A 140,658-nucleotide genomic window follows, 5' to 3' on the forward strand; every position below is an offset into this window, starting at 1 on the left:
TTTAAATGTTACTTACAACTTGCATTGTACATTTTTAAATTGCTGTATTTTTTACATTTTTTAAATTAAAATTTTCCTTATTTTTGAACACTAAGGATTAATTTTACTCTTTACTTTGAAAATATTATAATCGTCAATTCATATATACTATTGTAAAGGGCTTGAAAAAATCTTTTTATGTTATTATTGTTAAATAATAAAATTTTTTTAAATTAAGAAATTGGTGGAAAAAATTTGTCTTAAAAACTTTTTCAAACTATTTTATCATAATGTTAAAACTATTAAAAATCATAATATTTCGTATTCAGCATTTTTTAAATATCTCTTATTCGTTTCAAAGATATTAGCAAAAATACGAAAAATTGGATTTTTTAGGGTGTTTCTACTTTTAGAATCATTTTTTAAGCCAAAACAAAAAATAGCTTTATGATTAGGTTCATATTACTATATTTTTGCAAAGGTTTAGATTTTTTAGAATTTTTGGATTATCCAATCTTCTTTGTCAGCGTCGCCAGTGCTGCCTTATAAATTGATTGGTTATAAAAAAACTGTCAAATTTGCATGTGCGGCTAGTTGACACTTCTCAGTGTCGTCACAACTAACGTCTAAAAGTCGTAACGTATATACATACATCGTAGACGACGACGACGACTTAATTAGATTTTTTAACATCTCGACTTTAGACTGTTATATCTTTATTTATCGGGCATGTAAAGTAAAAACAAACGTATTTTTCTTATATAATTTGAGTATGCACAATCAGTCACTATCAAATCGGTCTAGACATTATTGAGATTCGATAATCTCGGTTCTTCTCAACTCGTGTGCTTGCGTACAGATACAGTCACTTTTTTTTACGTCGCGCATGAACTAAGTGCGAGACACGACTATGTCTCATGTAGTAACAGGATGTAGATGTCAATGATAAATATATACAGGGTGACAAGAATACATTATAGTCTATAAACAGATTTTTCGAAGTACAACAAATGAAAAAAGAGGTATGTACAAAAATTAAATTGTTTCGAGAGGGGCATAACATACTGCACACATTTATTTTAAGGGTGGAAAGGATTTCAAAATTAACTTTATTTTTTAAACGAAACCATCTATTTTTTTCAACATAAATCAGTCCTTCCTATTATTCTGCATATAAAAGTGTTAGAGTAAGGTATTTAAAAATGAATATTTTAAGAGATATTTAGATTTTTCGTAGTATACCTTTTAACGTTTGTTATGAAATTGAATTAATTAAAATTTAATATGAATACCTGAGAAATTACCGTAGACATAATAGAAACAAAAAAAATTAAACATATTAATTTTATGGTAAATGTTCAAATACACCTCGTTTGTGTATGTTTGCCTCGGACATTAATACATTTTTAAACACGAATCTTGAAGTTACTTTGAACGGCTATCAATATTTCTGAGATAATATGTTAAAATTATAATTATAATCTTGTTTCTCATATCTTCAGAACTTGTTGGTTTAACAAAAATAATTTTGCTTATCCGTAGATTATTGTAGAAAGAATGTTTTTTGGACATAAAAATGCTTATAATGTGATTATAGGGTCATGACACATCTGGAAAGGGGTTCAACTGCCTACATTCCCATTTGCCAACAGCTTCGTTTGCCCACAACATTTTGCCGACAGCTTCAATTGCCGACATTCCCAATTGCCTACAGAGCGATTGCCTACAAGCATTATTGCGCACATTTAAAAATTAAAAATACAAACGTACGTTTGCACACAAGACATTATTGCACACATACACATTGCACACATGACATTATTGCGCACATACCCATTGCACACATGACATTATTGCGCACATACACATTGCACACATAATATTATTGCGCACATATTGCATTTTTATTTGGTACAATATGTTACTTGCTTTTTCATAGTTATAACTTGAAAACACTTCTTAATTTGATAAGACGTATTTAGCTTTTTTATAGTTATAACTTGAAAACACTTCTTAATTTGATAAGACGTACTTATTATAAATTCAAATCAATAATAAATGTATTGTTAATCGACGCTGAATGATATATGTGTCTGTTTGAACCCAAATATAAAAAATTAGCGTGCTTCAGCACTTAATGACGTACGTTAGAGCAATAACGAGAAAAGCGTAACTATAGTGTAAAAAGAACTTTTTTGTATATTGTAAAGAGATGAAATAAATGTTATATTTTGATAGTTTTTAAATTTTGTTATTTACTTTTGAGGCCTTTTTTCCACGTTGCTCCGTTGATTCGCGTTGGGCATGTCATCGAGCGATTGTTATCGAGACGATTGCGTTTGATAATTTGTACAGCTGACACTGTTTAAGAGCTTGTAACCTTTGTTATGATACAAAAAGCAGAAGTGTTTTGAAGAAAATAAAAATGTAAATTATTATAACGATAAAAAATGACACGTGCGTAGCACGCGCTTGTGTTGCTTAATATACGTAAATAAAATTTCCATTATATGATAAAAACATTTTACATAACAGATACATCCTAAAGTGCACATATTATCTAAACGCATAAGTGCTTTTTTTCGTACTAATTGTAAGTTGTTGTTCATACCATCATTGCAGAAATATGATAACAACCCGGTAAAAAATTTCTCATATATAATCATGTAGCATTTAATAGAGTTATACAATATTTTACAAAATTGTGTAAAAATATGTATAATTATACATGACGAAATATAAAACGTTATATATATATATATATATATATAAATAGAGCGACTGCAGTATAGAATTACATGTAAGTACTTTTTATACATATTTATATATAATGTCTACAATATTTTATATATAATTATATATGAATCTCTGTTAGTCTAATATATGATTATGTATAAGTCTTGCATCATGTATAAACATACAGGGTGTCAATTAAGTCCCGGGAGGGCTGAATATTTTCTCATGTAAGGTATTTTTGAAAAAGTTCAAGGTCATTTCTGAAGTAATTTTCAACGAGGAATTCAACGGTGACCTTCAATTTGACTTTGAGCTTGACCTTCAAGGTCATTTCAAAGTTAGGTTAGGTTTTTTAAATAGAAACCCCTATTTTTGATTCCAAAATCTAATAGCTGGTGTCAAGAGTTTTTCAAAACATTATAATAAAGTTATTTTTTATTAAGTACTTTTCGAGTTATGAGGCTTGTAAATTACAGTATTTTGACATAAAATACAAAATATCTTGTAAAACATTCAATTTTTGGGAATCTTACCTTAATACTTTTATGCATAAAATAATAAGACGAATCAATTGGTATAAAGAAAACACATAGTTGCTTTCAAGAAAAAATATGTAGTTTGCAACATGCAACTGCATAAAATATTTAGCCGTCCCGGGACTTAATTGACACCCTGTATATAAGTAAGAAGCAAATTTCAGATATAGTCATACGCAATTGTATATGATTTTGTATAAACGACAAATTCTGGCTAATTGTGTCACTTTTTCCTTAATTTCACTTAATGCCTTGATTTAGAAATATTTTACTTTTCTAAAAGTTTCTATACCTTTTTCTTATCGCGCGCGTGCATGCAAGAGAGGAATATAAACAAAATAAAATAAAAAAACACTATTTTACATTTATAAGAGATATATGTTATTTATTGTATTTCTAAATAATATGAGAAAAATAAACAACATGAGATATAAATACATTTTATGAGTGATACAAATAGTTCGAAAATTAGTGCGTGGGGTATTTAAAGAAGACATTTTTAAGAAAGGACTTTATCAAGTCACTCTTACTGCCCATACAGCACAGAACATTGCAATTACATTGCAGCAATGTTACAATCTTGCAAGTTGCAATGTAATATTGTTGAGACATTATTGCAACCTGTAATTGTAATATTTCATGAGAATGTGACAGCAACATTCCAATAACATTGCAATAGCAATATTCAGTAATCGCTAGTTCGTTCGTTTACCGCTATGCAACGCGCGTTGCAAAATCTATCTCGTATTTAAGTTTTAGTCATAATGATTATATGAAACTTGCAAAGAGTGGCTAGTAAGATTAAAGACATAGTAATTATTTTTATTAGTTTAATATTTCTGATACGACCTCAACACAGGGAATTCAGATATTGAACTGATTGTTCAAAAATCGGACAGATAAATGTCCGAATAAATAAAAATATATGCAACATTATTCTAAGATTGCAATAACAATGCATTATTGCAAATTCATTACATTGCAATATTACTGTAATATTTCGTTACAATCTTCTTAAAAGCGAACATTTTAACGTTGCTGCAATCCCACAGCAATGATGCAACAACATTTTGCAGTAAATTTGCAACATTGCGATGAAAGATTGATGCAATGTGTATGCAATCTTTGTGTGCTGTATGGGTTAATACCAGTGATAGTGTTGAAATCGCTATATTGAGACTGTTAAAAAATATTTGAAGTTGTATGTTTCAACGATTATACACATCCATTCGTGATTAATTCTTTGTGCAATTCCCTTGTTAGAAATTTTTATAAATATGTAAATATATCTAATTTTAAATATATTTTTTATTTAATTTAGCAAATGTATCTTTTTACGCGTTAAGAAATTACTAAATTACTTATCTTTTTTAAATATTACGTAACTCGTATTGACATTCAAAACCAATTTAAGAACCCAAAAAAAAAAAATAAAAATAAAATTTTTAAGAATTGTAATTTATTCAACAAAAAATGGTTATCACTTTACTGCTATTATCACTTTACTGCTATTATGCATCTTTCTCATATTACTGTACTATTACCCCAGTGAACTCTATTACGTAACATTTTCGTAACCATTGCGAAACAATGTTTTGCTGATTACGTAACATTTACGTTATTTTCAGGCCACGATTGGGTCAAAATGTCAGCACCATTTGGTTCTCTTTGGCGCTACAAAGGCGTAACATTTACGTATAAATCTACATACCTTTTTCATGTAAAACTATGTAACATTTACGTACAAAGATACGTAACATTAACGTACAAAGTTACGTAACATCTACGCACAAAGTTGAGTAACATTTGCGTATGAAAGTGCGTAACATACAGGTCTTTTTTAGTGAATTGCGATTTTGGCCATAATTATGAAACCGTGTGAGCTTCGGCGGACGCGGATTAGCTCGCCGGAATCCAGGTTCGGTCGGTTGGGGGTATGTCAAATAAACCAAATACTCGTTTATCAGAAAAATAATGAAACAGTGTTTATTGAGAAAGATGTTGATACGATTTGCCTCGAATGATCTGCTACAATGCTCGTGCATACATGCGAAGCGTGCGTAAGATGAATTTGAAATAGTATATAAATTAGCCAAATATCGGTGAAGTAATTAACAAGTGATAGCGGAATAGTTCTTTAAAGCGGCGTGAAACGAATACAGAGTAGCGTGAAGATAAATGCGGAGTTTCGTTACTGGTAAAATAATTATTTGAGCAACGGTGGAATAATTATTTTAAAGCGGCGCAAAATATAAGTGAAAGCAACGTGAAAATAAATGCAAGATATCGGCAAAGGCGAAATAATTATTTAAGCAATGGTGAAATAATTATTTTAAAGCGGCGCAAAATCTAAAAGCGAAAGCACGTGGAAATACATGCAAGATATCGGCAAAATGAAATAATTATTCGAGCGGCGGCGAAATAATTATTTAAGGCGGCGTAAAATAAATGCGAAGTATACGTGAAAATCAATGCGAAGTATCGTAATAAAGAAATAATTATTTGAGGCGACGGTGGAATAATTATTTAGTATGACGTGAGGCGTCCTGGTGCGGTCGGCGAGAGCGCAAGCGCGGGCGATCGTGTCGCAACGGTTGGTACGAGACGGAGCGCTCGTCGGTGAGTGCGTTCGTAGTATCGCGAGTCTGTTCGATCGTAGATCGATGCGGACTATTCGGTGGCGCGGATTGGTCGACGCGGTGTTGCTTGCCGGACGGATTATCGTTATGAAATCCCGGCGAATAAACGCGGTGTGCGGACTTAGGCTGCCGATTACGTTCGGCGGGAGTACGAGGATGCTCGTACGAAGACGGAATTTAGAATAGCGACCTGGCTAGGTATGCGGAAATGTCCGCAATACAGAGTTCGGTGGCCTAGAGGAACCAAGTACGCTTGGCGGGTATACGAAGATATTCGTATGCGGGAGCAAAGATTACCGAGGACGCTCGGCGATACACGAGGATTCTCGTGTGCTGGTAAAGGCATAGAGTCCGAGTATGCTCGGTCGGGACTACGAGGACACTCGTAGCAGGTTTGTTCGCTGTCGATCAGCGAACGGAGTCTGGTGAGAAGACGTTCAGCCGGGCCTCTTTTATACCCGGCTGGCGGCCGAATGATTTCGAATCGGCAAGCATCGGCGGTTTCGGCGGCGAGTCCCCCACAATACGGAATTTCGGAACGGTCGGGTGTGGGGGATTTTCGGCGGTTGACCGCCGCTGTTTTTGATGCGAAATTTATCGGCGCGCGATGCGCCCTTGGTGGGCTACGGACGATGTACGGTCCGTAGCCGTAACGATGCAGCGGGCTGCATCGTTACATCACCCCCCTTCTTGGGGAGCCGGAAGCCTGCGGAGGCAGCTGACGGCTGGTGAGGAGTCGCCCCTCCCTGGAGAACAGGAGCTTGTATCTCCTGCCGTCGGTGGTCCGGAGCTTATACCGTCTCGACTTCATTACCGAGAAGTACGGTATTGCCGCGAACGTTCGTGGGGCGTACTCCACCATGATGGGTGGTGGAGACGCCGGATCCCATCTCGGCGGTGGCGGCGGTGGTGCAGCGGAGGCCGGTGGTGGCCATATGACGGCGGTTGCTGGCGTCGTTGTCGCGGCGGCTGGTGTTGGCCGGGATGCGGCGGCTGCGGGTGCGGCAAGGGCCGTTGGCGGCCGAGTTCCAACGACCGTCTGAACGGCCATTGGCGGCCGAGGTCCAATGACCGAAGTCGTCGGCATTGGGCCGCTCCAGGGTCGTATCCTTACGGCCCTGGTCGGCTTGGTCCGTGCGGTGATCGGTGCGGTGACCGCGGATCTTCGCTCCGGTAGCGGCGTGTGCGTGGCATTGCACACGTCGCCCGGAGACTTCTGCTTTTTTCCTCGCGGCACCGGTGGTGGTGGTGTCGCCAAAAATATCGCCTTTCGGCGATTTTCAGCGTCGGAACGCTGTATTAACGTCCCCACTCGGGGGACGGTGCGGAACGGCTGCGACGTCATCGCGGCCTGTCGAGGCTCCTCGGTCAAGAGGGCCTCGATTGCGCTCAAGATGTTCTTATTGCTCATCTTGAACAAGTGATCTGGCTTCCTGGAATCGGCCTTTATATAGTCCGATTCCCCGGAATTGCGGACTTTATCTTTAACTGGGGGGGTCTCATCCCCGTTTCCCGGTTTTAAGTCTTGCGCGTGGATGCGCCTTAGCCATCGCCCCCTCTTATCACGCAAATCATATATGACGGGGGTGATGATCCGGCCTACTTTGTAGGGGCCGGTGTACTTCGGCGCGAGTTTGGCGTTTACGCCGGCGGCCTTGTTCGACAGGGGGTGCTCGCGGCGCCAAACTGTCTCGCCGATCTTAGGCCGCCAATCGCGATGCCGCAGATTATAATACGGTTCCTGCCGTTGGAAGGCTCGTGCGAGGTTTCCTGTCATTAGCTCCCGGGCCTCGTCTAGATGGCGCCGCCAGGTGGTAGTCGGAATCGGCGCGTTCGGGTGCGTTCGGTCTTCCGGATTCGGCGGTGCTAACTCGCGCCCGTAATTTGCGAAGGCGGGCGTAAATCCGGTGGCGTCGTGCGCCGCGCTATTGTACGCATATTGTAGCGCGGGAATGTGGCGGTCCCACAGGCGATGATCGCGCTCGACAAACTGCGCGATCATGGTTTTGACCGTTCGATTGGTCCGCTCCACGGGATTGCACTGCGGCGTGTATATCGGCGTTGTGCGATGCGTTATGCCAAACGATTTTAACAGGCTGGTGAATTGGCGCGATATGAATTGTTTCCCGTTGTCGGATATGACCATTTCGGGGCAGCCGTGCCGATATATTATGCGTTCGGCAACGATCTTGCTAATGATTTCCCCGGTAGCTCGGCGCAAGGGCTGCAATTCGACCCACTTCGTGAATCGATCCTGCAGTACGAAGAGCCACGAATGCCCGTTTGTAGATCGCGGCAGAGGCCCCACTAGGTCGATCGTGACCTGTTGCCACGGGGCCGTGACATTGTGCGCATGAGCGCGGCCGGCGGGTTTGCCCTGATAGGGCTTGTACGCGAGACATTTTTCGCAGCCCCGAACATAGCGGGCGATGTCTCGGAACATGCCGGGCCAGTAATAACGGCGGGTGACGCGGTGGATTGTCTTCGCGACGCCTAAATGCCCGGCGGTCGGTTCGTCGTGGAATCGCTGGATCGTTCTCTCTCGCTCGGAGCGAGGGAGACAGCGCTTCCACTGTTCGTCTTCCGTGTGGTCGCGGAACTCTAGATCGTGACGTATATGCCGGTAGAGTTTACCCTCGCGTATGGCGTAGTCGGGGTAATTTTTCGGCTCTTTCTTAATCTTCTTTATCAACCCGCGGTACCAGGCGCAGGCGGCTGGCTGAACGGCGCAGACCTCGGGTTCGCGAGAGAGCGCGTCGGCAACTTTATTCAACGCTCCGCGACGGTACTGGATATCGAAATGATATTGCTGGAGCTCGAAGAGCCAGCGCCCCAATCGGCCGGTGGGGGTTTCGAGGTTTTTGAGCCAACGCAGTGACTGATGGTCCGTGATCACCGTGAAAGAGTACCCCTCTAGGTAGTCTCTCATACGGCGGATTCCCCAGACGACCGCGAGGCATTCTAGCTCGGTAGCACTATAGTTTTTCTCGGCGGCGTTTAGTGTGCGGCTTGCGTACGCGATTACGCGTTCGCCCTCGGCGAAGTTTTGTGTCAAAACGGCGCCGAGGCCGTAGTTGCTTGCGTCGGTTTGTAAGCTAAACGGTAACCGGAAGTCGGGACAGGCGAGTACGGGCGCTGTTATTAGTGCCCTCTTGAGGGCGTTGAAGGCGTTTTCCTCCTCCGATCCCCATTGCCAGCGCGCGTTTTTACGGGTTAGCCGCGTGAGCGGCGCGGAGAGGGTGGAAAAGTTTTCCACAAAACGGCGGTACCATGACGCCATGCCGAGAAATTGGCGGACCTTCCGGATGGTAGTAGGAGCGGGCCATTGAGCGACCGCGCTTATTTTAGCGGGGTCGGTGTGGATGCCGTCCCGCGTTATTATATGGCCGAGGTAGGCTAGCTCGCTTCGGCAGAAGTGGCACTTTTCTGGGTTGAGGCGTAATTTGGCCTCTCTGAGTCGCCGAAACACTTCGGCTAAGTGTCGTAAGTGTTCGGAGAAAGTGGCACTGACGATTATTACATCGTCTAGATATACGAACACATTTGGTTCTAACGCGGGGCCTAGCACGGTATCGAGGAGGCGCTGGAAGGTAGCGGGCGCGGAATGCAGTCCGAAGGGCATGACGCGGAATTGCATTAGCCCTCTCCCCGGAATGGTGAACGCGGTAATAGGTCGGCTCTCGACGGTTAGTGGCACTTGCCAATACCCGCTTTTTAAGTCGAGCGTGGATAGGTACTTTGCTCCCCGTAATTTATCCAATGTGGCTGTTATGTGCGGGAGGGGGTAGGCGTCGCGTTCGGTTACGGCGTTGACTTTTCTAAAGTCTATGCAAAACCGGGGTTTGCCGTCCTTTTTTTTTACTATCACCACAGGCGAGCTCCACGCGCTCTGTGATGGTTCGATTACCCCCTCTCGCTCCATTTCATCAACCGCCTCGTCGATGATACTCTGCATGGCCGGGTTACGGGGGCGGTACCTCTGTTTAATCGGTCGGGTGTCCGTTAATCGCAGGTGATGTTCGATTCGGTCGGTAGGCCCGGCGATGCCCTGAAATAGCGCGAGTTCCCGCTCTAGGAAGTCGCGTAATTGTTGCGTTTCTTCCCCGGTGCGCGGTGTCAGGCCGTCGGATATCGCGCCGATGTTACCGGAGAGCGCGAGTTTTGGCAACGGCGGTGGCGGTAGCGTTATCCCCAGATAGGCCCACAGATCTACCCCTATCAACATCTCGGTCCCCAACGCCGGAAGTACTTGGAAGTCGTGAGAGAAGCTCTCTCCTTCCATCTGGATCGTGAGTCGAAAACTCTCGGTGATCGGAGCGGATCCGCCGTCAGCTACCGTGACGTGTTCGCGTATGGCGCGAGGGCGATAGCCCTTTCCTAAAACGTATTCGGCGATTGTTCGGTTAATAAAAGACCGGTCGGAGCCCGAGTCGAGAAGGGCGGTAATTATCTTTCCGCAGCACGTGATTTCAACGTGTGGACGCGGCCGAAAGATAATTTCTAGTAGGGCCGGTCGGCGGCCGCCGTCGCCCCGGCCCGCGTGGCGTTTCCCGCCGGCGGATGACAATCGCGAGAGTATACGCCGTCCTTCCCGCACTGCGAGCAGAACTTGCGAGGCGGCTGCTTGCAATTGAGCCGAGTATGGCCCCGTTGCTTGCAACGCCAGCAACATTCCTCTCGCTTATACTCGGTGGTAGCCATGCTCCGGGCTTCGGCGGGCTTCCGGTCGCGCTGCCGGCGTTGCGCGATGAGCTCCTCGTACTCCGCGGCTCGATCGGATAACTCGTCGAAATTGATCGCGTCGTGTGGACGAATATATAAACGGTATTCTGGATCCATATTTTCAATTAAGAGATCGAGCGTCTCTGCTTCGGAATACCCCCCCGCGCGGCGCGCGAGGGTGAGTACGGCGGTCGAGAATTTCGCGAAATCTTCGTCGGGTAGCTGGCGGCGGTTCGTGGCTTCCTTACGAAGGCGGGCCTGGTAGCGTCGCGGAAGATAGTGGCCGCGAAATTCGGCCACAAAATCGGCCCATGTTGCCCACGCGTGGCGTCGGTTCCGGTACCACAATAGTGGTTCGCCTTTTAGGATCTCGGGTAGGCCGAGGAGGAGGTGGTCTCCGGAGTATCGGTAGATTCTTCGGAGCTCCTCAATTCGCTCGAGAAAGGCGATTGGTTCTTTGCCATTGAAATGGCACCCCCATTTCCGGATTTGATCCATTGCTTTTGCAGGATCGAACGGGCTGGCAATGGGGGTCGGGGGGTTCGGTGCCGAGTAATAGCTGGCCCGGTCGTCGTCGTCGCTCGGACTTGCGCGGCCCGAGTTACCCGGAAGTCGCAATAGCGGAACGTTCAGAGTCGCGCGGACCTCAGTTTCTGCTGGCTCATCGGTCGGAGGGATGATATCCCCCGGATGTGCGCGAACGTATTCACGTAACCGTCGGCGGAGATCGTCCAAGTTGCCGTCGCATTCGAGCTCGCGGCTCTGTAATAATCGCGCCACTTCGGAACGCGGTAATCGTTGTATCCACGAAGTCATTGTAAGCAGATCTCTTTGACGTACCCCTTTATCTGGTCCCTGTTCGGGCGCCATGAAACCGTGTGAGCTTCGGCGGACGCGGATTAGCTCGCCGGAATCCAGGTTCGGTCGGTTGGGGGTATGTCAAATAAACCAAATACTCGTTTATCAGAAAAATAATGAAACAGTGTTTATTGAGAAAGATGTTGATACGATTTGCCTCGAATGATCTGCTACAATGCTCGTGCATACATGCGAAGCGTGCGTAAGATGAATTTGAAATAGTATATAAATTAGCCAAATATCGGTGAAGTAATTAACAAGTGATAGCGGAATAGTTCTTTAAAGCGGCGTGAAACGAATACAGAGTAGCGTGAAGATAAATGCGGAGTTTCGTTACTGGTAAAATAATTATTTGAGCAACGGTGGAATAATTATTTTAAAGCGGCGCAAAATATAAGTGAAAGCAACGTGAAAATAAATGCAAGATATCGGCAAAGGCGAAATAATTATTTAAGCAATGGTGAAATAATTATTTTAAAGCGGCGCAAAATCTAAAAGCGAAAGCACGTGGAAATACATGCAAGATATCGGCAAAATGAAATAATTATTCGAGCGGCGGCGAAATAATTATTTAAGGCGGCGTAAAATAAATGCGAAGTATACGTGAAAATCAATGCGAAGTATCGTAATAAAGAAATAATTATTTGAGGCGACGGTGGAATAATTATTTAGTATGACGTGAGGCGTCCTGGTGCGGTCGGCGAGAGCGCAAGCGCGGGCGATCGTGTCGCAACGGTTGGTACGAGACGGAGCGCTCGTCGGTGAGTGCGTTCGTAGTATCGCGAGTCTGTTCGATCGTAGATCGATGCGGACTATTCGGTGGCGCGGATTGGTCGACGCGGTGTTGCTTGCCGGACGGATTATCGTTATGAAATCCCGGCGAATAAACGCGGTGTGCGGACTTAGGCTGCCGATTACGTTCGGCGGGAGTACGAGGATGCTCGTACGAAGACGGAATTTAGAATAGCGACCTGGCTAGGTATGCGGAAATGTCCGCAATACAGAGTTCGGTGGCCTAGAGGAACCAAGTACGCTTGGCGGGTATACGAAGATATTCGTATGCGGGAGCAAAGATTACCGAGGACGCTCGGCGATACACGAGGATTCTCGTGTGCTGGTAAAGGCATAGAGTCCGAGTATGCTCGGTCGGGACTACGAGGACACTCGTAGCAGGTTTGTTCGCTGTCGATCAGCGAACGGAGTCTGGTGAGAAGACGTTCAGCCGGGCCTCTTTTATACCCGGCTGGCGGCCGAATGATTTCGAATCGGCAAGCATCGGCGGTTTCGGCGGCGAGTCCCCCACAATACGGAATTTCGGAACGGTCGGGTGTGGGGGATTTTCGGCGGTTGACCGCCGCTGTTTTTGATGCGAAATTTATCGGCGCGCGATGCGCCCTTGGTGGGCTACGGACGATGTACGGTCCGTAGCCGTAACGATGCAGCGGGCTGCATCGTTACAATTAGAATGGCATTGCGGTGAAGGAAATTTTATTTCTTCGTCCACTTTATCTTAAAATGCTATCTTTAATGTTAAAAATGCATTTTCTTTTGTTTATGTACAATTTTTTTCATCAAGTAATGATGGGTTAAAAATACATGAGGCATCTAGTCCTAGGAGACGGCACATACATGCACTCTTATGGATCCTAAAATATGTATCTTTAAGCGTTCATAACTCGGTGAAAAAAAAAGAAATAGTACAGAAAGAAACAAAAAATGCATTCTAAAAGTTAAAAATCTAGAAGATTTCTAAAGAGGGTCCGGATTGAAACTGAAACGTAATAATAGTTAATTCATGTCACAAGCGGTTCCATAGCCGCTGTTTAATTCAATCATGCATGGTATTTCACAAGTCAAAGACGCAATCAACGTAGAACAGTGTTATAAATATGCATATTTATAAAATCCAATCAAAAGCTGATTTAAACTTTTATTTATTTTAATGAATAAAAAACAAATTATAATATAAAATATATTATCTTAAGATAATATGACGTAATATCACAATTATTTTCTTTTGACTTAAATTATTGCAAAACAGAAAATTGCACTTTCAGTCGAACAATTGGAAAACTTCAATTAGCACATGTAATAATAACGTAATCTCGTTTAGAATATCTTTCATAAGTTTTAGAACATCGTAAGATTTAAATTTTAGCACATCTTATGAATAATATTTCGATAAAATTTCAAGAATCACGTTTCTAACATCCTTTAGAAATTTTAGAAATCATCTTACAAAACTAAATAAAAATATTTGAATTTACAATTTCAATAATCTTGTTTGGAACATCTTAAAAATTAAATTGTAGTACATTTTAAAAATAATTTGATAAAATTTCGAGAATCTTGTTTAGAAAATTCTTTAGAAATTTTAGAACACTGTACGAATCTAAATTTTAGAACATCTTAAAAATATTTTTATAACATTTCAAGAAACGTATTAATTACGTATATTTATACATATACGATTACTTTTCTTTGGCTACCTTCTGATTATCTCTGACGAGCCTTTGCCCACCTTGGCGAAACCATTCTTTGGTTATATCCTCAAACTCCTTCATACTAAATTTGTAGTGAGCCAAAATTATCGCTGAAACATTCATTACAATGGCATAATTATAACCATGAATGAACGTTATAATTTTTAAGTATTAAAACATATTTTACCATGTATGACCGTTATTATTGTTTTTAAGTCACTGATTTTGAAATGATTACGTAGACCTTTCCAGGATGACTGTTTGGCAACGTCATTGCTGAATACAGTTCGGTATATTCGAATCAAATTTTCTTTACCGCAGCTTCCACCTATACGAGATATACACGCCATCTAAACAAATACAGGGTGTCCCAGACTTACCGTATCACCCGTTAATGGCAGATTCCTGAGGTCATTTGGAGACGAAAATCTTAATATCAAAATGTCGAGGCTACTATGGTATTTGAATGGGAAAGGCTTAAAGTTTACCAATCAGCTTGTCAGAATTTCACGCGCTCAGGGACATCGCATCTCGAAAGGACACAACACTTTATTCAATACGTTTTATTTACTTTACTCAGCTATTATTCACTTTATTCACTTTATTTACATTGTTCGCAATACTGACGAATTTACTAACGATGATAATTTCTAAATTGTATTAAAACACGATGCGCGTCAAACTGTCAAAGCAGTCGTGCCATTGACAAATGACGTTTCTCATGTCATGAGAGAAAATCAATACTATTGATACGAAGTATGATCTGCTACATAAAGTGTTGTGCAAGGGTCCTTTCGAGATGCGATGTCCCTGAGCGCGCGAAATTCTGACAAGCTAATTGGTAAATTTTAAGCCTTTCCCATTCAAATACTATAGTAGCCTCGACATTTTGGTATTAAGATTTTCGTCTCCAAATGACCTCAGGAATGTGCTATTAACGGGTGATACGGTAAGTCTGGGACACCCTGTATAACAAATAGACAATATTAATTGTAGCACATTCCATCAATTATCAGGGAACAATGTGACGCCTAATTTTTTATTGACCTTTAATTTTCTTCATCCTTTAGTACCGTCAAGAGAGGTTATGTCCTAAATTTTTTAAGACTTCTAGCTCTATTAGGGGCTGAGATAAACGATATCAAAATTTTTTTCACTTTATATAGTGAAATGTTTTCACTGATTTTTTACGTGTAACTTTCACTGAAACAAAATTTCTCCAAATTACAAAAACAAAATTTCTCCAAATACACTTTTTTTTTATTTTTAATTTTTCAAAAAAATATTTATTTAATTTCATAAAAAATATATATTATTTTGCTCTATCAACTTTTCTTACTACTAAAATGCATTTTCTTCTTTAAATTACATTCTTTTTTGCCTTTCCACCGTATCAAATCGCTATTTTTATTATTTTTTTTAGAAAAGTTTAGACTTTTTACATAAAAATATCTCACTTCAATTGTGAGCCAGATTTTAAAACAAGGCAAAATAAAATATTTTTCTTTAACTTTTCAAATTTATTTTAAAAAATTTCGCAATCTAGAATCTTTCATGAATTTTATAATCAACAAAACTATCGAAAAGAATGTTTAAAATTTATTAAAAATTCTAAATTGCGAATTTTTTATAAATTTAAAAAATCATAAAATATTTTTTTTTGCATTATTTTGAAATCAAGCTCACAATTAAAATGACATATTTTTATATAAAAAAATCTGAATTTTTCAATAAAAAAAAAAAAAAAAAAAAAATTACGATTGTATATAGCGGAAGGGCGAAAAAACGCAATTTAAATAAAAAATGGATTTTTTCGTAGTAAAGAAAGCTGATAGAGCAAAATAAAGATTTTGTTTGACTAAAACTTAAAATCATTGCGTAAAAAAACATTGAAATCATCTCACTAAATAAGATTAAAAAAATAAATAAGATTAAAAAAAATAAATAAGATTAAAAAAAATTTTGATATGTTTATATCTCAGTCCCTAATAGAGCTAAAGATTTTAAAATTTAGAGTCTTCCTCTTGACACTAATAAAGAATGAAGAAAATTGGAGGTCAATACAAATCGTTCCCTGATAATTGGTGGAATGTGTCATATAATTCAGTAAATAAAAGAGCCAAAATAGAGCTTACAAATTTGTTATATTTCTCCAGATTTTCTGATAAATTTCTTTCTAAAGCCTTGACATCGTCAATTGTTTTTAGTGGGAGAGAGCGCTGCGTATTTGATACATCCAAGATAGGAGGATCTCCGGAAGTAGTTCGATTAACTTTTTTTTCGACGGCTGCTGAATGACTGTTTAATTCTTTGACTTGTTGTGAAAGGTCGATTAACGTTTCATATATTACTTCGAAATGAGCTAAAAAATTAATAATTTTAAGCTAAAACTGCAAAAAAGCAGATAGTACCCTGATGGAAATATTTTGCTGAAAGTACTATAAAATCAATAAAAAGTAAAATAAAAGTTTTTGAAAAATTACTGAATATGTTTCAAAATAAATCATAATTTTCCGTATGAAAATTTAATGTAATACTATGAAATATAAGGAAAGTTAAAATATACTGCTAAAAAGTAATAAAAAAGTTTTGAAATAATTATCATTATGAAATTTACTGAATTAAATTGAAAATTGTTACTTTTTAATGAAAAATTGATGAAATATTTATAAAATTAATTAATGAGGTCAATTGAGAGAAATTTTCAAATACATTTCAGCAAAATTTCGTTATATTTTTTCAGAAAAATATTTCCATCAGGGTAAAGTTGTACAAAAAAAAAGATACCTTCCATGCGAGCTGATGTTTCTGTGATTAATGTATGTAAGTCCCTTATACCTACAAAATTTTAAAAGTGCTAGAATAATCCCGCATCATCGCTAATAAAAACTGTAAATGAGATCAAGGAACGACTATCAATACAGGTGTAAACTTCAATTAACAAAACACATCGGTATAAGTAAATATTTATGGAAGGTATTGCATAAAAACGACGTGAGGTTTACAGCTCAGTGTAATAAGTGCGTAATTTTTATATAGTGTGTCATGCTAAGATTTATAAAACAGTAAATGAAAATTTGCCGTTACTTTTATGTGATACGACAGATCCGTCAATAACCTGCAGATCTATGACTTCTTGAACAGGCTCATCGAGAGTTTTCGAGGATATCTTAACTGACTTCTTTTTATTAATTGTAAGAGCTGGTGGATTTGGTAGAACCGATGCCGGCTCAGAATCACATTCGGAATCAGAATTAGACACCCCAGTTTTTTTCTTTTGGGTTCTATTTGAAATACGCGACTTTTTCTTTATGTGAATTAATGCGCAATCATCGCATGAAGAATAGTTCATCGCCTTCTCTCTAGCCTGTTCTAAAGCATCTTCGTGGTAACAAAATCGTACTTTTCATGTTACATTGTTTTTCAACAATATTATAACATACAAGCTAAATATACAATAAAATACAGATTACCGTAATATCCATGAAATTCAACAGGATACAGACACCACTTAGGGTCATCAATATCAGGCAAAGCTTGTTTTGTAGCGATTAAAGTATTTATATTTTTTAGTGATAGCCACCAGCATTTTGATGATTGTAGTTGGAGCCATACACTTGGCACCTCTGATACAATTTCTTGCTCATCATTTCCATCTTGTGTAAACGTGACGACAGCGTAATCTTTTATCATTGTTGAAAATCTATCGAAGTAATATAATAATAATAATCATTGTTGAAAATCTGTCGAAGTAATATAATAATAATATTTGATAAATTATATTAATTTGTTTTATTTGCATGCATTAAACTAATATCTCAATACTCGCCATGAAAATATTTCTTGCTGATGGAGTAAAGGCAATACTACAGCTTCTTCTTCGCATAACGGCAGTTTTACGCATTTTGTTTTAATGTCAGACAAAAAAGTACTGATTAACTCGTATTGTAACCCGTTAATTTGTTTAATTCCAACATGTAGGGAGTCGCATGGAATTTCGAAAAATGATTTGACGTTTAAATACTTTTTACCATCAACAAAAAAGTTGTTATTTTTTAAATAAATTTTTGTAAGCGAAATTGTTGTACCGTCTAGCAAAGAGCAACAATTATCAGCAGCTTTTGTACTAAGATAGAAGTCTTTGCATTGAATCGATTTTATTAGCCTTTCACCGTTAGCATTTGTAATATTACTGAATTTAGGAATTGGATAATTCTTTTCTTTGCGCGTAATATTCAAATTATTTTCTTCCATGCAACGATTAACTAACTGCTGTAATGGCCGACTTGAAGATCTAATCTTTTTTTTAATTTTTTGCATGTGATTTTCGAACTTAAATGCGCTAAATTTGTCCAACGTTCCCCATAATTTCACGTAGTTGCACAGATGAACTAAATTATGCACATTATACGAGACATGCTGATAACCATATAATACACCGTAATTTTCAACGAAATACACCAATAAGCTTTGCGCATAATCAAGAAATTGTACGTAATATTCTTTAGAACACAAAATTCGTATCGCTACACTGAGGTTCTAAATTTCTTGGAGTAAAAACGCACTCGAAAAATTGAGTGACTGGTCGTGTCACTCGAGTTAGAGTGACTTTTCATTCATACGGAATTAATTCTCTCTCTTTTTGTTGTAGAGTGAATTTTTCACTCTGCAAAGTAAAGTGACTATGTGTACTTTATTTTGTAGAGTGAATATTTTCACTCTATGCAGTGGTATTTTCACTCTATGGAGTGAATATTTCATTCACATGAAGAGTGAATGATCACTGCGTCTCATTATCTCTTGTTTTCGTCTCATTGTTACACGTATTTGGTGCAAGACATCGTGGATATAAATAAGAATATCTATAAAAAATACACGTAGATAGACATAAAAATGTCAACGTTTCTTCCAGAGGTAAGTACTTATAAGAATTTATGTGTAGTTTATTTACTGATTTAATATATTATATTATGTAAAGAATGGTGTTCAGATTAAATGATTTTTCTAGGTTAGGTTACAGAAAGAGTAAATCGAGATCTCACCCCATACAACAATTCGACGTTCGATGGATGTCTATAGGACGTCCCACTCAACATGTACGGACGTCCAGATGACGTACCAGACATGTTCCGAGAACGTTCAGTAGATGTCATTTGTACGTACAATGTACCGCCCTTAGACGTCCTCTGTACGTCCTTAGTACATCCTTTGTACATCTTTAGAACGCCGTCGTATGTCGTTGGTACGTCGTTAGTACGTCATTATCGTGACGTTACTACGTCTTCTATACGTCCTTAGTACGTTATTGTTGTATTTTATTTAGTAAAATATATTTTCATGTCAGTAAAAATAGTGTAATTAAAAGTAAACAAATATTTTATAATAATGACAAAAACAAAATTAAAACGCGCATATTTGTTTACATTTTATACTATTTTTACTGACATAAATCATTTTTCAAAAAAAAACGTCCGTAAGAAATCCATTATGTTACGTTACAACAATGCACTAATGCCATACTACGAAAATATGTTGTTTAAGTATGGGTATATACTTGTACTTAAATGCATACAAGTATAAATAACGGACACCAATGAAATTAAACTATAAAATACTTTTTTTATTTTAATTGAAACACAATATTTAAATAGAATTTAAATTTTTTATTATGAAACGCATTACACATTCTTCTCCTGTTTTTTTAGGCGATCTGTCGCTCGCCGGAACCAATCAATTATTGTTATTTTGATCGCACGATCGTCGATCTTTTTGTATCGGTGTTTCACAGCCTCTGTAAAAGGAATAGTGACTATATTACAATTACGTACAATTATGTACCCGGGCATAATAATATTGCACGTTATACATATTATATATATATATATATTTTTTTTTATTTTATGAATATATTTAATAATTATATATACATATATTTTGTAATTGCATGTAAATTAAATTATGATTAGTCAAAAATTAATTCTGATTATAAAAAATAAAAAATTTTGAAAAATCTGAATTTTTATTTATTTTATTTAATTTAATTTTCATAAATTTCATTTACATCTATTTGTTAAAATGTATTAATTTTTGATTGTTTATTTAAAAAAAACAAATTGTTAATAAATTCAACATTTTTGTATAATGCATTTAATTTTTACGGAATGAATTGTAAAGTATTGTAAAATATTAATAAATTATTACTAAAAATGTTTTTATACAATAAATTTTCATGTATTTAAATAAAATATATGATATATTTATTACTTAATTAAAAATGTACAGTTTATTTTTAAATTATAATGTAATCAATGTAATTTGTTATTATTTTAATTTATTTAATTATTTACTATTTACAAAACTTTAATTTATTTGAATAAATTATATTATATTTTTATTACATGATTTAAAACGTACAATTTATTTTTTATTGACATATTTTTAATAAATCCAATTAAAAATCGATTTAATTTTTATAAAAATAATTTCTATTTCTTTAATTTTCTTAAATAAAATATATAATATTTAAATAGCTGATTTTTAAACCTCAATAAAACATAAATAAAAGTTCTTATATAATTAATTAAATTCAGTTTATTTTTATATAATTAATTTCAATTTATTTAAATAAAATTTATGACATTTATAATTGATTATTATTGTTATGTATTTAATTTTTATTAAAATAAATTTGCAATTTTTAAGTAATCCAATTTTTGTATTTTTAATTGATTATTTTAAAATGTTAAAAATATTATATTAAAAATTTTTTGTATTATTAAATTTTTTTATTTTTAACTTTTTATTAAGTATATATATATATTAAATATTTTTATTATATATGATTATATATATGTATAATACACTAATAATATAATATAGTATATATAATATAAATATGTGTAAGTTCGCACGAATTACATTATTCTCTGGGAACGGATGTCTTTTGAGACATTATTATGGACGTCTTTGGGTCATACCACAGATGTCTTCGGGCCGTACCACAGACATCCTGGGGACATTTTATGGATGTTCCCAGGACATCTTCAAAACATCTTATCTCTCATAAAGATGTAGACAATATTTTGGAACGTCCATAAAACGTTCTCTGGACGTCCTTTCGACGTCCAAAAACTGATGTCATAAAATGGACATCTGAGGACATATGTGGTACACGTCCCGAAGACGTCCATGTGTTGTGTGGGACAGCATGTGGTTCGCCGTGCTACGTAGCTTCGTTATAAATTCGGCTTGCATATCAATAAACAAGTAATACAATGAGAAGTAATTTATATAATGACTTGTAGTTTATTAACTCGGCAAGTGCGTACCATCCCTATTGAAAGGATCCCATAAAATCCCATAAAATCTAATTAAAAATATATGAGATTTTATAAGAAAATATAAGTCAGATAAGAACTTAAAAACGGCACATAAAAACTATTTATTAGATTATATGAGACAAAATACTTTTTAATGAGTTATAAGTTTGTATAGGACTTTTCTATGAAAAAGGTAATGTATATATGACAGTTTTAATAAGTAATTTTGAATATATTCATTTATATATTTTTTAAAAGGTAATTTCTATATTGCACTATATTCGATCGTACAAGTTATTTCTATAATTTTGTTTTTATTACTCTAATATGTTATTATGCACATTCAAGTTTATATTTTCATAGTAGATTATTCCTTTCCTGAGAATCATTTATTCATATAGGTAAATTCTGACAACAATTATGTGGTTTTATTATTTTGTATAAAGAATTTTAAATACAAATTTTACATTTTATATTAAATCTAATTCACCAATTCAATGACAGAAACCGTATGTATTCTTGTGAAATCGTAATAGGTACCCATAACGTGTTTTTATTTGCATATATCAGAATGTTCAACTATATTACAATGACGGTATATAAGACAATCTCTATATGGATGATATTATCTTTTAAAAATTATGGTAGTAAAAATACGAAAGATCTAATTATATATAATATATTTCATTTATATTTATAATAGATTTTCCGAATATGCATAATATTTCATATACTCATAAAATTCTGCTGAAAAATTGAATATGTGCAAAATGAACCATAAAGTTTGAAATCTCTCACAAAATTAAATGAGTAGAAATGAGAAAAATCTGATTAGATACCATTTATTAATACTCGACTTTTCAATAATGTATATATGAGTCCAATAGTATTGAGACAGTCAAATGTTCATTATAAATGTGTTCATGAATTTTATATATTTATGTAATATGTAATATTATTCATTTTATTACTAAATAACCTAAGGAGAACAGAAAAGTCAAAATAATGTCAATTTCACATCATATATATTGACCAAATTTACATTTTTTGTTTTGTTATTTTTTGGTCAATATGGTATATCAAATTGACATTATTATTTTGACTTCCTGTTCTCTTTGGAAATGTTCGTTTATTATAACGCGGTTAATTACATTACAAATAAGAAATTACAATATAATGTATAAGCGCGCGCGGATGTGTCAATACGTTTCCTTTTGTCATTAACTTGTAAAAATATTTATTATTATTTGTATATAAAAAAATGACAAAGCCAAACTGTGAATTTTAAGGCGAAAATCAAATTTATGCGGGACTGAAATTTTCCTATAGGTGCTTTCCATTTAGCGACACAAGTCGACACAAGCATCATTCTATTTCTTTTCAACACCATTAAACAATAAAGATAGAATGACGCTTGTGTCGACTTGTGTCGCTAAGTGGAAATCATCTATTAAGAAGTGTGAGGCTCGCTAGAAGAGAAGTGCTGGGGTGGAACTCGAAGCCGGCCGAAGGGAATAACGCACCAAGTGAAATTTCATATATGTGACTCAGCTGTTGCGCAGTGCTTACGCAGGCGCACATGTACACGGTCACGCTTGTGTGCGTTATCTCCTGCACAATGCTACCGCATACTGCGTGCTACCGGCTACCGAGCTTCTAGTTTCCAGTACTCACTTATTTTTATCCGCGTGTTTTCAACAAAAGCGAGAATTCGACCGCGAGTGATAAAATCAATAATGTTTAGTTTAGTGAGGTTCTTAAACAGCAAAAATTTCGACATTATTGAAACAAAACATATTATTAAATTTAATCCTGGCGATTTGCAAAAAAAATATAAAACTGTCCAAAATCAAAGTGCATCAGAGTGGGAATTGTTGCTTCCGTTGCAGGTAAGATAATAACTTATTAAAACATTTTCTACTTTAATATTTAATAAAAATTGATAACTAAAAACATCATTAAAACGATATTTTCTTAAATTTCGATTTTTAAACAAAATTAATGCATATTATTGGCATTGCTGTGTAGATAACAACAATGATATTATATTGTTTTGCAATGATATACACATTAATTAGTCTTTTTCGATTAATTCAGCATTTCAAATAAAAAGTAATTTCATATGTTTTAAGAAATTCAGGCACGTGTGTTTCTCTTAGGGGCTAAGCACAATGAAAAGCATAGGCATTAGGAACAGGGAATAATGTAGGAAAGAAAGAGAGAGAAATAGCTTTTTTCTCTTTCTCTTTTATGTTATTTCTTGTTCCTATTGCCTGTGCTTTTCATTGTGCTCAGCCCCTTATAGTCTCATCAGCAGGCTCTCGCCTCAACAAAGAGAATGAAAACAAAGGCAACGAAAACAAATAATTCATGGGCGTTACACACATCATTGTTTAGCGTGTTTATAGTGCTTCGGTTGGTTTTTAGGTGTATACTTTTTGGTGTATGCAGTTCAAATCATTGTTTTACATTGTTGATAACATTATTAATTACTTAATAATTAATAAGTAAAATTATTTACCCAAAAATAAATCTAAAATTTATTTACTACATTAAAGTATGTATTTATTAAATTATTTATTAAATTTAAGTATGTATTTCCATGCCTTTTTCGGATTAATTAAACAAATCGATTACAATGATTTTCTTAATAATAAATGAATTTTAACATCTCAATTTCCTTGTCATGTTATATTTGCAATAAAATATACTTTTCAGCATTTAGAGACAATGAGGGAAATTAGAGTAGATTAGTCTGAAAAAAAATTTATTATACAGAAATGTTTAAAAATTTATTTGAAATATAAATGCCAATGCTCACTTTAAATGTATTTACAATTTACATTTATTTTTATTAACAGACTTATTTAATATATATTCTTTTTATTTTTAAAATTTAATATTCAAGTTAAAGACTCAAAATTACTAACCATAATATCGATATTTAAGGTTAATAAAATTAAGATTATGTGTATTCATTATCTATAAAATTAAAGTTTGAATATGAATCAAGAATAATAAAAACAATAAGAAGTTCATGCATATATCACTGCTTTTACAAACATTGCTCCCCCCCCTTTCCCCCCTCTCTCTCCAACTCTCTCTCCCCCCTCTCTTTCTCTCTCTCTCTCTGAAAGTTTTCTTCTTTTTATTTCAAATGCAAAGACAAAAGTGATATTTCTTTAACTTTTCAAGTTTTAAAGGAATATAATATGTACTATTTTTTGTTTTTGCGAAACTTATCAACGGTTTATTTTCATAAATAAAATCAGAAATTTTTACCTAAAAAAAAAGTCATTAAACTCTGACATGAATCGGATTTTATTTGTAAATTACAAGTTGTAATTACTTTGTTAAGTTATAATTACGTTATATATAATTACAGATAGCGAAGAAGCGTTACTAAAAAAGCAAAACTCTGAAAGAATAAGACAATTGCCAGCTCATCTTTTGGATTCCGCAACTGAAACGACTGAAGACGAATCATTTCAACAGAAGATTAGGAATGATAACACCAAAGACCACTCTTCAAGTATTATACAGGAACGACTAAACGCACTATATAAGGTAAAATACATGTGGTTTTCTGTAGATTTTATCTAATACGGATCTTAGATCATGCGATAAAATTAAAAAAAAAAAAGGATATATGTCCCCTCAAACTTTCGCATCATCGCGATCATATCATGTTATACAACACTAAAACTACTATTTTTATCTTACATATATATAAAATTACAAACTGCATTGAGAAAAACCACGCAATCTTGTGCATATAATTGAACTAGTAAGATATAAGTCGAACAGAGTACACTTGAAGCCTGCGCTAACGTCTATGTCTGATATGGAGTTTAATTTTTTTATTATTAATTATCAATTGAATTTAATTATTAACCAGTCAGTATTTAACTTATATATAAGAATTCTATAAAATATATATGCTTGAATTAATGATTTCCGACAAATAATATACTATATTTTAACAATGTTATTACGTTGCATACTTGACAGAAAAATACGTAAATTTTTTGTTATTTTAATAGTTGCAACAATTAATACTTTTTTCTTTCCATTACAAATTATTTATGTACATGACTTATTTCCCATAAAGCTGGGACTATGCAAGCAAATTTGCGCTCCACATAGCTGTCTCTCCCTGTGAACTTAGGCATGCGCGCTTTCGGGACTTTGTCGCCTTGGGTAATCGGATTGCCGGTACGCAGAAAGAGGTGAGACGGCAGGATGAGCGACCTTGTATAAAATTCCAGATTTGGTCTTATTTACTATATTTTTACCATTGCAAAAAACTACATATATGTCTAAATTTCAAATGCGATTTTTTGCAGTACATAAATGTGATCAAATATGGCGAAATCTACAATTTAGTACTGAGGTCGTATCATAGCAAATTTTGCTTCGCAGGTCCTTGTGTCGACTCCGACTACTCTTGCAGTATAGTCGTTGTAGGTTGCCAATGATTGCAATGGTTCTGCGTTCTTCATTTATGAAGAAAGAGCAGAGAGTATTTGCATGAGAAAACTATGAGACGCCCATTTTTTGGTGCTTTATGGGTTATAATTACATATTACATGTACTATAGTAAATCTACATTTTAATAAAAAAAATTATTATTAAAATTCGTAAAATAATAATTCACTTTCACCAATGGCGTGCAAGTATGGTTCGTAAACTCGTGAAATTTTACAAGGAATATAAAATCTTCACGGTATATTAAAAAAAATGCATTATTATTGAGAGTTTTTGCTTCATGTTTCATATATTGAATACCATACTTTTAGCGACTTCTCTTGTGGTTTTATAAATGTAATTTTTAGTTGATTTCAACCATAAAATTTGTGGTGATACATTTTTCTTACTTATATATTCATTACATAGAACTATTAATTTATTATACAGTTATTAACTTTGTGATTAATATTTCTCAATACATTTTACTGTTCTGTCCAGTAGTATAAATTATTTACAGAAGCAATTTTCATAGTTTTAATTTATTGCTCTTCGTTAATAATCGCATATAGAATTGCAAATGATCAGTTAATTTTATGATTATTTAATGATTGACTATAAGTTTTCACATTGCGATTTTAATTCCTTCATGGCGATATGTAATGAAACAATTTATGATCCGCCGATTATATTAGAAAAATCATGTACATATTTTGTCATATAGTTAAACGTTATTTTATTACATAGTTTGATAAAACAATTAAGAATACTTTTAGCGTTTAATACATTTCTTTCATAATTTATTTAACAAATTCGTATATTTAACAATTTTGAAGATATTTTAATTCAACCTCGAATACAAAGATGGTTGATTGCAATAAAAAAACTATATAAGCTTCCGTTGACCAATGCGTATACTAGGGGAAGTGTGAGTAAACGAACTCGATGGCGATGGGGAAAATTAGCGAAGGAAAGGGCACAAACATTACGTACGTTAATTATTTTATTTCAAAATTCATTATATTAATATTTGAAAATTACAATATATAATTATATATTCTAGTATCACGAACATTACTTGAACTTTTAAACTGAATACGATTACAGATTTTAATGCGAATAAAAATCTATGCAAAACATATTGCTTTGCAGATAAATTGAATCAGTCTAGTAATACTATTCCCGTGGACATAGTATCTGCAACCGATAATGATCCCTACGAATTCGAGAGAGAACTTGAGATTAAACGTTGCGAATCCGATACTAATAAATTCCAAATTGATACCGATGAATCAGAAACGTATAGCGATAAATGTGAAGTAGATATTGAAAGTGAAATCGATACCGATTACTCAGATTCTGAAAGTGCCGACGATCTTTTTGATAATTCTGATGTAAATGACTCGTTTTATTGTACCGAAGAAAATAGTATTAGTAATACTATCAATAATCATCGATTTAATTGTAATGCTTTGAACGGAAACAGCATAATGTTTCCAGCATCTGGCCTCACTGTGTCTGATGTTTTGCTAATGTCAACAGCATATTTTATAAAAAAAAAATCGACCAGAAAAGATCAGGAAGATTTTATCAGTTTTATTAAAGCCTTAGCCGGTCCAGAATTCAGTAAATGGAATGCCAGTCATTATATACGCGCAAAAATTTATGATCCTCCTCGAGATAAAATAACTTTGCATTATTACTGCGAAACTTGTAGTCTGCCTTTGATGCAATGTAATTTAGAAGACACCTTTCAAAGTGCTGATACTATCTGTGTCAGTGCAAAAAAAAACAAAACCTTACATTGCAAAGTTCTAATTATTTTCTGAGCTTAGATGTTGCATACCAAATCCAAATGATTTTAAACGATAAAACAGTGCAAACTAGTTTATTGCAGAACATTGAAGATAATGTCAAAAATGTAAATAAAACTTGCATAAAAGACATTTACGATTCTCTTATATACAAACGTATTCAAGAAAAAACAAAATTTATTCTTACGTATAATTCGAACTTCGACGGCGCCCCATTATTTAAAAGTTCGAAACAAAGTTTCTGGCCATTGCAGCTTTACATAAATGAGTTGCCAGTAGAAATACGATTTAAAAATATTATATTAGCGGCGCTATGATTGACAAATAAAGAACCAAAACCTTAATTCATGAACCTGTATATTTCAACATTTCATCATCAAGCTGCCATTCTAATGGAACGAGGAGTCGACATAATAGTTCATGCAACCGGAGAGATCATTAATTTCAAAGTATACAGTGCACTATGGTGTGTTGATTCGGTTGCCAGGCCAATCGCACAAAACCGCATTCAATTTAACGGATATGATGATTGCAGCTGGTGCTACATAAAGGGAAAACACGATGGGACAACTATGCGATATCCAATATCCCAAATGACCGATCCACCACTGCGCACTCATGAAAAGTACATTCTGGATGTACAAACCGCGGTGCGATGTAAAAAAGTAGTAAATGGAGTGAAAGGCTATTCAGCTATGTTACTATTCCCTTTACTTGATTGTGTTTGGGGATTTCCACCAGACTATATGCATGGTGCTTTGTTAGGTGTAACACGGCAAATCTGGATGGAATGGTCCAAGAAACACCTATCGAAAAGTGACAAAGAAAAGATAGATAAACGATTATTACTTTTGAAGCCTCCACATGAAATTCACCGGCTGCCCAGATCAATTTTTGACTGTGTCAAATGGAAAGCATCTGAATGGAGATCCTGGATGTTATTTTATAGTGTACTTTGCATACAAGGGATACTGAGAAATGAACTTTTTCATTCCTATTTACTGTTCGTAAAAAGTATGCATACACTTTTGACATGTAATATATCTGAACAGGATTTGATTGAATGCGATAAAAATTTACAGATCTTCGTACTAGAAAGTCAAAAATATTATGGTGAAAGTTTTATGACATTTAATGTTCACTCGTTACTACATTTTGTGGAATCTGTCAGAATATCTGGACCACTTTGGGCAAGCTCGACATTTCCTTTTGAGAATGGAATATTTCTTTTCAAGCAAAACGTAAACGCAGCGAAAGGCATTAGTTATCAAATTTCTGTAAACTGGTTGAAACGTTATTCGCTGCATTCACGCATCGATGCTTCTTCGAAAAGTATAATTTGTAAAGAATATTGCTACAATTTGTTTAATCATCGCCTTCTTACGAATTGCGTGCAAACGGAAAATGGTGCGTTGGTAATAGGCATGATTGAACCAAAAAAAAATCTCAAAAATCTGGCACAAACGTTTTTTAATAATAATGAAATACGCATTGATGTATTTAATCGATGTATTTTCAGACAAACTGTAATTCATAGTGTAGCATATACGCGACCCCGTAAAACAAATAACACAATGATTCTTTTAAACAGCGGTAAAATAGTAAAAGTACAGAATCTCCTTATAGTCAACAAAAAGTGTTATATACATTATTATGATATTTCAATAAGAAGCATAAACGGTCGCGATGAGTCAAAAATAAAACACATATTTGAAATAGTAAACGAAAGCAACGAAAATATAGTTGACATTAGACACTTTCAGTCGAAAGTTTTAGTAATGAGTGTGGAAGGCAAAGATTATGTTGCTTTTTTCCCAAACACTTTAGAGATTCAATGAAGTAAGTAACTTCAGTGTAATTTCATACACGCGGTTCACAATTAATGATAGTAAGTTATTATTTTTAGAATACATCAAATTATATAGAAATAGAGATTTCCGACAAGAAAAACGAAATTTTACCTCCTTCGGTCTACATTAAAAGCGAATCTGTCATTCCCAGTGAGATACGAGCATTAAGCGATATTACTAACAATAATAAAGCGGATGCCATACAAATGGACGAAAAGCAAACAAGCACAATAGCCAAAGGAGTCGTAGTTGATGATGTAAAAAAGGTAAAAAGTTAAAATAGCATTATATGCCTTTAAATTGTGAAACAATTAAATTTTTAGGAGTATTTATTTCAAATTATTTTTATCAACCGCTAATTTCAAATATTTTACATTTTAGATCATCCCAAAAAAGCGTAAAACCAAGGAACGGCGAGAATCCTTAAAACGGGTGAAAATTAATTACTATTATTAAAAATTAGCAATATAATGTTTAATTGGTGTTATATTGCATACTATAAATAATAAATATTAAAATGTTTTTACAGAAACGTTCTGATGTACAAAAAGAAAACAAAGCAGAAGGAAGTAAAACAAAATGTGTAGTAATAAGCAACGAATCATTGAAGATACCAATCACTCACATATTAAATGTAAGTAATTGTATTGAAATTAACATAGTATTGTATGGTGATATATGTAATAAGAGATGTAAAAATGTATATTACCTAAGGAAAGAGCAAACTGTGAACCTTGTGAAGTGCCTGAGAAACAAAGAGATACAGAGAATGTGAAGGGCATAAACGTGAAGAAAACCGTAAGACTTTCAATGTTTACTTATTCAAAACAATATTGTTGACTGAATGTATTCATGAAAGCCGTAACAAGTTCCTACGATGGAAATTGTTACTGAATTTTAAATTCTCTCTCTTTCTCTTTCTCTCTCTTTCTCTTTCTCATTCTCTCTCTTTTTCTTAGAAATTTGTACTCATATCTGTATGGTGAGCAGTTTGCATCAGTTTTTTTGAAAATCGAACACTTTATGAACAATATCTTAATTTGTCCTGTAATTATAAAAAGAGAACTTTTAATTATTAAACGTTTAAAAAAGTGCCGTTTATCTTATTGATAATAATAAATAATAATAGAGAATAATTCTCATTGCAAACTTACTGCACTAAAAATGTTGGCAATATTTTTAAATTGTTCATAATTGCGTAGTATTTCTTATGATGTAAGTGCGAAATATGTTCCACATTAATTATTATCAATAAATTTTCTGAAAAATATATAACTGCTATATAAAACGTAGTCTATTTCTAAGAAAATGTTCACATTGTTGGATACATTTTATAACAAACATAAGTAGAAACTTATGATTATATCTTAATCTGGTGAAATGAAAAATTTGTTTAACTATATTTACTTCAAATAATAAGAAATATGAAAAATAGATACGTTAATGATGAAAATATGTTTTAATTTTATTATTTGAGAAATTTAATATTACAGAAATTCGAATAGCGTACATTTCTTACGTGAGATATATAGGAGATCATTTTCTTTTTTCATATTTCAAAACTTATGCGGGATCTACAATGTAGTCGTAGAGTAAGTTGTAAGAAATTGACCAATCACAGACAAATCACAGAAGAATAAGCGTCTGTGATTCGTCAATTTCTTACGACTTACGACTACCCCGTATTATATTATGTGCGTGTTCGGACAATAATTTGTAAAAATTACTGCAGGAGAATAATGACGACAAAGATACATCATCGACATCTTGTATTGCAACCTTAGTCAGTAAGCCTTACAACAATTGTACAACGCAAGCGGTCTCAGAAGAGAAAACAAACAAAGAATCAGTTGTCGACAAAAGAGTTGTAAGAATTGATGTACTTTAATTAAACATTGCTACTCAGATTTCTTTTGAAATTTAAATTAAATTAATAATACAACTGTTATGTACTATAGTCGGCTAAACTAGCAAGAAAACGGAGAAATGAGAGAAGGAATAAAAAAAAGAATGCCGGACACATAGATGATAGTGAGAAAAAAATGTGGGACAAATTTTTTGATGAAATCAGAAAAATTAAGAACGATAATGATAAACGTCATAACGAGACGCAGACGATATTAAGAACACTTCTGGGAAACTGGACGCAGTGGCAAAGTAAGAATCAGGTGTATGTTATGTATTCTTAGTTTTGCTTAATGATTATAGTTTGGCTCATGTATTAATTAAAGAATTGTTATATGGCTTCTTGTTTGTGATGTTTAAAGATAATATTGAACAGAGAGGGGGGGGAAAGGTAACTTATAAGTATGAATACAAAATAATGAAAATACCCTAAACACACAGTTTTATTTGCAGATACTCCAAGAAATGAACTAAATGCATCTACCTTGGGCACAGCCAAAGTAGGTCTAGTAAGAGAGTGTAATAATGAAATGTTGGTAGGTATATATTTTAAGTATGTAATATCTATTGCAATTGTATATGCATATGATATATTATAGTATATAATATTTCTACGTCCAAAAATTGATATAAAAAAATTTACAGCTTACTTTTTGATTAAATTGCATTGTGTACTACATCATCTCATGTAAAACTACTACATCATCCCGACTTTTAAAGTCAAAATGACAGTGTATTGTGTTTGTGGTAAAAAGCGGTATCATATAAAGGCGAGGGAGAGAGGCATAAGATGTAAAATAATTTCTCTCTTGTAAAATAATCTTCGTTATTATTTCTTAGTACTTTATATTTCTATAAGTGTTCTCCTTTTTTCTCATTTTACACGGGATAGTATGCAGTACAATTTTACTTATTTTTTACACAAGCAAAATGCATAATCTGTTATTATTTATTTATCGCGCAATTTTTCACGAAAAAATAATTTGTAAAGCCGTTTTTTATTTTGACAATTGAAATTAAGCTACATGAATTTTCAGATGGACATTGGACAGGACATATGGATCTCCAAAAAACAATACACTAATAGCGTTACAAATGCGGGAAATTCAAATTCCAAATTTGTGAAAAATATAGCATTGGCAGTATTTTCGATTGATGAATTGAAAACAAGCAGTATCACAGGTACTGGATGCCGACGAACAGGAGCAGCACCCAAGCCTGCATTTGACAGTATAAGACTGCTAGCAATTAAAGGTACAATGTGTTAATACAATCTTTAAAGTAATTCAAAGTAGTGTAAACACTATTTAATTGCTCTTCCTATTGATCTTTGTCATGCAAAAGACTTCCACTTTGCTCTTAATGTTTCCGAAATCCTCGGCTATATCTGTATGTCCCTCAATTTTTTTCATCATGAATTACTAACGGTCTCATGCATGTACTACTTTCTAAATTGACATTCAGTTTCATCCAGAAAGGGATTGAATATCATTGGTATGGCTGAATGTATTTTTATCATTAGTGATAGAAATAATGAAAATCGTTTGGTTCAAAGACAGCTAATCTTTAATCAGAATATCACAACTGTCACCGATAATAAAATTACAAAATTACTGCGCCAAAAATCGTTTTTAGTCTTAAGTCTTTAGTCAGAAGTTTTTATTTGTGTCTTTCCCAAACTTTTTCTTAAAGTTTTCTTTTTATATCATTATTTTTAGACATATATCAATTCTTCCTGCGTTCTGAGCGCAATTTGTCAGTGGAGGAAATTGCCGAAGAATTGATGGATTATACGGGATATATTAGAAGCAAAATGCAAGATTTAAATAAAAAAAAGAAAAGTAAGCTTTCAGAATTTTAAGTGTATATGTAATACAATATATAATGTATAATCACACTCTAATATTGTTAATGTAACGTAAAATTTTTTTCAGCAAATGAGGTGCCAAAAGTGAGAAATGAAAAAGATAATGACGAGGATGTCGGGAATGCATTAGGCACACCTGATAAATCCAGCGAATTGGGAAAATCTGACGATTCGATCAGTTCAAATGACTCATCATCGTACGAATCTGATAATTGTGATTCAAACGAAAAAGAAGCCAATGACAAAGATGTTTAAAAAAATATATAAGATAAAAATGTTTAGAAATAATACATAATAATATATAATAAATAATACATAAATAATACAATTTAAAAATATAACCTTGTATTTCTTTTTTATATAATACTTAAACGAGTACGATAACATTTTTTATTTGAATATGATTGATTTGAACAATTACTTACTAATCGTAACTTATATGTATTATTATATATTAAATGATAGTGACACTCCTTAGGTTGCAATAAATTGTAAAATTACGAATTTAATAAATTTTCATTTTTATTTGAAAATATATGTAATATATCTTAAATATGAAAATTTATTAAATTTACGATTTTTAATTGAATGAGAAACATTAGGATGTTCCACATTGCATATATGAAGAAAATTTCTGTCTTCACGAAAATAAAATTATTAATTCAATTTCATTATTACAATAATAAATTATAAATTTTGATGGGCGACACGCAAATATCATTCTAATTGCAAACTTCCTAGAACCGTAAATCCACCGATTTATCTGTTTATTATTAATATACTTTTATTATTAATTATACTTTAACTGGAATTTTCGATCATTTCGCACATGCCGTTACTCGATTGAATAAGTATTTTCAAGATTTCCAAATAAGGAGTTCGTACTTGCATTAACAGGATTATCTATTTATTTTGAATTATACTTTAACTAGAATTTTCGATCATTTCGCACATGCCGTTACTCGATTGAACAAGTATTTTCAAGATTTCCAAATGAGGAGTTCGTACTTGCATTAACAGGATTATCTATTTATTTTAAATTATAATTTAACTAGAACTTTCGATCATTTTGCACATGCCGTTACTCGATTGAACAAGTATTTTCAAGATTTCCAAATGAGGAGTTCGTACTTGCATTAACAGAATTGTCTATTTATTTTGAATTATAATTTAACTAGAACTTTCGATCATTTTGCACATGCCGTTACTCGATTGAACAAGTATTTTCAAGATTTCCAAATGAGGAGTTCGTACTTGCATTAACAGGATTGTCTATTTATTTTGAATTATAATTTAACTAGAACTTTCGATTATTTTGCACATACCGTTACTCGATTGAACAAGTATTTTCAAGATTTCCAAATAAGAGTTCGTACTTGCATTAACAAGATCATCTATTTATTTTGAATTATAATTTAACTAGAACTTTCGATTATTTCGTACATGCCGTTACCCGATTGAATGGATATTTTTAATATTTTCGAATAGGAATTTGTATTTGAATTCACAGGTTCTTCTGTCTATTTTTAATTGTATATTTTAACTCGAACTTTCGACCATTTTGCACATGTTTTTATTCGATGTAACGGGGATTTGTAATATTTTCAAACATGAGTTTGTATTAGTATTAACAGGGTCATCTATTTATTTTGAACTATACTTAGAACTTTTGAGCTTCTCTTATGTGTTCTATATTTAATTTAATGGGTATTTTCAAGATTTCTGATTATAATTAGTGTAATAATAATTCAAATATAAAAGTACTGAGTTCATATATTCTCATAAAATCTCATATAATGCAACTGTTCTGTCAATCTTATAACTTCTGATATATTCTAATTAGAAGTAAAACATATTGATCCTTATTTATTAGGATATATGGGAAATTCCTAATTTGTGAAAATACTTTTCTACTTGTATGTATGAGAAATTTCGATGACAGAAACCGCATGTAATCTATATATAGTTTAGTCTAATCTTAATATTTTTTTATCAGAATATATAAGACCTTTTCAACAGGGATGTGCTGCAAAATCTCGGTTATAGTTAAGCCTGTTGAAATAATATTAAATTTTTTTCTTTTGTTAGGAGACGTTAAACAGTACTGAAAACTTAAATAAATTTTTATTAAGCAGTGGAATTTCGGAAGACGCCATCAATATTTTGAAAGGTAAGATTTGCAATCAAATTAAAATTATAGTTTGGTAATGTTATAGCAGTAATGTAATTGTGTATATTAATGAACATTAATAATAAATTATATTCTGACTTTTTGTGTGGACGAGCTACATATTTATTATAAATTGAAAGGCATTAAGAGCAATCGCTGGATGTTAGTGCGAGGATTGTTAATATTTTCCATACAGAAAACCGATTTCTGTCTACTAGAGACATTATTAAAGTGTATACGATCTCGGATTCGAGATACTAAAGTGTACGAACATTACATACATTGATCTCATTTTTGAGAATCTAAATGTACGAAATGAGCCACTCGCGCCCTGATATTTTTCTCTCGTAGTAGACAGAAATCGGTTTTCTGTATGGAAAATATTAACAATCCTCGCATTAACATCCAGCGATTGCTCTTGATGCCTTTCAATTTGTAGTAATTGATTTATATCATAAGAGCCATTTCCTTATATATTAATGATATTTATTATAATTAAAATTATTAGTAAAATTATTTAATAAATATGTAGCTCGTCCACACAAAAAATCAGAATATAATTGAGGGCGCGGATCAAAGAGAAGTTTTTTCAAAAGTTGGTTGTACTTTTATTTTAGTTTATTTATTAATAGTAACAAAAGTGTATATGTCGTTCAATTAAAGTATCTGTTATTTTTATCACACTTTTTGTGTCACTTCAGCTTTTCTTTTAATTCCGTGTTTGTAAAATTATTCACTTTAATTTTTAGGTAAAACTTATAAAAAATATGACAAACTTTTGCAAGCTTCTAGATGAGGGAGATATTTTATTTGAGAAATAATAAATTAATTATTTTTACAGATTATCTGATGATGATGAAGAAATAATAAATATCGTAAAAATAACGTCTTAATAATATGTTTATAATATATATTACTTTGTCAATTATAGTTAATAAATATTATTTTGTCTATTTCTTATTTATATACATTGCTTAGAATTAAGACTTATTAAGAGTGAATCTGTTCACTCGTAACAATTGAGTGAAAAATTCGCTTGACGAAAGAATGAAGATTTCACTCTTTGATCGAGTGAATTATTCACGCCGGAACGAGTAATACATTGCTCTAACGTAGAGTGATACTTTACTCTACGTTAGAGTGAAACAATCACTTTTGTGAAAAGTGAATTTTTACTCTTTACGAGTGGCAGTATTTTCACTATCGCTTGGAGTGAATATCCACTCGTTTGGAGTTAGATTTCACTCTAAGAAATTTAGAGAGTAAGAAGTGAACGTACTTATCGCATAATAATTAATTAATAATTTTTTGTAAAATATTACAGGACCAGTATATAATAAAAATTGTCTAAATTCAATAGCCTTAAACCGATCGACCTGATTTAGCTCTCTCGGTTTTCTACCAAATTCCTTGGGTAGGAATATCGACAATGACAGCAAAAAAGTTGAAATACGCTCTAATAGAGCTGGCACAAAACGTATACCAAGTTTACCTTTCACCCAAAAGTATAACAATTTTTTCATCACTCCTAACAATACCAGGTGCATATAATCTAAAGGAAATTGCGTGACCATTCCAATGTCCAGTTCTTCAAGATTTGACGTGAATTTATGATGCTCTTCTTGTTGCTTTAACTTAAAAGATTCGACCGATCTCAGCGTCGCATTAATTTCTTGAAATGTTACTCTATGTTCGATGTAATCTCCCTCTTGTATGCAATTGCCAAAACCAAAATGTCCATTATGCCCAACAATTCCTTTGATAAATGATTTGGCAGGAGTATCGCAAATAAATGCATTAATTTTAACAGTTATTTTTTTATTATATTCAATAATGCCTGATTGAAGAATTTTTATGCAATCGTTCTTAAAATATTGCATAAAATTGTTACTGCATTTTGGCTTTTTACTACCATGGTATACACCAACGATAAATAATTCGGTGTAAAAATCTGCCACTATACAAGCCAAAATGGGCCATAATTGACTGCCGGAAGATTTTGTTAAGGGAAGGCCATCTACATTAACATTAATATTAATTTGCGATGGGCAAGAAGCTTCTGAGTAATGTTTTTGAACAGATTTTTTCAAACTTTCACCTAAACCTGCATGATAGTAATTCCATGGTTCTATTTCAATAATATTATTAACTTGCTTCGGAGTTTGAAGCAAAGTTCGTGCATCAGCAGGAAGGTCATGGCCGCATTTTATTAAAATTTTTAATAAACCGCTTATAGCAAATTGACTTAAACAATTCTCAATAGCCCACCTTCGAATCTCTTCCGATATTTCGGTTTCAACGAACGAATCCTTGTCAGAATTTCTCGATGAAAGATTACTTTCATTAGCACTAATTCCTGAACATATAGAAATTAAGTCATCTTTTAACACGTCATTGTCAATTACATTAGAATCGTCAACGTCAACTTCCCTTATATAATTTTGCTGCTGAGGCTCTATGCTGTCTTGTACATTTGATTCGCTTACAATATCATTTTCAACTTGTGAAGTATTGAAATTAACAGACCGGTTACAAATATTATTAAGATCTTTCAAAAAATTACGTCGTTGCTGCTTTGGTATTAAACAGGAAATATCAAGTTTTAGTTTTGATTTGGGCATGACTGCTCTCAATAATAACTTAAAATAAGTTAATTTAACAAATATGAGACAAACAGATATGAAAAAAACACGTTGCTGTGTAGTTATTTATTTTTATCTAATTCTCTAAAAAAAGATAATAAATTTTCAATTTTATAACACCGATTTCACAACCATGTAACAAGTATTTAAACAAAACCGTGCAATGAAATCGTACTGACCAAATGAAAAGACAAAGACCGAGGACCGGCTTGTTGTGAAAATACACGCTGTCACCTCGTTGTAATTATAACCTTTTTCGCTTTGAAAAAACAAAGGAACACGTTGCCATGTAGTTATTTATTTTTATCTGATACAAGTATTTAAACAAAAACATCCAATATGTACATCCCTGTATATATACAGGGTGTTCTATTTTAAAAACCCCACGTGAATAACTTTGTAGAAATTGGTTTTAGCAAAAAATGTTTCAGACAAAAATTGTTGGGTTTAAAGGGGGACATCCAATGATGACATTGGTTTAACCTAGGGTGTACATGCCAAGGTCACATGGAGGTCAACTTTGTTTTTTGAAATGGAACACCCTATTTTTGATTCCAAAATCTAATAGCTGGTGTCAAGAGCTTTTCAAAAAACTATAATGAAGTTATTTTTCATTAAGTACTTTTCGAGTTATGAGGCTTGTAAATTACAGTATTTTGACATAAAATATAAAATATCTTGTAAAATATTCAATTTTCGGGAATCTTATCTTAATACTTTTATGCATAAAATAATGAGACGAATCAATTGGTGTAAAGAAAACACATAGTTGCTTTCAAGAAAAAATATGTAATTTGCAACATGCAACTGCATACTTTTTTTTAAAACCAATGTGTTTTCTTTATACCAATTTATTTGTCTCATTATTTTGTGCATAAAAGTATTAAGGTAACATTCTCAAAAACTGAATGTTTTACAAGATATTTTATATTTTATGTCAAAATACTGTAATTTACAAGTCTCATAACTCGAAAAGTACTTAATGAAAAATAACTTTATTATAGTGTTTTGAAAAGCTCTTGACACCAGCTATTAGATTTTGGAATCAAAAATAGGGTGTTCCATTTCAAAAAACAAAGTTGACCTCCATGTGACCTTGACATGTACACCCTAGGTTAAACCAATGTCATCATCAGATGTCCCCCTCCAAACCCAACAACTTTTGTCTGAAACATTTTTTGCTAAAACCAATTTCTACAAAGTTATTCACGTGGGGTTTTTAAAATACGACACCCTGTATACAGGGTGATTCAAAATAACCTGATGTCCTTGCAATGCCATATTCTTGAGCGAATTCTGAGACGATTTTTCCTTTTACAAAATTTTGTCCGAAGTTTAGTTTTCGAGTTATAATTGAAAATAGTTTGCTACTTATAAGTCCGATACAACGGACAGACAGGGACGGTGTAATGTGTCATGAGACGATAGTAAATACTTGACAGTCTCATTATACGTTGCGCGTCCCTGCCTGCCCGTTGTACCGAACTCGTAAGTTGCTATCTATTTTCAATTATAACTCGAAAACTAAGCTTTGGACAAAATTTTGTAAAAGGAAAAATTGTCTCAGAATTCGCTCAAGAATATGGCATTGCAAGGACATCAGGTTATTTTGAATCACCCTGTATATACTAATATATATATTATAAAATCAACATTGTGATCTTTATTGACTCTATTCTTTATTAACAGTCGGACATAAAATTGAACAGCTTACTGATTGTGAGTGAAAAAGAATTTTTTTTTGTTGCCAACCTAGTACATCATAAAGTTGCTTATAGTTATAAGTAAATATTACTTTAAAAATCGAAATACATATATCATTGTATATTGTTGCAAGTCTTATATAAAATATATATTGCATAGTTCGAAGAGTGGTGTGAAAAGCCATTGATAATTATTATAATTATTATTATAACAATAAACTATAATATATTATTAAACTTATAACTACACAAAGATTTACGAATGCTATTTAAAAGACATATAATATTCATATGCATCGCAGTTAACTTATGTTAATAATTCATACAAGTGTTGAGATATTTTATTAATATTAATATTATATACTTTGTACAAGGCTGTAAATCTCGAAAAAGCATTCCACGCTATCATATACAACAAGAAGCGCGCAACGTGACCTTTAAGTTAACTTGGTAGAAAGGAAATGAAACAGTTAGTTTCTACTTTTATTTGCTCATTTCTAAAAATAGAAATAAAGTTGAGCGCGGAGACACACAATTTTCACTTGATGTGTGTTCCCTCCACTAAAGTACTAACCGGTCAAAGTTTACATCACTGCCGAAGTCGCCCGAAGTGTATAAAAGCCGAGTCTTTCATGAGTGACACACTCTTGTTCACGATTTCGAGTTAGTTACGTCAATATTTAGTTACGTTACATACAATCTCTCACTTGTTTGGTTACCTACAGCCTTGCTGAATTGTTCATGCACATTTCTTTTTCTCTCTCAAGTACTCAAGTCATGCATCTCTTAAATTCGGGTACTCAGTCGCGAATATCTCCCCGAATAATCGCTTATTCGCGAATTGTGAACTTATGTACTTTCATCGTTCTTTCCGAGGGCAACCAATGTATTACATAACGGCTGTGTACGGATTCCAGCAACTGTTAGCTGCTTTAAAACAGCTCTAAGTCCCTAAGCCATTTTGAGGAAATCAGCTCAACTCAACCAACAATCACCAGTAAGTAGAACAATTTTCATTACCCTCATATTGTCTAAGTAATATTCCAACTTCAGCTGCTACACACATACACTCACACTGTGACGTGACCACGGACTAAGGAATAGAGGGGACCGAGTCTAAAGTTCTAGTTTAGGCGAGAAGGGATGGTAATTCAAGCGTGCGGGGGGGACTGCTTTCCGCCATATTGATGTAGCGATTCTCACACAGAGATTCTGTGTCTGTGACATGGTTACACTCGTGTAGTGGTGCCACTAGACATAACGAGTGACAAGCGTAAAGAGGTTAGGCGGTTTTATTATTGTTGTACTATAAATTTTATAAAAAATGGTTAGATGTATAGTACCAGGCAGCTCTATGACAAATGAAAAAAATAAAAGGAAAAGCGAACTTCAAAAAACATTAGAGCAAAATTTAAAAATTAGTTTACATAGGTAAGAAGTTCATCTTATTATTTAGATTAGGTTCCAAAACGTTCTTATTTCTTAATTCATGCATTAATTTTTTCTATTCTTTTTATTTTTAAAATAAATAATTCCAATTTCTTATTTCTAATATTTAATAATTATTCCTATTTCTATTTCCTATTTTGTTTATTGTGCGCAGGATCTGACTTTCATTTCTCACACATACGCGAATAGTGAGTTCTATGTGTGGTGATTACTAAACGAATATGGCGGTCCCCCCCCCCCCCCCCCGCCGCAAACGTGCTCCCCCGGTACAGCTTGTGCTCCGTCCTTCTATTCCTTAGTCCGTGGACGCGACGCTTTCCGTCGCGCCCGTCACAAGGACAGTAGCCCGGCCGTAGGAGGGCGAAATTTGGAGTTGCGTCCCCCCGGTCGAAGAGGGAACGATTTCTCCCGCTTCAACGGGTCTTGCGCTTTAATTTAAATTGTAATAATCTACCGACAAGCTTAGAATTTTAGCGTTAGGGTGTATGCATCGTTTTGCGTACCGTTGCCGATTGCCGTTTTTGCATATTGTTTCCAAATATCGTTTTGAGTACCGTTTCGACTGTTGTCTTCGAGTACCGTTTCTCGGGTGTCGTTCTTGAGTACCGTCTAGAGTATCGTTCTTGGTTATCGTTTTCTAAACAATATCAGTTTGAGTATTGTTTTCTGTGACGCTTTGTTTGGCGAATATTGTATTTTGATTTGCGTGCAATACGGTCTCTCTTAGAGAGATTCTGAAGCTTGTTCTGCAATGTTAATTCTTAATGATCTTTTGATAATAAGTGTTGTTAACTTTTATTGTTAAGCGTGGTGTTTTTCTGACGACATTTCCTCTCCAGAGTCTCCAATAAAAATCAAAGAACTACGCCCCTTTGCCATATACTGAGCAGGGAGCGGTCGGACATATTGAGTCATTTATTGAAGTTACCGTTACCGCGGTGCGATTACACGCACCTGGCGCCCATTTTCTGATACCGATTTCGTTGAGTTACCGCTCCAATTACCGCTGTTATCGCTGTTACCGTGAGTTACCGAATCGTGCATTTGTTGCCGATATCGCGTGACTTACCTAGCTCCTGAAGAACGTGGAGTACCGCGGGCTACCGATTTCTATTGGGCGTGCTCACTCGGTCTGGCGTAATTCCGAGGCTAGTTCACGTCGCAACACACACACACACACGCCCACGCACGCACGCACACACACACACACGCGCGCGCGCGCGGGCGCGTTTATTTTTTTTTGTAATAAAAAAATTTTTATAATAAAGAAAGTTATAGAATAAATTCTAATTTGATGAAAATTCGTTCATGTAAAGTGATTGCACATAAAATTTATTAGAAACAACTTCTGGCTGTGTATGTCATAATTTCCTATGCTCTGTAATAATAGGGTTGTTATATTTGTCGATACAGATCAGCAATCGTACCCTATTATGCCTTCAGTGCTGTATGAACAAGAAATTAGTACAGCAATTATTATTATTTTTCGGGCTTGGAAATCTATCCGAAAATTAATACGTCTAAAGGTGTCATCAATATGACGTATTTAATTGTTAAAGTCTTTTTAAATATTGTCGTTAATCAATTTAATGCTTAATAGTTTTGAAGTAAAAGGCATACTTCTAATCAAGTATAATTTAATTGCGCGCATAGTGTTGAAAGACATCGATTTTTTTCCAAAAATGTAAAATTTGCGCTGCACGACATATCGTTTATGCCACGCTTCTCAGTAGCGGGAAACATATTATATGACATGTGGGTATGATGTGTAGGCAATAATAATCTACCATCGGTTGAAATAGTAGGCTGTATAGTATAGCTATGCGTAGTCGCCGATACGGATTATACTACAGACTCAATTTTTTTGTATTTTTTTGTATTTTTATGTGCCGATGTACATTCGGCTAATACCCGCATTTTGTGCAGGTTTGGTGATGAAATTTTACCATTCGCGCATCCAGTTTATACATAAGGAGAGATCGTTAGGGTTAAGAGATGCCGCGGATGCGTATTTTAATTTATATTTGGCCAATGTGTTATTGTAACACAAATGGCAAAGATTATTTAATTAATTTCGTGGTTTTCAGCCACGGATTTTGATCAATGCCTTTGCTTCGCGGGATTATCATAATCCTCGAGTAGTAGGTTCGGTGTTCGCGTTGTTTCTCGAGATTCATTCTCGGCATTTTCCATGAGTGACTTGGGAACGGCGATATTTTCCGATGTTCCGATGTTCTGTGTACCTCTTGATTTATTTGCACGATTGTGTCACGCATTTGGTTAACATTCCTTATATCCACTTGTAGTTTATTATTTGTTCGAATTAAGTCCTGCACGGCTTCGGTTCTACAAGTAGAGATAAAATATTTAATAAATGTGAAACAAATATGAAATACAACGCGTTTTATGTAGTAATAAATACTTATATAGCAGAATACTTATATTTCTTGAGTCGCTTGTGTATTCATATTATAAGACATTGTAATGGGTGATGCCGAATGAAAAGGTTTCTCCGCGGTGTTAATTAAATCCTGCATAAAGGCTCATTTATATATATCCGTACTTGACCAACCAGATAATTTTACTCATGATAAATATTATTTTACAAATAAATTTTTATGATTATTATAAACATCATTTTATTTGAAGAAAAAATACACAATTCTCTTAAAAAATTTATACATAATATACGGAATAGTATAAATACTTACATTTAATCATATGGAATCGAATCTAGCATCCATACACGGACGTGTACGGTACGGATAAGTAGAAATGGGCCTTTATTCGGTACAAACGCAATGTTTTTACATGCACCAATATTGGCATTAATTTTCACGTTTTTAATCACTTTTGTAAAAAGTCCATTTTTACTTTTTACGAGTGGCAGTATTTTCACTATCGCTTGGAGTAAATATCCACTCTTTGGAGTTAGATTTCACTCTTAAGAAATTTAGAGAGTAGGCTGTAGTATAGCTATGCGTAGTTGCCGATACGGATTATACTACAGACTCAATTTTTTTGTATTTTTATGTGCCGATCTCTGGTAGAAAGTGCCATGCTAGATCCTGATGTCTAGCTAGCTCTCATCTTGACTGTCATGTTGTATTCCCATTTAATATAATAAATTTAGTTTTGACATGGCGCGAATCAGCGTCAAGCTATTTCTAGCGAGGAGCTATATACTATGTTAATAATGTCTGACTAGAAGTAGCCTGGCGCTAGTTTACTCCAGACTACTTCTAGTATAGTAAAATAAGAACTGCGTGAGAACTAGTTATCGCCACATCTTGGCTAGATAGTACAACATCAGAACTAGCGTGCGTCACACCACGGTTAGATAACACTACACTAGAGCTAGCTAACGCCTGACTAGTCGATTAAGTCGGGTATTAGACTGGAAGAATGTGATGGTTTTGTGTCTAGCGCTAGTCTACATGCCATACTAGCTCCTTATCAGGCAGTGGGGCAAGTAAGTTAGCGCCAGCCTAGCATCATGGTGATTTTTTTACCAGGGATGTACGATCGGCTAATACCCGCATTTTGTGCAGGTTTGGTGATGGAATTTCACCATTCGCGTATCCAGTTTATACATACATAATATTATATTGACTACGGATTTTGTAGGAGAGTAAACTATCATATACATATATTGACGGTATAATTGCTAATAGTGATGAAATCGCAACGATATGACCATGATTCTTTTCAATCATACTTGGTAAAAATGCACACAATGTCTGAAAATAATTTTTTATTGAATAATAGCAATAGCTTATTATAGTTTTTGTTAAGCTTTCAATATATACTTTAATTACGAACTAATTTAGCTATTTGTTTTCAAACATATGATAATATAAAGCGCATTAAATTAATTTTTTATGCTGCACATGTTTATGTACACTGCACATGCTCTTATCATGACACGCATATACATATTTGTATTAGATTCAGTTAAAATAGGATATTTTATATATCCGAATTATTTGAATAGTTCAAAGTAAAAAAATATAATTTGTTGTTACAGATTTGTTGACTTCCTAATCTAGGAGAGATAAATGTTAGAAGCGTGGGGTCAGAGTAGTTTAGTGGTCAGAACATTCGCCCGGCAAGCGGAAGACCCGGGTTCAATTCCCGGTTTAGCCACTCGCGCCCTGATATTTTTTCTCTCTTTCTTTCTTTCTAATAATTCCTATCAGTACATACTGATTCTCCATATGTGAGAACAATGTACTAAAATTTTCGTACACTTTAAGTATCTCGAACCAGAGATCTGTGTACAAAGTTAACTGTTTCACGTAGCCTAATAAATTAATTTCTTTAAAAAAAATTAAAAATTTCGCACTAACATCCCGCGACGGCTCTCAATGTCTTTCTATTATATATTATATTATGTAAAAAAATAATATTATCTACACACTATTTTAAGATAACATATCTATATAACACAAAATATTATAAAATCAACACTGTAATCTTTATTGACTCTATTCTTTATTAACGCCAGGGTTGGGAAGTAACGCGTTACTTGTAACGCCGTTACCGTTACAATTACTTTTTTTCGGTAACTGTAACGGCAACGACGTTACAAATTTTTTTTGTAACGAAAAAAGTAATTTTGTTACATTTTTCGGTAACGAGTAACGAATTTAATAGTTACTTTTATCGTTACAAAAAAAATTTTTAATAAGTTGTAAACAAGCTTTCTTAAAAATTTTTAGATGCTGTAAATATAAATTAAAAAGTTTTCTTATTGTTAGTTTTTCTATAAATTCGTAGATATATAGAGTAAATTTGAAAAATGTACATTATATATAAAAAAACGGTCGGGTATTAGACTGGAAGAATGTGATGATTTTGTGTCTAGCGCTAGTCTGCATGCCATACTAGCTTCTTATCAGGCAGTGGGGCAAGTAAGTTAGCGCCAGCCTAGCATCATGGTGATTTTTTTACCAGAGATGTACGATCGGCTAATACCCGCATTTGGTGCAGATTTGGTGATGGAATTTTACCATTCGCGCATCCAGTTAACGGAAATTGTAACGATTCGTTACTTTTTGAGTAACGGCAACGGTAACAAGTTCCATTTTAAAATTGGTAACGAGTAACGATAACGAGTTACTTTTTAGAACAAAGAACGGTAACGGTAACGAATTACTTTTATAAAGTAACTTTCTCAATCTTGATAATATAGTTTATACATAAAGAAAGGTCTTTAGACCGGGTTGAGAGATGCCGCGGATGCGTATTTTAATTTATATTTGTGCCAATGTGTTATTGTAACACAAATGGCAAAGATTATTTAATTAATCTCGTGGTTTTCGGTCACGGATTCTGGTCAACGCCTTTGCTTCGGGGGACTGTCATAGTCCTCGAGTAGTAGGTCCGGTGTTCGCGTTGTTTTTCGAGATTCATTCTCGGCATTTTCCATGAGTGACTTGGGAAGGGCAATATTTTCCGAGGATGTTCTGTGTACCTCTTGATTTATTTGCACAATTGTGTCACGCATTCGGTTAACATTTCTTATATCCACTTGTAGTTTATTATTTATTCGAATTAAGTCCTGCACGACTTTTAACAAAATAATTACATCTGTAAAATTGCACACATTCTTACAATAAAATATATAATTGTAAGCATGCTGTGGTTCCTCTTTTAATGTTTCTATAAAAAGTCGCTTTACTACGTTTTATATTATTTTCGAAAAAATTTGAGTGGATTTCCCAAGATCATATAAAGGTCAAGTTAAATTTTTTAAATAGAATCCCTCATTTTTTATTACATATTGTAAAGGACGGCATCGTCTCGGGAATCGGCAACCCGAGATGTGCAACATTTTATAGAATGTTTATAGAATACTTGTGTTATTTGGCGAGTATATGCTATCTCTTTTATAAATTTATATTCATGTTATAAATAGCCGGCATTGAGGTACGTGTTGCATAGCTTATTTTATAACGTTTAAATTTTAATTTATAATTTTGTGACATTTTAATTTTTAATTCTTTTTATATTCCACAAAGTGACATTTGGATAACTGGTTCAGGACGGGCGTACTATATATGTCCCAACAAAGCAATCCACTCCCCTCGAATAGTGCATTTCCGACAACAATTGTAACCAGTATGCTGTTTAATTGATAAAACATAAGCTGCAGCAGGAGCGTCACAAATTAAAGCGGAGATATTAATTGTAATTTGTATGTTATTATATAAAAATCCATTTCGATTTAATTCGACAGCTTCATCAACAAATGGTCGCAAAAATTCTTCAGCATGTGTTGGCTTATTTTTTCCACAAAAACATCCGACAATATAAACTTGTTTAGAAACATTATCCGAGCATAAAATTGGCCAAAAGACTGAGCCCTCAATATTTTTTGACAATGGCAATCCATCAATATTAATTAAAAGACAAACAGTTTCATCGTTTCTAATGTTTTTACGATGTTTCAATAATGCTTCAAGAGCTCTTTTTAAACCAAAATGATAATAATTGCCTCCACTTATAGGCACAATATTTGTCGTTCTAGGCGTTTGTAATAAACTTCTGCTATCTTTTGGAAAGTTACAACTTGTATGCTTATTTAAGATAGGTAATAGTGCATTAATGGCATTATGAGGAATTCTAAATTTAATGGCCCATTCTTGAATTTCGCGTTTGAATTCGATTTCATTATCTAAAAGAATTCTATCGAAGTTTGTAGACAAAGAATTATTCAAGCTATTTGAATTGCCTTCGCTATAACTTTTATCATTGTTACTGCTCATTGTCATATCATTGTTATTATCGTCACTAATGTTAAGTACTACTTTATGATTGCCATCACATTGAACCGATTCATTAAACGTTTTTTCCTCCAACTGAATAGCATTTCTCTCTCTAAATATAAGTAAATAAAGATAATTAAGTAATGAATGTAAATATCTTCAATTAAACTAAAAAAACTTTAAATTAACATTTTATAAAAGTAATCTGACTATTAACGATATCATATTAACATAATCTATAATAATTGTTCATGACAAAAACAATTTTTTTTTTAATTATACTTAAAAATTATATTTATTTACATCAATATGATATCACAGACGTTTCGGCCTTGGCTTAGGCCTTTCTCAATGTGATTAAAACGGTTTTGTTACATTAAAATATGGAGCGTGAAATTAACATAATATCTTATTAATACAGTTTTTTACTATAATCTAAAAAGTAATAGTTTCTGACCATAGTTGGTTTATATCTTGACTAAGGTTTTTAACACTCTTTTACAAAGTCTCAACTAAGTTGAAATTGAGAATTGACACATGGCTAAAAAATGACCATTCAATTTTTCTTAATAAACTCTTATTTTTATTGGGACTCCTTTTACATTCACTGATGGTTTTTTTGAACAAGTAACATATAATTCATACCGCATCGATCGCCGGATTGCGTTTATATATCACCGTTTCAACATGCGTCGGAGAGAAATTGCGAATGAGAATAGATAATGCGAACATTACTTTTTAGATTATAGTAAAAAACTGTATTAATAAGATATGTTAATTTCACGCTCCATATTTTAATGTAACAAAACCGTTTTAATCACATTGAGAAAGGCCTAAGCCCAAGGCCGAAACATCTGTGATATCATATTAATGTAAATAAATAAATAAACGCGAACATCTAGCTTAGGTTCTTAACAGCTTTATACTCTTCTTATCTTTTAGGATAAAACTAAAGAGCCAATTAATATATTTTTTTAATTTTAAAAATTACACTTTTATTTACTCCAAATATACACATAATCTAATGGTATATTTTTCAGTAAATATTATTAACAGTGACATTGCATTGTTATATTTTCCACTCAACAATGTAAGTGTAATATAAAATATATTGTATATAACAGTTATATTTTTGAGTAGAAAATTACAACATTAATGTATACTGGATCGAAAGAACTAGAAAATAATTCATCTAACAATTCATCATTAAATCATGACAAATATAACACATACTGTATTACTTCATTTTTGGTGTAAATATTATTCTGTACATCAGACCAATGTGAGCATCCTGGCATATTTAATAACATATCGTAATCAAACTGGGTTTCCTGATCGATTATACGTCTTAAGTGCCGTTCTGAATATTTTTTTACCTTTTTATTTGGTTGAGTAGTCATTATATTTATTTTCTATTTAAAAATTAATTAAGTAATGTGTATAGAACATTTTAGATCTTAGAAGTGATTTTATATATACAGATTGGACCATTTCAATCTATCTACATTCTTTCTTATCTTGGTTGACAAAAACCATATATAAATATATAGATAGGAACCAAAAGTTACATGTAAAAGTTTATATAAACTTCTCTAATCTTTTAATTAAGATTACAAATAAAAGTTTCATATTATAAATAATATGTAATGAGCATGCACATAACCTCTTTATCATTCTCATTAGCATCCTTTTTTCCAGTACAAAAATACAAAATACAGCTTTTTGTAATATTTATGCATAATATAGATAACCTCTAAAACCGGTTAATTACACTACTGTACTTTGAAAGTTATACATAGATTTATTGAAAAAACAGGAAGAATAACATAACAAAAAAGAAAAAACGAGAAACTTACAAGTCTAGATGTAATTATGTGTGAGATAACTCTTTGGGTTCGAAGCACTCTAAAAAAAAATTAACCACACTGTTATTATTTCATTTCACAGAAAGACAAATCATGTATATATTTGATATAAAATATAAATACCTGCTTTTAACTCTTTTCCGATATAGAAATACTTTGAACAACGCAGCAGATAATTATATCGCACTATAACACACCACGTGCACACAAGAAGCGAACTTCGAAACGAATCACAGAACTCGAGTTAGTTAGATTAGATACGGTGTGACTCTGAGAGGTCTGCCCTCTTACGGCCATCTGGTTCGGAGCAGAACAACGAGTTGAGTCGATCCGATCAAACGGTTAGATTAGACCGACGACGTGCCTCATTATTTAAAAGAAGGATCATGTGTGTGTGTGTGTGTGTGTGTATATATATATATATATATATATATATATGTATACACATGACAAAATTATTATTATATATTGCTCCTTTAAAAAAAACCAACAAATTAATATACATATTTAAATTAATATATTTTTTAGAATTTTATATGATATAATAAATTATATATATATATATAATTATATTATTATTTCTTATTAATAATTATTGTAATAATTATTATATTATTTCAAAAGATAATAATTGTTAAATGTTGTTTCTACGTTATAGCAACATTTAATAATCAATATAGAAAACTCAACATAGATTCAATGTTGAAAAAACCTTTACACTTCAACATTCAACATTGCAACGTCTCAGCAACGTTATTTCAACTTTCTGTGCTGTATGGGCACTCTTTGCAAGTTTCATATAATCATCATGACTAAAACTTAAATACGAGATAGATTTTGCAACGCGCGTCGCATAGCGGTAAACGAACAAACTAGCGATTATCGAATATTGCTATTGCAATGTTATTGCAATGTTGCTGTCACATTCTCATGAAATATTACAATTACAGGTTGCAATAATGTCTCAACAATATTACATTGCAACTTGCAAGATTGTAACATTGCTGCAATGTAATTGCAATGTTCTTGCAATGTTGCTAGAATGTTGCAATATTGCCGCAATGTTGCTGCAATATTCTGTGCTGTATGGGTAAGAGTAACTTGATGAGGTCCTTTCTTAAAAATCTCTTCTTTAAATATTCCAAGCACTAATTTTCGAACTATTTGTATCACTCATAAAATATATTTATATCTCATGTTATTTATTTTTCTCATATTATTTAGAAATACAATAAATAACATATATCTCTTATAAATGTAAAATAGTGTTTTTTTATTTTATTTTGTTTATATTCCTCTCTTGCATGCACGCGCGCGATAAGAAAAAGGTATAGAAACTTTTAGAAAAGTAAAATATTTCTAAATCAAGGCATTAAGTGAAATTAAGGAAAAAGTGACACAATTAGCCAGAATCTCTCGTTTATACAAAATCGTATACAATTGCGTATGACTATATCTGAAATTTGTTTTTTACTTATATATGTTTATACATGATGATGATTTATACAAGACTTATACATAATCATATATTAGACTAACAGAGATTCATATATAATTATATATAAAATATTGTGGACATTATATATAAGTATGTATTGTATAAAAAGTACTTACATGTAATTCTATACTGCAGTCGCTCCATTTATATATATATATATATATATATATATATATATATATATATATATATATAACGTTTTATATTTCGTCATGTATAATTATATATATTTTTACACAATTATGTAAAATATTGTATAACTCTATTAAATGCTACATGATTATATATGAGAAATTTTTTACCGAGAAACTTGGACTAACAAGGAAAGGGACCCAAGTGTCCTCCTCCGATTTTGACGAGCTTTAAATATGTTGTAAAGTAGTTCAAAATAAGAGACACGTATTTTTTTTTATGTGCTTTCTCGCACGTTTAGGGTTGAAACAACCCCTACAAGCTAAAACGGTTTTTTTGGTTTTAACTGAATATCGTCAAAACTGTAAAAGGTATCAAAAAATGTTTCGAATAAAAGTTGCATGGTCTTTTATGAGCTTTATAACCGCGTAGGTCGATTTTTAAAAAAATTTATATTTTTTAATTTACCCTCACCCCATCTTATTATTTTTACGAATTTCAAAATTTTTGTTATGACAAAAGTTGTAGCATTTTTTACGCTAAATACAACCATATATGATTTTATTATGTTTCGAAATCGCATCTTTCAGAAATGAGCTGTCAATGTCGCACTATATGCGTCGCGCTGCGATATATGCATATATATGCATAACGCATCGTTTGTGCCGCTTGTGTAATCGATGTTTGTTGCGCATGTGTAATTGATAAGATGAATAAAATTAGAAATAAAGATTAGCATGTTATGAAGTATTCGGAAAAATGTTCTGATCAAAGAACAAAGTTCACTAAAGTTGTTGCCAAGGCATCCCCTCTATTTTACACTTTTATAGTCGCATTTCAAGTGTATTTATAGCGCAGCGCGTTGTCATATCCCGTCAGTGCATATATATTACGCTTTAAAGTTGTGCGCTTGTTAGTGATTACGGAAAAACAATATATAAAACAGCATCAAAAAAAGAACAGCAAATTCACTATAAAGTAAGTATTATTTTTTTGTGCACAAATAAGGAGAAATATTTAATTGTTACCATATATTTTTCAGAATGGTTCAATTAAATCCATTTAACGTAATAATGTTAGTATACGTAACTTTTTCGGCCCTTAATCTATCAACAAGTCCGATAACATCTGAAGAACGAGAAATGGCACATAAAATAGAATCTATGCTGAAAGAAATGCGCGATGAGAGATACGAAATGAAAGTAGAAGAATCTTTAGATTATGAAAACGATAACGATATTCCAACAGCAGAGCAATTCGAACTAGGAGATGAAGAGGAAGAAGATGAGCTATTGGACGCAAATCCTAAAGTTATATGTACTACAGATGAACGTATTCCGTATGGATATAAAAAAAATGCAGTCGAATTTTGGAAAAGCAGTACAACAAGGCCAAGAACATTAGAAGGAGTAAAACAAAGATTTCGGAAAGTATATTCATTACGTCAATTACGACGATGGGAAATTCAAGTGAATCAAGGTGGCAGTAGATTCGAAAAATTAAAACAAATTTCGGAATATACATTAAATAATTTTCATACAGCTCTTGAAAATAGAATTATTGTTCACGACGCTGATTTAGCCCGATGGGCTATTCGGGCACAGGAAAATTTAAATGTACCAGGATGTAAATCCTGGATTTACATCCTGGTACATTTAAATTTTCCTGTGCCCGAATACGTTCATCTGTAATACATATAACTTTAGGATTTGCGTCCAATAGCTCACCTTCTTCCTCTTCATCTCCTAGTTCGAATTGCTCTGTTGTTGGAATATCGTTATCGTTTTCATAATCTAAAGATTCTTCTACTTCCATTTCGTATCTCTCATCGCGCATTTCTTTCAGCATAGATTCTATTTTATGTGCCATTTCTCGTTCTTCAGATGTTATCGGACTTGTTGATAGATTAAGGGCCGAAAAAGTTACGTATACTAACATTATTACGTTAAATGGATTTAATTGAACCATTCTGAAAAATATATGGTAACAATTAAATATTTCTCCTTATTTGTGCACAAAAAAATAATACTTACTTTATAGTGAATTTGCTGTTCTTTTTTTGATGCTGTTTTATATATTGTTTTTCCGTAATCACTAACAAGCGCACAACTTTAAAGCGTAATATATGCACTGACGGGATATGACAACGCGCTGCGCTATAAATACACTTGAAATGCGACTATAAAAGTGTAAAATAGAGGGGATGCCTTGGCAACAACTTTAGTGAACTTTGTTCTTTGATCAGAACATTTTTCCGAATACTTCATAACATGCTAATCTTTATTTCTAATTTTATTCATCTTATCAATTACACATGCGCGACAAACATTGATTACACAAGCGGCACAAACGATGCGTTATGCATATATATGCATATATCGCAGCGCGACGCATATAGTGCGACATTGACAGCTCATTTCTGAAAGATGCGATTTCGAAACATAATAAAATCATATATGGTTGTATTCAGCGTAAAAAATGCTACAACTTTTGTCATAACAAAAATTTTAAAATTCGTAAAAATAATAAGATGGGGTAAGAGTAAATTAAAAAATATAAATTTTTTTAAAAATCGACCTACACGGTTATAAAGCTCATAAAAGACCATGCAACTTTTATTCGAAACATTTTTTGATACCTTTTACAGTTTTGACGATATTCAGTTAAAACCAAAAAAACCGTTTTAGCTTGTAGGGGTTGTTTCAACCCTAAACGTGCGAGAAAGCACATAAAAAAAATACGTGTCTCTTATTTTGAACTACTTTACAACATATTTAAAGCTCGTCAAAATCGGAGGGGGACACTTGGGTCCCTTTCCTTGTAAGAAGCTTTCGCATTTTGCTCCACTGATTGCCCCGCAGACAGAATAAATTCCTGCTGACTATTAGTTCACACTCTTCGTTTATAACTCTTTCATGATCACAGAAATAATCGAAATTTTTAATAGCAATTGAATTGATCAGGTCCGGATCACGGATCACGTATTTCGGCTGCATAAATTCTGCATATATGCGTAACAGCTGAAGTTGGACTATTGCTTAGAGTTTTTGTCTAGAGGGGTGAAGTAATGAAAATTGTTTTATTTGCGACTATTTCTATTTGCCATATCCGAATTTAAGTGACAACACGCATGTCTTAAAGACATTTAAAAGATGTCTGAAAAAATATCTTTTGTCTAGGAAGATATATAACTGAGCACTTGAAAGAAAAAAAAATGTGCATGAACAAGTTAGCAAAACTGTTTCCCTGATGGAAATATTTTGCTGAAAGTACTATGAAATCAATGAAATCAATGAAAAGTAAAATAAAAGTTTTTAAAAAATTACTGAATATATTTCAAAATGAATCATAATTTTTCGTATGAAAATTTAATGTAATACTATGAAATATAAGAAAAGTTAAAATACACTGTTGAAAAATAATAAAAGAGTTTTGAAATATTAGACATTTTGAAATTTACTGAATTAAACTGAAAACTGTTACTTTTTAACGAAAAATTGCTAAAATATTTATGAAATTAATTAATGGGGTCAATTGAAAGAAATTTCTAAATACATTTCAGCAAAATTTCGTTATATTTTGTGACGTGACGCTTTCCGTCGCGCCCGTCACAAGGGCACTAGCCCGGCCAAAGGGGGCGGAATTTGGAGTTGCGTCCCCCCGGTCGAGGAGGGAGCGATTTCTCCCGCTTCGACGGGTCTTGCGCTTTTATTTAATTGTTATAATCTACCGATAAACTTAAGATTTTGGCGTTAGGGTGTATGGCCAATTTATCGTTTTGTGTAACTAACGTCAAGAAGAAGCGAACGCCGTGGGATTTCGAAGGATGACCTCGACAGTAAAGAGGAAGCCCGGAAAACATACGAAACCAAGGTTATGTATCGAGTCTCGCCTTAAACATTGTCATAGTAGCAGTTACCGATCCTCCAATTTTGCAAGACCGAGGTTACGGGGAAGCCCCGACAAGGTCCAGATAGAGGGAGCACGGCAGTGCAACCGGATGCCGAAAGACGTTGTCGCCATCACCGAGAGTCCAAACAGACGGTCGATGTAGCCGTGGCCTGGCCAGCCGGGCAGATCGAACCGGAGGACGGCAAATTCAGAGGCCCTTATTTTGAAGTATCGGCCGTTGGCGAGCAAGAAGGCAGAGATAAACAAATAAAGAATAAACAATTGACGAGGTCGGAGCTGTTTACGATCGACAGGCGACTCGAGGAAAAATTATAAACAGAGTGCGCTGACCGATGCGTGGAGACTCGACATGGGCCAGGGGAACCTCAGAGAAACCACTGTTTGACGAACCAGCAACCGGGAAGGAGCAGCTCCAGAGGAGGGTCCCGACGAGCGTAGCCGTACCGTCTTTGTAAGGCCATCACCCAGGGTAGATATAATTTTGTAATACCGGCCAAAGCGGACGCCTCCGACACATTCGTTACCGACAGTTACCGCTAAAGTACCGATTATTCTTGAGTATCGAAATAAGAAGTGTCGATATCGCTTCCCGTGAATTTCTGAGTCGGAGGTTAGCTGGCCCCGGTTACCGTGTTACCGTAGCCCTCTTCGAGGCGCTGAGCCGTCGACAGTCCAAACGCTTATGGTCCGAGAAAGACTTATATCGTTACCGTCTCCGTCTTACCGGAGTTATCAGTTATCGTTTGCCGGATTATATTGTTACTGTCTTCGTCTTACCGGAGTTATCAGTTACCTGTTACCGTATGTTACCATTGTCTTGAGAAGATACCGTTTGATAAAGTTGATAGAGAATTCGAGTCGCGGAATTTGCGTGGAGTGCAGTGCCGTTTTGCAGCGAGAGTTTGAATTCAGCCTTGGGGCGTAACGATCAACTCGTCGTGGAAACTTGAGTGCCTCTATCGAAATTACCGTCGAGATTACCTTTTTGTCGGCTACCGAAATCCATATATTACCGTTAGTACGGATTTGGCCTTGGAACGTCGTCTCTGGGCGAGATTCCGGATTCACGCCTTTAAAGAAACTGGATGTCTCTGGCAGGACTCCCTCTGTCTCCGTGTCTTACGGTGTTACCGTTTTGGGGCCTGTCCTGGAGCGTCGTTTCTTGGCGGAATCTCGGGAGTCGCAGTTTTGAGAGGAGACTGGAACGTATCTGGCAAATCTATTGCCGTATCGGTTACCGTAATGTTTCTCTGAGTATTGTTTTGGCTTATCATTCCGATTGCCGCTTCTGATTGTCGTTTTGCGTTCCGATTTTCGTGTTTGAATATCGTCGTAGGTAACGTTTTCGACTACCGTTTTGCGTATCGTTCCCGGAATATCGTTTTGAGTATCGTTTCGACTGTAGTCTTCGAGTACCGTTTCTCGAGTGTCGTTCTTGGATACCGTCTAGAGTAACGCCTTGGGAAGTATCGTTCTTGGTTATCATTTTGAGTATTGTTTTCTGTGACGCCTGTTAGGCGAATATGATGTTTTGATTTGCGTGCGATACCGACTCTCTTAAAGAGATTCTAAAGCTTATTCAACTCTGTTAATTCACGATTCTGTAATAATAAGTGTTATTAACTTTTATTGTTAAACGTGGTGTTTTTCTGACGACATCTCCTCTCCAGAATCTCCAATAGAAATCAAAAGAACTACGCCCCTCTGCCATATACTGAGCGGGGAGCGGCCGGACATATTAAAAGAAGTATTGAAGTTACCGTTACCGTGGTGCGATTATACGCACCTGGCGCCCATTTCCGGATACCGATTTCGCGAGTTACCGAGTCGAGCATCTATTGCCGATACCGCAAGTTACCGAATCGAGCACTTATTGCTGATATCGCGAGTTACCGAATCGTGCATTTACTGCCGACGCCGCGTAAGTTACCTAACTCCCGAAGATTGTGGAGTACCGCGGTTACCGATTTCCATTGGGCGTGCTCTTTCGGATCTGGCGTGATTCCGAGGCTAGTTCACGTCGCAATTTTCAGAAAAATATTTCCATCAGGGTTTCTTTAACTAAACCGAACAGGTAAGGCTGTATAATAACTGACGTAATTAAACTGACGTAACTAAATCGGAGTCGTGAAGAAGAGTCGCTCATGGGCGAGAGCTCGATTTTTATATCCTTCTGGTTTCAGGAGTAAAATTCTGCAATGTTCGGATTTTCCTCCCTTTTGGAGGACATTCAGGAAAACAAAGGTCAGAGAATGTTCTATGATGATAAATTTGTTTTTCGGAATTTATCAATTAGCTCCAGACGGATGTTATTATTAATGGAGCGTTTATAGAGATTCCACTTCTTATTTGAACTACATCCGACCTTTAATTTCCGTTCTTTTTTTACTTTTTATTCGGTAACGTCGCGAAAAGAAGGAACGTGGATGTACGTAGGATGTAACAATCCCGTGTTAGACAAATGTTGGGGGTGTACATATTTGCAATTTGAGAAAGTTAATTTCTTTCTTTGCGTAACATTTTTGTTATTAATATATGTATACATCAATATAATATATATGAGCATATATAGATTTCTTTATATATATATATATATGAGCACCTTAGAGGTATACTATGTTAAGTCACACGAACATAATTTTTCAGGAGAAGGATCTAAAGAGATTTTTCTTCTGATAATAATAACTCAATTTTTGAAAGAATGTGATTTAACATAGTATACCTCTGAGGTGCTCATATATATTTTCTAACATTGTCCTCTTGCTCTCGGTCGAATTTTGGACACCAATTTTTGTATTTAAAATCAGCGAGCGTATCGAAATTTCTCCGGTGGAATTGCATAATTCTGCTAATACTAATTAGTTTGTAGATTAATTTTAATTTGTATCATTTTGTCATTTAATTTGTATCATTTGTATCATTTGTATTATCCTGGACACCTACGACGTGGGAATTGCTGAGGAATATCAAGACGTAGGCACAGCATAAATAACCAAGGCGGACAATGGCTCGGCGATTAATATTTGGGACAGGACATGAGCGGGAAGCAGACAGGATACGAAACTTTCGCGAACATCAGTGGAATCCGGAGATAGACGAGGCAAGAGGTGTCGGAGAGCTCGAGCCTGGGAAAAGATTCTGCTCAGGAATCAAAACAGTATTGCTGATTCCGTCGAATCTTGCTGCGAGATGATTCCGTCGAACTTTGCTGCGAGAAACAGCCGTCGGATTGCTGCAGCCTCCCGACAGCCTCCATGGGTCAGCCGGATTTCGGCCGAAAAGGATTTGGAAAGGCTTCTGTCGTCCTAAAGTCCTGAAGTTGAGTATTCACGTTCGATACCTTACTCAATCGATTTTTCACGAATAGAACAAGCCAAAGTCAAATTATGTCACGATTGGTTACATTTGGATGATTTCACTAACAATAATAAAAGCATAGGAAATTGGAAATATTAAATGCATAATTAAAAACCAAAAATAGCAAATTTATTGATTAATTGATTACAAAATAAAATAAGGAATCAGCAATTCATTAAATAAGAACGCACTATCGCGCGATAACAATATTTATAATCAAATAGATCAGCCTTAAATATATTCTTGGAATATCCACGTGCCTTTGTCTCTTAAATACAGCCATGAAAGAATCTACTGTTTCTTCACCAGTCGAGATAATGTGGTTGAGAGATAACAAGAAACGGTAACATAACAACTATAATTGTGTGCAACTCGTAGGTGTAAGAGATAAGTTTACAAAAAACGCCTTTAACATAATCTACAGCTACTTTCAGTAGCTATATCTAGAAATATAATTTAGAATGTTAAAAGAGCTGTGTCTTGCAATTATTTTTATTGTAAATTCCAACCATTAAATAAAATTATATTGTAATTTAAAATAGCAGAAATGAGAGATATCTTTAATTCTATAGCGGATGATTATAAAATGTTTAATTATGATAGATAAGATAATACAATAAGTAAAATATGTTAAGATTTTTGTATACTTACAGTCTTAACAATATATATTTCCAGTCACATATTCAATTCTTTTTTTTAAATCCACAATTGATTTCGAATCGATAGCGTATTGAAATGTGCAAAGAAAAAATTGATGTTATATTCAAAATAATTTATTTAATGAAAAAGAGTATTTGTGTACATGCATTAACAATTATTAAATATATTTATTATTGCTATACTTTAATTTCATAGTAATCTATTCTTGTCTACTCATGCATCTCACGGGTTAATTAATCCCATGATTGAGCACGGAAATTCGAAATCCGTATGCTATCAATAATGGTCGAAACAATGTTTATATCTAATAATTAATCACGATAATGGTCTATCAATACTAATTTTGGATGCAAATAGCGGAAACTGAGCTCTACGCTAAAAGTCTTTCGAAAACCGCCAAGTCGCTCTCAAATTTTTCTTAAATAAAAGATATAATTTACGCATACGTGAAAATATCTATAACACGAAGTTTTAAATTGCTGACTGTCGAACTCTCGTCATTTGAGGAAGCTCGCGTGCGTGTATATTTTTATCAAGTGCAAAATAATCGCGAAATCATGCGTTTTAAAAACAGTACTAGCGTGAATCACTTTATATCATTGTGTGAGAAAAATTGAAATGAAAAATTTGCACAATTTATAAATGATTGATAAAATAAAGCTAACTAAATATTAAGCAAGCAAACGAGAGGACGGGAGTGGAATTTAAAAATAAAAAGACAGTTTAATGAGTATATATAACTCTGTGTTGCTCATTAATATGTAATATACATATTTACATTCTAGTGGAACACGGATTACAAGAATAAAGACTTTCATATATTGTTACAAATATGAAGAAACGTTGACAACATCTTCATTCGGCGGTCGCGCTTCTACTGGCGTTTTGGACAAAAATATGATATATTTGCGTATGATTACTTAACGTTGATATATATATATATATATATATACACTCACCCGAAAAAAAAGCGGTACACTGAAAATGTGGGAAAAATTCATCAAATTTCAACTGACGATAACTTCGTAAATAATAAAGATAGAAAGTTCTATAAAATATGGAAATGAAGCTAAAAATCTCTACTTTAAGAATCAATTTATTTCAATGTTGCAAAATAAATTTATTGAAAATGGCGGATGACAAAGCGCGAGCATGCAAAATTGAAAAATAATGGTTCGAGTTTGCGACGGTGCACGGTATAAACAAAAAATTGTAGCTTATTGGGATCAAAAGCGTACGAAAGTACAGAGTCTCCTCTTTAAAATGCTTTTTTATGCATCTCGATACGATGATTTTTCGCTGAGAGATTCGCATTTGAAGAAAAAGGCAGATTCTTACTTCAAATGCGAATCTCTCAGCGAAAAATCATCGTATCGAGATGCATAAAAAAGCATTTTAAAGAGGAAACTCTGTACTTTCGTACGCTTTTGATCCCAATAAGCTACAATTTTTTGTTTATACCGTGCACCGTCGCAAACTCGAACCATTATTTTTCAATCAATTGTTTTGCATCCGAAGGAGATGTCTGCAGATCTTTTGTGATTTCTCCGCCCTGACTTTTTGTTTATGCTCGACCGCACATTGCGAGAAAAGTGCTTGATTTCTGCGATGAAGTTGGCATAAATCGACTCGAATGGCCAGCAATGAGTCCAGATTTAAATCCCATTGAACACCTATGGGACAATATTAACAGAAAAGTACGAAATCATATACCTGCTCCTCAGTCATTGCCAGAACTTCGAAGAGTTCTTGAAATAGAGTGGAATGACATTACGCAGTCTGAAATTAGAACATTAATAAGGAGTATACCTCGTCGCATGAATGAGGTAATACGCGCACGAGGAGGTCATACCCATTATTAATATACGCGCGCGCACACGCAATTGTACACGCACCACCGGGAGGGTTTGGAGTCGTTAAATATCGTGGACCTGACGAGCCATGAGGTCCTTATCCCAGTGGTGCACGCACACACACACACACACGGGATCAGATTTCTGCCACGTCCACGCCGTTGATCCTGGGTAACGCTAAAAGCAGAATTGACACTTACAACCGTAAGAAGAGTTTGGAGTTTTAAAATACCGCGGAGCTGATGACCACGGAATTCTTATTCTTGCAATTCGGTCTGGTTCAAAATTGAATATCTCGGCACGTAATACAGCTAGCAGGATTTTTTAAAAACCATTTTAAAAGTTTGGATGTCTAGTGTTCGAAAATTCATAACGCAATAATGTGCAACAATTTTCTCCAAAATGGCGGATGACAAAGCAAAAGCATGCGAAATTGAAAAATAATGGTTTGAGTTTGCGACGGTGCACGGTATAAACAAAAAATTGTAGCTTATTGGGATCAAAAGCGTACGAAAGTACAGAGTCTCCTCTTTAAAATGCTTTTTTATGCATCTTGATACGATGATTTTTCGCTGAGAGATTCGCATTTGAAGTAAGAATCTGCCTTTTTCTTCAAATGCGAATCTCTCGGCGAAAAATCATCGTATCGAGATGCATAAAAAAGCATTTTAAAGAGGAGACTCTGTACTTTCGTACGCTTTTGATCCCAATAAGCTACAATTTTTTGTTTATACCGTGCACCGTCGCAAACTCGAACCATTATTTTTCAATTTTGCATGCTCGCGCTTTGTCATCCGCCATTTTCAATAAATTTATTTTGCAACATTGAAATAAATTGATTCTTAAAGTAGAGATTTTTAGCTTCATTTCCATATTTTATAGAACTTTCTATCTTTATTATTTACGAAGTTATCGTCAGTTGAAATTTGATGAATTTTTCCCACATTTTCAGTGTACCGCTTTTTTTTCGGGTGAGTGTATATATATATATATATATATATATATATATATATATAATATATAGTAGCAATTAATAATATTTTTAAATATTCTTGGCGCAACGTTGCAGAATAAAAATCTATGATATTCTTATATCATAATCCATAACTCTCGGCTATAATGCAAGTGACTAGTATTACGTTAAAATACACTTAAAATTCGATTCGATTATATGAAGTGCATCATGCGCTGGTCATTTCCTGTTTGGGGTCTGCATGAAGGTAGTCCAGGAACATAAAAATAATTGTGCAGAGTGTGTAAAGTGGAACAGGTAACGAATTAATTGGATGCATCATTCTGATCACTTAATTTCGATGTATCGTATACAGTTCGATTGATCATTATGCATGTCGCGTTTCTGTTGAGTAACGCGTGTTTAGATGAAATATAACATTTTCAGTTTACATTTGTTAATTTTAACCGCATGAAAACACTCCGTCCAATTATTTGTTACATTCATAAGATGGTCTCTATGATAATTGGTCGGCTTGTGACGATTTCAAACAGATAGCGAAAACAGATTTATCTTATTTTTTTTAACATCGACACGAGTAACAATGACAATTGCTTACATTGAGTGAACTTGCCTGCAACTCGCATGATGAAACAACGAGATTTGGAAACTTATGCTTTACTCAAAATCCTTTCGCATTGCTCGAGCGGCCGCGACGATCGCAGCCTCGGCGATAGATCTACGATAATAATCAGAATTGCACAAAGATACTGCTTTACTTATATTTGCAGAATGCTTTTATATCAATTCTGTCCGTAATATTAATTGAAAATAAATAAATATTTTATAATTGTTAGATACAAGGCTCTTCTATACTTTATAATTCATATTTATACACGTTCTAACGCGGGCAACTGCGAAACGCAAAACACAGAAAATCCGATTTTAAAGCATATTGTCAATTTTTCATCGAAATGTAACATTTCAAAAATCCGGCGTACGTGTGTGATTTATGAATAAATTCAGTGTATGTGTGTGTGTTGCATACGTGACTGTAACAATAGCGTCATTGTAGCAGTTCGGCTATTTTTAGTCATTAAACGTTATTCTCAAACATTGATCGGGCGAGATTCGTATGGTTGCCTCGTCTTAAATCGGAACTACTCAAATCAACGTAATTGTTGATACTTTCACCCAGAAAAGTTGTAATAAGTTGAAAGTTTTACTTGAAATTTGAGATTTGTGAATCCAGAATCGTTCATTTCAGACAAATAATTAATTAGGATTGCGCATATGTATTTCGCAGCCATAATAATCACTTTCTAGACATCTTTTTCTTCTCCCTGTAGTTATAGCAAGCACTTTTTTTTTTGAATAGCCGTCCATACTACAAGAATTAAAATAAAAATGCTCTAAATATCTTATCAATTACAAATAAAAAAAAGTTAAAATAAAACTATTTGGTATTTTAGATACAAAAAGCCACAGTGAATTTCTCAAAAAATTATAGCCACGAACTATTTTCACTAATTATACCATCATAACATGTTTTTTCGCGCAACAGTTTAAATGGTGAAGCAGTGTCTCGTGCAACTCCGACGTTAAAACATGATCTCTTTCACATATAACAAACACGTGCTTATAAAAGCACGTTTATAAATAGACATATGTGTATATGCATACGCGACATTTACAGACTTGCCGTCTACATGCGGCACATTAATGGAAGAGAAAAATTCTCCAACCACAACGAATGTCAACTATCTTAAACATGATATGCTACGTTAGAAAAATTGGCATTTGGTCCGGAAAAAGAAACATACGAAATGCGAATCTTGAGTGTGACAGTACCCTATCTAGGCTTCGTCATACTTTAGGCGCCTGACGGGAACATTAAATCAACATCTTCATTGCGTCAATACAGATCGGCGCGCATTTCAGCACGTATGCCGAATCAACTTTGATGCGGCTTTACTTACAGCTAATCGCGATCACTACAACCGAGATGGGTGTATTCTGTAATTTAAAGTAATTTTATGTAGTAAAAGCTCGGTTCCTCAAATTTATTTTTGCACTTTGAGATGTGTTAATTATAATTTTACAACAAAATATTTAACATCCCATCGAACAATAAAGTTTTTCTATATAAAGATAAAGAGTAAAAAATTTAGTTATTTTATTAAAATCGGTTACTTTTTAACAAAAATCAATATAATGAACGTATAAAAATCAGAAATTTTTATCTAATAAATTATATTTTATTAGTGTCATCGACTTTTATCATATCATCGTTTGCAATCATATTTTTGCGTATCTTTCTTACTTTTACCGGAGATACGAACGTATTATGTAGTACAGAATAAATCCATAGAATCGCTATCCTCACACAAAACACATATACATAGTCGTCGAAAACACCGAATGACGTTCATCTTTTATCTCGCAACCGGAAATGGTTATCGGCCATTTCTCGATCTCTTCTTTAAACTCTTAAAATGCTATCAGCTCAACAAACGCAACGAGACATGATCCTAAAGATCGCGCTCGATTACGATCGAAAGTCGATAAAATTTATAAACTCTCGTACAACAATAACATCAAAATTGCAAAAATAACAGATCGTTCTTTAAATCACAAAATGGCCGATTTACCGAGATGTGCGTAAGCCATCGTTATTAAAATCGTCGAGTGATCATCTATTTTCTCTCTTTACATTTTGATCCTCGCGACTTTCACGACAAGCGGACGGCAAGATCTTTAGACAGTAAACGTCACACGGAGGATTCTTCTACCACTACGACAAAAGCGGGATTTGCTTATCTCGAATCCAGAACCGGTTGCTGAACAAAGTTAACTACAACATCGGTGGGTTTTGGTTACTAATCGATTAATCGAAATTATTCCTCGTCGATGGTAGGCTGGACCTGTAGCACATCCTTTAGGATCCTGTGTTCATACTGCTCATCGGGAACTTGAAGCAACGAGACGGAGGGGGAGTCAGAGCCGTGCAACAACTGTTGCACGGTATCTTGCTCTCAAACCTTGCTCTCGGGCCCGTCGGTGGTGTGCTTGAAAGAATTACGGATTTTGCTCAGATGAAGAGCAGTAATGTGTCCGTAGCTCTTGTTGTACCATTCAGGTGTGCAATCCCTGAAAACAAATTTGTTATAAATAATTATTATTTAAATTTTCATATAATTAACACAGCTGATTGTAAATAAAATGCACAGTTAATTTCAGCCCAATGTAAATAAGATTGAAAAACATTCCTAAGCAAGATATCAAGAATTCTAAATAAAGATGACCGTATTGCTAGAGAGAAACATTCCTTACTTCGTATCGACTCTAGATAAATGCATAATGCGGGATTTGCCGCTGCCGCACGGCTCGATAAGATAACGAGAGGCCAGAACGATGCCGCGAGTCCCTCCGAGCATAACAGGGGCGTCTGGATGTTGCACGGATGTTTCCACAATGACGCAAGCGCCTTTGGGAAGGTCATTTCGCCAGGATCTATAAAATTTAATTATGTTAGTTGAAAACTGTCCTAAATGTTTTTAATATAAAATTTTTTTTATTTAAAATATCATTAATTTTTTATGTATTATATTTGAATTTATATATATATATATATATATATATATATATATATATATATATATATAAATTATAATTATTATATATAAGTAATATAATTTTATTGACTTACCTTAATACGCAATAATCTCTGGCGGGTAATGGGCTCATATTACCCGTGGCGTATTGAAAGACCTTCACATTGGTATCCAACTTGTTTATCAATCTGTACTTCAAAAGTTGCGGATCCCAGATATGCCTTTCTCTTAGCACACGATGTAGCAACTCGTTCGGCGGAGCTTCGACTTCCGTTGACACTCGACAGAGACGAAGCGGGTCCGTCGTCTACTTTTTTATACGCCATTTCTACACTATTTCAGCAGGATTGTTCACTGTGACCCAACCGCAACTTCTGCTAAACAAGTTACTTAGCGTTAATTTATTTCATTTTTTGTTTTATATCTATATATTACTGAACAGAAAATGGTTCTGTAAAAATCTTAAAAGAGCAACGCAGATGTTAGCAAATAAAATATATATTTTAACAATGTGGACTATGCCTTCGTTTAAAATATAAGATTTCAATGCATTGTAATTGTTAAAACTAATTTAAGCTCTCACATTTTGTGTTTCTTATTTTTATAATTCGCGCTACTTTGCTTTCTTTTATATAAATAGGATATATCTGTCCTACAGCGCTCCTTGTATTAGTGTTTTATTTTTAAGCCGTTAGGCGTCTCGTATTGTTATCCCTCTCGCAGACACTTTTTTTTTGTAAGAAGCCAATAATAATAGCGTTTTCGATTATACAGGATTTGAACGACCCAGGGTTGGTTAATGACGTCATTGCAACCTCTCCACCAATGAAAGACTTGCATTTATAGTAAAATAGTGATTGATCAACCCTAGATCGTTCAAACCCCGTTTATTCGAAAACGCTATAAGTCTGTCAAGTTATACCACGCAACGTGTGTAGTCGTGTTTTCTGTTGTTCACCCATCTAAAACTTTAACAGGTTATGGGCCCAGCACGCTTCCACTGCGCATTGGCTGCAGTCAAAATTCACGGAAAGGGCGGCGCTGCGCACGATGTCAACAACTCGAAGAAGAAGACACAAGGAGCGAAAAACACGAGATATGAAAAGAAGGAAATCATTTGTCGTTACTGCCACAAAAGAGGTCACGTAGAGAAGAGATGCTATAAAAAACGTGACGATACCCGATACAAGAAGGATGCCGACAAATCAGCAAGAGACGACACAGCAAACTTCGGTGCCTTCATGGTGTCCAACTTCGAATTCGCATCACGTGTATTACAGGACGATTCGAAAGATGTATGGCTTTTGGACAGCGGTGCTTCTATTGTAAGCACATGTGTTTTCGACGCGAATGGTTTAGCGAATTAGACGAAAATTACCGTGAGTCTGTAAGTCTCGGAGACAATTCGACGTGCGAAGTAAGAGGATGCGCGGTGCAATTAAAATAAAAATGTACGTTGATGGCAAGTGGCTTAACGGTAAATTAGAAGACGTGTTGTTCATACCGTCATTACGTAAAAATCTTTTCTCAACCGGCGTTTGTACTTCAAAAAACTACATCCTAAAGTTCGAATCAAATAATGTTAAAAGAGTGACCCCAATAATCGCCCGATTTGCGGCCCTCGAATTTGGAACCAAATAGTACGCTAAATGATAGTTTATGATGAGACATTGATTACAGAAAATTTTTACATTGAGCCTACTTTTCATTTCGAAGATAGGCGATGTCAAAGTTGCTAGGTCAGGTGCGGTATCATGACATATCTCACAAGTAAACTTACGGAACTGTCTGTCGGAGCTCACTGATTTTGATGGGACTTTGCACACTTGTAGAACTATGACAAATAATCGACATATATTTTTTTTATATCGGTAAAGGTGCACTTTAAAGGGTGAAAACTACCCCTTAGATGTGAGTTTTAGCTAGAATTCGTATAGAATCTGCGTTTGAAAAGATGGTAAAATAGATTTAAGGGGTTTCTGAGGTCACTAATTACGAATCCGAGGCTAGAATTTCACAATTCAAAATGGCGGACATCGACTAATTAACAATTATTAATCGATATGCACAAAAATGATTATTTACACGTTTGCCTAACCTAACCTAACTCAAGCAGGGCAGGGAAGAGTTCAATACAGCAATTAACTGACAAACTTGGAATCGGAGAGGAGTTTGTCAGTTTATTAACATATTAGATTTACGATTTTCGATTTTGAAATTCTATGTTCAGAGTCGTAATCAGCGATCCCAGAAACGTGTAAATGATCATTTTTGTGCATATCGATTAATAATTGTTAATTAGTCGATGTCCGCCATTTTGAATTGTGAAATTCTAGCCCCGGATTCGCAATTAGTGACCTCAGAAACCCCTTAAATCCATTTTACCATCTTTTCAAACGCAGATTCTATACGAATTCTAGCTAAAACTCACATCTAAAGGGTAGTTTTCACCCTTTAGAGTGCACCTTTACCGATATAAAAAAATATATATCGATTATTTGTCATAGTTCTACAAGTGTGCAAAATCCCATCAAAATCGGTGAGTTCCGACAGACAGTTCCGTAAGTTTACTTGTGAGATATGTCATGATACCGCACCTGACCTAGCAACTTTGACATCGCCTATCTTTGAAACGAAAAGTAGGCTCAATGTAAAAATTTTCTGTGATCAATGTCTCATCATAAACTATCATTTAGCGTACTATTTGGTTCCAAATTCGAGGGCCGCAAATCGGGCGAAATTTCACCTCTTTTTGGGGTCACTCTTTCTCGCAATAATTCGACATTGGCCTACGGAATTAAACAAAGTAATAACTTGTTCCGATTATTAATCAAAGTCGATTTTGTCAACGAAACAAACGCGGTTTCTGTCAATAGCTTGAAAACATGGCACGAGCGATTAGGCCACATAAATTGCCAATCTCTTCGCGAAATGATAAAGAAAAATTTAATTAATGGCGTCTCGTTATCCGAAAGCGATAAGTTTTTCTGCGAAAGCTGCCAGTTCGGTAAGCAGCATCGTTTACCTTTTAAGTCTAAAGTAAGAAATAATCATAACAGAAAAATAGGCGAATTTATTCATACCGATGTGTGCGGTCCGATATCTGAGGCATCTATCGGAGGTTCAAGATACTTCTTGCTTTTTAAAGATGACAAATCAAGTTTTGGTCATATCTATTTTCTAAAGTATAAAAGTGAAACTTTCGATAAATTTAAAGAGTTTGAACAGTTAATTTTTAATAAATTTGGAACGCGGATAAAGACCGTTAGAGCTGACAACGGTACTGAATTTTGTAACAAATATATGAGTAATTATTTTGCCCTTCGCGGAATTACACTTGAAACATCTGCACCGTACACTCATGAACAAAACGGTCGCTCAGAAAGGGAAATAAGAACAATTGTAGAATGTGCACGCACAATGTTGCACGCCAAAAATCTACCCACACGTCTTTGGGCTGAGGCTGTGAACACAGCCGTATATATACTAAATCGTTGCATTTCTTCGCAATCGTGTAACATTACTCCCTTCGAAAAATGGTATAATAGAAAGCCTGATTTGTCACACATACGAAAATTTGGAAGTGACGCGTTCGCGCATGTGCCTAAAGAGCATAGAAAGAAATAGGATCCTAAATCGAATAAATTAGTTTTAGTAGGATATCAAGGCGAATCTACTAACTGTCGGCTCTTTGATGTATCAACAAACAAAATAATAGTAACAAGGGACGTCATAATTAACGAAATATCCGACAATAAACCAGACACAGAATCCGGCAAAACATTAATAAAAATTGCAAATCCGGACGAAAATATAACTGAGCTTTTCGAGAATGTACAAAACGATCAATTAGAGTTAATCAACGAAAGGGAAAATTTAAGACAAGCCGAGCATAATGACGCGTATAATCTAAGAGACCGACGGTTAATAAAAGCGCCGGGTCGTTATGAAGCGAGTGTAGCAATTTTTAATGAACCGGTAACATATATCGAGGCAACTACAGGGGAAAATGCGAGTCAATGGAAATTGGCGATTAAAGAAGAGCTTGAAGCTCACCAGAAGAACGACACGTGGTCTCTAGTTCCTTTACCTAAAAATCATAACATAATTGGGTGTAAATGGGTCTTTAAAATAAAAGAAAATCCTACAGAAAATAGTATTCGTTTCAAAGCCCGATTATGTGCAAAAGGCTTCTCGCAAAAGGCTGGACTGGACTATACCGAAACCTTCTCCCCTGTGGTTCGCTACGATTCGATTCGTGTCCTTTTAGCAATCGCCGCACATGAAAATTTAAAAATAAGTCAATTTAACATTAAAACCGCTTTTATCAATGGAATTTTGAACGAGGAAATTTATATGCAATTACCAGAAGGAGTCGAGACAAAAGACAGAAATATAGTCTGTAAATTAAATAAGGCTCTGTATGGCCTCAAGCAGGCAGCAAGATGCTGGAATAGGCAATTCAGCGATTTTTTGCAAAAATTTAATTTTCAACAAAGCGACGCCGACCAATGCGTTTACATCGGTCAATTCAAAGGGGGAAAAGTATATCTTGCCCTTTACGTGAATGATGGACTTATACTAGCATCATCACAAATAGTATTAGATAAAATTTTACAAGCTCTTAATACCACCTTTGAAATGACCAAAGGAAACGGTAATACGTTTGTCGGAATGGAGATCGAGCGCGACCGTCCGAATAACACTATTTTTATTCATCAAAAACATTACATCAACCGTCTACTAGTTCGCTTCAATATATCCGATGCAAATCCCGTATCAATTCCCGCTGATCCTCATGTAAATCTACGATCAGCTGATGTCGAAAACACAATATGCCGAAACACGCCGTATCGTGAGGCAATTGGTGGCCTCTTGTTCTTAGCCTCCGTGTCAAGGCCTGACATTTCCTACGCAGTCGGAGTCGTTAGTCGATATTTAAACAATTACAACACATCTCACTGGAATGCAGTAAAACGGATTTTCAAATACCTGAAAGAAACTTTGGACTTTGGAATCATATATAACGGAAATAAATCCGATCTAAAATTAATTGGATACTGCGACTCTGACTACGCAGCGGACATCGACACGCGTCGCTCAGTTAGCGGATATATTTTTAAAATCATGGACGGTTCAGTTACTTGGAATTCAAAACGTCAGGCAACTGTAAGTCTCAGCACTACAGAAGCTGAATATATCGCCGCATGCATGGCGACGAAAGAAGCAATTTGGTTAAAAAAGCTTCTGTCTGATATCGGGCGTCGATGCAAAGATGCGACCGTGATTATGATAGATAATCAAAGTGCGATAAAGCTTATTAAAAATCCCGAATTCCACAGTCGCACAAAACATATCGACGTGCGCTATCATTTTATTCGAGAGAAGCTTGCGAATCATGAAATCGACGTAAAATACATTTCAAGTCAAAATCAACTAGCCGATATTTTCACAAAAGGCTTACCACGAGATCGGTTTAAATATTTACGGCACGAAATAAGTGTTGTAAATAGAGAGACGTTATTAAATGCGTAAATCGCGATTTAAGTTCTTTGTTATACCTTACAAAATGTACAAGCGGTGGGAGTGTTAAAACTAATTTAAACTCTCACATTTTGTGTTTCTTATTTTTATAATTCGCGCTACTTTGCTTTCTTTTATATGAATAGGATATCTCTGTCCTACAGCGCTCCTTGTATTAGTGTTTTGTTTTTAAGCCGTTAGGCGTCTCGTATTGTTATCCCTCTCGCGGACACTTTTTTTTGTAAGAAGCCAATAATAAGTCTGTCAAGTTATACCACGCAACGTGTGTAGTCGTGTTTTCTGTTGTTCACCCATCTAAAACTTTAACAGTAATAAAGAAAATGTAAATTCTGAAAATTGCTAGATTTACCAATTTTTATAATTTAAGATTCCAGTCTAATAAATGAATTTTATTGATCTGTTTTAATCGTTTTAAAATTTTCACAAATAAATTAATCATAATGATGACATGTACTAACTTTTCTCGCGCTTCTTTCAACAATGCCGTAGTGCAAGCATATAGATAACCCCTCCAATCCTGCTTCAATTCCGAACCCAGTTCCTCCAACGCCACTGGAATGCTCTCTTCCATGTAGTTAAAGTGGCACTGCGTCAACATGTCTGATGAAACCTGAAAGAACCGGAAGAAGCATGAGCCGGGCCCTTCCTACTCGTGCGAGCGATCTCCGCGCCTGCGGATCGAACTAAGCGATTGCGATCGAGAAATGACGACGCTTCGGCACTCACCATGAATAATTCACGATGCATCTTGACCAGATAGAGAAGACAGTCGTGAGCGGCTTTGTTTTCCGACAATTCCCGCTGATATTGATTGCCTACAGTATTGATTGCCGACATCTCGTTTGTCCACATTTCGTTTACCAATGAATAGCTTGTTTTGAATATTTATTTTGTTTGAATACAAAAAAGACATTAAAAAATTAATACATTTTTAAATAATCAATATTTATTGGATTTTTATATATAATTTTATTTATTAATGCACATTTTAGGATGAAACTTATCGTAAAAACGGAAGGAAAGCAAAGAAATTTTTGGAAATATATACGACAGCTTTTTATGAATTTTAGTGATGCAAATGAATAAGATAAATTTATAAATTTATTTTAACACTGCGTAAATTTTATTCGGCTTTTGGCATCAATTTGCTCTCAGGTTATATTAATAGGTTTGTTTGTATTCTGCCGCCGATTTGCTGTCAAAATTATGTCAACAGATTTTGTTACATTTCTGCTAGCATTGTGGTGACTTTATCGGATAAAACAAATCCTGTATTAAATTTACATTTTTATTGTCAATTTTGTAACAAGTTTTGGCAAAATATGTTTTCGGTAGACTTGGTTATCTGAAAACTTTTGTCGAAAACATTTCTTGAAATACATCTCTTTTGAGATATTTTAAGTAAACATTTAAAATAGATCATCATGTATAATTAATAAAAATATTTATTGAAAATTATTATTTAGTAAAGTAAGAATTTTTAATTTAGAAGTTAATTTTATTCCATAATAACAATTTTACATCTCGCATTTTAGATTAATTAAATATAATTACAATTGAACAATGCACACTAATGTGTCGGCTAACACACAGTATTTCCGTCACAATTTTGTATGCGAAACTGCAATTTCAAATTCTCTATGTTTTTTTCCACCGCGAGATTGGGTATACATTTGCATTAGCAAGATATACGGCATTTCTGCCATTAAGGTTAATATATAACTGCATCCGAAAGACATCACAACATATCCAAAAAACCTATTAACCTGAAAACAAAAATTGTGACAATAAGAGTATTTTTTATCGATATCAGTTTTAGATGTTCATATTCTTACTAGGTACGGTATTTCTGCATGGCTGGCTGTTTCAGCATACAAGTTAACCGATTGTATGACAAAAGGATGTATAAGATAAGCGCAATACGTGAGTTTACTAAGAGGGATAAAGCCTCTGAATGATAATATTTTCTCAATAATGCCTGTAATAAAAAAGAAACATTTAATGATAGGAATTACATTTCTCAAAACCATAGCGTTTTTCTTTACATTATTGTACTCATTATAACAATATGTAGTTAAAAAATTGATCAAAAATAAAATTAAGCAGAATAAAAATTATGCATAATACATTGCAGCAATTTTATTTGTTACATTTATGCATAGATTTGATAATAATATTTATTTATATCGTAATACAACAAACCTCCGTTTTTAGTAGAGCATGCTATTACAATCCATCCTATACCAATGGTCCAAGCACTTTTGCTTAATGCGATATAGATAGCACTAGATAGAACTGATATCTGTCGCTTATAAAGACCGAATAACACAGAAATGTTACAAGTAATTCCAAGGAACCAACATAAAATTAGAATTTGCTAAAATTAATTAGATTTAATATTATTAGGTTTATAAAAATATTATAGTAATGATAATAATAATGATAATGAAAACAATATACTTAAATACTTAAGTATTTAAATAAACTAAACAATTATTTTTTCTTAAATAATTAATTTAAAAATAATTATTTAATAGTTTATTCACATATTATATAATTATTTTAATAACTGCGCATTTTTCAAGATATTTATATTTAAATACAAATAACATTTTACCTTATTTAAGCTCAATTTTTTGTTTAGCTTTACTAAAATGTAACCCGTAATTATTCCAACAAGATATGAACTTATTCTGATCCATGATGGAAGATATAAAACATTTGCAAGTCTGAACATTTCATCGAATCTGTAACAACGAGAAAAAAACATTTATTTAATAATAAATTTTATGACTTACTTTCTATAACTTACGTCGGAACATATTCGTATGCATATGAAATATAGCCAGAAAACACAATTGTGCCAATTAAAAGAATGCCCAAGATGACGACAGCTATGTAAAAGTACCTGAAATTTACTTATTTAAACATATGCACTAAAGAAATTAACTGTGTGATGCCGTCAATATAGACAGTCAACTTACATAGTAGATAAAATTAATAGGCCAACACTGATTATATAAAATTGCATATCAATGGCAAGATACCAAGTCCAAGACATGCACTGCAAAAAAATAAGGTTTGAAGAATAAATAAGCTTTTACATAAGCATGATATTAAACCATTTTAAATAAACATATGTATATATCCGGTGTTTCAATATAAGCTAACTGTTTTTTTTTTTTTTTATAAAACGTAAAATAATGGGAATGTTTTTGATTTTTTTTATTTATTGTAAAACTAATACATGGAAATTATGTATGAAATATAACATCGTTCAAATGGCCACCTCGGCTCTTCTGGCAGACGACAATTCGTTTGGTCATGTTTTTCAAGACATCTGCACATAAACTTGACTTTATTTCGCCAATGACGCGTCGAATATTGTGTTTGAGCTCAGGAATTATTGTGGGATCATTGGCGTAGACTCTGCTTTTAACAAAGCCCCAGAGAAAAAAATCCAGTGGTGTTAAATCGCACGATCTCGGAGGCTAGTTCACGTTGCCAAAACGAGAAATAACACGGCAAGGAAACTTACGCTGCAATAGGTCTGTTCTTTATAGCTGAACTGATTGCACTAGTTCAGAGTTTATCTTTTTGCCTCTATATTAAAGGAGAAAGATAAACTCTGAACTAGTGCAGCCAGTTCAGCTATAAAGAACAGACCTAATAACTCTAGTGTTTCGCGCGCAGTGCGGCAGACCGTCTTATTGAAACCACATCATCTAAGTTTATTCCATTCAATTCGTGCTAAAAAAAAGTTCAAAAGCATGTCACGATATCGATTGCCATCCATTGTCACTGCAATTCCATTCTCATTTTCGAAAAAGTAAGGCCCGATCACACCTCCCACCCAGAAACCGCACCAAACAGTAACTTTTTCAGGATGCATTGGTTGCTCATGAACCACTTGAAAATTTTCAGCTCCCCAAATTCGACAATTTTGTTTATTCACGTAGCCATTGAGGTAGAAATGAGCCTCGTCGCTTGAAATGATTTTGGTGAAAAAATGAGGGTCAATTATTTTTTGTTCTAGCATTCAATCGGCGAATGTACGACGCTGTACATGATCTCTAGGCTTTAATTCCTGAGTTAACTGTATTTTGTATGCGTGTAAATGCAGATCTTTCTTCAAAATTCGCTGAACTCAGATGAATACACAGAGCTTGCTAAAATGTTCAACTGCTGGGTACGTCGTCGAATTGAGGTTCCCGGATTATCGGCCACACTCCGGCTTACTGCAGCGACATTTTCCGTCGAGCGACCACTACGATCACGCACAGGCCTTTTTTGATCCTTAATCAAACCACTTTCTTCAAATTTTTTTATTATGTGTTTCATTTTTCATTCTTAATTGTGTTGATTGATGGCACATGATTTTGTCCGAAAATAACACGTAATTTTTGCTGCACGATTTTAATCAAACCATTATTTTTATAATAATTTCTCATGATTTGCACATGTTGTTGAACTTTATAGTGTTCCATAACTAATTTTTCATGTCTCTAAATTATATACGTCAAACTTCACATGTTAAAGTGACAATTGTGCAGAATGGCGGCAAATTTAAAACAGTCAGCTTGTATTAAAATATCCTTTATGTACAGATATATATATATATATATACCATTGTAGAATAATCGAAAAGATTATTAATATACAAAAGATTTCTCCACCAATATTTCGCACAAAGTTCGTGCAGTTTGTCACTCATGTAAAATTGTGATGTTTTGTCGTACCAAAACCAATTTAATTGTGTTATTCCAATCATCATCATATAAGCGGGTGTTAACCTTAAAATAAAAGTTATGAATAAATTTTTGTAAAAGTTATTATTACTTATTTCATTCCTTAACTTTGATTTTTAAATTGTTCTTACTATATATTCTTTTATTTTCCTTATTACTATATTATTTATTTTATTATACTTTTTGAGTTGTTTTGTTATTATTTATATGAAACGAAATAATGAAGAACACACCGTATAAATCTTTTTATTATAAGAAAAAAGAACTTATTTAGTTTCGCTTTGTAGGGAATCGGTATAGTTTTTTCTTGACCTTTTTCATGCTTTAGATATGAGTAGGTCATTAAAAATCCACTTAGAAAAAGAAACGTCTCAACTGCTAAAGTCGCACTGGTGAATACTTGACTGGGCAAGCTGGCGCTTAATCTGAGAGCCCATATTTTATTATCTATATACAAAATGATTTCTGTTATGCATGAAAAATACTAATTGTAAAATATAATACAAACAATACAATTTTTTTAATTACTTGCCAATATAATCAATTGAGAAAAAAGCAATGTGAATGCTGATTATCCAAATCGTGGAAATCAATTTTAAACCGTAAATAATAGGTATTGAATCACCTTCTACTTTCATACTCAATATTATTTTCGTATTTGTATAAATGGAGAAACACATTAGTATTTTTCCAAGTTTATTTTCTTGATGCGATGGCAAAGTAGTTATTTCCATTTGTTCGTGTATATTTTTCTTATCTAAATAACAATTTAAAAGTTTTAATAGTACATTAATATATATAATCAAGATACTTTGAAAATAATGAAATTATTATGTAAAGGAACAGTCATACAAAAATAAATACAAAAAAATATGAAATAAACTTCCGAAAAGCTATCACCTCCGATTTGGCTTATTTTCAGCCTAAATACTTATTTTATCTAGTAAATAATATTTCCAAATGGATTTTTGGCGCAAATGCTCCCAGCCTCCCACAAAGGTAAAACTGTTTTTGTTAATTATTTCAGAAAGTGTTCATTGTACGGAAAAAGTTGTCAAACAAAAAATGAAGCTCATAGAATGCTCTACAAATAAGGTGCTATACATATTTTACCTAACTCCAATATTTTAGCCGTTATTATCAAAAATCTGGAGGCAGTATGTTCCGTCTTCCTGCGGGGGGGCTCCACCATCAAAAAACTATACACATAGGGGCTGGATTGAATCTCGCTTTGAGTAGAAATTCGTAAACCCATGTGGAACCTCGCTTTGCGTAGAAAGTGTATGCGTGGAGGCAGTGCGTTCCGCCCCCCTGCAAAAGGCTCCACAATCAAAAATCTGTACACATAGGGTCTAAATTGAATCTCGCTTTGCGTAGAAAGTCGTAAACCCATGTGGAATCTCACTTCGCGTTGTAAAGTGTATGCGTGGATGCAGTGGATGTCGCCCCTCCTATGAGGGCTTTTACAAGTTTTTTGATAATAACGACTAAAATATTGGAGTTAGGTAAAATATGTGTAAGACCTTATTTGTAGAGCTTTTTATGAGCTTTATTTTTTATTTGACAAATTTTTTGTTTGTACTTTTTCCGTACAATGAATATTTTCTGAAATAATTAACAAAAACAGTTTAACCTTTGAGGGGGGTTGGGGGCAAAGAGGGCATTTGCACCAAAAATCCATTTGGGAATATTATTTACTAGATAAAATAAGTATTTAGGCTGAATATAAGCCAAATCGGAGGTGATAGCTTTTCGGAAGTCCACCCGAAATATAGATAAGTTTTATACGAATAAACAATAGATATACAATATACGCAAAGAAGGTGTCTCAGAATAACTACGATAACACTCGTGAACAGATAGAGCACAATAAACCGAACTGATAAGTTTACCATTTTACAATTTTTGCAATAATTATGAAAAAATTAATTAAAAAAAATTGACGAATAAGCGCGCATTTCACTTGGCTTAACTGTAAAATACATGCTGTAGGCGTGTGCTAAGTGAGTGCCGCGCGGCAACGAAAAGTAAAGCTTCTGCCTGCTCACTACTCGCGTGTTACTTTTGTTTTCGCCGACTGATCAAATTAGGATACACAAGCCAAAATGTACAAAAATGATTCTTTGAAAGATACTTTTCTCATAGATGGGGTTACTAGATGTTATAATACATAGAAACTTATATCAGTGATTGTTCTATTAGAGGTACAAATAAATTTTAAACCGTTTTTTGTAAAACATAAGAAAGTAATTCAAAATTTAAATATTCTCCCGCTCTTTTCCAATTTTGTAGTGTTTATATGGTAACATAAAAAATAACAACCAACTTCACGATATTGTTTGTGTAATCTAAAATTACAGCAGCTTGAAAATGGCAAACGAGAAACAATTTATTCGGCACTGCATTCGCTATGAATTCCATCAAGGAAAGAGCGCCGCAAAAGCGTGTGCATCAATTTGTTTGACTCTTGGAGACAATGTTGTATCCAAAAGTACGTGTAAATTTTGGTTTAGACGGTTTAAAGAAAATGATTTCGACGTTAGCGATCGTGAACGTAGCGGAGCCCCTCTCAAGACTGAGGACGATGAATTGCAAGCATTACTCGATGAAAATTCGTCCCAAACGCAAAAAGAGTTTGCATTACAACTGGGAGTAAAGCAACAAACCGTTTCTAACCGTTTACAAAAGATGGGAAAGATTCAGAAAGAGAGAAAGTGGGTACCATACGAATTGAGCCAGAAGAACAAAGATAACCGTGTCGAAATGTGTCTGAATCTGTACAACAAACAGCACAGAAAGTTTTTCCTGTGGAAAATCGTAACGGGTGATGAAAAGTGGATACATTACAATAATCCCAAGCGAAAAAAATCATGGGTAGACCCCGGCCAACCATCCACATCAACGCCAAAGCGGAATATCCACGACCAAAAGGTAATGCTCTGTATATGGTGGGATATGCAGGGTGTGCTATATTATGAGCTTCTGCAACCACGTGAAACGGTTGATGGTGATCGCTATAGTCGACAACTATTGAGATTGAACGAAGAAATCCGTCGAAAACGTCCATATACTGGCAAAGGATTGCGTTCGGTGAAATTGCTTCATGACAACGCTACGCCTCATGTCGCTAAAACGGTCAAAGAAACATTATTGACGCTTGGTTGGGATGTTCTACCGCACCCGGCCTATTCGCCAGATATAGCGCCAAGTGATTATCACTTGTTCCGTTCGATGCAAAACGCATTGTCTGAGGTACGCTTCCGGAATATTGAAGAAGTGCGAAAATGGGTCGACGACTTTATTAAATCAAAACTTTAAACGAAACTTTCTTCACTGCCGGAATTCGTAAGCTGCCCGAAAGATGGCGCAAAGTCATAGATAATAACGGAGAATATTTTGATACTTACCAGGTGTACAAGTATGAAATGCAGATTTGAGACAACAGATAGTGTACCAATGCAGTGTGTAGTATAAAAATTTGAAGTATATGCCATTTAGTTGTGCCATCAACAAAAGTCAACGCGCACAAGTGCGCGATAAATTGAAAAAGTGTTTGCATATTATTGTTTTGCTGTGTTCAATATGTCGAAATTTGTGCCAAATAAAGAGCATTCGCGAACAGTGTTAATTTTTTGTTTTTATTTGAAGGAAACTGCTGCTGAATCATACCGATTACTTCGAGAAGCTTATGGTGAACATGCTCCATCACAAGATACGTGTGAACGATGGTTTCGGCGTTTCAAAAGTGGTGATTTCGATGTTGCAGACAAGGAACACGGAAAACCACCAAAAAGATACGAAGATGTAGAATTGCAAGCATTGTTGGACGAAGACAATTCACAAACACAAAAACAACTCGCAGAGCAATTGAGCGTTAGTCAACAAGCTGTTTCCAATCGCCTACAAGAGATGGGAAAGATTCAGAAGGTCGGCAGATGGATACCACATGAGTTGAACGAGAGGCAGATGGAGAGGCGCAAAAACACATGTGAAATTTTGCTCGAACGATACAAAAAAAAGTCGTTTTTGCATCGTATCGTTACTGGGGATGAAAAGTGGATATATTTTGAAAATCCCAAGTGCAAAAAATCATGAGTATACCCAGGCGCATCATCCACATCAACCGCAAGACCGAATCGTTTTGGCAGGAAGACGATGCTCTGTGTTTGGTGGGACCAGAAGGGTGTGGTCTATTATGAGCTGTTAAAGCCTGGTAAAACGGTTAATACCAAACGCTACCAACAACAATTGATCGATTTGAACCGTCCGCTACTCGAAAAACGACCAGAATATCGAAAAAGGCAACACAAGATCATTTTTCTCCATGACAATACTCCATCACATACGGCAAAACCGGTTCGCGACACATTGGAAGCACTCAGCTGGGAAGTTCTAGCCCATGCGGCTTACTCACCAGACTTGGCTCCTTCCGATTACCACTTGTTTGCATCGATGGGTCACGCACTTGCTGAGCAGCGCTTTGGTTCGTACGAAGATGTGAAAAAATGGCTCGATGAATGGTTCGCGGCAAAAGGGGAAGATTTTTACTGGCGTGGTATCTACAAATTACCCAAAAGATGGGAAAAATGTATAACTAGCAATAGAGCATACTTTGAGTAAATTACTTTTTATCATTCTTCCGAATTTAACGTGTTTTTTTTTTTTTAAAAGAATCCGCATTTTATACTTGTACACCTGGTAAGAGGATGCTGGAGTGCCAGACGAATTCCGACGCGAAAGCGCCATCATTTCGATAGAACTAAAAACGAGAATAACATTATCGGCGTAGCCTACAGACCTACGCCGCGTAGGTCTGTGTGTACGCATTTGTTTGTAGTGGTAACTTACTACACTGACGTGTGGTCTGTGTAAGCGTTATCGGATAGTTTGTAAACAAACGACTCTTGCGCTTGTTTCCTCGACTAAAATTTCGTCACAAGGCTGCAATATAATGTACGAGACGACATAGGCGTATACAAGGTGTCAAATAAATATGAACAAAATATGATAAAATAATTAATAAAAATATATATATAATATTATACAGGGTGTCCCAAAAATTTTGATAAAGCGCTCGTGTGCAGATAGAACGGACTAAACTGAATCAAAAAGTCCTGTATCATTTTGCAATTTTCGCAACAATTAACGAGTTATAATTACTAAAAGTCACCGAATAAGCACGTATCCGTCCAGCCTATCGCCATATCGAATGCAAGCGCGCGGCGAGATACAACCGCCCAGCGATCATGATCGCTAGGTGCGCGGGAAGTTGTTTACTACAAGCGGCAAAATTCGCTCTGATATATGACGATCTCCCGTTTTTGTTATTGTAGTAAATACCTATGTAGTAAATACAAAATAACTAATTAACCAATTAATTAATATTTACATATACACATATATTGAATAAATAGTTATCTTTATTTTGTATTTTATATGATAATGACTGAAATAATGAGAGTAAATATCATTTCAGTCATTATATAAAATACAAAATAAAGATAACTATATTCAATATGTATATGTATGTATTGAATAATTAATTTATTTATTTATTTATTTTGTATTAATTACATAAGAATAAAAATAGGGAAAGCATATAACAACGAAGCGTATTACTCCTGCTCTCGTCGTGCGTTGTCGAACGTGCGCAACGCGCGATTATTCGTCAATGCTTTTTAATTAATATCTCAATTATTATTGCAAAAATTATAAAGGACTTTCTATTCAGTTTACTGCACTCTACCCGCACACGAGCGTTGGCACAGACATTATAAAACACCCTGTATATATTTTAATCCTACGTTACAATATAATACCCGTGTGGGGTTGCCAGTTCCCCATCGGAAGTCTCTCCAGATGCCGGCGTACCGGTGAGCACCGGAAAAATAAAATACTCGGGATGGACCAAAACTAGCAATTAGTGCAATGGATAAAACAAAAACGGACAGTAGTATCCCAGGTGGTAGTCGGGACATTGACCCTGGAAATCCAACCTCTTCGGAGGCCAGTTCCATGGATTCTGGGTGGGGGGGGGGGGGGAAACATTGTTTTTTATAGATACTAAGAAACTAACAATTATTGAAAACAGGAGCCAAAGCCAAAATCTAACTTATAGTCTAAATATCGATAAAGCTCACTACAAATTTTTAAGCTGCGGTAGACCAAGAAGTAACTCACTACATGCAACATCTAACGAGAACTTTAGGTCAGTAAACGCAAAAGTGCAAGTACAGAAGCAAAGTTGTAATAAAACTGCACATCCCAACGCAAGCAAAGATGACGTATGGAGAACTGTCCCTGAAAGGAAAAGACTCCGTGAAAGTCCAGAATCCATGATGGAAAAATCAAAACAAATCAAAATACAAGACTATTGATTGAGCTCACCGTTACCAACTTCTAATAGTTTTGAAGTCCTTAGTGATAACGCTCAAGAATCAGTAGATAAAGTTAAACCATTAAAACCCCCATTTATTTACATTGTTAGAGTAAGTACCCAGACAGCACGTATGTCCAAAATCGGGACATAAGACGGCTTAAAGACGTCAGTAAAACGCCTTTTAGACACGGTATCTAAAAGACGTTTTAATGATGTCTTTAAGATGTCTTATGTCTCGATTTTAGACATGTGTGCTGTCTGGGTAACATCCAACCTCTTAATGAACTACTTAATAAAATAGCAAGGGATGGATATGAAATTAAAATACTAAGGGATAAATAGGTAAAGATTCAGCCTAAAACCTCAGAGAATTACTCCATAATAATTAAGGAGTTAAAGCTTAAAAACACTGAATTCCATACCTACAAACCGAAGCAAGAAAAAAGCTTCAGGGTGGTTTTAAAAAATATGCACCACTCGACGGACTTGCAGGAATTGAAGCAGGGCATAGAAGAGCACGGTCATAAAGTTATCAACTTGTGGAACTTTAAACATAGAGTTACTAAAAAACCACTACCCCTTTTCCATCTCGAACTCAAGTCAAAACACGAAAATAAAAATGTATATAATCTTAAATCATTACTTCAATGTCGTGTAATTATAGAGCCGCCAAGACTAAGAAGGGAGATACCACAATGCGCGAATTGCCAACGGGCACACTAAGGGATTTTGTAACCGACAAGCCAGATGCATTAAATGCGCTGGAAGCCATTCAACTAAGAGATTGTAGTAGAAAAACGAGATCAGAGCATGTGAAATGTGTGCTATGCAATAGCAATCATCCCGCCAACTATAATGATTGTGTTGTTTATAAACAAATACAAAAAGTAAAATATCCTCCATTGCGTCCAAAGGGGATTTCTAAACTAGCATTACTACATACTAAAATGGACCACTCTACAGTTAATTCAAAACAAACTTATGCTCAAGTTACGAAGTCCCAGCACATTTCTACTTAAAACAAAGAATCGTACAACACAGATAGGGGCGAACATAGCCCAAACAAATCAGACACAATTCAAAAAATTTTAATTATATTAAAACAAATGTTTACGCAGGCTACTACTATGACAAACCTGTTAGTAAATTTCATTGATGAGCTTTTAATAAAATTAAACAATTAAAGATAGCCGTTTGAAATGCCAACGGGCTACCACAACACAGGAATGAAGTAAAATATTTCATCAATGTCCATAAAGTTGATATAATGTTAATCTCTGAAACGCATTTTACCAATAAAAGCTTTTTTGGGATATGGGCGTAAGCCCAAAGGATTTGTTCGATTTGGTTGAAAGTTTTCAGAGACCAATTTTGTTAGAAAAATATAAATTTATTTTTCTCGTCAGAGAATGAGTATGTACAAGTTTGAGTTGTGTTTAAATTAATTGATTGCGCCAAAGGCGCTTTCTCGGTAAAGTTGTAAAACCGAGAATTAAAAGAAAAATTGACGGGCGCGGTAAGAGATTACCGGCCGCGTCTTGGTATACTGAACGGGTCCTAAAAAGGACGGTTCAATTGAATCCGCTCGTTGTAGCCCCTTTCCCGGCGTCGGTGGAACTCCGTTTGGGAAGTGGTCTTCCGTCTGGCAACTGCTCTCTGAGCAGGCTCTAGGCGGCGAAGTTTGGATCGCCACGGAACGAGTTTCCGGTGTGCCGGTGGCTGTCACCGTCTCGGCTCTCGGTATTGCGGAATGCTCCGTGTACCGAGGAGAGAGAGGTCTCTGAATTTGGATGTCGCCTTGTACTAGAGTGTCCCTTGGTGGCCGAGTTAACCGGACGCAGAACTCTAGTGGAATTAGCTTCCACGCTAGAGTCTGAGGAGGTGACGGCGGTACTAAAGTTTCAGCGGGCCGCTTAGTTGTAATGTGCGGCCGATGCTGGGACTCTGTTTTCCTTTTACGTGCCTTGCGAGGCAGCGTGAGAAAAACTGCGAGACAATTTGCCTCTGGTTAAATTCTGCTAAAGCAGAGTCTGACTCAGATCAAGGGCCTTGGAGAGAGCTCGCCTTGAAGCGAGTGAGTGAGGAAAGATCTGCGGAGAAGCTCTTTTATATTGCTTCGATCGAAGCTTGATCGCGAGAAAGCTCTTCACCGCCTGCGCAACCTAGCGGTGTCTCCGCAAGCTCATAACTCGGTAGAAGGCCTGCGGCGCGTAGCGGCGCCGCGGCGTATTATGCCGCGTCAGTGTAGCGGTGTGGCGGTGAGCCGCCACACGGGATACCAAATTTCAACTTATATCACACAATGCAATCAGATGGAACAGCCCATGGAAGCTCGGCCATATTGGTAAAAAAAAACAATTAAACATTATGAGCATGGCAAATATAGCAAAGATCATCTGCAAGCCATCTCTATAGTGGTAGAGGACTGGGTTGGTCCGATCACAATTGCAGTAACATACAGCCCGCCAAAATGCACCATTAACAAGGAACAATACCTGGATTTTTTCAAAACTCTTGGCAATCGCTTCCTAGCGGCGACTATAATGCCAAGCACGCCCAGTGGGGATCGAGAATTACATCACCAAAGGGACGAGAACTTATAAAGGCTGCTGAAAAACTGCAATTAAACATAGTTTCTACCGGTGAACCGACCTACTGGCCCTCGGACAAAGGCAGAAAACCTGATCTTTTTGGAGTTGCCAGAGGGATTGCATCAAGATATGTTAAATGCGATTCCAGCTACGAGCTCTCCTCTGACCATTCACCAATTCTAATTACAATCGCAACTGCAACTATAAAAGAAATGCAGAACCGCAAATTACATATAATAATAACAATTGGGATAACTACCGCGAGCTGATTAGATCAACTATAAACTTGAGGATACCATTAAAAACTGAACTGGATATTATCTCGGCTGTTAAGCACTTCAATGAATGTATTCAACAAGCAGTTTGGAAATCAACACCTTTCTCTTCTGAGCAAGAAGTTACCTTAAATTGTCCTAACCATATCCAGGAAAAAATAAAGGAAAAAAGGAAGATCAGGAAACTTTGACAAACTACAAGATGTTTTATAATTAAGAAGAAATTAAATTATGTCACAAAGGAGGTAAAGGATATATTGAATAAGGATGTTAACGGAAGTATGCAAACCTACCTTACGGAGTTTGATGCTACCCCGGCAACCGCCAGCTAACCTTCGATTATTCATTGTGGAGGATAACGAGAAGATTTAAACAGCCTAAGTCAATAAATCAACCTTCTGTACATAGACCTGATGGTACCTGGGTCAGAAGCAATATCAAAAAAGCGGAAACTTTTGTTCAGCATCTCTCTGAGGTTTTTAGACCTAATCCCAATTTATGTTCATCTGAGGAACACACCATTGAAAAGAAGGTAAACAAAATACATCAACTAGGTCAATCAATTAGAAAGTTTACCAAAAACGATGTCTATCGTGAAATCACAAACTTGAAGCCAAAAAAGTCTCCGGGTTATGATTTAATAACAGGTGCAGCGTTGAAGAAATTACCAGGTGAGGGAATGATATTCCTTACGTAACTGCTTAAGGTCATCATTCGAACATGCACCTTCCCCTCACAGTGGAAAGTTGTCCAAATAAAAATGATCATAAAATCAGGCAAACCCCCAATGATTCCAAATCATACAAACCCATTAGCCTATTATCCAATCCTGCCAAACTATTTAAAAAACTACTTTTTTTCAGGTTAATGACGGAAATTGAAGAAAGGCAGATAATACCTGACCACCAATACGGGTTTAAAATGAAACATAGCACAACGGATCAAGTACATAGAATAGGAGATACAATTTACAGATCATTCGAAGCAGGAAAGTACTGCTCGGCTATTTTCTTAGATGTTGCCCAGGTCTTCGACAAAGTATGGCACACTGGCCTGCTATACAAAGTTAAAACTAAGTTACCTATAAATTATATTGCATTTTTTAAATCTTACCTAACTGACCGTCACTTCATGATTAGATATGGGGAAACGCTATCAGAGTTAAAACCCTTTCATGCTGGTGTCCCACAAGGAAGTGTCTTAGGCCCCATACTTTATCTGATCTATACTGGAGACCTCCCACAAACAACAAGAATAACAACAGGAACCTTTGCGGATGACACTGTCCTGATTGCGACCCGCGCCGATTCGATACAGGCCTCTAAGTTGTTACAAAAAGGCTTAATTGAAATAGAGAACTGGACGAACAAATGAATTAAGATTAATGAAACCAAGTCTATACATGTCACGTTTATTACCAAGAAACTAAAATGTCCGGTAGTTAAACTACACAATCCCCCAACAAGATGAAGCCAAATATCTAGGTTTACACCTAGACAGGCGCTTAACGTGGAAAAACACATATCAACCAAGCGCAAGCAATTAGGTATTAAGCTGAGACAGACGTATTGGATCATTGGCAGAAAGTCACAAATAACTATTGAAAATAAGTTACTTATCTATAAGAGCGTAATCAAACCTATTTGGATCTTTGGAATGCAGTTATGGGGAACTGCCTCAAATTTCAATATAGAAGTAATACAACGCTTTCAGTCAAAAATCCTTCGAATTATGGTTGATGCGCCTTGGTATATGACTAACGAGACCTTGCATAGAGATCTGGGAATGCCTACTGTTAGAAAGGAGGTACGAAAAGCCAGTGGGAAGCATAAACTAAGATTGCAAAACCATCCAAATGAAACTGCGGCCAAACTAATCAAGAAACCTTATTGCACTCGTAGACTCAAACGAAGAATTCTTCAAGATTTGACTGAGTAATTTAGTAGACCTTTAGGGTGTGTCATTGGACACATATCGTGCTAAGTCTGATATTTTTTAACACAAAAAGTACTTATTGTCCTGAATGCGACAGTATTATATTTATGTATAGAAGTTAAAAAAAAAAAAAAAACGTTACAATTATATTTTTATCAGATGTATATGTTAAAATATTTGTTAGTGTTCTCATTTTTTATCTCTTTTCTGTCAATGTATTTGCATAAACATTTAGAATACTAAAAATAATTTAGTAGAATATTCAATGAATGTTCTTTAGATGATATTAAATATCTTCTCTGAATATTCCTGGAATATAGTAAAGAATATTTTTTCAACCTACCTGGAATATTGGTCTCATTTGAACGTTCTCTGAAGATTTAAAGAACATCTCTTATAGTACATTGAAAGAATATTTTAATATTCTTAACAAATATTTATAAAATGTTTATAGAATGTGTTTGCGTTATTTGGGCGATAATATAAGGTTTCAAAGTAGAGCGGATATAAATTTCTATGTATTGTAATATCTAGTGACCTTATCTACAAATGAAAGAAGAACCCTTTAAAGATTTATTTCTGTATATTTTGGCTTGTGATTCTGGTTGGTCGGTCGGCGAAAACAAAAGTAACACACGAGCAATGAGCAGGCAGAAACTTTACTTTTTGTTGCCGTGCGACACTTTCCTAGCACACTCTTACAGCATACTTCTCACAGTCAAGCCACGTGAAACACGCGCTTATTTGTCAATTATTTTTAATTAAGTTCTTTATAATTATTGTAAAAATTGCAAAATGGTAAAGAACTGTTCAATTCGGTTTACAGTGCTCTATCCGCTTACGAGCATTGTCGTGATTATTCTGAGACAACTTGTATAAATAAATTTCTTACTGATATAAAATTCATCAACTAATTTTAAATCATAGAACATAAAGGTATTTTTTGAAATATAAACTCTATAATATTCATGATCATAATTATGGTATTGTTATATATAATAATTACTGGTAATCTATTGTTGTACTTGAAGAAAGTTAAGAAATTTTGGACATGATATATACTTACGAGTTTTATTCTTTGCATTTAAATGTTTTTGATGCACGAAAACATCATATATAGTTCCGATTATCATCGCGCAAATAGTAAGCATTAAAATAACACTGCAATCAAAGATTAATATTTATAAATATCTCTTTGCTACTTTTCTTAGGACTTTTGGAAGTTATATAAAAATGTGCATCTCTATAGTCCTATACAGAGTGGTCCATGGAACTGAATCAAGCTCAAGTACTTATTCTGTTGAAGATAGAAAAAAATTGTAGAGAAAAAAGTTAAATGAAACATAACATGAAAAATCTATGGACGCGAACATACTTTATCTATATATTTAATTAGTATGAACTGGTTAACTAATATTACTTCACATGTCTTCAAGTGTTTATACTCAAAATCCATAATCGTCAACACAGTGGAACGTTTAAATATTACCTTAAATAAAGCATATATCTCACTCAAAAATGTTAAATATCTCATGAAGTATTAATTTTTCGAGCATCTTATCCTAATACTTTTATACAGAGATTATACAAAGGAACTTATTTATGCAGAAAATTACGTATTTTTATTAAAAAAAAGCAATTGCATTTTTCTGGTGCATCGTTGCACTTGCGAAAAAAATAAGTCTAGAAAATTTTTTCATGTTATGTTATTTAACTTTTTCCTCTATCGTTTTTTCTATCTTCCAAAGGACAAGCGCTAGCACTCGGCCCAGTTCCGTGGACCACTCTGTATATAAAATATATATCAACACTTCAGAGTTATACTATGTAAAGTCACATTTTCTCGAAAATTGAGTTATTATTGTCATAAAACTATATTCCAATTGATATTGATATCTGTTCGAATTATTGTGCGCTAATTTGAATCATTTGATTCGCTCGCGGCGCGGTGCTCTTTTGTCGGACGAGATCGTTCTTGCTCTCTTTCGTTTTTGTTTTTCGACACGGCAACCATCTGTATGTGAGTTTATCAATTTATATTAGAATAAAGCGTATCAGTTCAAGCATAATCTCTCGATGTAAAACTTTGTCTTATCCCGATCTTATCATACATAATACTAATTTTTACCCAATGACAAACAGTTTTAAGTTCTTACAAGGAAAGGGACCCAAGTGTCCCCCTCCGATTTTGACGAGCTTTAAATATGTTGTAAAGTAGCTCAAAATAAGAGACACGTATTTTTTTTATGTGCTTTCTCACACGTTTAGGGTTGAAACAACCCCTACAAGCTAAAACGGTTTTTTTGGTTTTGACTGAATATCGTCAAAACTGTAAGAGATATCAAAAAATGTTTCGAATAAAAGTTGCATGGTTTTTTATGAGCTTTATAACCGCGTAGCTCGATTTTTAAAAAATTTAATATTTTTTAATTTACCCTTACCCCTTCTTATTATTTTTACGAATTTCAAAATTTTTGTTATGACAAAAGTTGTAGCATTTTTTACGCTGAATACAACCATATATGATTTTATTATGTTTCAAAATCGCATCTTTCAGAAATGAGCTGTCAATGTCGCACTATATGCGTCGCGCTGCGATATATGCATATATATGCATAACGCATCGTTTGTGCCGCTTGTGTAATCGATGTTTGTCGCGCATGTGTAATTGATAAGATGAATAAAATTAGAAATAAAGATTAGCATGTTATAAAGTATTCGGAAAAATGTTCTGATCAAAGAACAAAGTTCACTAAAGTTGTTGCCAAGGCATCTCCTCTAAATTACACTTTTATAGTTATACTAGAACAATACAAGCGCGCGCTGCGCCCGTGCACTTATTATAATAATTTAATAATTATGAAATCTAAATATTTTAATAAAATTTAAAAAATTTTAAATAATCGTCAAAATAATCTTTGCTCTTAAACTATCAAACTGTCAGAATAATCGAGATAACCAATCAGCGTCGCGGATAAGCGTCAACAATACTTTTGATACATTCGAGTATCGATTTTTCATGCCTTTTTTAAGAGTGGATTATATCGAAAGAGAAATAAATAAATAAAAATCTTACAATTAAAATGCAATTTATTGTTTTTCAATGGTAATGCAAAAAAATCCAATTAATTTCAAGTTTTTCTATTAATCAATACTAGAAACATTTGTTTGTTTATTATTTTATTTCTTTTATAATAATATATGTCGAAACAATTACAACTTTACCTTCAACAATAACATACTACATATATTAAATATAATACATATATTAACATATATTAAAAACAGATGAATTTATGGAACAAACGTATCACAAAGGTGATGTTCGTGAAGAAAGTGATTTATACAAAGTGACTTTTTGCACCATGCGCAAGTAATTATTGCAGGTGCGCCACAAATATCGCATGTTGGTTTTGACTGTTTATGGAAACAAAATTCCACTGGTGTTTCGAATTCTTCGGGCTTATTTATTACGTACCTGCTTTTATACTATGCGTATTTCAATAAATTTCTGAATCTTGGCGATGAAAATTGAGTCAATGACTGTAATTTTAAAATGGTGTTTCTTGCATGCAGATTGCCTTCCAGACCTAAAAGCATTACAGTATCAGAAAAGTGTCTAATAAAATTCTTCCACAAACGAAAACCATATACATCCAATGGTTGTATTTTTCCTGTTGTTCCAGCTGGTATAGTCAACAAAATAATATCTTCTGTGGATTCTGGTTTAGATTCTTGAATAATATTTGGACAATGACCAAAGTTTAGTTCATGAATCTAGTAGTAAAACAGATTTTGGACCTACATTTAGAAAAAGTACGTCTTGCAACCAAATTTTAAAATAATGCGCTGTTAGTTTTCCGGATTTTGAAGCCGTAACAAAAATATTAGGTGCCTTAAACATTGTTTCTTGCACTCTGGGACCAAATGTTCCACTAACTTCTTTTAGTACAATAAAAAGAGGCGATAATAATTTACCATCGGCTGAAACAGTAGGTTGTATAGTATAGCTATGCGTAGTTGCCGATACGGATTGTACTGCAGATTCAATCTTTTTTGTTCCTTTATATGCCAATGTACGACCGGCATGAAGTTCTAATTGGAATCCACTTTGATCATTGTTGTAAATATTTTCAACTCCATATTCTATTATTTGATATTTAACGTTTTCAATAAATGTGTTACATTTTTCTTCAAAATCGACGTTAGACAATATAGATGTTTTTCTTATAAATTTTGTTATTTTACGAGATACAATATTATGTATTATTTAAAATTTTCGTATCCATCGCGATGAAGCTGTAAATTCTGGTACATTTAAATTTTCCTGTGCCCGAATAGCCCATCGAGCTAAATCAGCGTCGTGAACAATAATTCTATTTTCAAGAGCTGTATGAAAATTATTTAATGTATATTCCGAAATTTGTTTTAATTTTTCGAATCTACTGCCACCTTGATTCACTTGAATTTCCCATCGTCGTAATTGACGTAATGAATATACTTTCCGAAATCTTTGTTTTACTCCTTCTAATGTTCTTGGCCTTGTTGTATTGCTTTTCCAAAATTCGACTGCATTTTTTTTATATCCATACGGAATACGTCCATCTGTAGTACATATAACTTTAGGATTTGCGTCCATAGCTCACCTTCTTCCTCTTTATCTCCTAGTTCGAATTGCTCTGCTGTTGGAATATCGTTATCGTTTTCATAATCTAAAGATTCTTCTACTTCCATTTTGTATCTCTCATCGCGCATTTCTTTCAGCATAGATTCTATTTTATGTGCCATTTCTCGTTCTTCAGATGTTATCGGACTTGTTGATAGATTAAGGGCCGAAAAAATTACGTATACTAACATTATTACGTTAAATGGATTTAATTGAACCATTCTGAAAAATATAACAATTAAATATTTCTCCTTATTTGTGTACAAAAAAATAATACTTACTTTATAGTAAATTTGCTGTTTTTTTTTTGATGCTGTTTTATATATTGTTTTTTCGTAATCACTAACAAGCGCACAACTTTAAAGCATAATATGCACTGACGGGATATGACAACGCGCTGCGCTATAAATGCACTCGAAATGCGACTATAAAAGTGTAAAATAGAGGGGATGTTTTGGCAACAACTTTAGTGAACTTTGTTCTTTGATCAGAACATTTTTCCGAATGTTTCATAACATGCTAATCTTTATTTCTAATTTTATTTGTCTTATCAATTACACATGCACGACAAACATCGATTACACAAGCGGCACAAACGATGCGTTATGCATATATATGCATATATCGCAGTGCGACGCATATAGTGCGACATTGACAGCTCATTTCTGAAAGATGTGATTTCGAAATATAATAAAATCATATATGGTTGTATTCAGCGTAAAAAATGCTACAACTTTTGTCATAACAAAAATTTTGAAAATTGTAAAAATAATAAGAAGGGGTAAGGGTAAATTAAAAAATATTAAATTTTTTAAAAATCGAGCTACGCGGTTATAAAGCTTATAAAAGACCATGCAACTTTTATTCGAAACATTTTTTAATATCTCTTACAGTTTTGACGATATTCAGTCAAAACCAAAAAAACCGTTTTAGCTTGTAGGGGTTGTTTCAACCCTAAACGTGCAAGAAAACACATAAAAAAAAATACGTGTCTCTTATTTTGAGCTACTTTACAACATATTTAAAGCTCGTCAAAATCGGAGGGGGACACTTGGGTCCCTTTCCTTGTTAGTTACATCGTAGATTGCTACAAACGATCACTTTTCGATTTCAAATGTTGTGCACTTTCAAGTTAAAATTGCTGATAAAGGAGTTTTATTTTTTATATCTGATTTTGATACTTATTTTACAGAAATTAATCTTAACAAAAATCATCGAGCATTCGCAAATATCTTTCAAAATCTGCCACCAGCACCTGTCAAGGGAATAAGTACTCGAAAGTATAATCACTTACAATATCTATTCAAATAAGTGCCTAAAATACATTTTACTGTTAATATATTAACACACTTCGACAGCGTCCTAGAAAAAGATAATTGATTATTTTTATAATTTTGATTTTTTTTCTGTTTTAGTTTATGTTAAATAAATTACAAAATTCAAATAAATTTTCTTCACTAACGATATATCTGTATTTTCAATGAAAATAGGGATGTGTGTGTTGATTGTATAAAGTTAAGTCATAATATGATATTTATCAAGTACACAGTATTAAGCAGGGATCGGCATCATTGATATTTTCAGTAATAATTTCAGCTTTGATTAACAATTACTTACATAATCAATAATTAAACTCGAAAATTATTTGATTACTCGATTAACCAATAATCAAAACGAAAAATTATTTAATTACTTTATTAATCAGTAATCAGGGTATAAAATTTTTCGTTACTCAATTAACCAATAATCAAAACGAAAAATTATTTAATTACTTTATTAATCAGTAATCAAGGTATAAAATTTTCGTTACTTGATTAACCAATAATCAAAGCAAAAAATTATTTAATTGCTTTATTAATCAGTAACCAGAGTATAAAATTTTTGGTTACTTGATTAATCGGTAATCAGAAGGAAATAATTTCAATTACTTGATTACTCAATAATCAAGGTCTGATGTTTCTTGATTATTTTAGTTAATTAATAATCAGCGTAAGGCAGCAATTACATAGAGAAAAAAGGAATAAATTTAACGAAATATTTTTCTAATAAAATTAATTGAATTAATTAGAATTTTTTATGACTGATAAAGAAATAGTTCAATTAACAAAATAATTTCTCCGTTTTCAATGAACTAATATATTTAATGTGAATGAAAGTCTGCGTTTATTTAAAAAAATATTTCGCAAGATCCGGTGATTGCTTCTCTCAATGCAATATCTATTAAGTCACATTAAAATCATATTCCGTAATCACACAACTTTATTTTCTGAAATATATTGAAGTTTGATATTATACCTGCAAACAAAATATTAAAAAATCTGCAAAACGTTGTAAGTATTTTACTGAGAGTATATCAAAAACAAAAAATCTGTTTACATCTTTCTCTACAAAAATTATATTTATGTGACTTAACATACTCTGCCTCTCTAGATGCTGATATATATGTAATGTATGACTTTTTATTTTTTGACGAACCTGATGAGAGGTATCGCACCACTAAATAACCATTGATGATCGTCTTTTAGATCTTTAACTTCGATCAATCTGAAATCCATGGCATAAAGATTACCAATCAAGAGAAGTCTATCTTGAAATATTCTCTCCAGAATAACGCTTAGATCATTTATAGAACATGATGCTGGTAAACAAAGGCCAAGTACAATTAAATCCTGAAAAGTAATTCTTTTTACATATTGTAACATATTGTAATATCAAATATATATTATTATTTTCAGAGATTTGTTCATCGTTAACATTATATTTTTATTGTGTTATACTTAATTTTAATTTAATTTTTTTAAATCTACATAAATTTACAAATTTCAAAAATTGGTTTAAAATTTGATATGTTTTATCCGATTTCATACTTCATAAAGATCTGTCAACTTACTTCGTTTGGTAATTCCACGTGGTACTGAAGAGTACTATTGTGTTTAAAGTGGGCAACAAAGTAATTAATTTTGAAAGGCGGATACTCTTTTTGTCGATCACGGTATAGTGAATTATTTAATAAATTTCGTTTTGAGAGTTCAAAAGGATATTTATTCATTGTATCGTAACACTGGCTGCGACTGCCTAGCCAATAATTATTTCCATAAAGAAAGCCTGATTTAGGTTCACCGCTAGAATCTAGCACTTAAATATGAAAAATAAACAATTATTATTTAAACAAAATATAGTATAGTATTTTTTAATGGTTATTAATTAACGACTAATAATTATTAAAATAAATATTATTATTTTTTGCAATTTTATATTGAGATGGATTTTATATGATATTTTCCAAGTAAACACAGATATATAACTACTATATTGCCATAATATAACACAGTGTAATATACAATATAACATACGTCAAAACAACATATCCCAGCAAACACAGAATATTGCAACATTGCCATAATATTGCTGCAATGTTCTGTGTTTGCTGGGATAGATTAGTAGTAATTTTTTACTGATATGTTATTGCAGCTACATCACATAAATATAATGAGATTGCATGTATATAAAATGTTATATAACATCAAAATAACAGAAATATAACATTAAAGAAAAAAAATATAACAAAAATATGTCGTTATATTTATGTCATATTGCTACTACTTTTCATAAACAGAAAATAACGAAGCAACAACAGTTATTAATCGCAATATTATCCCAGCCAGCAAAATCCTAGCAGTATGCAAACATATCTAATCATGAATTTACAGTAGATTTCACTGCACTGCGTCCTCATTAAGCTTTGTTTTCACCAGTACAATGTGCCAACACAATGACAGTAAAAATGTAACAGAAATAGAGCATGATTTGTCATCATGACGTGACAGCAGAAACGTAACAGAAATCGAACATGATCTACTGTCACGATATGACAACAGAAACACGGTAGAAACGAAGCAAAGTCTGCTCTTGACAGCAAAAATAAAAAATGTCTTAATGTAAGTCAAAAATCGAACCTGTCTTTCGCTTGCCAGATAAATGTTTTTATCACTACTAGACTATTTATACTTAGAAACCAACCTATTAAAAAATGTATTTCTTTCACTAACAATTGCGGCTCATCATGCGACGGCAGAACATTTCTGTTACATAACGTGCTTACAGACAAGATTTCTGACGTTACACCGTGACAACACGCTATGTGCAATCTCAGTGTGTATTCTGCCAATACATTGTGCCAGCATATAATGTTTGAAATTTGCTATATTTATGCTGGTAAGACCTGCTCAATTTTTGTCATATTTCTGCTGTTACATTGTGACGCACGTTGTACTCTATTTTTGCTATGTTTTTGTTAACATTATCTGAAACGGCGCATCCTGCGAGAATATTGATAGCATTTTTTGGATGCAAGACATAAATTGCAAAAAGTGCTCTGTCCAATTTTGCTAACTGGGATATTGTGTCTACAAAAGAAAATTATGTAAATCAAGAAAAAATATTAACCCATATAGCACAGAAAGATTTCAGTAACATTGCAGTTATATTTCATTGCAATATTGTAACATGAATATTGTAACATTTGCACAGAAGAGTTAAAATGTTGTTGCAATGTTGTCGTTAGATTGCAGCAATGATAAAATGTCCGTCTTCAAGAATATTGCATATAAAAGTATTTAAAATAAGAATAACAAATTAAACTGTTTTTTATTTTTAATTGCCTTTGCACACTTCCAATGTTTATTCATTAAAAGTAAAAATATCTAAAAGATAAATAAACTATAAACTGTAACTTTTAATTTATAGTTTTCAGATGCAATATTGCAAAGCTGCAGATTGCAATATAACAGAAACATTGCAGAAATATAAAACTGCATCATAACTCTTCTGATATTCCTGTAATATTTTGGAAACATAAAAAAATATTATGCTCTTATTTATAGTAAATTAATCAAAAAATATAATTTTGATACATTAAATTGTAAAATATTGTAGATTTAGTAATTTGTAATTAATAGTAATAATTTATATTTAAGAAGAGATAACTGAAAATATATGTATAGAGTTTATACTGTATGTACTAAAAGTTTAGATAATAAAAATCTTTTTCGAAAGTAAAAGAATTGTAACGAATGCAATAATATACAAAATGTGTATTTTAACGAACAAACTTCAGGAACATATAGGCCGGTATTCATAATCCGTTCTTATATTCAAGATTGTCTTAAGCACGAACTTATATTCGCTCTCTTCGTCAGACACAATCTATGAGTGACGAAGAGAGCGAATATAAGTCCGTGCTTAAGACGATTTTGAATATAAGAACGGACTATATGAATACCGCCCATAGAGGCATTCAAAATTAGAACAGCAAATTATGTACTTTTTCTTTTTTTGAAATCCCTCTATATATTCTTAATGTTTTCTATAAAGAACAGAAACATTTGTAAACTATTATATAAATCACAAGTTGCAGATGAAATTTATCATTTTCAGATACACTTCTGCTCTTAATGAACAAATAAAAGAAGTACGTAAAGAAACAATCGAAAGTAAGAAAAGATTGAATTTATTATTCTTATTTTGGATGCTTTTATATGCTCTAGTAGAGCTATAGATTGTTCGTTAAATTCAAAAGCATCTTGTGCATTACTACAAATATGTTGCACAATATTGCCGTAACGTTTCCTAACAATATTTCTACAGGCAGACATTTTATAACAATATTGCGGCAACATTTCTAAACTTCTGTGCAATGTTACAATATTGCAATGAAAAATTTCCACAATCAATGTTATCAATACAATGTTCCTAAAATCTTTCTGTGCTATATAGATTTCAATCAAGGAGTAAAACCCGTGAACAGAACTTGGACAATATTGAAAACAGTCGATAAACAATGTATTAAGAATCTTACTAACTTTTCAAACTCCACAGTATTCGTTGATCAATAGCGTCTCGAAAATCATGTAGCTCCTTTCCACATGTCGAGTTGAGAAGATTGGCTTTTGAGGCAATGGCATACGCAGGTAGCGTATAATTACTGCCATTATTTTCGTTGAATCCGTGAATTTGTGTAGAGACACATATTAACGCAGAAAAATTTACACAAATGCACAAAGTAAATGCAACTTGCCAGTGTGACATATTTGGACTGTAATATGCAACAAAATACTTTTATTTCCATTCGTTGCTGTTAATTGAATACGAATACTATATAGTTAATTTTGACACGTTCCCTGCCAAGCGTCACATATCGCATATTTGCTGGCGTCAAGCTAGCGTCAAGACGTTTTCGAAACACTGGTCGCAAATCCTTTTTGGTTGATATTTTTCTGAATTATGGGTCTTCAAAATTTATGTACCGCCGGCGTTAACATTACCCAAGATGTATCGCGTGGAGGTCGCACGGTCGGATTTACATGGACAAGGGGACTCACTTTCATCAAACTCCCCGAAGACATGTAAATTCGACCGTGCGACCTTCACGCGGTACATCTTGGATCTTGGGTAATACTAACGCCGGCGGTACTTCAATTTTGAAGACCCATAATTCAGAAAGATATCAACCAAAAAGGGTTTGTGACTAGTGTTTCGAAAACGTCTTGACGCCAGCTACAAGAATATGCAATAAAAAATTAGGGTTCCCATTTAAGAAAATTAAGATCACCTTGATCTAACCTTAACGGCGCCGCCCAAGGTCAAATCAATGGTACCATCTTATGTCTCCCTCCGAACCATATAACTTTTATATGAAATATTTTTCTGTATCTCTCTTAGTTTTCGAGATAGATATATACGGAACGTTCGGGGCTACCTTGTATAATATTGTTGCGTCCCTGTATTTTCGTTTTCTGAGTTTCCGTGCCGTGTTACACCGTTCATTGCTGAGAGCAGAAGATTCGTCTCCAGAGAGACGCTTGTTTACAAACAACGATAGACTGTCAGACTTGGAGGAGCTGTCAAATAGTCGGACGCGTTACGATAACTCTCTTGTATTTTATTCGATTACGGTTACAAATGCTGTAAGAACGTTTTATTAAAGTTCTCGTTTGAATCCTTAAGTGTTCTTTTATTCCGTGAGTGAGCATTTATTTCTGGTGTTAATCGGCCGATTCAAATCGCTTCTCATGTACGTAACAATATTATACATCAAACTGGACAAAAATGTCATATCCCAAATATAAACACATGGCAGTGCTGCAAGATCAAGCATCCTGCAATAGAGCGACATACCCTCATCATACGGGCGAGACTAATTTCCTTTCTTTCCTTCATTTCGTACATTTAGATTCTCGAAAATGAGATCAATGTATGTAATTTTCGTACACTTTAGAATCCGAGATCGTGTACACTTTAATAATGTCTCTCTATTAGACGAATCAATTTTCTGTATGAAAAATATGAATAATTCTCGCACTAACATCCAGCGATGGCATGAGATGCCTCTCAATTCGTATTAATTTGATTTATATCATACGAGCCTAGTCCTTATATATTATAATAATTTTAAAATCACGCAAACTTCAAGTTGCGTCGTTCTCCTACAGATTTGTTTATTTCCTAAAAACCAGCGAGAGTGAATGTTAGAAGCGTGAGGTCTGAGTAGTTCAGTAATAAGAAGAGTTGTCCGTAAAGTGAAAGACCCGAATTCAAGTCCCGGCTTAGCCACTCGCGCCCTGATATTTTTTCTCTCGTTTTTCCTTATACCTTTATATACAAGGGATGGAATATTCTACGCGCTGGGGGATGGAGTGAGGATGGCTTCCTTCCACACGCAAGCGACGCGACGTATCGTGTACGTATACGCTCCCTTCCACGCGCTAAACTACGCGCTAAGCCATTCCTAGATAACATGAGTGCAGGTAACGTTTAGCTACGCAGCAATTGCACAGAACCCCGTGTGATCTACTCTTTAGAAGTAATTCCTATGGGATTTGCTTAAAAATCTAGAATATTTTTAAACGGAGAATACACGGATATTCATTATATTTACATTTACCGATATTTGTAAAATTTATATTTATATTTACTGATATTTGTAAAAATGTATAAAATAACCGTGATTTCAAAAGTTTTTGGGCACTAACTTTTTAAGGAAGCATTTTTCGACTCATGTTTGTAGGAAATTATTGGTTCAGAATCAAATTTTCTATAAGATCTCAAAACCTCGCCGGAACGTTCGAGGCCACTCTATATATACAGGGTGGACCATTTTAATCACTTTAGTCGATTTTCTCAAAAACTAAAGCAGATACGAAAAAATGTTTCAGACAAAAGTTTCACGATTTCGAGAGGGAAAGAATATGCCGTTGTCAATTCAATCGTAGGTGGCACCACTTTCGAAATTTCTTTGTTTCAACCATTTTTTTAAATGGAAGTCGATTTTTCTCAAATAAAATATTTTATCATATTTAGTTTATATCTATCAGACACATTGTATAAGCCTATTTTGTTTCGTATGTACATCATAATCATACGATAGAATTTCGATCGAGAAAAAAAGTACAAACTTTACAAATTATCTGATAAGACATAAACAGACCACCTGTAGTGGATTACGAATAAAAAAATACGTATTTTTTCAAATTTGCCAGCCCATGTTACGTCGCCTCTGGCATTACTTATTAAAAATTGTCAGCTGACGTTAGATCGCCTCTGACTTCATTTATAAAAATAAACCAGTTCACGATAGATCATCTCTGACAATATTTATTACAAATTACCAGCTCACAGATAAATCGCCTTTGACAATATTTATTTTAATTTGTCAGCACACGTTAGATTGCTTCTGACGATATTATTACAAATTGTCAGCTGATGATAGATCGCCTATGACTATACGTATTAAATTTTGTCAACTCAAGATTAATCGCCTTTGATTATATTTATTAAAAATTATCAAAACATGATGGATTGTCTCTGACTTTATTTTTACAATTTTGCCAGTTCACCAGAAAATAGCCTTTGGCTTGTCTTATTCTTTATTGTAAGATACTTTTATTACTTCATATGCTTTATGTATATATATTATGTACATATATTATGTGCTCCTTATTATCTATATTTATATCATTATCTATATTTATATCTATATTCATATCAAAATATCTATGTAAAAAATTAACACCATTTTATATACTGTTTTTACAATAAATGTAATGATATATGCCACATATTTTATTTCTAAAACATGATACTAAATACCAAATTAAGCACATAAAATAAGGCTAATTGTAAGTATTTAAAAGAAACATATGTTGAAACAGGTTATTACAAGTCGCAAAATAAATGTTGTTTCTTTTATCAAGATTTTTTTACAAATAATAGACACAAAAAATTGAAAATATCTTTATATTTTATGCTTTATAAATAAATTATATGACATATACATTTATTATAAAAATATATACAATATACAAAATAATATTAATTTTTTTACATAGATATGACTAGATATGAATATACATAATATGGAGCACATAATATACATAATACATACACATGGAGCACACGAATAAAAGTATTTTATAGAAATTAGAATATGAATGTATATAACTAAATGATGCAAATGTTGTATCTACTAACATAAACCACGCCGCTTATGTGTCAATTCGTTGTTAGCGCTTGGTAGATGACGTAAATGTTTAAACGCGTTTTTCTCGCTTATTCTGGAGAGTTGCGTCGTATCACTTTATGTTTCGTGTTTCCCCTGTTAATTTAATATTCTTTTTCTTCTGAAGTTATACATCTTGTACATGTAAACTTGTTAAGCTTGTAAATTATATTAAAAAATGATATGAAACCCTTAAAACAGAATTTGGATGCTAAGTAAAAGAAATTAATGCGAAAAATTTGTGCATTTGTGTTTATGTAATATAGTGGTGATAAGGTAAAAGAGAACAATATAGATTATTCCCCGGATATTGAGATAGAGATATCGAACTAAGATTTAATTAGAAACAGCTAATAATAAAACAAAAAGAAATGGATTGCAAAATTTACACTATCCAGTAGTGCTCCAACTTCTGACCCACTGTACGTTACTTTTATGTGTATGTGTGTGTCTATATAAAAATATATAGTATTTAGTATTTAGTGTGCTGTGCACAGTATAAAAATAATGAAACAAAAAATTTGTTTCTTTCTAAAGACAGACACGAATAAAAGCTGGATAAAAAGGTTAGTTATTACTTGTTGTAATTTAAAGCAATTGTTTCAATGTCAATTGATATTACCTTCTATTTATCAATGAAAGTTTTTATATTAACATGATTTTGAAACAATTGCCAAATAAGAATAGCCAGAGACGGTTTATCGTGGGCTGGCAATTTTTATAAATGAAATCGGAGACAATGTATTGTGGACTGACAAGGGGGACCTCTACCTTGTTGAGTCAAAAAATCGTATTTTTTTTGTATTTTCCAAAAGACTGACCCTTTGAGAATGTTTCTAAAATAATTAGGCAAAATTCTAAAAATTAACAAAGTTATAACATTTTAATGGTGATTAGTAAATATTTCTCGCACATAACAGAAATTTTAAAGCTTTTTTCTTGAAACTACTTTCTTTGACCTGATGTTGAAGAAATCTCGAGAATCAATCAAGAGATTGGCTTCAAATTTTACATAAATCTCAAGAAGATAACTGTCTATCGGTGGAACTTGTTGCCATATCTGTTACTGTTTTTTTTTTATTTAAACAAATTAGCAATTTTTAAACAAAATTTGATTATTTTTCGTCAAAAGGCCACCATTTTGTCAATTTTCAACATTTTTAAAATATTCTAGTTCCACAGATAATTACATTTATATAGATTAGGAATCTTTTTCATTTTCTTGTTACAAATGATTTCCGGAGATGTTTTCAACACAAGCAAGATGCGATTTTTTGGAATGCCCTCACTCAGTGCTTTCTACTATCTATACTTAAAACTTTTTTTATATATAAAAATTCACAAATATTGCTGTAAATGTAATTAAATCAACCTCTAAATTTGAGATCAATATGTCGAATAGTTTTTTTTATAAAAAATTCCCTAAGATCACGTATTTTTTTGCCTCATAAAGAGTAAAAGTCCCCCTTAATAAATATAGTCAGAGGCGATCTAACGTCGGCTAATAATTCAGAAAAAGAAGAACCCGAGGCGTTAATAAATGGAGTCAATAAATGTCACTCTCGTACCATTTATTGACTCCAAAACTTTTTTACTCTGTGTGTGTGTGCGTGCGTGCGTGCGCGTGTGTGAATGGGTGTGTAAGCGCGCGTGTGGTCTCGAATGTTTCTGTAAATGGTTATAAATGCTTATTATTTTATTAAATGTTCAAATTGATGTTCTTTTGTTACATGGCAGTGTCCCAAGCAAACGTAAAATGTATTTATAGCAATGCTCACCTGCGTTTGATTGCCGCATAAACGTTATGAACTGCAGGTCTCAGTAATGCAGCCTGTACGGTGTCTTCACCGTAATTTTCGCAACTGAAACGTGAACCTCATCTACTCAATTTATAAAATCTTGTTTGCCCGTCAAAGTTGTCTTTACTGTCTTTACTGTAATTTATTATATACATTCTGACGTCAGATCTAACGCAAATAGAATGCAAACTCATTATTTATAAATTAATTTGCTATTCAATAATAATGCAAGTTTATTTCAAATCAATTTCCATAATATTATGCAAATATAATATAATAAAAATGCTAATTGTTCAATCAATTAAACCAGTGCTCGGAATTAGTTGAACATTTCAGCCGATTTCCGCGGTATACGCCTTCTTTCCTCTTCTTACCACGCGCGCCGCAGCCGCTAGGGCCAGCGCCGCCGAGCATTAGGAGCGACACTATCTGATTATGAGTGGGTTCTTCTCCCTATTTATTAAAAATTAAAAAAATTTATTAAAAATAAATTTTTTATTTTTAAATTTATTAAGTGGAAATATTTCAATAGATTTCCACGTCACCCATGAGATACTAATGCTGACGCGTTTTTTTTTAAGTGGTTTCCCCCGTAGGCCTATTCCACTAAAGAAAAAAATAAATTCTTAATTTAAAAAAAAATATATATAAAAAAGATTTTTTTTAATTAGATTTTCTTGGCCTTTTATGTGAGAATGAACAATTGATGCAACAATGTAGATAGAAACCACTTTTTAAAAAACGTGTCAGCATTAGTACCTCATGGGTGACGTAGAAATCTATTGAAATATTTCCACTTAATAAATTTAAAAATAAAAATTTATTTTTAATAAATTTTAATAAATTTTTTAAAATTTTAATAAATAAGGAGAAGAACCTAGTCACAGAACCTAATCAGATAGTGCCGCTCCTAACGCTCGGCGGCGCTGGCCCAAGCGGTTGCGGCGCGCGCGGTAAGGAAAGAAAAGGAGGCGTATACCGCAGAAATCGGCTGAAATGTTCAACTAATTCCGAGCACTGAATTAAATCAATCAAACCAACATAAGGAGACAAACAATTTTTTCAAATCGTGACAATAAATCATGCTCGATTTTGTTTTTGCTCGTTCGCTGCGTTTTTGCTGCCACACTGCTAGCATATTCATAATATTTAGCTCACTCAATTCAAGCATACTGCAATAAAATTATACGTTACTAAATTATTATTACTATTATAGAGCATAAATTATAATTTTAATTTACCCTTATTTATAATTTTATATATTTTATATATTAAAATAATACTAAATTAAAAAAACAATGATTATCTTGGATTAAGAATGTTATTTTTGATCCGGTTGAGTAAAGTGGTTAATCTAATTTAAAAACGTCAAAGAGCATAAGAAACATATATAGGTTAAAAAATTATTATTATAGAATATAAACTACAATTTCAAACTACCTTATATTACTTTATTACTATTACCTGACAGTCCATCGCCTCATCAACTTGGATTCCTTGAAGCCCTTCGTACAATATTTTATTGAAGCACTCTACAATTAATGCCCTGTCTAGACCGGAGGATGATTTTACTTGTGGTTAATTTTTTTATTAATTATAAAAAATTATTTGGGTCAAACTATCCACTCCACAAGTAAGATCATTCACCGGTCTAAATTAGGCATAAATAAATGAAATTGTAAATTTTGCATCTCTCACAGAATTACCATAGCAAACGACTTTATGAGTCCTTTTAGTGACGTCTTACAAAAGATCCGTCATACGTCTGTACATCGTCTTTAGGTAATGTCTCAAAGACGTAATGAAAAAGACGACTACAGAACGTCGTTAAGACATGCATGTTGTGTTAGTTAAGGATTTCATTAGAGATTCTAAGGCAATAACCCGAGCGGACGGTAGTTGCGTGCACTGTGCTATGAGCGAAGACCTCAGCATCGCAGAGAAGACCGGACGCCGGGGAATCACCGAAGGAGTCACATGCCGGTGACAAAGCCGAAAAAAAGGTCACGTATCGCACCCCCGTTGCTTTCGCCATCTAAAACCTGTTTTCTAACAATGCCTTGCTTCCAACAGCAACGCCAAAGAGACGTAAACGGAAACGCATCAGAGGACCTCGCCCTGCTGCAGAAGGTGCAAAAGATCCCGGATTTAACGCCGTCAGAAAGAACGGAGCGGTTTGAGTAAGGCCCGGCCAGCCTGTCAAGCTTCCCTCCAAACATATCAGACTCTACCGATTTAATATCGACCGGCGAGCCAACGAGTTCTCGAAATTAACAGGAAGCAGGGGCGCTCTGTATTAACTATGGGCGGTTCTCAGAAGCCCCTCTCGCAGAAAATCGGCAAGATGCGCGGAAGAGCGGCGCGGGGCCGAAGGATCAACGGCACGAATTTGGAAGAACTACTGTTCGGTGTGCAGTGACCAAGTGAGAACCAATTCCGGAGCTCGTCCCGACATCGCCGAAGGACCAAACTCATTGTAAGCCGCCTCTCGGGTAGCCGTAAGATAACGTCCGGTGATGGCTGGTAGCGTGAGTCAATTTTTATGTACACTGTGTCTCACTCAGGACTAATTTTAATACCGCATTTGTTACCGTGAGCACATTTCTTTGGCGCGCTCAGTTACCGTGTTACCCCATATCCAGTCGGCTTCGGATACCGTGTTAAAGTCTCTCTCTCGGGAACTAGCTATCCACAGTCTCTCTCGTTTAGCTGCCGTTTTTTCGTTACCGTTTTCGTATTGTCTTTTACGTGAGAATATCGTCTCGCTTATGAGTACCGTCCCGCAGCGTGGGTATCGTAAAGTCTTTTGTTAGAAATAAAGTTTTGATTATTGAATGTCAGCGAACGGAATTTACGTGTGAATGCTCTCAGCGAGACAGCAGATACCGTCATTATAGCGTCTCCGCGAGAAACGAAGGTAATCATGAAAATTACCGCTTCACGACACATCGTTTTTGTAATTAGATAACCGTTCGTTTCAAACTCTGTTTATTTGATTTTCACCGGTCTTGTTCGTTTCGTCGACATAACTGGTGTCGATCTTGTAAAGTATTATCGAGTCGATTGCCATTCTCTGTAATTTCGTTTTCTGATTTCGCTACTGTTGCCGAATTTATTATATGTTACCGATCTTACAGGCGGATTTTCTAGCTACCGTACTTAATGAATCGCTGCCGATATACTGGCTACACCGAATAATAGTCCGATCGTCGCACTACTAATAGCTCATTTTTAACCTTGTTCAAACTGACATTATCATAATAAATTATTGTTAAATGTGCAATATTGAATTGTTCTTGTGCTCGCTTCTCACTCCGGATCCTCAACGAAAATAAAAGAACTGCGCCCCTCTGCCATATACTGAGCAAGAAGCGGCCGGACATATTAAGTAATTTATTGGAGTTACCGTTACCGCGGTGCAATTACACGCACCTGGCGCCCATTTTCGGATACCGATTTTTAAGTTACCGCTGTTACCGCTCCAGTTACCACTGTTACCGCTGTTACCGTCCTGGTTACTGAATCGTGCATTTATTGCCGATATCGCGCAAGTTACCTAGCTCCCGAATTACGTGGAGTACCGCGGGTTACCGTTTACATTGGGCGTGTTCCCTCGGACGTGGCGTGCCCGAAGCTAGTTCATGTCGCAAATATTGGCGCCCAACGTGGGGCCCACGCCGTGAAAAATCAGTGATAACTAATGAAAATAAAATCTGGAGAGTGAGAGAGCAAAGCTTAGTATAATTAAATAATTATGGCTGTGTCTTTGTCATTGTACTAATCCACTTATTACAGTTAATGTTCTTTCATCTGTGAATACGGCCAATGTATCGTCCTCAATATCTATGTTGTCCTACGCAAGTAAGTTGCGATAAATAGATTTTAAGTCCTATTAAAAAAGGACTCTGGAATCTGTGTGCCATCGCATATATACACGATACCGCTTACTGTGTTGGCGCGTGCCGCAGCGCTCAGCTGTAGAGTTTTTTTCTACACGTCGCTTGTTCGCGGCCGAGCCGCGATGTAAACATTGACACACGTAATAGCATAGATAATACCGTCTAGACCGTTTTCCAGGAAATTAGCGAAGCTCGCTTTTCAAGAAAATAAGTAGGTCATCAGAAAAACCGAGCCATTTAAATTCTAATTCTTTTTCAGCGTTATTTTTATATTGCCAATTCCGAGCGTATTATAGAGTGCCGTTTATCGTGTCTTTCAGGTATTTGTTACATGCGTAGCCCGATTTTTGAGACCTTTTATTTTACGAAAGATATTATTAAATATAAAAAACATGAATATCGTCATCATAAAATACTTAATATTTCTTAATATTCTATGTCTTATAATATTTTTGAATTGTATAATGTAACAAAGAATCTCTTTGGATCTATATTAGTCGTTTTTTAATTTTATAACTTTTGGTTTAGATTTTTATAGTAATATTGATTGTGAATACGCAAAGTTTTAAAATTATATTTTGTTTCATATAAGTCTCGAATAATTGAAAAATCGTAGGAACTGTTTTAAAGATGCATTTTTTCTTTCTAGCATTCTGCATTATAATGTGTATAATATGCGTAAAAATTATAATACATGAATTGTTTCTGACAATTTTTGCACATATAAGTGCATTCGTTTGTTTATGAAGTGGCTAGGTTTAATTTAGCTGTGTATGTAAATTGTGTTAGAAACAAGATAGTAAAATTATTAAACACTGTTTATCGTTTACATAAGTGACATATAAATATAAATGACACTTTTGCAAATAATAATTTGAATCTTTTTTTTTATTATTTTTAAATATTATAGCAACCCTGGTAGAAATTTTAATCAGGCTCTTGCATGGCACTGATCAGCGTGCCATACTGCCATTTCAGGAACTGACATGACATGCTAGTAAGCACCATCCATAAAATCGTCACGTTTTGCCCGCTGGCGCCACAATTTTGTAATGGATTTTGCGTAATGCTAGCATGGCGCTAGCATGGCTCTAATAAGATACATAATGCAAGCATGGTGCTGGCAACGTGGCATAGGCGCGCGCTCGTGTGTATGTGTGTGTGTGTGTGTGTAATTATATATAATAAATTTAGATTTTAATGCATTTTATGTCAGTGTTTTACTTTTACGAAAAAATATAATACTTTTAAACTATTCGATTATTAACGAAAAAACTATTAAACGCTATTAGTTTTTAATAGTTTGTAATAGTTTTTTGGTAATAATCGAACAGTTCAACAATATTTTTTCGTAAAAGTGAAACACTGGAATAAAATGCATTAAAATCTAAATTTATTAATTATAATTAGACACACACATACATACACACACCAAGTAATAAGTAAAAGTATATAATAAAATAAAGGTTTACAAAAAATATTTTATAAAATATTTTTTTATTAAAACTTATTTATTATATTATTTATATTTATAAAATATTTATTATAATTTTTTTTTGCATTTTATCTTCGATTTATTTGATTCGGTCTTTTCTATGTCCTTCCCAGTCCTTTGCATTAGAAAGTGCTGCGCTCAATGCCTTTATAAGATGATTTCTTGATACAACTTCTCCTTTAAATTCTTTTTGAAGAAATATATCTAAAAATCCGCGAATATACATTTACATTTTAAGAATTATTTTAAGTATTATTTATATAATTTTATATATATATGTACCTTCTATACATGTGTAAAATGGTTCATCCTTTATTATTTTCTTGCCATGCATAATTTTAGTTGCAGTATACCCGAGTAGAAATTTGATCAGGCGTGCCTTGTGTCATATAAGGCCCTAATTAGATATAAATAGGGCATGCCTGACTACGGCATGCCAGATCAGTACCTTTATAGGATCTTTTTTACTCTCGTATGTAATATATAATTAAGGCATATCTAATACGGCATCAGTCAGGACCTTCTCTAAGTTGCCCTAAAAAATCTTTACAGTAAAATCTGGTAAAGTAAGAATCAGGATCTTTATGAGTTTTTTTTTTCAATATATAAATTTGAAAGATGTCACTCTGATATGCCAGAGTAATGAAATCCTTATGGCAATTTTTCTCAATTTCTTCTAACAAAAAATTTTCAAAAGTAAATTTGTCTATGATAAAGCATCAATTAGGGCTTTTTTATTTGACTAATATTATCATTGTAGAAACTACGATTTTTTTTCTTTTATTACGATATTTAGATTTATTTTTTATATACTTGATGTATAATTAATAAAAGGTACTGTGTAAGAATTTTTTTTGGTGTATGAATGATAAGTAATATTTTAAAATAACTTGAATTTAACTATATATTTCTGATATTAACAAATTTAAATTTATTAAAGTTAAAATTATTTCACAAATTTTGGACTCTCTGGTTCATATTTGGCGGAATTATTGCTAATTGTTTCATAATTTGCAAAAGACTGGGACGGATTTCGCTTTATACGGCACCAAAACACAATAGAAAATAAAATTCTCAATCCAAAAAAGCCACAGGATAACAAACATGATAATGATAAAGAGAATAAAATAATGAATCAAGTAATTGAGAGCTTCAGCGAAGAAGACAGCAACGATAAAGAATAGTGAAATAGTTAAAAAAAAAATTAAGATTTTTAAACGTAAGAATATTTTATTTCGCTTTTGTTATTTTGTGTTTTTTTTTTTATAAATGATAAACGGATGTTATGATTTGAACAGATGTTTATGTTATGTGGATTTATATGTCAGCTTGTTTATATTTTGTTTTTAAGCGTGCATTTTTTATCTCTTGAAAAATGTTTAAAAAATGTAAAGATTAAATTCTTAGTATTATTTTTTTACTAATTCTGTAAATTCTTTAAAAATCTTAATGTTCTAAATAAATAATAAAAATATTAAAAATATTCAAATTTATAGTTATTTATTTTAGAGCCTGACAGCATCCTTATGTCAATCCTATTAAGGCTCTTTTTCTTTATCCTGATGTTGTCCTGATAATATGCCTGAAAAGGTCCTCACATGAATCCGGCTAATGTGGTCCTTATTAGGTAAATGAAATCCGGTCCTGACTATGCAACGCGTTACACATCTTGTCAGAACCAAATCAGGTGACCTTACCAGGGCCAGATTATATATTACGGCACTCTGATTTGGACCTGCTCAGACACTTAATAAAATTTCTACTCGGGATCTTAAACGTATAAGTAATTTTTTTCTATGAAAAGTAATACTCCCATTAGCCAATATATTTTTTATATCCGCAATAACTTTGTCAAAAAATGCATTAGAGTCATTTGGTTTTGCAGGGCCTTTGTATATCCCTACCACTATTGGTTTGGAATGCCTAATGTTCGCGAGTCTACACTGAATTGGTCAAATATGAATACTGCCTAATTTGTCTAGATTACATCCGTCGGTGTTAAAGTCAATGTCTAATTCGCTTGGAAGAGATAGTATTGGAAAGCGCTCAAGTTTACGGGAAATGCGTGCTCCTATATCAAAATGAATGTATTCGCCTGGATCAACTTTACATCTGACAACTTTATCTCGTGGAGTACCTACAATTGTTCTCACATCTTTCGGTAAGTTACGAAAACAAGAATGTGTTCTAAGAAGAGATACAATATTATTACCTTGCACATGAGTCAAATTATTTTCTACAAAACAGGAGGCCAGTTTCTCCCGAAACGATGACTCAACCGAAAAAGTACTAACAGAGGACAAAGTATTATCAGAAGAAAAAATATCACTATGAAGAAGAATACTGTCATCTTCAACGTTTATAAAACACGTACTATCGCAAATATTACTTTCCACATAATTAGTATGTTTTGTATGTGACGCGCCCAACGTATCTTCAGTATTAATATTATCTAATTCTCTTAAAGTATTCTTTATATAACTTTGACTTTGCAAGTTAGTTTTTATTTCGGATCTAATTCTTCTTTGTTGTCTATCACTTAATTGATGCCACCTTTTTCGCGAAACGGAGCGTTTCAGTAAATAAGGTTTTATATTTATCTGATGTTATTCCTCGCTGTTGCCCAAATAGCTATTTTCTCACCGATGAAGATTATATAATATCCCTTGCTGTAGTCCAAATATTCCGTCTCACCGAATAAAAATTCTGAAAAATTTTTCAATTTTAAAATTTTTAACACACACAATACTAACAGACCAAGATAAAATTTTTGTCTTACAGCTCTCGCTATTGCAATCAGAATGATTCAAAGCGCGACAATTGTTAAAAATGCCGCTCGACAACGCTAACGGTTCCACCAATCACAAGCTTGTAAAATGTGACGCAGCATGTGTCCGCGAATCCGCAGACCGTTGTCGAGGGTAACAACTAGGCGTCTGTTTTAAATAATTACTATTGCGTAGTAACACAGCTCGTCTTATTGTATTAATAAATGCTAGCAAATGTAAAAAACCTAAAGGCTATATTACACATAAAATGTAAAAACCTAAAGCCCATTTTTCTACTATTTTACATGCGAGAATTTTACTACTAAATTAACAAAATAGATTATTTATTTAATTATAAAGGTAAATTATAAAGGTCATTAAAATAAATATAACGCTTCTTATACTTAACATTATATTCATATCGTATTGCTCTATAGTTTAAAAACAGTTTTATTAGATAGTCTTTTTAGTAAGCAATGTGGATAGCTATATAAAAATGTGTTCGAAATAAATTAGAGCTGTTTCTTTCGAATATTTTAGAAAGGATTAAAAAATACGTCACACGCATGTTGTTTGCCAATTTTAAATAAATTTGTAAAATTTTATTTAAATTATATCTTGTCTACAGAATGTATATATAAATCTATAGAATTAAGCATTAATAAAACAATTTGTGTTTTTCAACCCAGTCAACATTAAAAGATTATGTATATCACTGCTATGTAAACCTGTGATGTACACTGTATGTGACATTGTTTACGTAATTATGATATAATATAAACATTGTGATGTACTTGTTACTCATTTCGTATGTAACTTTATGATGTTTTAAAGCTGAAACAGGTATATGTAACATTTACATAACGAATGCTCTATTGCTGTACAATTCATATTCTTGTAAATATATTTCATTCTCATTCTTGTAAATATCATAACTGTTATAGAACTGCTTTAATATGGGGTTTATAACAATGTAGCATCATGGCTACATAATACACATTCTATATTCTCTGTAACGATTATATAATATTTTAAACATCCACGTGATGTAACGTAATCACATAATTGGGAAAGCCTGGAATTTCTTTGTCGTCTATTTATGGAGTATCTCCCAAAACGGATAGTTTTATATAACCGCATTTTAAGTGTTATAAAATTTTCAAACTATTATTTTTGTTATTAAACTTCAGGGTATTTTGTTCTGTTCATTTTGAATTAGTTAATCGTAATTAAAATAATTTGTTATATGAAACCGTCACCTGCATCATTGAATATAGTTGCCGTTTAACCTAATACATCAAGTTTTATTATTTACTATAAAATATAATGTGACATCAAGTGTTATTATATATTGTGTTATTATATATTAACTCAAAATAAGTGCAGTATATTCATACATTAATATAGCACAAATATGCCACCCAAAATAAAAAAAGATTTAAATTACATTGGCAATCGCCAAAAACGTCGATTAATCGAGCAAGAAATTAAAAATATTATAAGTGGTTGTAAAAATAAACCTACTGAAATTCCACCACTTTTCCCTCAGTACTACAAAGAATCAGCTCTAGAAATTGTGTCATTGCCATCAGTTATCGGTCCTACAGCAACATGTAGTCAGTCCGAAAGCATTACAGTAAGCTCAACAATTTTTGAGAAGAGTCAAGAAGATATCAATAATCTAAAAGTACAGTTAATAAATATGTCTCCTGGTCAGTACTACCATTTTGGGTTAAAAGCGCCTTTGTTAAGATCGATTAAAAAATATTATGCTCTAAAACAAGTGCCACCTGAAATTCTGCTTTTCATTAACGTCGATGGCCTTCCTTTGACATAAAGTTCCGGTAGTCAATTATATCTGATTTTAGGTGCATTACAAACCAAATTTTATACCGAACCATTTATAATTGGTATTTATCATGGCTTCGAAAAGCCTGCTGATAGCAATGAATTAATGAAGCGTTTTGTAGATGATCTTGTGGACATTCGCTCACATGGACTGTTTGTTGCAAATAAGCGAGTACAAGTCAATGTCTGTCATTTTGTATGCGACACGCCAGCAAAAAAATATATCGCAGGTACCGTAGGACATAACGGGTATTTTGGATGCGATAATTGTACACAAGAAGGGGATTATATCCAGAACCGCATTACTTTCCCTGAAATTGATAGTGCTTTAAGAACCGACGAATTATTTCGCAATAAAACGCAAGAAGAACACCACAAGAAAACCTCAATTTTAGAGAGAACAGGTGTCAAAATGGTGAGTCAGTTTCCCCTTGATTATATGCACCTTGTGTGCTTAGGAGTCATGAAAAAAAAATATCATTTTGGATAAAAAAAAAAAATGTACGCATGAATAAAGAGAATATAAAAATAGCGTCTAGAGATTTATTGGGATTAAAAAATTTTGTACCGAATGAGTATGCAAGGAAACCAAGGACATTGGATCAAGTAGATCGATTTAAAGCGACTGAATTAAGACAAATTTTGCTTTACACAGGTTTGGTTGTATTTCAAAATACTTTGAATAAAGATCAATACACACATTTCGTGTGCTTAAGTGTGGCAATTCGAATACTAGTCAGTGAGACTTTAAACGAACATTATCACGAGTATGCACAGGAATTACTAATCTACTATGTGCAAATGTATCCTATTCTGTATGGCGCAAAACATGTTTCATACAATGTACACAGTTTGATACGTCTCCCATACTATGTGGCATTATTTGGTCCCGTAGACAACTTTAGTGCTTTCAAGTTCAAAAATCACTTACAAAAACTTAAAAAAAAAATCAAATCTTGCACTAGGCCACTAGAGCAACTTGTGAACAGAATAACCGAAGAAAATCTACAAAAGAAAAGTGTAGAACATCAACAGAAGATATATCCATTAATATCGTACAAAGGTGTTACTAATAGTGCAAGTAATACTACAAATAAAGTGATAAAATCTCTCCAATTCGAGAACTTTATTTAAAAAAATAACAAGCAAGATGGATTTTGCACTTTAACCGATGGATATGTTTTTGAAATAGACAAAATCATGTCTCACAATAACAAAATATACCTAACTGGATACGTATATGCAACATGTAAACCTCTTTTTGAAAACCCCTGTAATTCAACAAAGTTTGGCATCAAAGTTATATGTAAAAACGATAATGTTCCTTTGACAATTAAGTTATGTCGCATAAAATCTAAATTGGTATAACTACCACTTAATAAAGAGACATTCGTCGTATTAACATTACTGCACAAGGATTAAAATAAATAATAATATGCTAATCATGTATTTGCATAAACAATTACTTGTATTTATTATATATTTTTAAACAAACAAAATAATTTTTATAAAGCACTTAATGCAAATAACTCATTATTCAATTACTTAGCGACTCAGTGCTTGCGCAGAGCGCACATGTACGCGGTCGCACTTGTGTGTATTATCCCCTCTACGTGCTACCGCATACTACCGGAGTCATGGAAACGTAATTCAATATTTTCGGCCGAGCAACTAATAAATGCGTGGTTTTTGAAATAAAAATTGTGATAAAAACTTAGAAGACGATAAAGTAGTACTGCGAGATGAGTGGCGGAAACAAAGAAAAGGTATAAAAAATTAAAATGTAATATTTTTCATAGTTTCATAGTATTATCGTTTATCTAAATTGCTATACCTTTGCAATTCGCTATACCTTTGCAATAAGCTCACTTTTCCTTCTGATTTTTGTAAATTTACACGATAAATAAATACTGTTTACGTATTCGCCTATAATTTTTCCTGAAGCCAGGATTTGCGGTAGTTTCATTCATCGACGATGATTCAGATTGCTCTGATGAAATAACATCAGAGGTGCCTGAATATTGGCTAACATCAGACAGAAGAAAGTGTTGGTGGCCCAAAGCAAAAGATGTGCGTCGTCTCATTGCTAAATCAACAAAACCTTCGACAAAAGACAAAAAATGGACATTGTACGATATCAACTTTGAAGGATTGTATGGTAAGATTTTTCAATAATACTAGTTTACAAAAAAAAATTTTTTTAATTATTTTAAATCAGATAGTGTTTCTTATAGATTTTTGATTGCTGAAACAATGCCGTAAACCAAATTTCACCAGCATGTCAGGTTTCCAAAATAATTGAGGTTTAATATGTAAAAATAGGGTTTTTTGCGATATTTGATATTTTTTTGTAAGAAAGGTTGACGTTATCTTGAATTCTGATCAGAAATCATAAATGTATTGTTCATCCCCTATAAAATGCATTTTTTTTAATTTCGATATCTTACTTTTTATGCCATGTTATGAAGGATTAAAGCTAGGAGCCTCAGGAGCGCGCGCGCGCGTTCCCATATTAGAAATAGCTCCTAAATTTAATCCTTTATAACATGGCTAAAAAGTAAGATATCGAAATTTAAAAAATGCATTTTATAGGGGATGAACAATACATTCATGATTTCTGATCAGAATTTCAAGATAACGTTAACCTTTCTTACAAAAAAATATCAAATATTGCAAAAAATCTCATTTTTTACATATTAAACCTCAATTATTTTGGAAACCAGACGTGCTGGTAAAATTTGGTTTGCGGAATTGTTTTCAGGATCCAAAAATCTATAAGAAACACCTTGTTTGGTTCAAAATAATTTTTGACTGTAAACTAGTGTAATATTTGCAGAAGTAACCGTGTTCATGTTTAATTCTGATGTTAGGCATTATGTAATGATATGTGCTATTTTGTGTTTTAGATACCTTAGACAAGGCTCGTAGACGAGCTGATGATATATCATCCACCGATGAATGTATCGAAGAAAATTTAAAAGTCTCCCGTACCAAAAAAAGTGTTCTTTACACAAACAATGATGATACAACATCGGATGAAGAGCTGTTAAAACTTCTGGAACCACCAAAATTGAAAGAAAAAGTTAACTTATCTTTTCCTCAGTCATTAGTGGATAATAATATCATGCAACTTGACCTGCCAATTACAAACGAAAGTGATATTCTATCACTGAAGGATGCGCAAGTACTTGCAACAGGATAATTGATACAAGGTAACGATCAGTAATAATGTATTATTGTTAAACAATAATGTTAATGTTATTATTTAATTTTATTGTTAAATTAAGTCTAATCTATGTATTTAGAATTTGTAATTATATAATGCATATAATTATATTATTTTATTCGGGGGTTGAATTAAATGTGAATAATTACACTAAACCTAAAATTGTAGCTGATGTCAATTTAACGAATTCTACTGTCGTGCACCATCCGTTTACTGAAGGTTTTTATAGTTGGTTCTTATAGTTTCTGTAGTTACATATAATTGCTTTTAAATTACGTACAGTATTATTTTCACAGATTTTAAATTAATCCATTTGCAAAATTCGGGAAAGCAGAAAAGCGTGACAGAGCCTGCTTGGAATTCACCACAATCAGCTGGAAAAAGAAATGTGATAAATCCATTTAATAAAGGTTTACATTTCACTCTTATTATACTCAATAATAATTAAACAATAATTAACCAAATTCTTAATTTTTATTTTAAATATGATGCATATTTTAACAGAAGGTTTTGCAGAATCAAATTTATCTTCTGAGGAACCATTTCGTTGCATTCTTGGTATGTTAACTAATTTTGTTTATAATTAAAAATTTATATTTATATTCATTATACACGATTTTTTCAGATATGATGATGGAAATAGTGAAAAACATGGCCACAAAAGGTATAAACTGCTTATTTTCATGAAGTTATTTATATGCAATAAAAAAATGTGTAGTTTTCTAGTTTCAAAGCTTATTATTTGAATTAAATTATAGATCTCGTTTCCACGTTGGTGACAGAAGTAACTAAACAATCACTAGAACTTGCCGCTCTCAAAAAATTATTCTTAGATAATACACTAGCTTAAAAAGTTGTCCATACGGAAACAAATGAAATTGTCAAGAATTTGCCGCTGGGATCTTTAGCAGTTTTACAAACTTTTAATCAAGACCTACAAAACGATAAAGCTTTTACTGCAAATTTTGTAAGTTTTTAATATTTAAATTTATAATTGTAAATATAATAATGACATAATAATAATTCTTTATTTTTTATATTATACATTATAACATAATAATTACAATTCATAATTAATTAATAATATATAATGTAATATTGTAATTCAATGTAGATTACTCCTAATTGACGGAAATATACAACTCACACGCACACGCACACATGCACACATATATTTATTTATTTAATATTTTTATTTTAGACGAACTATTTGCTTGGTGTGGGCGGCAAAAATGCTAAAAATTGCATTTTAAGGATGCTACAAAAAGTATTCTCTAGCGCAGTGGCCAAGGATTGTTCTTGGTTAGGATAGAGAAACAACTTTAAATTACAAGGACTTTACATCATTGAAATTTTACGAGGTAAATCGAATAGTAATTTCTTATTCTAATTTTTAGAGTTTAATATTTAAATTCTATTAAACACAAATGTGCTCTTTCAGCTAAGTTAATAATTTATATGAATTGAAAATGTTTTCATTTATTCTATAGATACTGGCAGAGCCCATTATCAATATACAGAGACGGCTTTTGAGGAAATCGTGAGCGAATGGTTCTGTCAAGGAAAACAAAGGGATTCACGCATAAATAAAAAAGCTATTCGGGCGCCCGTTGACAAGAATAGAAATACAGAATAGTTTTTTATTACTATATTCTTCTTTTAATGTAACTTATAAGTTTATTTTCATTTTTTATATGTAATTGTCAAAAAAATTTAATTTTGTTCTATTATTATACAAACTTTTATAACGACAAGTTATATAAAAAGTTTTAAAAACAAATAATAAGTTTTGTTCGCATTATAAATATATTTATTATTTTTATTTCAGGTTAATAAATTATATTTAATTATTTTTGAAATCTCGTAGAAAACTTGGGAAGAACACTTAGTTGATTTAATAATAATGCTTTGTATGAGCATATTATTATTTTATTGTTCTTCTTAACGTTTTTCTATTAGATTTCATAAATAATTAAAATAATTTGAAATCTTTTCTTTTTTCCCTCCCGTATATAACTATAATATCACCGAGATATATACCTAACTCCCTTTATACTACATACTTGTTATAAAACGGTATTGATGAAATAAACATTAATATTCTATAAATGTTACCTCTGATATATAACCACATTAGACCGTCAAACAACCATAGACATAATTTTTGGTAATTGTTACCTCTATGATATATCAACAACGGTTATAACCGTGATGTCATTGTTCCCTGAAATGTGGCGGACATTTTGAAGCTCCGGTACTTTCCATGTATCTTACATTTGACATAGCTATTACTTCCGAAAGAACAGCCGTTCTATCACAGTTACATTATTATTATAAATCATTGTTGACTGGGAAGTTTTTTAAAAAGAAATTATTAATTTTATTAATTGTATTAAAGTACCATTAAATTAAATGTACGATGTATCATAATATCATTTAATTAAATATCATCATGTGACGGCAGAGCATGCTGCATTTCTGCCGTGTTTTTGCCGTCATAGCGTGCTCGCCGACAAGTTTGATTTCTGCCGACAATCTGTTGTTACACCGTGACAGCAAGTTATGTGCAATCTCTGCATGCATTCTGCCGATATATTATGCCAGCATAAAATGTTTGAAATTTGTTCTATTTATGTTGGTAAGCTATGCTTAATTTTTGCCGCATTTCTGCCATTACATAATGATACACGTTATACTCGATTTTTGCTACGTTTCTGACGACATTAACTGAAACGGCATACTCTGCAAAAATATTGACAGCATTTTGTCGATATAGTATACAGCATATAATTTGCAAAACGTGCTCTGTCCGATTTTGCTATCTGGGAACATATCAGATCGCTGACTCCATTTTTTACTGCATAATCTTGTAGCTGATATCAAGGCGTTTTCAAAACACTGGTTATAAACTTTTTTGCGATGGTAACTTCTTGAGTTATGAGTCCTCAAAGTTTAAGTACCGCTGACAGTATTATTCAAGATGTACTTAAACCTTGATTGGAATGAATTTTGCACGGACTGGATGAGCAACTCGATTTACTAAGTCCATTGTGAATTGAAGATCTTTCAAATAATCAACAGGTTCTAAATAAAAGTTACGCACTAAAGAAGCCATTATAATCTTCAACTCCATCATGGCGAATCGCTGACCTATCATTATCCATAAAAAAAAAAAAATTAGAACATTAGAAATAATTTACATATTAAGAATTTGTAAATATTGTAAATATTACCTAAACAATTTCGTGATCCTGGACTAAACGGTAAATAGGAAAAAGTATGACGATTTTCAATATTTTCTGGTAAAAATCTGTCTGGATCAAAAACACCTGGATTTGGCCAGAAATCAGGATTTCTGTGAATCATTTTAATAGGAATAATTATTATTGTTCCAGAAGGCACAATATATGATTCTGAAAATATCACAAAACACAATTTATTAAGATAATTAAAAATTATTCAAATTGTAAAGTGAATATTTTTATATAAATTATTTCATTTAAGTAAAAGCTTTTTCATACAATAACTTACTATTTTTTTTAAATATTTTCGTCAGAAATTAATATTAAATTATGAACTAGTCAGTTTATCAATATAATATCAATCAATATAACATCTTTTTTGTAGTTTTATAAAAATATATATAAAACATACTTTTTATTAATTACTCACGTAATATTATATCTTTGCACGGAACTCGAACTATATAAGGAACGCTAGGATACAATCTCAACGATTCCTTCAAACATCTTTCCAAATATGGCATATTATCTAATGCTGTTGTAGTAAGTTTTCCATTGTTCTCTTGCATGACTGCATTAATTTCACTTCTGACACGATCCTACATTATTGAACAAATTTTTACACGTTTCATTTGATTTGTATTTGTGTCACTTTTAATTGAATTATCTATGCGACACACACAGAATACAGAATATATATATCCTTTTATATTTATATACATAACCATTTTATTTAATTATAAATTTAAGCAGATTATATCTTTATAGACTTTATAGACTTTATAGACTTTATATATCTTTTTTTATTTATTACAGTAATTTTAACTATTTGTTCTAATATTATCAGAAAACACAAACAATATTAAATGTAATTAATTATATATTTAATTAATATAGTCAATGAAATATTTACTATGTATTTGAAAATCAATATAATTATGATATACCTGAATATTCTTATGTTCAGCTAATAGCAATATCGTGAAGCATACAGATATTGTTGTTGTATCGTGACCCTATAATGGGAAGAATATATTTTATTCATTCCTTTGCGTTATACATAGACTACATATGAAGAGTTCAGAGAAAAAGTGGAATCCTTTTTTAAATTCATGTATAAATTAAAAAAAATCTGAACAGGTTTTACTGAATAATTTAAAAATGCAAATGTTTAAATTAAAATTAAAAGAAACTATGAAAAATAGTGTACATGTTGCTGTACACAATTAGAACAATTTTAATTTTAGAACTAATTTTCTAACAATTAATAAAAACGGATTTGATCCACTTTTCCTCTGAATCCCTCGTGTATGTATAAAAAGACTTTGCAAAAATAAAAAGCAAGTTAGAAATTGTCAAATTTGTAAAGTTCTCTTTTTATATAATTTTTGGACACATTGTACCCGTATAAAACGAAACACGAATATATTGAAAAATTTCGAAAAATTAACAATTGCATTTCAATTTTATTGATCGTCGACGTTATTAATTTAATTAAACGATTATTAATCAGAAAAATATTATTGTTGTTCATTGTATCACATTAAAGTAAAAATAATTATTTTATGAAATAGCTCATATAAATAAGCTTAATTGTTTTTATATGAAACAATTTGATTTTACATAATGTATTTTGAACTCTTTACAAATTTTTTTACAAATATATTTGTTATGGTATTATTTAATAAATGTAAGTAATTTCAGATATCTACCGCAAACATCAAGGTATCAACTTCTTCTCTGATGTCTAAATCACTCATCTTGTTATCGTCAGACATCGCTATCAGAAGATCCAACATAGCTAGTCGCTTTTTTCGTACTGAGAAGGATAAAAATATTTTGTATTTAATGTATGGTATTAATTTATTAATCAGAGTTGATCAGAAAGATCCTGTAAATTTTCTATAAAAATAAAAAGTAAACTCTAAAGGAGAATTTTCGGATTAACCCAATGTATATAAATATATGTGTATATAAATAATAATAATAAAAACTGTCACATTTTATACGCACGCGTGCGCATATACGACGTACAAACACAAACACATTTATACCTGTATGTTATGGAGAAAGTGAACAATGATAGGCATTATGCATAATGCCCGAGACTAGTCGGGCAGAGTGATAAATATTTATATATATATTTATTTATTCAGATTTATTTCTATTTATATTACCCGGTCAAAACGATAAATTAATATTTACATAAACAAATATTTATCACTCTGTCCGACTACTCTCGGGCATTATGCATAATGCCTCATTTATCACTTTGTCCATGATATACACATAAGTATTTATGTGTGTGTGTATATGTGTGTGTGTATATGTGTATGCACCTCCTATTATTTCTTCATCAAGGCTTAGTGAACCATTTTCAAATTGCTTCAAATATCGCCCATCAGTGTTTTTATGATATTGTTTCCTTTCTGCAATAACCTAAGGAAAATTCGTTCATCACTTATTGCTAAATGCTGCTAAATGTACTGCTAACATATTAGATTGTTAATAATTTTATTTAAATATTATTATATCTTTATTATATCTTTATTTACACAAAAATTCTGCACAATTTTAAATAACACGCGATTCTCACTCACTTTTTCGGTGAATCCATGCAATATTTTTAAATTCTTAGCTTGCTTTCGACCCAGTGATGAAAGCGCAAATGTCACATCAGAATAAAGCCACGGTTTTTTTATTCTATGTGCACAAATATATGTAACGTTATATAAGAAAATAATAGCATTATATTTAAAGTCTGTGTGCGACTTTAAATGATTCTATAAGTTACATCATAATACTTTTGTGAAATACTAATCAAAACTTTATATTTTTTTTATATTCAAACATCCTCTAAAATATGTGGAATATACTTAAACGTGTTTATGCAATTAGTTATACATATATATATATATATATTGTTAAGTTGTATTGCATAGTTACCTAGTTAAAATTATTTTACCGATTTCATGAATTGCTTGACAATACTCTTTTGCCTGATTTTTGTCCATATCTTTCAAAGAAGTTCCCATAGCGGTTTCTATAAATTATTGATTAAAGTTGTATATAAATTGTATATAAGTTGTACATAAATATTTGTTAAGATTTTTATTTTAATCATAATAATTTAATATCATAAAAGGAGATATTCTATTAAAGAAGATAATCTTTCAATTAAATGTTACAATCTAACACATTGTTGTTTAAAGTTATGTAGAAGCAGGGCTTGGAAGTAACTCGTTACTTGTGACGAAGTTACAGTTACAGTTATTTTTTTTCGATAACTATAAATTAACTTTGTTCCTTTTTCTTCATCTATAACTGTAACTTAACTTAGTTACACATTTATGGTAATTAGTAACTAATTTAACAGTTAATTTAATATTCTATATACGATTGTATTAATTGTAAGAATTAGGGCCTATCCAGACACACTTGCATAGTCGCATAAACATATGCATAAGGAAAGGAACAAAATTGTCATGGAATTTGTCATATTAAGTGTAGATTCGATATTTGTTAAATAAATAGACTAAATGTATAGATATTAATTATGAAATTCAACAGAAATAAACAAATTTTCATTTAAAGAATGCACTGCCACCCAGTAATAAATTATCTTTGAGGATGATTATCACATAAGCATAAAGTTGAGACTTTAAGAAGAACTGAAACATTAGTCTACGATTTTTCGGAAAGTTACGACTATTAGTGTGAAATTCGTGAATTTTTAAACTGAAAAATCTTAATCCTATAATTTTTATTCTAAGTATATAATAATTTATTTTTAATTATTAATTAATTTAATATTTTAAGTTTAAAACAATTGTGATTTATTACATATAAAATAATATAACACAAAATTAAGTACCTATGTAGTATATAATAAGTTAATAAATCTTGAAATGTAAGATTCTTATATTTAAAATAGTAGTGCACATTTATTGCAAAAAAGTAACTGAAAAGTAACGACTTGTTACTTTTTCAGTAACTATAACTGTAACGTGTTACTTTTCAGAGTCGGTAACTTGTAACTGTAACTAGTTGTCTTTTTAGTCAAAAGAACTGTAACTTTAACTAGATACTTTTACAAAATAACTTTCTCAACCCTGTGTAGAAGTTTATCAGTGCTCAAATATTAAGTATAATTAATAAAAAATTATTATAATTATAATAAATATTTAATCAATTAAATGTCAATAAAGAGAAAAAAGTTTTTGTAAATTTCGAACGTACCGCATATTGCATTCAACATATGATGACTAATAAAAGAAATTAAATCATTAACAATCAATCCTTACGTTGTCATTCAAACGTTGTGTCAAGTCATTACCCTCCTCGATTAGAACATCAACAAACTGTTTTAAGATATCAAAATGAAATGCTGGTGTTAGCATCTTTCGTCTTTTACGCCATTTTGTTGCTGTAATAGAGATAAAATAATATTCTCTTTTATTGTAATAACACTCTAAATCACTAATATTGTATTTGTCGTAATACCTGCCTTAAAAATTAAGTTATTCAAGTTTATACATCAGGATAAATAATTTTACTAACAAAGAACTGTAAATTCTGTACCTCTTATTGATAAATATGTGAAAACCTTTATGGCGTTTGAAAATTACATGTAATTCTTAAAACTTATTTTGTTTATTAACATTACTCAGAACTATAGACTGAACATACATGAAAGGACAATATCAGGACAATCGGGTCTGAGTATTTGTAGACATTTATCAAAATTAAAAAGTATAGTTTTTATATATTTCCAATTCGAAATATTGTACATATTAGAAATGAGAATTATGTTAGATCTATAACGTTACCTTCACTAGTGATTATGCCAGTGCCCAACCAAGGATAAATAAATGTGTATATAAACCCTTTTCGAACATGTTCTGCCGGAATGTTTAATATTGTCTACAATCATATAAAAAATTATAGATAAATAATATAAAAAAATCCACAGAAAGGGAGTGTAATTTATGTGTTATCTTGCTACAAGTGTAATTGTTTTTACAAAATTATGTCTAAGAAAATATTAAATAAAGTTAATTATTTTCTGAACAACTCTCATTTGTATTAGCCGGCAAACGTACAATTCCAAATACAAACTGTAAATATCGAATTTTGTTATTTAACATTTATAAAACTCTAATATAACAATGAGAAATACATGCAGAGTGATTCTCATAAACGTACTCATTATCTCAATATCTCGAAAAGAACGCATCATGAGTTCTTTCCGAGATATTCAATAAGTACGTTTACGAGAATCATCCTGTATATGTGTATATCTTACATCGTCTAAAGAAAATAATATTTAATTAAATTATAATATAATAATAAAGATTTGCTTATCTCTAAATATTTCTTTCACCTTTACATCATCAGGATGACTAGCTACGACAAATGCAAGATTAAAACTCCACGCCTTCATGATGGGATAATAAATTTTTATATATTTCTCTAGTTTCTTCAAACAATCTTCTGAAAATTTCAGTTTAAGAAAATAATTACTAATTGTATTTTAATATATATACCCAGTAAACACAAGCTAACAGTAATATAACGTCAATGTTATAATGTTATAATTTCCCACTCAACAATGTAACTGCAATACAACATGCCTTGTACGTAACAATTATATTGTTGAGTGGAAAATTATAACATCAATGTTGCGTTACTGTTACTTTGCGTTTACTGGATAATTATTAAAAAATTACAATCAATTATTTCTATATATGCGCCATTGATTGACTGTATTAGAATTAATCTTTATCTTGTTTACTGTTACGAATTCTGATACAAATATTATTGATCATAATAAATTATCTGATTTTTTGCGTTATCATTTTTTACTAATTTATATTTAAAGAAAAATTGAAAATGAGATCGTTCACGAGAGAATTTTATTGAAAATAAAAAATAAAAATATATAATGATCAAAAATAATAAATATTATTGCATAAAAAATAAAAGGAAATCTAATTAAATGTTATAAATTCTAAAAATATTGTATATATTATTATGCTTGATAATTTTATGATTATCGTTATCAACGTTATCGTTATTGTTACCGTAAACGTTAAAGTATTGTGTCAAATCATCAATATTATTGATATTTTTGTATTTTACTAATAAATACTTTTACTAATAAATACTTTTTTGTAAATGCTACTTATTAATTTGTAAATGTACATAATTTTACTTGCCTAATGAACTGCAGCACCATATAAGAGTATTGCCGATTAATAAGAATGCCGGTGGTCCTGGTATTTGATCGATAAGTTGCCAAAATCTTCCATGATGAATAAGATAATGGCACAATAATATAAGAAAAATGCATAATAGCATTAAAGTAATAATCATTTTTTGTTGAATAAATTGAAATCTTCTTAACTTTTCTTCTATTTCCTGATTTGGTCCTGAATGTCCTGAATACGAGTTATGTAATATTTAAAAAGATAAATAATCAGAAATCGCTTGAAATTGATTTAATAAACGGTAGTGAAAGCATTGGTTTTTTGGCTCTTTATTATTTCATTATTTTAATATTATATTAAATCCATTCTTTACATTTTTTTGGGTTATTTAATTTGTTTGAATAAATAAATCATAATTAAAAATCCCAATAGCACATGTTCGTTTCAGAAACGTTTCACAAATGTTTCTTTGAAACGTTTCATAACGGTTCTAAAAAACGTTTCTCATTGGTAAAAATGTCAACCCAAAATATGTTAAGAGAAACGTTATTTTTCCGATAAAAAAACGTTTAAGAAACGATCAAAAAAACGTTATTTTTCTGACAAAAAAACATTTAAAAAACAATCAAAAAAGAGTTTTTTTTCTTTTATCCGCAAAAAATGTACTTTTTTTAACGGAATTAATAAAATAATGCATTCGTACATATGTATATGTGTACCCAGGTAGCGCAAATGTCTTAAAGACATCTGTAAGAAGGCCTGATGAAGGCCTAATATAGGTCGAAACGTTTGTCTTTATAATATACCCACACGGAATAAAAAGCTCTAATGGATATCCACTAGATGTCCATCATGGAGATTCGAAATCTCTATTAGATGTCTATGTAATCTCCTATAAATGTCTACTAGACATCCACAGTTCCGCATTACATACCTCCATTCGACATCCATTAAATATGTTCATAGATATCATATGGAGCAATCATAGATGTTCCATAGATATTTCATAGAGCTGATAGATTGTAGTTTCAATTCGTCATTAATAAAATTATTTGGAAGTAAAGTCACAAATATGATTGCGAGATAGTCTTGTTTATATAGGTGTTAACAGAATGTCACGACTGTGAGACAGTCGAGAACTGTGAGACAGTTGAGAACATGGTGACATTCTGTTAATACCTACATACATAAACAAGACTATCTCGCAATCATATTTGTGACTTTACTTCCAAATAATTTTATTAATGACGAATTGAAACCACAATCTTTCTACTAAACAGATTTGTAACGTTAGCACTGAAGATGGCTGAATGATCAGCTGAAACGTTTGACATCGACGATGCCCTAACAATATTCGTTACTATGGATACTGATACTTCTATCAAACATCGATAACAGATGTCTAATAGACATTTATGATGGATTTATATCGTCATTTATCATGGAAATAATATGGATTTTTAATAGAAACCTATCCAATATCCATCGTAGAGATAGATGTAGTATGGAGTTATGGAGATTATATGGACGTCCATTGGATATTATGTTCCGTATGGGTATGGTATAATATATTGCTAAGGTACTATAAACGTGAGTATTCTCACGTCTGCGCCATTTTCGCTCCACTCCCCCATTCCTTGCCCTCTCGCCCTTTTAGCTTCTTAGCTCGCCCTCGCTGAGCTAAGAAGTTTATGGTGATTAGGCGAGAGGACAAGGAATGGGGGAATGGAGCGAAAATGGCGCAGACGTGAGAATACCTACATCTTTAGTGCTCTAATATTGCATGAATAACGACTGTTTTTGCCTTTTTCACCTAACCCTGATAGCCAAGCATGTTTTGCAAGATCATGCAACTTAATGCTGAGCATGAATTTTCGACTAGTTGCTGTATATTTGCTAAAAACGTAAAGCATAGTCATACGTATTCAACAACACGAGGGCAGATTTGAAACATTTCGTGTCAGCAGATTCAGAGCAAACGGAGAGCAACTGTTGCTCATTTTGTTGCCAACAAAATGACTTCTATTCATGGAAAACATTTTGCTTTGTCATTCATTTTCGACAACATAAGAGCAACATGACGGTGATAGAAAAAGATAATGATGTCTGTGCTTTTGTCGTATATTTGTTAAAAACTATTTAAATATATTAATTTGTTAAAAGCTGTTTAAATATGTTAATTGTGTCTTGTAATCAATATCAAATATCGAAAATGACCTATCTTTGTGTATGTGTGTATGTGTGTTTTCGCGAGTGCATGCAATTTAATAAATAAATAGGCGATACATCGACGATATTTGTGGCAAATTAACACAGCTTCGGTTTCTACCTATAGATATTTGCGGCGAGGTATATATATATATATATATAATAAATATGTAAAATAATAAATAAGTAAATTCTTCATTCTGGTAATAATAAAAAAAAGGATTTATTTACTTATTATTTTATATGTTTGAAAAGAGTAAGGGTGCAAAAAATATATTTAACCGTTTTCGACACGCTGTTGAATTTTTGCTAAAATTTATGACTCGGCATGTGTTGTCGGCAACTTGCTGTCATTTTGCTCTTTATGTACAGCGATAAACTATTGACAGCAAACACATAGCAACTTGACAGCAACACATGCTGAATTTATGTGATATCATACCAGAGGCAAATGACTCACACACCTTGTTCTAAATTTGCTGAAATCTAATGCCCTTTGTTTTCAGCAATGTGGCAGCAACAACACAGACAGGTGGCTATCAGGGAATATAATTGATATTTTTATTAGAGCCTTAATATTATTATTGTATTTTAATACACAGAGTGTATCAGAACTGGCGGAAAAGTTTTTAATGCCAGATTCTTCATAAAATTCTAAGACGAAAAACTCTTTACAAAAAAATGATCTGATGAATAGAATTTAAATGGTGAGGCATTGAAATTGACGTATGAGAGCGCATGAAACTCGCGCGGTCAGGATCGGCATGACCGAGTTCGGCACACGTTCCACTCATGACTCGTGTATCGTGGCGATGAGTTTTTCTCATTATTCTACATTATTCTGCTATTAGTAATATAAATTAATTAGTAATTAATCTTATTAACAATGATATTTATCTTTATTAATCAATAATTACTTGTGTACTTTGATTACGTACTAGTTGCATAGTCCTTAAACGTGGGATATGCGGGATATTGATTAGATTAACTTAACAAATGACAATTTAAAATAAATAATTAATAAATAAATTGATCATAATTTTATCAATCAATTAATTAATTACTCAAACAACTGAAATTAGTTTCTCATATTTCCCCGTGTTTAAGAACTAAGCAACTAGTACGTAATAGAGAATAAATCAATAATGAATAATTCAATAATTGTGTAAGTAATATCGACTAAGATTCAAAGAATATAAAAAATTTCAAATACGTATTTTTTATGAAATATTGGGTTTAATGTCTTTCGATTAATTTGAAAAAAATTACAATTGCTCTATGCACATTACAAAATAAACAAATTACAGCAAATGTTCAAAGTGTCCACCACCTACTGCAATGCATAGACGTTTTATTACATTTTGACACGCTCTCTCGATCATGTCTGCCGTGATGTAGCCTAAAGATGTCAATATCTTCCCCTCCAGTTCTGCATCATTATCGATGGGTTCGCGATATACGAGCTCTTTCATGTGGCCTCATAGGAAAAAGTCTAGCGGATTGAAATCTGGTGATCTTGCGGACCAGATTTATTGGTCCACCACGACCTATCCAAGCATTTAGATATTTATTGTTTAAAATTTGTCTCGCTCTAACAGAAAAGTGCGGGGAGCACCATCATGCTGAAGAAACATATCTCTTCGAACATACAATGGAACATCTTCCAATAGTTCAGGCAAATCATTATTCAAAAAATTCGTATAAGTTTTCCCATTCAAATGTGGCGGCAATTCGTATGGTCCAATCTGAAAAATATTTACAAGTCATACTACTTCATTATAAACATAAAAATTATAAACAACATGAATTTAACAATTTATTTACGAGCTATTTAGATCGTGTATTAATATGAATAAATAAATAGATAAATAAATGAAAGAATTGATTAATAAATAAATAAAATAGTTACCAGAGAGTCTTCAATAATACCAGCCCATAAATTGCGGCTGAATTTGATTTGGAAACCTCTTCTGCTAATGATGTTAGGGCTTTCTTCTCCCCAAAAATGGCAATTGTAAATGTTAAACATTTCTTTTCTTGAAAAATTTGATTTATCCGTAAATAGTATTTTATTTACAAAATTGTTATTATTTTCTTCTTATTCAAGTAGCTACATACAAAATTCGATTCTAGCAACGTAGTCTTCGGGTGGAAAGTCTTGCACACGAGTGTAATGATAAGCGTGCATTTTATTGTCTTTCAAAATTTTATTAACGTTACTTGCAGATAAATTAAGTTCACGTACTACAACTCGTATACTTTTTTGAAGAAGAAATGACATTTTTAGGCTACATCACGGCAGACATGATCGAAAGAGCGTGTCAAAATGTAATAAAACGTGCGCGTCTATGCATTGTAGTGGGTGGTGGACATTTTGAACATTTGCTGTAATTTGTTTATTTTGTAATGTGCATAGAGCAAATGTAATTCTTTTCAAATTAATCGAAAGACATTAAACCCAATATTTCATAAAAAAATACGTATTTGAAATTTTTTATATTCTTTGAATCTTAGTCGATATTACTTACACAATTATTGAATTATTCATTATTGATTTATTCTCTATTACGTACTAGTTGCTTAGTTCTTAAACACGGGGAAATATGGGAAACTAATTTCAATTATTTGAATAATTAATTAATTAATTGATTGATAAAATTATGATCAATTTATTTATTAATTATTTATTTTAAATTGTCATTTGTTAAGTTAATCTAATCAATATCCTGCATATCCCGCATATCCCGCATATCCCACGTTTAAGGACTATGCAACTAATACGTAATCAAAGTACACAAGTAATTATTGATTAATCCTTAATCCCGACTCATGGGTCGTTTTCGACCTAAGCGAAATTTTAAAGTGCTGTAAGGTACCTCCATTTCTTAATAACAAACTATATAAAAAAATAATGTTTATCGAAATATTATAATTGGGACTTCAAGTTGAAGGTTGAAAGAAGCTCCATAAATTTTTTCAGATTTTTTAAAGCGTTTTTACTGATCCAAATAACGCAAAGACGCAAAGCGACCCATGAGTCGAGATTAAAGGTGCCGAAAAGAACCGTCGGGATTAAGGGTTATTAAAGATAAATATCATTATTAATAAGATTAATTACTAATTAATTCATATTACTAATAGCAGAATAATGTAGAATAATGAGAAAAACTCATCGCCACGATACACGAGTCATGAGTGGAACGTGTGCCGAACTCGGTCGTGCCGATCCTGACCGCGCGAGTTTCATGCGCTCCAATACGTCAACTTCAATGCCTCACCATTTAAATTCTATTTATCGGATAATTTTTTTGTTAAAAGTTTTTCGTCTTAAAATTTTATAAAGAATCTGGCATTAAAAACTTTTCCACCAGTTCTGATATACCCTGTATATACAAGGGATGGAATATTCTACGCGCTGGGGGATGGAGTGAGGATGGCTTCCTCCCACACGCAAGCGACGCGACGTACCGTGTACGTATGCACTCCCTTTCACGCGCTAAACCACGCGCTAAGCCATTCCTAGATAACATGAGTGCGGGTAACGTTTAGCTACGCAGCAATTACACAGAACCCCGTATGATCTATTCTTGAGAAGTAATTCCTATGGAATTTGCTTAAAAATGCCTAAAATATTTTCAAACGGAGAATACGCGGATATTCATCACACTTACATTATATTTACTAATATTTTTAAAAATGTATAAAATAACTATGATTTCAAAAGTTTTTGGGCGCTAACTTTTTAAGGAAGCATTTTTTGACTCATGTTTGTAGGAAATTATTAGTTCAAAATCAAATTTTCTATAAGATCTCAAAACCTCGCCGGAATGTTCGAGGCCATCCTGTATATACAGGATGGACCATTTTAATCAGTCTAATCGATTTTCTCAAAAATTAAAGAAGATATGAAAAAATGTTTCAGACAAAAGTTTCACGATTTCGAGGGGGAAAGAATATGCCGTTGTCAATTAAAAAAATTTGTCACTTTACGGTAGATCGCCTCTTCATTTATAAAAAATTGCCAGTCCAGGATAAATCATCTCTGACAATATTTATTACAAATTGCCAGCTCACAGATAAATTGCCTTTGACAATATTTATTTTAATTTGTCAGCACACGTTAGATTGCTTCTGACGATATTATTACAAATTGTCAGCTGATGATAGATCGCCTATGACTATACGTATTAAATTTTGTCAGCTCATAATTAATCGTCTCTGATTATATTTATTAAAAATTATCAAAACATGATGGATTGTCTCTGACTTTATTTCTACAAATTTGCCAGTCCACGAGAAAATAGCCTTTAACTTGTCTTATTCTTTATTGTAAGATACTTTTATTACTTTATATGTTTTATGTATATATATTATGTATATTATGTGCTCCTTATTATCTATATTCATATCATTATCTATATTCATATCAAAATATCTATGTAAAAAATTAACACCATTTTAGATACTGTTTTTACAATAAATGTAATGATATATGCCACATATTTTATTACTAAAGTATGATACTAAATACCAAATTAAGCACATAAAATAAGGCTAATTGTAAGTATTTAAAAAAAACATATGTTGAAACAGATTATTGCAAGTCGCAAAATAAATGTTGTTTCTTTTATCAAGATTTTTTTACAAATGATAGACACAAGAAATTAAAAATATCTTTATATTTTATGCTTTATAAATAAGTTATATGACATATACATTTATTATAAAAATATATACAATATACAAAATGATATTAATTTTTTTACATAGATATGAATAGATATGAATATACATAATATACATAGACATGAATATACATAATATGGAGCACATAATATACATAATACATACACATGGAGCACACAAATAAAAGTATTTTAGAGAAATTAGAATATGAATGTATTAAACTAAATGATGCAAATGTTGTATCTACTGACATAAGCCACGCCGCTTATGTGTCAATTCGTTGTTAGCGCTTGGTAGACAACGTAAATGTTTAAACGCGTTTTTTTCGCTTATTCTTGAGAGTTGCATCGTATTACTTTATGTTTGGTGTTCCCCCTGTTAATTTAATATTCTTTTTCTTCTGAAGTTATACATTTTGTACATGTAAAATAAACTTGTTAAGCTTGTAAATTATATTAAAAATGATATGAAACCCTTAAAACAGAATTTGGATGCTAAGTAAAAGAAATTAATGTGAAAAATTTGTGCATTTGTGTTTATGTAATATAGTGGTGATAAGGTAAAAGAGAACAATATAGATTATTCCCCGGATATTGAGATAGAGACATCGAACTGAGATTTAATTAGAAATAGCTGATAATAAAACAAAAAAAAAATGGATTGCAAAATTTACACTATCTAGTAGTGCTCCAACTTCTGACCCACTGTACGTTACTTTTATGTGTATGTATTTTATGTGTCTATATAAAAATATATAGTATTTAGTATTTAGTGTGCTGTGCACAGTATAAAAATAATGAAACAAAAAATTTGTTTCTTTCTAAAGACAGACACGAATAAAAACTGGGTAAAAAGGTTAGTTATTACTTGTTGTAATTTAAAGCAATTGTTTCAATGTCAATTGATATTACCTTCTATTTATCAATGAAAGTTTTTTATATTAACATAATTTTGAAACAATTGCCAAATAAGAATAGCCAGAGACGGTTTATCGTGGGCTGGCAATTTTTATAAATGAAATCGGAGACAATGTATTGTGGACTGACAAGAGAGACCTCTACCTTGTTGAGTCAAAAAATCGTATTTTTTTTGTATTTTCCAAAAGACTGACCCTTTGAGAATGTTTCTAAAATAATTAGGCAAAATTCTAAAAACTAACAAAGTTATAACATTTTAATGGTGAGTAGTAAATATTTCTCGCACATAACAAAAATTTTAAAGCTTTTTTCTCGAAACTACTTTCTTTGACCTGATGTTGAAGAAATCTCGAGAATCAATCAAGAGATTGGCTTCAAATTTTACATGAATCTCAAGAAGATAACTGTCTATCGGTGGAACTTGTTGCCATATCTGTTACTGTTTTTTTTTATTTAAACAAATTAGCAATTTTTAGACAAAATTTGATTATTTTTCGTCAAAAGGCCACCATTTTGTCAATTTTCAACATTTTTAAAATATTCTAGTTCCACAGATAATTACATTTATATAGATTAGGAATCTTTTTCATTTTCTTGTTACAAATGATTTCCGGAGATGTTTTCAACACAAGCAAGATGCAATTTTTTGGAATGCCCTCACTCAGTGCTTTCTACCATCTATACTTGAAACTTTTTTTATATATAAAAATTCACAAATATTGCTGTAAATGTAATTAAATCAACCTCTAAATTTGAGATCAATATGTCGAATAATTTTTTTTATAAAAAATTCCCTAAGATCACGTATTTTTTTGCCTCATAAAGAGAGTAAAAGTCCCCCTTAATAAATATAGTCAGAGGCGATCTAACGTCGGCTAATAATTCAGAAAAAGAAGAGCCAGAGGCGTTAATAAATGGAGTCAATAAATGTCACTCTCGTACCATTTATTGACTCCAAAACTTTTTTACTCTGTGTGTGTGTGCGTGCGTGCGTGCGCGTGTGTGAATGGGTGTGTAAACGCGCGTGTGGTCTCGAATGTTTCTGTAAATGGTATAAATGCTTATTATTTTATTAAATGTTCAAATTGATGTTCTTTTGTTACATGGCAGTGTTCCAAGCAAACGTAAAATGTATTTATAGCAATGCTCACCTGCGTTTGATTGCCGCATAAACGTTATGAACTGCAGGTCTCAGTAACGCAGCCTGTACGGTGTCTTCACCGTAATTTTCGCAACTGAAACGTGAACCTCATCTACTCACTTTATAAAATCTTGTTTGCTCGTCAAAGTTGTCTTTACTGTAATTTATTATATACATTCTGACGTCAGATCTAACGCAAATAGAATGCAAACTCACTATTTATAAATTAATTTGCTATTCAATAATAATGCAAGTTTATTTCAAATCAATTTCCATAATATTATGCAAATATAATATAATAAAAATGCTAATTGTTCAATCAATTAAACCAGTGCTCGGAATTAGTTGAACATTTCAGCCGATTTCCGCGGTATACGCCTTCTTTCCTCTCCTTACCGCGCGCGCCGCAGCCGCTAGGGCCAGCGCCGCCGAGCATTAGGAGCGACACTATCTGATTATGAGTGGGTTCTTCTCCCTATTTATTAAAATTTTAAAAAATTTATTAAAAATAAATATTTTATTTTTAAATTTATTAAGTGGAAATATTTCAATAGATTTCCACGTCACCCATGAGATACTAATGCTGACGCGTTTTTTTTTAAGTGGTTTCCCCCGTAGGCCTATTCCACTAAAGATAAAAATAAATTCTTAATTTAAAAAAAAAATATATATAAAAAAGATTTTTTTAATTAGATTTTCTTGGCCTTTTATGTGTGAGAATGAACAATTGACGCAACAATGTAGATAGAAACCACTTTTTAAAAAACGTGTCAGCATTAGTACCTCATGGGTGACGTAGAAATCTATTGAAATATTTCCACTTAATAAATTTAAAAATAAAAATTTATTTTTAATAAATTTTAATAAATTTTTTAAAATTTTAATAAATAAGGAGAAGAACCTAGTCACAGAACCTAATCAGATAGTGCCGCTCCTAACGCTCGGCGACGCTGGCCCAAGCGGTTGCGGCGCGCGCGGTAAGGAAAGAAAAGGAGGCGTATACCGCGGAAATCGGCTGAAATGTTCAACTAATTCCGAGCACTGAATTAATCCAATCAAACCAACATAAGGAGACAAACAATTTTTTCACATCGTGACAATAAATCATGCTCGATTTTGTTTTTGCTCGTTTGCTGCGTTTTTGCTGCCACACTGCTAGCATATTCATAATATTTAGCTCACTGAATTCAAGCATACTGCAATAAAATTATAGGTTACAAAATTATTATTACTATTATAGAGCATAAATTATAATTTTAATTTACCCTTATTTATAATTTTATATATTTTATATATTAAAATAATACTAAATTAAAAAAACAATGATTACCTTGGATTAAGAATGTTATTTTTGACCCGGTGGAGTAAAGTGGTTAATCTAATTTAAAAACGTCAAACAGAGCATAAGAGACATATATAGGTTAAAAAATTATTTTTATAGAATATAAACTACAGTTTCAAACTACCTTATATTACTTTATTACTATTACCTGACAGTCCATCGCCTCATCAACTTGGATTTCTTGAAGCCCTTTGTTTTACAATATTTTATTGAAGCACTCTACAATTAATGCCCTGTCTAGACCGGAGGATGATTTTACTTGTGGTTAATTTTTTTATTAATTATAAAAAATTATTTGGGTCAAACTATCCACTCCACAAGTAAGATCATTCACCGGTCTAAATTAGGCATAAATAAATGAAATTGTAAATTTTGCATCTCTCACAGAATTACCATAGCAAACGACTTTATGAGTCCTTTTAGTGACGTCTTACAAAAGATCCGTCATACGTCTGTACATCGTCTTTAGGTAATGTCTCAAAGACGTAATGAAAAAGACGACTACAGAACGTCGTTAAGACATGCATGTTGTGTTAGTTAAGGATTTCATTAGAGATTCTAAGGCAATAACCCGAGCGAACGGTAGTTGCGTGCACTGTGCTATGAGCGAAGACCTCAGCATCGCAGAGAAGACCGGACGCCGGGGAATCACCGAAGGAGTCACATGCCGGTGACAAAGCCGAAAAAAAGGTCACGTATCGCACCCCCGTTGCTTTCGCCATCTAAAACCTGTTTTCTAACAATGCCTTGCTTCCAACAGCAACGCCAAAGAGACGTAAACGGAAACGCATCAGAGGACCTCGCCCTGCTGCAGAAGGTGCAAAAGATCCCGGATTTAACGCCGTCAGAAAGAACGGAGCGGTTTGAGTAAGGCCCGGCCAGCCTGTCAAGCTTCCCTCCAAACATATCAGACTCTACCGATTTAATATCGACCGGCGAGCCAACGAGTTCTTGAAATTAACAGGAAGCAGGGGCGCTCTGTATTAACTATGGGCGGTTCTCAGAAGCCCTGTTAGAGTTTTGCGATCAATGTAAGTATCTCGTGTATGAAATAAGCAAGCCCTGCCGATTATGCGTTTCAATTATAGATTTATTATAAAAACACAAGTCAACGTTATACATGAGAGAGAGAATGGAAGTGACCACAGAACACACGCAAAAAGAAAAGGAAGTACTATATGTGTGAACCATGTTACAAAAACCAACTTAACTATTAACGATACTACCAACCTTTCAAACTAAAACTTTACCATAGAAATCTAAATAACATGAGAGGTTACTCATACAAAAATGTCTATAATAATTGCAATATTCAACACTCCTCCTCAATTATTACAAATATATAAGCCACAGCCTTCTCGCAGTTCTTTTACTTTGGCTGCTCCCAGTGGCTTCGTCAACAGATCCGCAATCATGTTTTCGCTTGGACAGTATGAGCAGGAGATGTCACCTTTCTTCATGTGGTGTCGAATAAAGTGTCTTTTTGTGTCAATATGCTTAGTTCGATTTGACAGTCTTTCCTCTTCAATGAATTTCAGGCAACTCTGATTGTCCTCGTAGATAACTGTTGGTGTCTTGATATCGACGTTGAAATCCCGTAACAAGCGTCTCAACCATATTGCCTCCTGTCCAGCTTCGCAAAGCGATATGAACTCCGCTTCTGTAGACGAAAGCGCCACACATGGTTGTTTTCTACAACACCAGCTTACCGCTGCTCCAAAAACGAAGAAAATGTGACCACTGTTTGACTTGCGGTCCTGTTTATTTTCTGCCCAATTGGCATCTGCGTACCCAATAAGTGGTGCATCTACGCTGACGCTACCAAGCTTCAGTTTAAAATTCATCGTGCCCTTTAAATACCTGACCACACGTTTAAGCTCATTCCAGTCTTGCTGCGTAGGTCCACTGACCTTTTGTGCTAAAATGCTTACGCTAGCAGATATATCTGGTCGCGAAATAACACTGACATATAGTAAACGGCCAATCAATTTTCGATATTTATCGGTATCTGGCAAAATATCAGACTCGTTTATATCTTTTCCATAATTGCTGTTCATTGGTACTTCTGAGATTTTAGCGTCAGTCAATGAAAAATCTGCAATTATCCCTTTAATATATGTTGATTGACTGATATTATATATTTCGTCTGCATCTTTAAAAATTTCAAGACCGAAATATTCTTTAATTGGGCCTAAATTTTCAATTTGAAATTTTGACTTCAATATTGACTCGACTTCTTTAATGAGTTTGTGTTTCCTGCTCACAATGATAATATCATCGACATAAACGAGAATATAGCACCAATCATTATTAAATTTCTTGCGATACATACAGGGATCTGCCTCACCTTGTAAAAATCCTGATGATGAAAGTGCTGCATGTAATGTCTGGTTCCAGGATCTGGCAGATTGTTTTAGACCATATAGACTTTTGTTTAGCCGACATACCGAATTGGGTTGATCTTCCGTTACGAATCCAGGAGGTTGCTTCATGTATATTGTTTCGTTTATAGTTCCATTTAGAAACGCTGTTTTGGCATCCATATGGTATATTTCCATATTATTTCTTGCTGCCAGTGAGAGTAACACGCGAAACGTTGAATGCTTCACGACTGGTGCAAAGACTTGGTCATAATCTTCACCATATTTCTGTGAATAACCTTGTGAGAGCAGTCGAGCCTTAAAGCGACGGATACTCCCATCCGCCTCACGCTTCACTTTGTAAATCCATTTGCAGCCAATTGCCTTCCTATCACGGGGTAATTCCGATAGCTCCCATGTCTGATTATCCTTTAGAGATGCCATCTCCTCCTGCATTGCTTTAATCCACTGATCCTTAAATGAACTAGTCACAGCCTCGTTGTAGCTCTTTGGCTCCTTTACTTCATCGTGAACGACATTTATTTCGTTTATCAGACGCTTGGGTGGTATGCCCTTTGTGCTTCGCTCCGATCGTCTTAATGGAACGATGTTAGTGGTTTCGTCGTCACCATAGGCTGAATGATATGTCGTGTCTAGATCCTCTTCTTCGCTATGATCCTCTTCATTGTTATGATTCTCTTCATCGTTATGATCCTCTTTATCTTGATCTGATTTATTTATCGGTTCTCCATCCGATGACATCGTTCTTGTGTAAATCTCAGAGATCTCCTCTTTGATATGAAATTTCACATCTCTGCTAATGACTACCTTTTGTGTTGAAGGATTGTAACATCGATATGCCTTTGATTTATCATCATAGCCGACTAGAATCATCAAAATAGCTTTCGGATCTAATTTTCGACGTTTTTCCGTATGGACGTAGACGTAGCATTTTGATCCAAATGACTTAAAATGACGAATGTTTGGTTTTTGACCAAACCACCCTTCATATGAAGTGACTTGAACTGACTTCCACGGTAAGCGATTTTGAATGTAATTCGCCATCATTACAGCTTCTCCCCAGAATCGATTATCTAATTTTGATTCAATAATCATACAGCGTGCCATTTCCATGAGCGTTCTATTTTTACGCTCGGCCACGCCATTCTGCTGCGGGCTATATGCTGTGGTGTATTGAATTTGTATACCATTTTTGTTCAAATATTTGACGACTTCTTTACCAGTATACTCGCCACCTCTATCAGAACGAATTATCCTCGGTCGTTTATTAAACATCGTCTGGACCAATTGTATATATTCTTTTAGTTTATTGAACACTTCTGATTTATGCTGCAACAAGTAAACAACGGAGAATTTAGTGTGGTCATCAATAAAGGTTAGTACGTACCTTTTTCTTGATGGTGTCATTGTTTGCATGGGACCGCAAACGTCTGTATAGACTAAGTCCATAACTTCCTTAGATTGTTTCTCGGTCGCTTTTGGGAATGGTACTCGTGTCATTTTACCTTGTTGACATGTATCACACGTCTCATTAATGGGACAATTTACAATGTCAGCACCTTTGACATATCCATCTGTAGATAAACGTTTTACAATCTCCAAATCACGATGTCCACACCATTTGTGCCATTGGTGTATACAATTCTTCGGATGACCTCCATCAATAGTTAATAGTACCTTATTAACTTCTTTTAATACGAATAAGTTGTCTTGTAAAATTGCTGTAGCAATTTGTACATTTTGATACATGATGTTACAATATTTATCGGAAACAAAATTGACATTGAACCCATTTGCCACAAGCTTACAGACCGACAACAAACTTCCATTAATTGAGGGTACGTACAAGACGTTTTGAATCTTAATCGATCGCCTTTTTCCATCATTGTTTACTACATGAATTTGTACTGTACCGATTCCCTCAACTGCCACTCGTTGACCATTTGCCACGAAGATCTTCTCCTGATGATTCTCGTTAAATTCTGTGAACATACTTTTATTAGATGTAACATGTGATGTCGCACCTGAATCGACTATCCAACCATGGCTAA

The 140,658-nt window shown here is 33.4% G+C and overlaps 3 protein-coding genes, 6 long non-coding RNA genes and 1 pseudogene across 19 annotated transcripts; 4 read left to right on the top strand and 6 right to left on the bottom strand.

The window, feature by feature from the left end:
- Positions 1-19,552: 19,552 nt before the first annotated feature.
- LOC136998086 (uncharacterized) lies at positions 19,553-50,086 on the bottom strand. The gene is made up of 2 exons (XR_010888656.1): positions 49,766-50,086; positions 19,553-19,744 (listed from the first exon to the last, which is right to left on the bottom strand). It is a non-coding gene; the product is annotated as an uncharacterized lncRNA (long non-coding RNA).
- Positions 22,718-33,516, top strand: LOC136998081 (uncharacterized). 8 transcript variants are annotated; one of them, XM_067350106.1, is made up of 13 exons: positions 22,730-23,161; positions 24,658-24,839; positions 26,576-26,728; positions 29,555-29,669; positions 29,785-29,835; positions 29,933-30,037; positions 30,118-30,201; positions 31,136-31,270; positions 31,362-31,560; positions 31,762-31,844; positions 32,346-32,562; positions 33,027-33,149; positions 33,243-33,516. In XM_067350106.1, exons 3-13 carry the CDS (start codon positions 26,685-26,687, stop codon positions 33,428-33,430), a joined length of 1,344 nt encoding a protein of 447 aa, XP_067206207.1. In that variant the 5' UTR covers positions 22,730-23,161; positions 24,658-24,839; positions 26,576-26,684; the 3' UTR covers positions 33,431-33,516. The 8 variants fall into 8 exon arrangements, with proteins under 8 accessions (XP_067206212.1, XP_067206207.1, XP_067206210.1 ...); XM_067350111.1 differs by lacking the exon at positions 33,027-33,149 and having other exon boundaries at positions 22,718-23,161; XM_067350109.1 differs by lacking the exon at positions 26,576-26,728 and having other exon boundaries at positions 22,733-23,161.
- Positions 50,087-51,480: 1,394 nt separating the features above from the next.
- LOC136998085 (uncharacterized) lies at positions 51,481-59,520 on the top strand. The gene is made up of 2 exons (XR_010888654.1): positions 51,481-52,382; positions 52,447-59,520. It is a non-coding gene; the product is annotated as an uncharacterized lncRNA (long non-coding RNA).
- LOC136998084 (uncharacterized) lies at positions 53,133-53,721 on the bottom strand. Its single transcript, XR_010888653.1, has 2 exons — positions 53,438-53,721; positions 53,133-53,373 (listed from the first exon to the last, which is right to left on the bottom strand). It is a non-coding gene; the product is annotated as an uncharacterized lncRNA (long non-coding RNA).
- Positions 59,521-64,290: 4,770 nt separating the features above from the next.
- On the bottom strand, positions 64,291-72,152 carry LOC136998082 (stAR-related lipid transfer protein 13-like). 2 transcript variants are annotated; one of them, XR_010888651.1, is made up of 5 exons: positions 72,023-72,146; positions 71,755-71,906; positions 65,848-66,129; positions 65,472-65,651; positions 64,291-65,288 (listed from the first exon to the last, which is right to left on the bottom strand). XR_010888651.1 is itself a non-coding variant. In XM_067350113.1 (5 exons), the coding sequence occupies exons 3-5, from the start codon at positions 65,883-65,885 to the stop codon at positions 65,174-65,176; spliced, it is 333 nt and encodes a 110-aa protein (XP_067206214.1). In that variant the 5' UTR covers positions 65,886-66,126; positions 71,755-71,906; positions 72,023-72,152; the 3' UTR covers positions 64,291-65,173. The 2 variants fall into 2 exon arrangements, 1 of the variants encoding a protein (XP_067206214.1); XM_067350113.1 differs by having other exon boundaries at positions 65,848-66,126; positions 72,023-72,152.
- Positions 72,153-72,632: 480 nt separating this feature from the next.
- On the bottom strand, positions 72,633-103,334 carry LOC105674292 (nose resistant to fluoxetine protein 6-like). 2 transcript variants are annotated; one of them, XM_012370508.2, is made up of 15 exons: positions 103,225-103,334; positions 97,752-97,984; positions 94,781-95,025; positions 94,366-94,559; positions 88,291-88,385; positions 76,577-76,801; positions 76,278-76,491; positions 75,924-76,089; positions 74,281-74,360; positions 74,109-74,204; positions 73,914-74,043; positions 73,499-73,673; positions 73,132-73,274; positions 72,851-73,062; positions 72,633-72,648 (listed from the first exon to the last, which is right to left on the bottom strand). In XM_012370508.2, the coding sequence occupies exons 2-14, from the start codon at positions 97,975-97,977 to the stop codon at positions 72,898-72,900; spliced, it is 2,154 nt and encodes a 717-aa protein (XP_012225931.1). In that variant the 5' UTR covers positions 97,978-97,984; positions 103,225-103,334; the 3' UTR covers positions 72,633-72,648; positions 72,851-72,897. The 2 variants fall into 2 exon arrangements, with proteins under 2 accessions (XP_012225931.1, XP_012225930.1); XM_012370507.2 differs by lacking the exon at positions 72,633-72,648 and having other exon boundaries at positions 72,774-73,062.
- Positions 103,335-105,231: 1,897 nt separating this feature from the next.
- On the top strand, positions 105,232-112,480 carry LOC105674293 (uncharacterized). Of its 2 annotated transcripts, XR_001101089.2 has the most exons (3): positions 105,232-105,721; positions 110,622-110,800; positions 110,887-112,480. It is a non-coding gene; the product is annotated as an uncharacterized lncRNA (long non-coding RNA). The 2 variants fall into 2 exon arrangements; XR_010888655.1 differs by lacking the exon at positions 105,232-105,721 and having other exon boundaries at positions 110,509-110,800.
- LOC136998083 (uncharacterized) lies at positions 108,786-109,007 on the bottom strand. The gene is made up of 2 exons (XR_010888652.1): positions 108,922-109,007; positions 108,786-108,843 (listed from the first exon to the last, which is right to left on the bottom strand). It is a non-coding gene; the product is annotated as an uncharacterized lncRNA (long non-coding RNA).
- Positions 112,481-116,607: 4,127 nt separating the features above from the next.
- On the top strand, positions 116,608-117,442 carry LOC136998087 (uncharacterized). The gene is made up of 4 exons (XR_010888657.1): positions 116,608-116,700; positions 116,778-117,039; positions 117,107-117,145; positions 117,240-117,442. It is a non-coding gene; the product is annotated as an uncharacterized lncRNA (long non-coding RNA).
- A 48-nt stretch (positions 117,443-117,490) lies between these two features.
- On the bottom strand, positions 117,491-135,049 carry LOC105669852 (cytochrome P450 4C1-like; annotated as a pseudogene).
- Between the last annotated feature and the right edge of the window lie 5,609 nt (positions 135,050-140,658).

The sequence above is a fragment of the Linepithema humile genome, chromosome 2 (genome assembly GCF_040581485.1).
Source record: "Linepithema humile isolate Giens D197 chromosome 2, Lhum_UNIL_v1.0, whole genome shotgun sequence".
Taxonomy (NCBI): Eukaryota; Metazoa; Arthropoda; class Insecta; order Hymenoptera; family Formicidae; genus Linepithema; species Linepithema humile.

Excerpts from the sequence above, each read along its gene's own strand:
- LOC136998081 (XM_067350104.1), top strand. The coding sequence starts at position 27,901 with ATGAACCTGTATATTTCAACATTTCATCATCAAGCTGCCATTCTAATG.
- LOC136998082 (XM_067350113.1), bottom strand. The coding sequence starts at position 65,885 with ATGAGCCCATTACCCGCCAGAGATTATTGCGTATTAAG. Across the intron at positions 65,652-65,847 it reads AGAGATTATTGCGTATTAAG|ATCCTGGCGAAATGACCTTC; the intron begins GTAAGTCAATAA and ends TAAATTTTATAG. Across the intron at positions 65,289-65,471 it reads TTATCTAGAGTCGATACGAA|GGATTGCACACCTGAATGGT; the intron begins GTAAGGAATGTT and ends ATTTGTTTTCAG.
- LOC105674292 (XM_012370508.2), bottom strand. The coding sequence starts at position 97,977 with ATGTCACACTGGCAAGTTGCATTTACTTTGTGCATTTGTGTAAATTTT. Across the intron at positions 76,802-88,290 it reads AAATGCAAAGAATAAAACTC|ATAAGAAAAATATACACGAA; the intron begins GTAAGTATATAT and ends ATTGTTATTTAG. Across the intron at positions 76,090-76,277 it reads ATAATAAAAAGATTTATACG|GTTAACACCCGCTTATATGA; the intron begins GTGTGTTCTTCA and ends TTTTATTTTAAG.